Source organism: Pristiophorus japonicus, chromosome 13 (assembly GCF_044704955.1).
Source record: "Pristiophorus japonicus isolate sPriJap1 chromosome 13, sPriJap1.hap1, whole genome shotgun sequence".
Classification (NCBI taxonomy): Eukaryota; Metazoa; Chordata; class Chondrichthyes; family Pristiophoridae; genus Pristiophorus; species Pristiophorus japonicus.
In genome coordinates, this window is record NC_091989.1 from 134,181,718 (window position 1) to 134,325,896 (window position 144,179).

General features: G+C 44.5%; 1 long non-coding RNA gene across 1 annotated transcript; it reads right to left on the reverse strand.

The window, feature by feature from the left end:
• Positions 1-27,030: 27,030 nt before the first annotated feature.
• Positions 27,031-85,054, reverse strand: LOC139278292 (uncharacterized). Its single transcript, XR_011596237.1, has 3 exons — positions 84,965-85,054; positions 84,413-84,549; positions 27,031-27,355 (listed from the first exon to the last, which is right to left on the reverse strand). It is a non-coding gene; the product is annotated as an uncharacterized lncRNA (long non-coding RNA).
• Between the last annotated feature and the right edge of the window lie 59,125 nt (positions 85,055-144,179).

The window sequence follows — 144,179 nt, forward strand, 5'->3', positions numbered from 1 at the left end:
GCACCACCACTCATTCCTATGGCAACAGTCTCCATCCTCGAATTCTCTACCCTTCAAATAGCTTCTGGACTTCACTCGCCTGCTTTGGACAATGGTTCGTCGATGCTTTGTGCTGGCACCCATCCTGCTTACATCAGCTTTGTCCTTCTATAGGACCTCTGACTTTGACCCTGGTCTCCCAAACTATTGTCTCCAAACTATTCGCTGCTAGCAGGAAATATGTATCCCATTAATTATTACATATAAACAGGCCTATGTAACCTGATCTTTTCCCCTGTGCCCATTCATGTGTGCACTTTGGTTGTTTATCCGGACCTGAGCCACAATACTTTTCCACTTTTTCACCCTCTTTTCTTTTTCTCTTTATCCCTCCCCGACCATTCTCTCCTGTCATCATGCCTTCTATCATCTCTCCTCTCTTGGATACTCTGCCCTTCCAAATCTTTACCCCCATCCTTCATTACTCTTTGACCCTATTCTCCGTCTGTCATTCCAGGCTTGGCTCCCTCTTAGATAAGCCTACAGCTTCTCTCCGTGCCTTTCGAGGCACTCATGGCTGCATCCTTACGAGCACCAACCCCAATTGTACCATCCTACTCTCTCGCCGACCTTCCCATCCAACTGGGGACTTACCTTGCCAATCTCCTTCCCGTCCAACTCACCGCCACCGCCCCCCCCCTCCCCCCCCCCGCCCCCAGTGCTGAACCTGAGGAGGGTGGCAGTGGGTCAGCCATCACCGACCCTCTCCGCATCTCCCTCCAGAATGTCCGTTCACTTGTGAACAAGGCCCTTGCCATCCATGAGCTTATCGTGGATGATTGCATCGGCATCCTGGCCCTGACGGAAACTTGGTTGAGGGGTGATGACACCTTACCTTTAAATGAAGCCTCCCCGCCTGGCTATACGTTCTGCCAGCTGTCCCGCTCAGACCGCCGTGGTAGCGGTGTGGCATCTCATCACAAAATCACACCTTGGTCTGTCCCCTACTCCTCTGCCACTTTCTCCCCCTCTCACCTCCATTTAACATTCTCGTTCTCTACCGCCCACCCAAATACCATAAAATGTAGTGACCGAGATATCTTCACTGCTTTCTTTTCTCAGCCTCTGCACCGAACAGCTTCTCATCCTCGGTGATTTCAACCTCCATCTCAATTCATCATACTCTCTCTCCTGGGTTCACTAGCCACCTACCCTCCCTAATCTCTCCCTCCATGTAAACTCCCCAATCCATATTCATGGCCACCCCCTTGACCTTGCTATCGCTCGTGGCCTCGCTACTCGCATCGTGTCAATCGCAAATAAGGCCATCTCTGACCACTTCTTCTTATCGCTCTCCATCCACATCCCCCTCCCAACCTCCCCCCCCACACCGCCACCCCCCCGCCCCCGCCCAGCAATCCTATCTCCTTCTGTGTCCAACCCTGGAAAAAACTCTCTCTAAACTCACTTACAACTGCACTTATGAAATCCTAACTGCCTTTGGCCCTCCAACCACCATGATATTTCTGCAGCTACAAATCTATTCAATCACACCTTTGATGCCCTAGTCCCTATTAATACAATTGCTCTCTCTCACCCTGGCCGTTCCCCCTGGTACAGCCCTCATCTTTGCTCCCTTAGCTATGCCTGAGCCCAGAACCCACATCTTTCTCCAGTTTCTCTCCAATCTCCCCTCATGACTTCTCCGTGCTCATCTTGTTTATGACATCCTCTTCCTGCTCCCTTGACCCTATTCCTACTAAACAGCTGTCAACTGTGGCTCAGTGGGTAGCAAACTTACCTCTGAGTCAGAAGGTTGTGAGTTCAAGTCCCACTCCAGGAATTTGAGCAGATAAATCTAGGCTGACACTCTTGTGCAGTACTGACTGTTGGAGGTGCTGTCTTTCAGATGAGATGTTAAACTGAGGCCCTGTCTGCCCTCTCAGGTGGACGTTAAAGATCCCATGGCATTATTTCGAAGAAGAGCAGGGGAGTTATCCCTGGTGCCCTGGCCAATATTTATCCTTCAAAAAAACTTAACAAAAACAGATTATCTGGTCATTATCACATTGCTGTTTCTGAGAGTTTGCTGTGCCCAAGTTGGCTGCCGCATTTCCGACATCACAACAGTGACTACACTCAAAAAGTACTTCATTGGCTGCAAAGCACTTTGAGACATCTGATGGTCATGGAAGGCGCTGTATAAATACAAGTCTTTCTTTTTTTTAAGTCCAGGGATGCAGACTTGAACGGATATGTCGGAAAATTGGTTGAGCCATTCACTGCCAGATCTGGTTGGAGCACTTAAAGTATTATCAGGCCAAAGTTGCTCACTGTTCCAGAATCATTCTGGAAAGCAAATATAAACCCCAGCTTCTATTCTCCACTGTTAACCATCTTCTTAAGCCTCCCCCTCCGACTCCTCCACCCTCACCTCCGACAACGTGTGAGGAGCTCATGGACTACTTTGTCTCTGCCACTTCCCTTCCTTCCCCTAGCACACCGGGCCAAACTTCCTCAAAGGTTCCCCCCTGCCCTGGCCCTGAACTCACATCTTTCTGCAGTTTCTCTCCAATGTCCCCTGATGACCTCTCCAAGCTCATCTTGTCTATGAGACCCACATCCTGCTCCCCTGACTCTATTCCCACTAAACCTCCTTTTCTGGCTCCAATGTTAGCTGACATTGCTAACTGTTCTCTCTCCTCAGTTACTGCCTCCCTCTCCCTTAAATCTGCCATCATCACCCCTGGCCTCAAAAACCAACCCTTGATCCGTCCGTCCGAGCAAACCACCGCCCCATCTCCAACCTCCCTTTCCTCTCCAAAGTCCTTGAAAATGTTGTCGCCTCCCAAATCTGTGCCCACCTTTCCCGCAATTCCATGTTTGAATCCCTCCATTCAAGTTTCCGCCCCTCCCACAGTACCGAAACGGCTCTCATCAAAGTCGCAAATGATATCCTTTGTGACTGTGATGAAGGTAAACTATCCCTCTTCATCCTTTTTGACTTGTCTGCAGCCTTTGACACGGTTGACCACTCCATCCTTCTCCCACACCTCTCCTCCGGCACTCAGCTGGGTGGGACTGCACTCGCCTGGTTCCATTCTTATCTATCTAATCATAGCCAAAGAATCACCTGCAAAGGCTTCTCTTCCCACTCCTAAATCGTTACCTCTGGTGTCCCATTATCCTCGGCCCACTCCTATTTCTCATCTACTTGCTGCCCCTTGGTGATATAATCTGAAAACACAGCACAGTTTCCACAAGTACACTGATGACACCCAGCTCTACCTCACTACCACGTCTCTCGACCCCGCCACAGTCTCTAAATTGTCAGATTACTTGTCTGACATTGAGTTCTGGATGAGCAGAAACTTTCTTCAATTAAATATTGGGAAGACCAAAGCCCTTGTCTTCGGTTCCAGTCATAAACTTCGTTCCCTAGTCACTGACTTCATCCCTCTCCCTGTCTGAGGCTAAAGCACACTGTTCACAACCTTAGTGTCATATTTGACCCTGAAATAAGCTTCTGATCACATATCCGCAGCATAACTAATATCTCCTATTTCCACCTACGTAACATCGCCCATCTCCACCCTTGCCTCAGCTCATCCACTGCTGAAACTCTCATCCATGCCTTTGTTACCTCTAGACTTGACTATTCCAATGCACTCCTGACCGGCCTTCCACAATCCACACTTTGTAAACTTGAGATCATCCTTGGCTGCCCGTGTTCTAACTCGGACCAAGTCCCTTTCACCCATCACCCCTGTGCTCGCTGACGTATATTGGCTCCCAGTTAAGCAACGTCTCTATTTCAAAATTCTCATTCAATGTTTTCAAATCCCTCCATGGCCTCGCCCCTCCCTATCCTTGTAATTTATTTCATAGAAACATAGAAACGTAGAAAATAGGTGCAGGAGTAGGCCATTCAGCCCTTGGAGCCTGCACTGCCATTCCATGAGTTCATGGCTGAACATGCAACTTCAGTACCCCATTCCTGCTTATTCGCCATACCCCTTGGTCCCCCTAGTAGTAAGGACTACATCTAACTCCTTTTTGAATATATTTAGTGAATTGGCCTCAACAACTTTCTGTGGTAGAGAATTCCACAGGTTCACCACGCTCTGGGTGAAGAAGTTTCTCCTCATCTCGGTCCTAAATGGCTTATCCCTTATCCTTAGACTGTGACCCCTGGTTCTGGACTTCCCCAACATTGGGAACATTCTTCCTGCATCTAACCTGTCTAAACCCGTCAGAATTTTAAACGTTTCTATGAGATCCCCTCTCATTCTTCTGAACTCCAGTGAATACAAGCCCAGTTGATCCAGTCTTTCTTGATATGTCAGTCCTGCCATCCCGGGAATCAGTCTGGTGAACCTTCGCTGCACTCCCTCAATAGCAAGAATGTCCTTCCTCAAGTTAGGAGACCAAAACTGTACACAATACTCCAGGTGTGGCCTCACCAAGGCCATATACAACTGTAGTAACACCTCCCGGCCCCTGTACTCAAATCCCCTCGCTATGAAGGCCAACATGCCATTTGCTTTCTTAACCGCCTGCTGTACCTGCATGCCAACCTTCAATGACTGATGTACCATGACACCCAGGTCTCATTGCACCTCCCCTTTACCTAATCTGTCACCATTCAGATAATAGTCTATCTCTCTGTTTTTACCACCAAAGTGGATATCCTCACATTTATCCACATTATACTTCATCTGCCATGCATTTGCCCACTCACCTAACCTATCCAAGTCACTCTGCAGCCCCATAGCATCCTCCTCGCAGCTCACACTGCCACCCAACTTAGTGTCATCCGCAAATTTGGAGATACTACATTTAATCCCCTTGTCCAAATCATTAATGTACAATGTAAACAGCTGGGGCCCCAGCACAGAACCTTGCGGTACCCCACTAGTCACTGCCTGCCATTCTGAAAAGTCCCCATTTACTCCTACTCTTTGCTTCCTGTCTGACAACCAGTTCTCAATCCACGTCAGCACACTACCTCCAATCCCATGTGCTTTAACTTTGCACATTAACTTCCTGTGTGGGACCTTGTCGAAAGCCTTCTGAAAGTCCAAATGCACCACATCAACTGGTTCCCCCTTGTCCACTCTACTGGAAACATCCTCAAAAAATTCCAGAAGATTTGTCAAGCATGATTTCCCTTTCACAAATCCATGCTGACTTGGACCTATCATGTCACCTCTTTCCAAATGCGCTGCTATGACATCCTTAATAATTGATTCCATCATTTTACCCACTACCGATGTCAGGCTGACCGGTCTATAATTCCCTGTTTTCTCTCTCCCTTCTTTTTTCAAAAGTGGGGTTACATTGGCTACCCTCCACTCCATAGGAACTGATCCAGAGTCTATGGAATGTTGGAAAATGACTGTCAATGCATCCGCTATTTCCAAGGCCACCTCCTTAAGTACTCTAGGATGCAGTCCATCAGACCCTGGGGATTTATCGGCCTTCAATCCCATCAATTTCCCCAATACAATTTCCCGACTAATAAGGATTTCCGTCAGTTCCTCCTTCTTACTAGACCCTCTGACCCCTTTTATATCCGGAAGGTTATTTATGTTCTCCTTATTGAATACCGAACCAAAGTACTTGTTCAATTGGTCTGCCATTTCTTTGTTCCCAGTTATGACTTCCCCTGATTCTGACTGCAGGGGACCTACGTTTGTTTTGACTAACCTTTTTCTCTTTACATATATATGGAAGCTTTTGCAGTCCGTCTTAATGTTCCCTGCAAGCTTCCTCTCATACTCTATTTTCCCTGCCCTAATCAAACCCTTTGTCCTCCTCTGCTGAGTTCTAAATTTCTCCCAGTCCCCGGGTTCGCTGCTATTTCTGGCTAATTTGTATGCCACCTCCTTCGCTTTAATACTATCCCTGATTTCCCTTGATAGCCACGTTTGAGCCACCTTCCCTTTTTTATTTTTACGCCAGACAGGAATGTACAATTGTTGTAGTTCATCCATGCGGTCTCTAAATGTCTGCCATTGCCCATCCACAGTCAACCCCTTAAGTATCATTCGCCAATCTATCCTAGCCAATTCACGCCTCATACCTCCAAAGTTACCCTTCTTTAAGTTCTGGACCATGGTCTCTGAATTAACTGTTTCATTCTCCATCCTAATGTAGAATTCCACCATATTATGGTCACTCTTCCCCAAGGGGCCTCGCACAACGAGATTGCTAATTAATCCTCTCTCATTACACAACACCCAGTCTAAGATAGCCTCCCCCCTAGTTGGTTCCTCGACATATTGGTCTAGAAAACCATCCCTTACGCATTCCAGGAAATCCTCCTCCACCGTATTGCTTCCAGTTTGGTTAGCCCAATCTATAGGCATATTAAAGTCACCCATGATAACTGCTGCACCTTTATTGCATACACCCCTAATTTCCTGTTTGATGCCCTCCCCAACATCACTACTACTGTTTGGAGGTATGCACACAACTCCCACTAGTGTTTTCTGCCCCTTGGTATTCCGTAGCTCCACCCAGACTGATTCCACATCATCCAAGCTAATGTCTTTCCTTACAATTGCATTAATTTCCTCTTTAACCAGCAACGCCACCTCACCTCCTTTTCCTTTCTGTCTATCCTTCCTAAATGTTGAATACCCTTGGATGTTGAGTTCCCAGCATTGGTCAGCCTGGAGCCATGTCTCCGTGATGCCAACCACATCGTATCCATTAACTGCTATCTACACAGTTAATTCGTCCACCTTATTCTGAATACTCCTCGCATTGAGGTACAGAGTCTTCAGGCTTGCCTTTTTAATGCACGTAGACCCTTTAGAATTTTGCTGCAAAGTGGCCCTTTTTGTTTTTTGCCTTGGGTTTCTCTGCCCTCCACTTTTACTCATCTCCTTTCTGTCTTTTGCTTCTGACTCCATTTTGTTTCCCTCTGTCTCCCTGCATTGGTTCCCATCCCCCTGCCATATTAGTTTAACTCCTCCCCAACAGCACTAGCAAACACTCCTCCTAGGACATTGGTTCTGGTTCTGCCTAGGTGAAGACCGTCCGGTTTGCACTGGTCCCACCTCCCCCAGAACCGGTTCCAATGCCCCAGGAATTTGAATCCCTCCCTGCTGCACCACTGCTCAAGCCACGTATTCATCTGAGCTATCCTGCGATTCCTACTCTGACTAGCACGTGGCACTGGTAGCAATCCCGAGATTACTACTTTTGAGGTCCTACTTTTTAATTTAGCTCCTAGCTCCTTAAATTTGTCTCGTAGGACCTCATCCCATTTTTTACCTATATCGTTCATACCAATGTGCACCACAACAACTGACTGTTCACCCAGTCCTGCAGAATGTCCTGCACCCGTTCTGAGACATCCTTCACCCTTGCACCAGAGAGGCAACATACCATCCTGGAGTCTCGGTTGCGGCCACAGAAACGCCTATCTATTCCCCTTACAATTGAATCCCCTATCACTATCGCTCTCCCACTCTTTTTCCTGCCCTCCTGTGCAGCAGAGCCAGCCATGGTGCCATGAACTTGGCTGCTGCTGCCCTCCCCTGATGAGTCATCCCCCTCAACAGTACTCAAAGTGGTTTATCTGTTTTGCAGGGGGATCCCTGCATTACCTTTCTGCGCTGCTCTTCCTGTTGGTCTTCCATTCCCTATCTGGCTGTGGACCCTTTACCTGCGGTAAGACCAACTCACTAAATGAGCTATTCACGTCATTCTCAGCATCATGGATACTCCAGAGTGAATCCACCTTCGGCTCCAATTCTGCAATGCGATCTGTCAGGAGCTGCAGGCGGATGCACTTCCCACACACGTAGTCGTCAGGGACACCAGAGGCATCCCTGATTTCCCATATCGTACAGGAGGAGCATAACACGTGTCTGAGCTCTCCTGCCATGACTTAACCGTTAGATTAACTTAAATTGGCAACAACAGTGCTACAAGTTACTCACTGATATAGAAGAGAAAAAAGAAAATCTACTTACCAATCAGCAGCATATCACTTACCCCCTTGGCTGTGACATCACCTTTCTATTTCTTTCTACTTCTTTTCTGCCTTCTCCCTGTAGCTGCACAAGCACGCCTCAGTCCCACAACCGCTCGAGATATCTGCGCTCCTCTAATTCTGCCCTCTTGAACATCCCTGATTATAATCGCTCAACTATTGGGGTCCGAGCCTTCTGTTACCTAGGCCCTAAGCTCTGGAATTCCCAGCCTAAACCTTTCCATCTCTCTCCCTCTCTCTTCCTTTAAGACGCTCCTTAAAAATTACCTGTTTGACCAAGCTTTTGTCACTCGCCCTAATTTCTCTTTATGTGACTCAGTGTCAAATTTTTGTCTTATAATACTCCGGGGAAGTGCCTCGGGATGTTTTACTGTGTTAAAGGCGCTATATAAATACAAGCTGTTGTTGTTGTAGATGAAAATGGCTGCTGCATTCACATTCAGGTTCCTGGTGTGGTGAGAAGGTTGTAGTTGGATTCTATATCGAAAAAACAGTCCTCTGCAGGAAGACTAACCAAGGGGACGGTCCAGGATCTGGCCCATCTGAAGGTGAAACATCTCGTACCTGTTCGCATTTACAAATCAGCCCAAGAGGCGGCTGCTTACAATTGTTTCAAAAAAGAAGCAAAGCTAAATAAAACAAAACTATAAATCAGGGTGGTAAATATCACAGTAGTTCTGTTAACATCCGCAAAGAGAAAAAAAAACAGATGAACATTTTACGTGCAGCCTCTTCATCAGAGTTCCAGTGGTTAAAGGTGGCCTGGCCTGAAAGCCATCTCTTTTTATATTGATATGGAATAGTAACCACGAGTTAACAACAAGATTTTTCTTTTAAAATCACTCTATTTCTAATATATCCTTACTATACAGTATAAATGCACACGAGGCCCATACTTGAGGGAAGGTCACTCTGTGACCAGTTACCTTTATTACCAAGACCTCCAGTGATGAAGGTGAGTGTAGCTTCCCCTTTTATACTGGAAAGTCCAGGTTAGGAGTGTCTCCCACAAGTTCACCCCCTTGTGGTCAATGTTCTCACAGTGTACAACTTAGGTCAGCTTATACATGGGTTACAATGATAATTGAATGCATGACATCACCTCCCCCCCAAAGTCTTATTGGGCTCACAGGTTAAGTCTCTCTGGTGGTTTACGCTTCCTTGTAGAGCACCTGAGTTGGGGCTCCGGTTGTTGGGTGCTGGCCTGAGTGTCTGCTGTTTGTGGTGCCTCAGGCCTGTCCAGACTGCCCACAGTGACTGAGCCCCCCTCCACTTGGTTCCGGTGTTCGGTCACCTGTGGTGGAGTAAACTCTATTTCGTGTTCTTCCTCTGCTTCTTCTATGGGGTTGCTGAACCTCCTTTTAGTTTGATCCACGTGTTTGCAGCAGATTTGTCCATTGGTAAGTTTAACTACCAAAATCCTATTCCCCTCTTTGGCAATCAGAGTGCCTGCAAGCCATTTGGGCCCTGCAGCGTAATTAAGGACAAAAACAGGGTCATTTACATCAATACATCGCGCCCTTGCATTCCTGTCATGGTAGTCACATTGTGACTGACGCCTGCTCTCAACAATTTCTTTCATAGTAGGGTGTATAAGGGATAACCTGGTTTTGAGCGTCCTTTTCATTAGCAGCTCTGCGGGTGGGACCCCTGTGAGCGAGTGTGGTCGGGATCTATTGGCCAACAGGAGGCGTGATAAGCGGCTTTGTAGGGAACCCCCTTGGATTCTGAGCATCCACTGTTTGATTATCTGCACTGCTCATTCCGCCTGGCCGTTTGAGGCCGGCTTGAACGGTGCCGTTCTGACATGGTTGATTCCATTGCCTGCCATGAAGTCCTGGAATTCAGTGCTTGTGAAGCACGGGCCAATGTCGCTGACCAAGACATACGGTAGACCATGGGCGGCGAACACTGCCTGTAGACTTTCTACCGTGGCAGAGGATGTGCTTGAATTTAAAATGGCACACTCAATCCATTTGGAGTAGGCATCCACTACAACCAAAAACATGTTTCCCATGAAAGGACTTGCATAGTCCACATGAATGCGTGACCATGACTTGGCGGGCCAGGACCAGGGGCTAAGGGGGACTTCCCTGGGTGCGTTGCCCAGCTGGGCACACGTGTTGCACCTGCGAACACAAAATCCCAGGTCTGCATCTATCCCTGGCCACCAAACGTGTGACCTGGCAATTGCCTTCATCATGACAATGCTCAGGTGCTCATTGTGAATTTCTCTGATAAACATCTCTCTGCCCATCTGGGGCATGACTACTCGGTTTCCCCACAGTAGGCAATCGGCCTGAATCGAGAGTTCATCCTTGCGCCTATGAAACGGTTTAAATTCCTCAGGGCATGCCCCGTACGTGGCTGCCCAGTCCCCATTCAGGACACATTTCTTAACTAAAGACAGTAGCGGGTCTTTATTTGTCCAGACTTTAATCTGACGGGCTGTCACAGGTGAGCATTTGCTTTCGAAAGCTTCAACAGCCATGACCATCTCAGCATCATGCTCAGTTGCCCCCTCAGTGGTGGCTAGTGGGAGCCTGCTGAGTGCATCGGCGCAGTTTTCAGTACCCGGTCTGTGCCGAATTGTGTCGTCATAGGAGGCTAATGTAAGTGCTCCCACCTCTGTATACGGGCCGATGCATTTGCATTTATGGCCTTGTTGTCGGCCAAAAGGGATGTTAGGGGTTTGTGATCTGTCTCCAGCTCAAATTTCCTGCCAAGCAGCTACTGGTGCATTTTTTTTACTGCAGATACACATGCAAGCGCTTCCTTTCCTACCATCCCGTAGCCCCTTTCTGCCTGGGACAGACTTCTGGAGGCATAAGCTACCGGCTGTAACTGATCATTGGCATTTACATGCTGCAACACACCCGACCCCATAGGACGACGCATCGCACGTTAAAACAAGTTTCTTACACGGGTCATATAACGTTAATAGTTTGTTGGAGCATAAAAAATTGCTTGCTCTATCAAAAGCCCTTTCCTGGCTGTCTCCCTCGACCCAATCGCGACCTTTGCGTAGGAGCACATGTAGTGGCTCTAACAGCGTGCTCAATTTGGAAAGAAAGTTAGCAAAATAGTTCAGGAGCCCCAGGAACGAACGCAGCTCCGTCGTGTTATGGGGTCTGGGTGCTCTCTGGATCGCTTCCGTTTTGGACGCAGTGGGTCTGATCCCGTCTGCTGCTACCCTCCCCTCCAGGAATTCTATCTGTGGAGCTAAGAAGATGCAATTTGCCTTTTTCAGTCGCAGCCCTACCCGGTCCAGTCTGCGTAGCACCTGAAAACCCCAGCGTGCCCGATGCCGTCAATAAAAAAATCTCGCAGCATCTCCGCTCTGCATGCATCTGTGAACTTACATAGGCCCGGCAGTCGCCGGAAATCTGCCACAAAGTCAGGAACGCTTTGCCCTTCTTGCCGCCGGTGCGTGTAAAACTGGTGTCTCGCCATGTGCATGCTGCTCGCTGGTTTAAGGTGTTCCCCGATCAACTTATTGAGCTCTTCGAACGTCTTGTACGCCGGCTTCTCTGGCACTAGGAGGTCCTTCATCAGGGAGTACGTTCTGGATCCACAAACCGTCAGGAGGTGAGCCCTGCGTTTGTTGGCCGAATCCTGTGCCAACCATTCCTTAGTGACAAAACTTTGCTGTAGTCTCTCAATAAAGTCATCCAAATCATCACCAACACAGTACCTCTCATCTGTGCTGCTAGTGGCCATGCTCGCGTGGTTTAAATCCCAGTTTCTTGTCGCCAATAATATGTCCTTACTACACAGTATAAATGCACACGAGGCCCATACTTGAGAGAAGGTCACTCTGTGACCAGTTACCTTTATTACCAAGACCTCAAGTGATGAAGGTGGGTGGAGCTTCCCCTTTTATACCTGAAAGTCCAGGTTAGGAGTGTCTCCCACAAGTTCACCCGCTTGTGGTCAATGTTCTCAAGGTGTACAACTTAGGTCAGCTTATACATGGTTACAATGATAGTTGAATACATGACAATTTCATTCTCAGTTGTTCCTCTGTTTCTTTCTCAATCCTTCAATCTCAGTGGTACCGCCATTCGCCAAGGTCACAGATGCCGCATTGATCTCACACTTGCAGCAACTTGTAAAGCAAAACATATTCAAGCTGAAGGGTGAGGGGAAACTGTCTAACAGGGCATGTTCCAGCAAAATCTGGGCCAGCAAATCTTTCAAAATCTGAAAAAAGCCAGGTTAATGCTTCCATACCCTTCATCAATCTATTTTAGATTTCCCTTTAATTTGTAATTTTTTTCTTTGAATTTGAAGTTTTTTTAATAGCTTGCTTTGTGAAATGGGTGTGCTGTCTTCACAATAATCTTTGAACATCACATCAAAGTCTAATCCTAGAAAAGACATTATTGCTCTTCTGTCCATCACTATAAAGTTGGCATATCAATGTGTGTCAATGTCCTATGACTGGTTACTTAATAAGTGAGGCACTCATCACTATCCTGCAGTACAGTGTCATCCACCAGTATTATGAGGTGTGCAATATATTGCATTTTACATGAAAGGTATCATCGGGAGTATAACTAGGCATGGATTTCAAATAAATAGAATACGTTTAATAGGCGTTAAAACAAGAAAATAAGCTCCGAAATAATTCAGTTACATGTTGATAGGTGAGGTCAATTCTTAAATGATTTATTGTCATCAGAACATCGAGATGAGACTTTCATTATAATCCCACCCACACATCATTATAATCCCACCCACATATCGATGCTATTTTTAAACAGAAAGAAAAGATGACGTGTTGGTATTTTGGGGCAGCACAGTTCTTTTCCCCAGTTTGGATGCTCCATCACTCAGAACTGCTCAAGACCTACTCTGAAATGTCCAATCATGCCTTACAATGAATTGCTAGTTTCAAAAATATATACAAAATTAATTTTTAGTTTATACTCTACTCCTGCTCACAGAATTTGTGCATCTTTTAGTTTTTGTGCATCCCACCAGAAAAGAAATTAAGAAACTAGCATCTGGGTAGACTTGGAAAGTATGCGAACTGAGTTGTGTGTCTTGTCAGCCTATTTCTCTATAACTTTCATAATCCTGCCACGTGAAAAAGGGGTGACGGCGTAAAGAAAATAAGACTTTGCTTGAACCTAAAGACTCAAAAGATGAAAGGAATGAACACTTAGCTAGATGCAATTATTGGTTGACTCATCCTCTGCACAGACCCTGAAATGGCTGCCAATGCAGGGATAATGCTGGGGGTGATTGTCATAGGCTTGGACTCAATTACCATCAGTCTACTCTCAATCATCAATGCTATCAAGCAGCACTTACTCACCAATAACCTGCTCACCGATGTTCAGTTTGGGTTCCCCAGTGATTCATCACTGACTGGCTCAGCCCCGTGTCGATTTCCATGAAGACTGGAACGCCATTTATCTCGACTTCCATCCTCAACGGGAAACACTCGGTGGTGCAGGTAAACATGCTATATACCTCATCGTGCGGCTGGGCTGCCTCTCTGTCTAACGATTCGTAATCCACATTGGATTCATGGCCATCTGCAGACTCCTCATTGACACAGTGAGTCTTATTTCCCTTACACATTTGCTGGAGGTGGCCCTTTGTGTCACAGGCTTTGCAAACATAGTCTTTAAAACGGCACTGGTGTGCTCTGTGATTCCCACTCTGAGTTAAGGGACTCGGGGGCCTGTTCCCTCTCCCCTGAGACGGTGCACTCTCTACAGTCCAGTTCCTGAATGGCGCAACTTGGTGTACAGTACCTGCCGGGTTTGAGTCCTGAGGATGAGTCATTTGCCTAGAACCATTGGTCGAGGTCATGAATGCCTGGCTCACAGAGATGGCCTTCTGCAGTGTGACTGTGGTAAGTGCCGACAGTAACTTGTGAAGAAGGCCCTCATGGCCAAAGCCAATGACAAAAATGTCCCACAGTGCTTCGTTGAGGTGGGTGCTGAATTCGCACGCTGCCGCCAGCCTCCTGAGGTCTGTGGTATACTTTGCGATTTCCTGGCCTTCGGGCCGTCGATCGGTGTAGAACCAGTGTCTGACTGTGAGGATGTTCTCCTTGGGCTTGAGTTGCTCCTGGATCAGGTTTATGAGCTCCTTGTACGACTTGGTCGTTGTCTTCGCTGGTGCCATCAAATCCCTGATGAGGCCATAGACGTTGGGCCCACAACTGGTCAGTAGGATAGCGCGGCGTTTATCAGCCAGCAGGGCCGGGTCATCTCCTGCCAGGTTGTTTGCTATAAAAAAGTGTTCTAGCCTTTCCACAAAGGTGTCCCGATCATCACCAACGGCGTACCAAGGGTAGCCATTTTTGCATGAAAGTTTGTATTCTCGTCGCCAGTTGTTATGTTCTTAGATGCTCTAACAATGACTCCACGAGGCAGTGTGTTGTACTTGAACTGTAGTGACCTTAGTCCTTTATTAGTTAACTCCAGAGTGAGGATCACACCTGGTGGCCTGCCTTTTATACTGGGCCAGGCACACCTGTACAGGTAGCCCACGAATCTCCCACTGCTGTGCCCTCTGGTGGCACACCTTGATATGGTACCAACAGTGGCCATACATGACACATATAGCATACATAGCTAAGAAAAATAGAAACATTAACTGTAGCGCAGTATATTAGGTAACGAATGCAACAGGCTAATCACTTGTCATTATCATCATCATAGGCAGTCCCTCGGAATCGAGGAAGACTTGCTTCCACTTTTAAAATGAATCCTTAGGTGGCTGAACAGTCCAATATGAGAACCACAGTCTCTGTGGGGCAGATAGTCGTTGAGGGAAGGGGTGGGTGGGACTGGTTTGCCACACACTCTTTTCGCTGCCTGCGCTTGATTTCTGCATGCTCTTGGCGATGAGACGCGAGGTGCTCAGCGCCCTCCCACACTTCCTCCACTTAGGGCGATCTTTGGCCAGGAACTCCCAGGTGTCAGTGGGGATGTTGCACTTTATCAGGGAGGCTTTAAGGGTGTCCTTGTAACGTTTCCTCTGCCCACCTTTGACTCGTTTGCCGTGAAGGAGTTCCGAGTAGAGCGCTTGTTTTGGGAGTCTCGTGTCTGGCATGCGAACAATGTGGCCTGCCCAGCAAAGCTGATCAAGTGTGGTCAGTGCTTCAATGCTGGGGATGTTGGCCTGATCGAGGATACGAATGGTGTATCTTTCCTCCCAGAGGATTTGTAAGATCTTGTGGAGACATCGTTGGTGGTATTTCTCCAGTGACTTGAGGTGTCTACTGTACATGCGGTGTCCACTTCTGCCCCAAACCGCCGACTTCCGCTGCGGTGTGGGTCCTGTGGCCATGATAACATCATTAAAGTGCGCACCGCTGCCGCGTGGCCACGCCACCTATTTTCAGTATAAAGACCCAGCTTCTTTTGTGACAGTGTCCCTGCCAGCTTTTTGGGTTGGTGCATTTTGCCGGGCTGCGCGAGATGGCCAGAGGAGGAGAACGGACGTTTGGTGCGATCGGGTACTTTGTGCACAAACTTTATCGGATATTTCTGTGGGTATTTGGAAAACCTGCAGCGGGCTTTTGAGAACTTTTTGAGAGTTTACAACACCTTTTCATTCTCATTGAATAATTGTGGCCTGTGGGCCTCATTTTCTGTTACACACAGGCCTGCTTGTGAGGGTCGAGCCAGCAGACAGAATGGGCTCAGTGTTGGCAGGGCACATTGCGAGAAGCAGGGTGGCACGCAGGAGAAGGTGGCACTCTCAGCAACGTGTACAGAGGCAGCGGGCAAGGGAGGCAGCAGCCATGGCTAAAGGGCCTGCAGAAGGGCCTATAGAGGGTGGCCAGGAGGGAGATGGCGTGAGGAGGAGGGTCAGGTACGCTGACCCCCCGCACCATATACTGGGCCAGGAGCCTTGCCAGCAGCAGCCTGCAGAGGCTCCCAATCATTACCAGGAACAGGGAGAAGGTGATCAGCCAGGTGCCATCAAAGGGGCCCAGCACAGACCTGGGGGAAGGAGGCCCTACCGTCAAAGTGTTTACCGACGTCAGTTTTCCTTCCTGGAGCTCAGCGATGAGCAATGTTTGCGAAGGCTGCAATTTAGAAAGGACATAGTGAGGGAGCTGTGCAATGTCCTGTGGCCAGATCTGCAGCCTCAGACAAGGCTGAGGACAGCTCTCATCGGTGAGACCAAGGTCATCATAGCTCTCATCTTTTGCACGATGGGCTCGTTCCAGTCTGCCACTGCAGACATAGCCAACATTTCCTAATTCTCCGCCTATCACTCCATCCGGCAAGTGAGCGATGCTCTGTATAAGAGAAGAGTCGATTATATCTCCTTCCTGATGACCAGGGAGAAGCAGATGGAACGGCAGGCTGGATTTGTCCGGATGTCAGGGTTCCCCAGGGAGCAGGGTGCCATTGACTGCACACATGTTGGCCTTAGGGCACCACAACACCATCCCGAGCTCTTCATGAACAGAAAGGGATTCCACTCCCTGAATGTACAACTGGTGTGCGACCACCAGCGTAGGATCATGGCAGTTGATGCCAGGTACCCAGGCAGCAGCCATGATTCCTTCATCACGAGCCAGAGCAGTGTGCCCGCCATCTTCACCAGGCCAAGCCAGGATTGTGAATGGCTGCTTGGGGACAAGGAATATTCCCTGTCCACTTGGTTGCTGACTCCACTTCAGAACCCCAGGACTCTAGCCGAGCATTCTGGGACCAGGTGCATCATCGAGCACTGCATTGGGATCCTCAGAGGTTCCGTTGCCTGGACCGCTCTGGTGGTACTTTGCAGTACTCTCCTGAACGGGTCTCCATATTCATGGTGGTCTGCTGCATGCTGCACAACCTGGCTCTCATGAGGGGCCAGCCACTGGAGGTTGAGCCAGCAGTACGACCTGAGGAGGAGGAGGCACAGGAGGAGACGTAGGAGGCGCAGGAGGAGGAGGAGGAAGCGCAGGAGGAGGAGGTGCAGGAGGAGGAGAAGGAGGAGGGGGAGGATCAGGGTCCCCATTGCCACCCATCCAGGAGACGTCGTCACCATCCCAACCCTGCAAGGGAGGTGCAGAGACGTCTGATTGCTGCTCGATTCATATAACCTCATCCCCACATGACCCTTCAGCTTCTAGTTTCCATGACCATCCCAATGTGTGCTTTTGTACATAATTGCCCATTCTCCGATGAGACACCTGCCCAGATATAGTTGCAAAAAATAAAGATGTATCATGTAATCCAAATCAGTGCAAAAGAGTAACAGAACAAAAAACAGTCCAAAAAACTTACATAGCAACATCATTTCTCATCCTTGTGCATTTCCTTATAAGCCCTCTTACGCGTGCCTAATCTACTAATGCGCCTAAGTGTTTCCCCTGTGGCTGCCTCATGGGTCTGGGGAGGCTGCTGTGTTTCCTGTGTGGAAACTGCAGATGTCCTTCTAGGACGCCCTTGACCAGCTTTGGGCCTGCAAGGCCCAGCTGCAGACTGGTCAAAACCCTCCTGGGAGGGTTCAGTCTGGCTTGGCTCAGGCGAGGCTATGTGTGGAGGCACTGGCGGATTGACAGGCCTGGGGCCAGGAATGCTGCGATCCTGAGGGAGCGCATCATCCGTATCCTAGTCCGAGGAGCCTGAGTCACATTACCACCACCACCAATCTGAGGGAGGTCAGATCGGTGCTGTGGCGCGACACTGGAAGGTCCCCCGTGGCCCGTGGTGGACCCAGCCACGAAGGCAACACTGAGGTGTCAGGTGGCATTGAGCTAAGACTGCATGAGAGCAGACAGAGTCTCAAAGCTAGCAGAAAAGGCAGCAGTTTGACGCTCCGTGGCCTGGTGCCCAGAGTGCATAAGAACATTCTGCGATTCCAAGGCTGCGACCATCCTCTCCAATCCATCACTGATGCGCTCGTTCCCGCACGCCAGTGCTGAAATGGCAGCTGCCACATCACCTACAGGTTGCGGCATCACAGCTAGATCCACACAGACAATCTGGCAGTCAACCATCGCCTGCACACTGGCAATGATGGGCTCCATGGAGTGCGCAGAGCTGTCTACTATGCAGGAGGAGGACTCCTCCACGCTCCTCACTACTTTCAACAGCCTCTCTGGCACCCTTGCCAGTGCCCCCAACATCTGGTAATGCCTGGCTTCCACTCTTCTCTCATAAACCGCTGCATTGATAGGCTCGACTGAGTCCTCCTCAGCAGAACCCCGGTGCGGACTTGACCCCAGTGAGATCGCACCTGAGATTGTCTAGCTCCGTCACCATGCTGCTGCCCCTGTGAACAGTGAAGTCCCTGGTACTATTTGAACTGATTACCACTGTCATTCTGAGGGACTGCCTATGATATGATGACTATCTGAACTAGATCGGACCGCGCACTCCCAGTATCTGAGCTAGTGGGTAGAAGTAGTGACGCGTTGTTGCCAGCAGTATCCTCCTCTTCCTCTTCACTGAGCACCCCAAAAGATGGAGTATGCTCCAGGGTGTCAGCAATGCTGGAGCCCTCAATGCCCTCTATGCTGTCAATAGGTATTTCGGAACTGCTCCCCTGAAGGCTGTCATCGAGGCCTGGCACTGGGCTGACAGGCGGTGCCTCTCTCTGTCCTCGGCTGACACTCAGTCCCGAGGTTGTCTGAAGGCCTGAAGCCGGTCTCACAGATGCTGCCTCTCTCTGTCCTGTGCTGCCACTCGGCCACTCATGCACAAGCATTAATGGGAGAAGGGCTGCAGTGAGGGGGAGGTAGGGAATTGACGCATTCAGGCTGCAACTCGCACACTTTTGGAAAGAAAGGCACAGTAGGTGCTGGTGCAATCACGGAGAGATAGCATTAAAGGAGGACCTCACTTACACATGCTGCCCACATCGGCATCGCCAGTACTGGAAGTCACAGGGGGCGATCTGATCTGTAAGCATAAATGGGAGAAGGGGGAAGTAGGGGATTGACGCATGGAGGCTGCAACGAGGAGACTTTCAGATGGAAAGGCACAGTAGGCGCTGGAGCATTCAGAGAGAGATAGCATTAAAGGAGGCCCCTCACTTACCCGCATCGGCATCGTCAGCACCAGTGGCCACAGGGAAGGCAGCTTGTCTCCCGACGAGCGCCTCCATCCTCTCCTCCAAGGGTGTGAGGATTTGGATATCGGCCTCGCCACCACCAGTCCCCCTTTGCTCCATTCTATTATGAGCAAGTTTGGCCTGCAAAACAAAGAATGGTTGGTGAATGCCACTGTGATGATGCATCAGAAATGGGTGCACACGTGTGTGTCCCTGACATGCAGCTGTAACTGTGTGATGAGAGGTGGCCTCCATTGCACAAACCCACACATATATACTACAGTGAAGGTGGGAAATCAGAGAAGGATGAAGGAGAGGCTCGCAGACGAAAGGTAAGCAGTTGGTGGAACAGGTACTCACTTTCATCAGACGGATAATGTTGTTCAGCCATTTTCTGCACTGCATGGCGGACCCAGAGACCTCCACAGCAATCTCCCTGAATGCATTTGTAAAGACCTCGTGAGTGGGTCTCCCCACGTCTTGGTAAAGGACTCGCCTCCTTCCCTCCATATCCTGTTTCAGGGTGTCCAACTCGGCATCGGAAAATCTACTTGCCCTTCTTGGTCCAACAGTACCAGCCATGCTTCAACACAACTCCTTCCCTGCTCAGGGCCGAGCTGCAAACACTGGCCTGTAAGAAGGTCAGGGGGTAGCTGGCTCGTTAGCTGCACATGACCAGATGGCTGAATTTCCCACTACAATCAACCCACCCACACGGCTACAAACTCCTGATTCCCGCCAGTCATTACCGTTGGAAGCCATTTAAAAAAAAAGATGGCTGAAAATCGATCGACTGGCCACCGCAAAACTAGCAGCGGTAATCGCGTAAAAAAGATGGTAGGTGCTCCAGGATTGTGATGCCCTGAATTTCAGCACCCAAAAGTGCACACCAGTTGAGATAACACTCAAGAGATACAATAAGCCTTGCTCCCACCCACCCATTTTCTGGTGACACCTTTTATGATTTAATAATAGGACTATAGGGGGCCAAAATTGCCCCTTTCGCTAAGACCGCCATTTTAGATATTGCCCTCCTTCAGTTTTGGACTGGTGTAGGGGACTGCTCTGCCCGTTTTCCGGCCGACTCTTTGCTGACCGGCGGCGACCCCTCCCTGAAATTGCCCCGCAGGAAATTGCCTCTTTCAAAAATTGCCTCACGGGAGCGGTGCCGCCACTGGTCGATACCCCCGACAGCTTTTGCTGCCTGTACTCTTTCTGTGGCTGGCACTGGCGCCCTTAAAGGGGAGGGCTCACTGCCAGCGATGCCGGCCCGACAATTATGCCCCTGAGTTTGGCCGGGCTGCCAACAGGCAGCCTGGCATCCCCTCTTGGGTGCCTGGCTGCTGGCCCAGCCTAAACCCTCCCTGGTGGCCCAGTGTTTGTCACTAAAGTGGCTGCAGTGTTCGCAGCGGCCCTCTCCTTAATTGAAGGGGAGGGACGTTATGACGCGCCAGCGCGATGACGCGTCAGCGCGGTGCTGATGTCTTGGAGCGCCGGTCACTCTGACCCGCCCCACTTCCATCCCGCTAGTGGCGCCTAATCCGATCCGACCGCACTTCACCCCCCCCCACCCCCGATGATGAGGCCACTGCTCTGGAGAGAAACACAAAGTGCTGAATTTCTCTGGATCGTCCGCCCCATGCATTGGGGCAGACGGGACACTTCAGGAGCGGTAGACGCGACTCATTTCAAGCAGTAGACAATTTCGGCCCCTAGATGTTTTGGGGGGTTGTTATCTGAGAATTTTCACTGAATATGTCTATTTTGCACTCCTTGGCCGTTGTCTTCCAGCCCTGCGAGTATGGGTTTAGAGGCGGATCCGTTGTCAAAATGGCATGATTGACAGCGGATGGAGGTACTCTCACCCGGCTCGTGTGAATTTCCAAAGTGCCGGCTCTGCCTGTGGATTGCAGACACGGCACTAAGCGACGTGTCAGGCAATTTTGCTAGTTAACAAGCAACTTAACGCTATTTAAACAGCATTTTACCAGGTCCGAATGATTTTTCCAAGTTTTTTTATGAGGTTCACATCCTTCGGGTATCACGTCAGGTAAGTGTGTCGGATTCTCAACAACTCTGGATTGGTTTGACGAATTGACAGCTGCAGAAGTTATATAAAAACTACCATTTCACAGCTGTTTATTTTCCAATCAAAGAAGCTGCAATCTTCAGGATTTGGAATACACTTTTCAGCTTTATGGAGGTTTGAAGTGTTTGCGGTGAACTCTATATCCAGTGTAACCTCCTTGGAGCAAGCTATCTCATCATTGACAGATCGCTTCTGTCATCTCAAGTTCAGCTGCCATCAATTCCATCAGCATCGGTACCCTTGAAAAAATCTTACCTTGTTCCTCAGAATCCCCAACACTGACATCACTAAACACACTAGCATCACCAACAACATCAACCTTCTCTGCAATCACCCGATGCTGCACAGGACTTTACATCAGCATTGGCGATAACACCCAAGTGCCTCCCCTTGTGTGATGTTAGTTGGTATGATTGGGCAAGAATGAGGGTGCGTGTAAGGGGTGGCTCGTGAGATGGGGATTTGATAATGTAGATAGAGAGAGAGGGATGGGTGGAGGTGCAAGGTAAGTTGGTGTGAGTAAGGATGTGCAGGAGTAGGATAGGGAAGGCAGAGTGATGGGGATGTGATGGGTGGCACAGCAGGATGAGGTTGAGTGTGGCTTTGCAATAACATATCGTGATCTACTGAGATCATTGAAAGGTTTGCACCATTGCAGCCAGGTCCTTCTGTACAATCTCCTGTACAATGTGCAAACAAGTTGCATTGATCTCCTGGAGAGGTCTCTTCTGTTTATTGGAAGGGAAGCATCTGGAGGGAGTCATGGGAGAGCCTGGGTTAGCCGTGCACGTTTGTACAGTGCATGTCAGTGTTTGCAGCAGCTCAATGCTGTAGAACACTGACTGCACAACTGTCAAAATGTATGTGGGAATGGTCCCTTTAAGGAAACCAGCTGATGGCACGTCATCAGATGATGTCATCAAACCCGCTGCCTTTTAATTGTCTGGAAACCTCGCAAGTCGGGCTTAACAAGCCCCATCAAGGTAAATCATGTCGGAGGCCTCGATTAACACACTCGCCCCGGACCCGCCGATGTTGATAAAATCCCGCCTCTTGTCTGCATTAGTATATTTCTGGACTACCAAAGAACAGAAAAAAAACTCAGCGAGCTTATCCAATAAATAATTGACCCATTCAGAGCGTGATCGGCACCCCATCCTCCACATCGTTTAATATTCACTCCCTCCACCATCGGTGTGCACTGCAGCATCTCATCAAGGCTTTTTGACAGCACCTACCAAACCCGCGACCTCTACCACCTAGAAGGACAAGGGCAGCAGGCGCATGGGAACACCATCACCTGCGAGTTCCCCTCCAAGTCACACATCATTCAGACTTGGAAATATATCGCAGTTCCTTCATCGTCGTTGTGTCAAGATCCTGGAACTTCCTTCCTAACAGTAGTGTGGGAGTACTTTCCCACACGGACTGCAACGGTTCAAGAAGGCGGCTCACCACCACCTACTCAAGGGTAATTAGGGATGAGCAATAAATTCTGGTCTTGCCAGTGATACCCACATCCCATGAATGAATAAAACAAAGGATGCTTCCAGGGCCAATCCTCAGTCTGTACTGGTTTGGGTGACTTCGGTTGGGATGACAGTTATAAATAGCCTCAAAACCTTTTGGTTAAGAAGACATTAAGCCAGGCTTCCCATTCTTACTGCGATCTAGCAACTAGTCCTTTGAAGTGCACAATGTAAATACAGTATCAAGCTCAGCTGTGATGCCCCTGTGGTCGAATAACCTATCAAGACTCACCGTCAAGCCTTAACAAATGAATAATGTTCACTTGGGCAAGGTACTCATGGAACAGAACCCCAGGAAAGAGTCAATGCTTTCAGGGAAGGGGAGAAAATTGGTGGGGAAAAAATAGGAATATAGAATACTCTTGCCTAGTTCCCATTCACAAATTAAATGGTGAGGACAGGGAAGCATATATGAGGACACATGCCTGAGATCTACTGTACAAAGTTTGGATCCATATGCAAGTCAGAGTATTCCAATTGCAAATATTTTTATTTAAAAATACGAGAGAATTAAGTAACTTTTTAATCTGAATAATAGCTGAAAACTGATCAGATTTATGGCCTAAGATTGCAGGTGATGTGCGGTGAGTTTTTGGAGCAGTTGCCTCTTCCAGCCTGAAACAAAAATTTCACGCAGCCTCTTTAAAGTCATCCTGTTAACTGAAATGTCCAGACAGTACTATTCAATCTAGAACTAATTATTGTGTAAAAATTATACCCCTCGCCCCCGCCACCTTCAGAGAGACATCGTTGTCAAAAATAAATATTTCTATAATGAGGCAAAGATGTTGTGCGGTATTGCTAGTTATCCTTTCCTGTTCTCTGATCTGAATGTCATACATGTCAAAACTGGAAGCTTAAACAAGTAAAAAAAACACTGCTTACCATTACTCTGTCATCACTACAAGGGCAAACACATCTCTTCCCTGCCCTATCTACAACTACAAGTAAAATACAGGTCAACAAACAAACTTTATTAAGTCCAAAAGAAATGGTCTACACATTTTGCCCTCCCACCTTGAGGGAGATCCCTTAATAGGCTATCTTTTGTCGACATAAACAGGGTTTAAGTGTCCCTTCAGCCTGTGACCTGCGTGTCCTTCAAGAATTATTTTTCTCTATGCTACAGACTAGATCTTGGAGGCCACGGGAGCACTTCTCCTAAATTGGAGAATTATGAGTGCCTGCGTGAGATGCAAAGAGCCAGATTCAGAATTTTCTGTGCCTGAGTCAAAGAGGCCCCTTCAGCAATGGGCAGCATGCCCTATACGTTAACCCTGTGCTAGATGCCTCCTGGGACCATTTGCCAGGCCTCAACAATCACGCACTCTCTTAATTATATGCCTCTCTGCACTAACCAGATGTTCCTGAAGAGCTGTGTGTTCTATAAATGAATCTGTAAGAAAACAACAGCTGAGGAAAAGGAAAGAAAATGAAAGCAGTAATTAAATGTACAGCACTTGATAATCCAGCCTGCTGGAGGTGCAGCTGCAATTTAAACATAACTTTCCCCCCCAAAACACATCATAATAAACGGAAAACTAATGGCTTGAATCAAAAAAATCTACTTGCTGCTACCTGTACCCAATATTTTTCTGTGTTCTAGATCCTAGAGCATCATAGGCCTTCTGTGATGCTGTGCATTCACCTGGTAGTAGTTAGGGAACGAATTACAATTTGATTCACCACCCAGCAATTAAAAGGATGATGATCACTATGTTGATGTCAAAGGAATAAAAACCATGCGGAGTCTATCATGAGCGGGTGATTTACCAGATTACTGCTCATGCGGTGAGGATGAATAATTTACTCTACTGTCTCTTGTAAGTGTTTGTTTGTCAAGTAAGAAAGCAAGATTTGCATTTATGTAGCATCTTTCATGACCACCACATGTCCTAAAGCGCTTTATAACCAATGAAGTACTTTTTGAAATGTAGTCACTGTTGTAATGTAGGAAACGTGGCAGCCAATTTGCGCACAGCAAGCTCCCACAAACAGCAATGTGATAATGACCAGATAATCTGTTTTTGTTATGTCGATTGAGAGATAAATATTGGTTAGGACAACGGGGATAAATCCCCTGCTCTTCTTTGAAATAGTGCCGTAGGATCTTTTACGTCCACCTGAGAGAGCAGATGGGACCTCATCGTCTCATCCAAAAGACGGCATCTCTGAAAGTGCAGCACTCCCTCAGTACTACACTGGAGTGTCAGACCTAGATTTTTGTGCTTAAGTCCCTGGAATGGGTCTTGAACTCACAACCTTCTGACTCAGAGGCGAAAGTGCTACCCACTGAGCACCTACCTTGGCGGGTCCATGGCGGGCGACGCCGGTGGCAGGCCCGGCCTCGCTGTTGCTGCAGACCACTGTCCAAAATGATTTTCTGCTGAGTGGGTTTGTTAAGCCCGCCCAGTGCGTTTTCTGGCCAATTGAAGGAAGCGGACCTGATGACGTCATGGGATGACATACCAACACCCGATTTCCTTAAAGGGACTGTGCGCAAATTTATTTAGACAGTTGGACTGTCAGTGTTCAACAGCATTGAGGTGCTGCAAACAAAGATAAACATGGCACAGAGATGCACAGCTGCACCCAGGCTCTCCCATGATCATTCCTTATGCTTATGGGGGGGAGACACAGTATCCAGGGATGTTCTCTTCCCTTCCAATGGGTGGAAGGAACCTCCCAGGGAGACCAATGCACTCTGGTTGCACATTGCACAGCAGGACACAAGCAGGGATGTTGTCAGAAGGGCCAGGCTGCAGTGGTGCAAATCTTTCAATGATCTCAGTAGATCACAAAATGTTATTGCAAAGCCACATTCAACCTCATCCTGCTGTACCACTCATCACATCCCCCATCACTCTGCCTTCCCTACCCTACTTCGGCACATCCTTACTCACACTAATTTACCTTGCACCTCCACCCATCTTTTTCTCTCTATCTACATCATCACATCCCCATCTCACTAGCCACCCCTCACACTCACCCTCATCCTAGTCCAATCATACCAACTAACCTCACACAAGGGTAGGCATTTAGATGTTTTATGTAATGTTCATGAAATGTTTCTGTTAATGTGAAACCTTTATTTTCAGCACTTTGCGTACTTGGACAGATCTGCGTGCACCTATGGAAGTGACTTAGTGAGTAGCAGTGAATGCTGAGACATAACAGTAACCCCCTCAATGGTGATGAGTGTGAAAGTAATGGCTTGGGCATTGTAGGGATGATTTATGGTTTAGGTGTGGGGTGGTGCCAACCTGGAACATCATGTGGCAGCCATGGTGTACAACATCAAATGAAGTAAATTTGGTCATGGTGAGACTATCCCTGGTATCATGGGCAGCAATGTGGTCAGGTGCTGATACCCTCTGTCCTGTGCAGCATCAGTTGATTGCGGAGAAGGTTGGTGTTATTGTTGGTGCTGCTGGTGTGCCTAGTGCTGCTGGTGTTGGGGCTGATCATGGTGGGATTCTGAGGACCAAGGTGAGATAGTTCAAGGGCACCGATACTGATATAATAGACTGCAGGTGAACTTGAGATGACAGAAGCGATCTGTCAATGATGAGGGAAGTTGCTCCAATGAGGTGACACTGGATAGAGAGTTCACTCCAAACACTTGCAACCTGCATAAAGCTCAACCTGTCATCCAAATGCCGAAAGCAACAACTTCTGAGCTTGGAAAGTGAACAGCTCTGAGATGGGAGTTTTTATAGCACATTCGCAGCTTTCAAGTAATGAGATGATTCAATGGTCATACAGTTCCTGACCTGCTTACCTGACGTGATCCCCAAGCAGCGTGTACCCTGTGGACGACCTCGTAAAATGGTAAGGTGAGCTCAAAATACTTCTGAATGGACTGTTAACAAGGTCATAATGACTTGAATTGCCTCCCCCCGCAGCTGCGTGTCAGGTCTGTTCAGCGCTGAGAGATCCGACATCTGGGAAAGGCACGTGGCAGTGGGTGGACAACAGGGTCCTGATCCGCTGTCAGAAAAAACATTTTCTCACACGACCAGCCACCGATTGCACCTGCTGACCCCCCGAAAAATCCCCCCCATTCTGTTATCTCAAGTTCACCAGCCATCTATTACATCAGTGTCGGTGCCCTTGAAACTCAGATTGTACCTGACTTGAAACATAGGGCTCATTAAGGGATGTTAATCGGGGTCCAATAACATACACAGGTCCTCAATGCATTTTTTAAACACCAATGGGAAGAGTTGGTGCCACGTACACCCTGTCCCATGGTGCTAGTTGTAGAGTGACTTGACAAGTTTTATATGGTCAGCATCCATTATCAATGTGGACATAGAAATTTATAATGGAAAAAGTTTACAGGAAGTGCACACAGATGTAAGTTTTTAATACATTATAGATAGATATGCCACAGAATCTCACATTTAGGGCTCACCCGATGGCACAGACATTAGTACATCCCCACACTGTATCCCATCAATTTAATCCTGCGTAACAGGGGTAGCATCCATCTTTCTTTTTAACTCCGATATCAATAGAATCATAGTCTTTGACTTGGCTCAATAATCGGCTGGATTTTGCCCTCGGGGCGATCGAACGGCACTAGCCATTCATTATACTTGCACTTGCCCACAGATTTTCTATGGGCTTTTGCACTGGAACTGTAATTTTCGGGATTCTGGACGACCCTGCCACCAATCAGTCCGGGGTCCAGATTCTGGAACATTTTAGATGCTGTACCTGTATTAAGAGAGAGAGATAAACGAGACAGAATGAAAAAGTAAAAGGAAACTTTTTTTTTAATCTCCAACAATAATTAAAAGGTGAAGGATTGAGACTCCACACTTGTAAAAGTTAATTTTCAGTACCAGAGAGGTTGTTTGGCAGTAATTAAGACTTACAATACCGTTAAACATAAGAAGAAGGATCAGGAGTAGGCCATTCGGCCCCTCGAGTCTGCTCCGTCATTCAATAAGATCATGGCTGATCGTCTACCTCAACTCCACTTTCCTCACTGTCCCCATATCCCTTGATTCCCTTAATATCCACAAATCTATCGATCTCTGTCTTGAATATACTCAATGACTGAGCCACCACAGCCTTCTAGGGTAAATAATTCCAAAAGTTCACCACCCTCTGAGTGAAGAAGCCTCTCCTCATCTCAGTCCTAAATGACCTTTTTTTCGAAGACTGTGACCCCTGGTTCTAGACTCCCCAGCCAGGGGAAACATCCTCCCTGCATCTATCTTGTCAAGCCCTATAAGAATTTTGTATGTTTCAATGAGATCACCTCTCATTCTTTTAAACTCTAGAGAATATGGACCCAATTTTGGCCATGACTTGCATCAATTTTTTTGGAGTAAGTTGTTTTTTCTGGCGTAAGGTAAAAAATGCCATTTTCCCCCCAAAATTTGTTCCAGAGTAAGTCAGTTAGGTACGATATTTTTTAGTTGTTTTTTTTTCAAAAGGGGGCGTTCCCAGACACTGAGGCCACTTTTGGCCATTTATGCCACTTTGGCCAGCTAAAACTTACTCCAAATCGACTTAGGTCAGCGTATGTGGCCAGCTCTGAAAAACCTTGCGGGCAGTTAAGAAATCGGTTAGTACATTTAAAGCACCAAGACTTGCAAACACTAAAAAAAGCACCAAAATAAGCATTCAATAACAAATAAAAAATACAAGGAAGCTGAGGACCTGCACCAAGACTTACAAAGCACCAAACAAACCACAAAAAGTAATAAGCAATCAATCAATAACAAATAAAAAATAGAAGTCCTACCTTAATGCCAGAATCAAGTTTTTTTTTAAAGCTCCCCGCCCCCCATCCAAACACTCTTTCTCCCCCACTCCCCCCCAACACTCTCCTCCTCCCCCCCCCCCCACAATCAAAACTCTCAAGCACAACAATCAATAAATAAAAAATAAAACTGAAGTCCTAACCCGACCCGTGAACTCAGCGGGCCGGCTGGCCGGTGCGGGAGGCCACTCGGCTGAGGATAGGGTGCGGCGAGATCGGGGTGTCCCTTCAGCCGGTGATAGGGACTGCGAGCATCGGGTCCTGCTCACAACCCGCAGGACACACTGGGAGGGCAGGAGCATGCTGGCCTGTTGCTGGGACTTCGGGGACTCAGAAGAGCGGCCAGGATGGGGCGACTTTTTTCCGGCGCCATTTCCAACGCGCAAAGTTGGCGCACTTAAGGTAAGTGGACCGAAAAAAGGGGTTGGCCAAAATTGAGCCATATAGACCTAGTCTACTCAATCTCTCCTCATAGGACAATCACCCCAGCCCAGGAATCAGTCTGGTGAACCTTTGTTGCGCTCCCTTCCTTAGGTAAGGAGACCAAAATTGTACACAATACTCCAGGTGCGGTCTCACCAGGGACCTATATCATTGCAGTAAGATGTCTTTACTCTTATACTCAAATTCTCTTGTAATAAAGGCCAACATACCATCTGCTTTCTTAATTGCTTACTGTACCTGCATGTTAACTTTGTGATTCAAGTACAAGGACACCCAGGTCCCTCTGAACACCAACATTTCCCAATCTCTCACCATTTAACTGTACTTACTCTGGAATGGACAAGCCCTAACCTTTTCTGGTGAGTTTAGTGGGTATATATTACATAAGCACAGCAACTTCATGCCGTTGCATGTGTTTTAATGCAGAGTTTCTCGGTGCGATATCGGAATACTGAAGCTTCTGGAAGAGCACGTCAATTCGGACAGCAACTTCCTGATTTTCGCATTTTACTGCGTATCTGCAGTCGCCGGATGTTGCTGCCCGAATTGCACCTTAATAACCATAAGCGTTGTTAGCTGTTCTACAGCAAAATTCAGCCCAATGTGTTTTAGCATTTAGCATACCCATCGTTGACCTATCATCTTAACATCATTTGAATTGCAAGGGATGAAGCTTGTTAATGAACAGAAAAAGCATATAATATACATACTGTACACATATACGCACCTTATATTTCTTCAGCCATAATCATTTGGTTCAGCTCAGATTGGATCCTTACATTTCTGAAAATGTTCTCATAAATTCTCCTTAGGCAAAAGAATATTACTGAAGCTGATAGTGGTCAGGATAGAGGTTTATGCTGATAAGGTTTTCGCTTCTTTAGTGATTGGTTAAAACTCACAAAAATAAATGTGATGAAATGGAAGGTCTATCATCATCATCTTAGGCAGTCCCTCGAATCAAGGATGACTTGCGTCCTCGTCAGAAAGTTCACAGGTGTTTCAATGAAGGACCTAAAATTCCAGGTCCGAACTAAATCTTGAAGGGTGGAAAATGCTGTGCTTGGATTTTTTTTAACGTGTGGTGACCGTTGCACACTAGCCACCACACGGGTTTGACAGAGCTAGGTCTTGGTCCAATAGCAAGGATTACTCAAGACGACTGGAGACCAGCTGTTCTGCATGGACCTAGTGTGCACACATATCGCAGTGTGGGCTGGCCCGTGCTGCCCCTGGGCCCTCGCCTCTTCTGGGCTCCGAACTCACGCCTCTCCTGGGCCCCGATCATGTCCCTCTACAATCTCGCACCGCTCCTTCGCCCCGACCTCGCCGCTCCTGATGTACCTGCCCACGCTCCAATCACCGACCTGGACCTTGATGACATCCCTTTTCACTGCCGTTGCTCTCCTGCTCCAGCACGTGCTGCTCCCTGGAGTGGTATGCCGCCACACTGCTCCTTCCGCTCCCCGTCCTGCTCCGATGGAGGTCTATAAGTGCAGATTGGTGACATGAGTCACAGTCAAATGCTTTTCGATATTAAGTTAAATGTGTAAGTAATAATTAAATGATGATTAGTATGTTCTTAAGAGTATCAACATATCCATATAGAACCGTTTCATAACAGCTGGATGGCTTTATTGCATAGTTACTCAGTTATGCAAAAGAATGGTTTGAATTTTTACCACCAGTGCAGATGTAGAGACAAAATCTGATCCTGTCATAGCCAGCAATCTAGAAAACTTAAAAAAGGAAACAATTACATCTTGAATTTGGGTGAAATTATAAACTATGAGCACAGACTTATCCACAGATATCTGATTATTTCAGTAATTGTTGATGTAATAGACTGGTGGTGCCTGTGCCAGCATATGTTGGAGATGTGAGACAAACAAGATGAGGTTCTATAACCATGAGGGATGAAAGATCTTCTTGGAACTAGTTGATGTTTCACACACTCTGTTTGCTCCTGACCAGTGGGATAATGTTATTTGAATACTTCCAAATGATTAGAAAAAACCATGGCTGGAGTTATGCCACACTAAGTAAAAAATCTCCAATTTGGACCAACCTAAGAGCTGCTTCCAGTTGATACAGCTCCTGAACTTATATAATATTACATTTGGAATGGATAGCAACTAATGGCAACTCTGCTGTCTATTTACAGAAAATTTCCACAGGAGTGTCACATCCCATGAACACCAAGTGGGAATCAACGTGCAGAGTGGCCAGCTTGTTTCCTGTCATCATGGGATGGTGAAGATACTGCCACATGACCGCGATTAAAAAATGGAATTCCAAACAACATATTTGTTTCTCCAGCTTTAAACCATTTCCACTAAAAATGATTATAAACAATATTATTTTATTGCAAACGGTTTTAACCACTATTTATCCTTTTTTATTTCTCTGTGCTCATCATGGAACCTCTGCTAGTTAACCACACAGCAATTGAAATCGATTTAGGACATTTTATATATTAAATATAATTATTTTTGATGTCACAATAATTCTTTGGAAATTGCAGGAGTTTCCTCACAAAACAGTTTAATTGCCCTGAATGTGTCACTGTTTCCATATCTTTCAAACTCAAAATATTCTGGTTAGATGTCTGTCAGTGGAAACTGTTATATATGCAGACTACAGATATACTCTCTGTGTAGTCACTGTATAGTTGCATAAGATGGAGACTTATTACCTGATGTACTATCAATAAGGCTTACACTGTGTATATACTATGCTGGCACCACTAGAGGGTGCAACTGGTGGAGACCGGGGTTTCCTGCTCCTGTGGCAGAGGCTGTTCATCAGAGGGCACTGCAGTGGGAGGCCTGAGGGTCACCTGCATAGGTGTGCAGGGCCCAGCATAAAAGGCTGCTTACCATGCTTGTGCCTCACTATGGAGTTACGAATAAAAGACCAAGGTCACTACAGTTTGAATACAACACATTGCCTCGTGGAGTCATTCATAAGTGCATTACAGACATAATAGGAACTAATTAGTTCAACCAAATGTTTGGACAGTAGCCAGGAAGGCCCAAAGCTGGTGGCTATTGCCCCTGCTGCAAGCCTCTCAGGATAATGTTATGCTCTGGATAATGGCCTGAACCTATAAAATGAGTGGTTCAGGTCATGTCAGGTGGAGCGCACTTCAGGTATGATCTACCAGATTTGCTCTCAGGTTTGTTTGGGGGTGTGGGGGTAGGGGGTTGGGTGGGGGGGGGGGGGCGGGGGGATGGTAGAGGAAAGAAAATCAGCTCTTGTGTCTCTCCCAGTTTCACTGTTGAGACCAAGCCATTGGGAACAAGAGAGTTGTCAGTGACCACACTGAACGGATTTTGCAATGCCAGCTGTACTAAAAAGATACCAGAATATCAGATTGATGGTGTTTGTTATTGGGACAAATGTTGGCCAGCACACTACGAAAACTCTTCTGCTCTTCTTCAAAAAATATATGGGATCTTTTACATCCACCTGAAAGGACAGACCGGGCCTCAGTTTAATGTCTCAACTGAAAGATGGCACCGATAATGCAGCATTCCCTTCATATTGCACTGAAGTGTCTGCCTAGATTATGTGCTCAAAGTCGGTGGAGTAGGGTTTAAACTCACGACATTCTGACTTAAAGGCGAGAGTGCTAAAACTGAGGCAAGTCTGGCATATTTTCGGAGAAATATTAGGAAGAAAATTGCGGTCGGTGGCTTCCTTCGTACGAACACATCTGACCCGAAAAAAATCTACGAATCTACCTGTTGGTCCCGGACAAATGTAGGACTCCTACATCTGAGGCCTCCATTCACTGCGCAGCCTATGGGGATCTGTCTTCCTCGTACGGACGTCTATGTTGCAATTACGTGGGCCTAGGCCACCAATCACTATGCAGTATTCTCATTGATAATAATGGGAACTCTGTTTGGATGAGTTCCCATTACTATCAATGAGAATATCCCCCAAAACAAGAAACACAGCAAAATAAATTTTAAAAGCACCTCACATATTTAAAATTAATTGAAATTAAATGTAATTAAATGTTTTAGAGAAAAAAAAAATTTTGAAATTTTTTTATTGTGTTTTAATAGGGTTAAAAATAAACTTACCTTAATGAACAAGGTTTTCATCATAAAAATGATTGATTACATTTAATTTTTCTATGTTTTAAAAGTGTTACGCTGGTAAAAGTAAGCTATGCGCCTGCTTTTACCAGGCGTAAAAGTTTGAAGGACATGCGCTGGGCAAGAGTTGGGCAAAGAGCCCAATCTCTCCCGCGCGGATGTCCTTCTCCCGATGATGCGTAGAAGAAATGTTGACAGATCGGAAAAGCCGGTTCTCGGCGCATGTGCATTAAGCCCCGAGAACCGGCTTTTGCGAAGCCTCGCTGGGTGCGCGCGCACATCTTATGGACCCGGTGAGGTCGCAATTTTCGGCCCATTATGTTTGCAGGGGTCAAGGCCCTTTCTTCCAAGAGCACTTGACCTCAGCAGTACAGGAAATAGCTGCAATAGTCTCCTATATTGTTAACTGAGACTGACTCCTCATCAACTTACACACAATCGGCTTGGTCAGCTTTTCCCTCAGAGAGAGACACACAAACACATTCCTACATTTATTACTTTTGAGGTGTGCAGCGCTTGAATGCATCTACCTTAATATTATGTCAGAGTAAGTTGTTCCACTTCTAAAAGCAGGACCTAAATGGTCTGGATTTATTTCCGATGGCTATAAATGCTCTGATTTCTTTCTTTGCTAGGTTCCTGTTCTGCTTGACAAACCAATGTATGTATGAGACAAATGAACAGATGCTGTCCAGCACACGTAATGGCTCAGGGCACAGGTGAGTAAAGCATAAATCATAGAAAGATCAAGAAACAGGTCTGAAGTACATTTGATCTCTCTATATAAACAAAATATATGTAAACTGTTCTATTCTATTGGATTTGTGAAGATATCTATTTTGAGCTCTGCCATACCCCAATATATTTGAATGAATATGTTTGACATAATGCTCTCTTAAGGCAGGAGAACAATCTACCAGTGCATTCATCGAATTCATAGAATCACAAATGAGGCCCGTTTAATATTTAGCCAACCAAAGGATGAACTTCCTTGAAATAATATTTCCTGCTGCACTCCCCTGAAGTCAGTGACTCACGATAGGTACAGTTCCATATGCAGCAGCCCTCTGATTGTTTATTCAATTAGTCACTCTTCATGTATGAGTCAAAGCAATGAGTACGGGCAGGCAATGGACCATTGGCAGTATCACTGTCCTCATCTAAAGTCCTCCTGCTCACTTCTCAGCAGGATCAGAAACTCTAAATCAAAAACTTGAAGTTAACCAAATGCTCTTCCCTGTAAAATATTAGCTGTACACAGTTTGTAAGCTAAATAATAATATTCACATTCTACTGAACAACATTTGCTCTTGCCTAATAAGCACATGAGGTTTTGCTGGAAAATAGGAATACCGCCGAAAAACGAGACGGAAAAGCTGATCAAAATCCAGCTCTCTATCTTTAAATGTACTGTTATCCCTAAAAAAAAGGCACGGCTGGGATGATAGGCAGGAGATCTGCTCCCAGACTTTTCCCAATTCCATTTTGTAACTAATCACAAATCCTTGAACAGTGCCAGGCTGGTGTGAATTCGCACCAATTTCCTTTCTCTCCATGTTGACATCATATCGAAATGTCTCATAGCACTTTACACCATGAATTGCCTTTGGAGTGCTGTGATTGTTCTGTAGGCAAATTTGACATGCAGGTTGGGTTGTAACCTATCAAATTTCAGCCGAGGCAGTCAGTTTTGTTATGTTGAATGAGAGGAAATATATAATAGATTCGACAAGGTCATTTCCCCCCCACCCCGATTCTGTGAAATGACATCTGTAGCCTTGGCACCATGTAACATTACATCACCATCATGAAGGTAATAACATTTCTTCCAATCTTGCATCATTCCAAGATGCAGCTTGTGATTGGTAACTACAAGATTGACATTTGAAAGCATTCCCAAATTCTGTGTCATAAACAGCAGCCTCTTTGAAGTATGCCATTAAAAGAAGAGGGTGTGGCCAAAGGTTGCACCAAACTCCAGTTCTGGATCTAACAAAAAGGTCACAAATAAAGCTCTTTGGCAAATGGGGAATAAAAGGGTAAAGAAAATAACAAAATGTGGGCAAGTTATTATATTCTAAATGTTAAAGGGCCATATTTGCTGAATGGAAGATGCCTATGTGAAAATTTAGAAGTATGACATACGTTTGTGAGGCACCCACAGCTTTAAATGTTCACACAATTGTCTGCTTTAACAAGTGGCAAAGATAAATTAGATGAACAAATTGCTGCTTGTTAGCTGCCTTTTTCACAATGTCAGACCTCAGCTCTGAAACAGTAAGCAGTCTGAAGTTTGGCTTTAAAATGGCTTAAGGGCCTACAGAAGGGAAAATTTAATCGAACTTCTTAAGCAACAGACAGACAGGCTACTTCAACAAAGGCAATACTAGAAATGTGAGGCATTGTACCCATAAGGGAGCAGGGTGACATTTCAAAATGTGAATGCAACCATTACAGTGACATTTAACAAATCAAGAACTTCTAACTTTTCCCTAACCCAAACCTACCTTCAGGCTATTTCAGACAACAGACGCTTTATCCTCCAACAAACATCAAAACATTGATGAAAAGCCAAGAAAGATCAGGCAGATTGCCATAGTGTTAGAAGTGAAAAATGTAAATATAAAATATATAAAACCCATTTCCATCAAGTACTGTGCAGTGGGTTGAAGTGGAAAAGAACATATGAAATATTCAATCGCAGGTCACAAGTGAAAAAAAGCACTCAATTATATTAGCCTTTCTTATTAGGGATCTGACGCCAGAAAAACATATTTATGTCGCAAATGAATAAAATATTAACCAAACTGCAGGAATGGGCAGCTTACAAATTTGCGATTTGTGGGAATATCATTTTTTTAGCAGCCTTGGAAAACTAACAGAAATTCAAAATGCACCTGCAATAATGATCCTTTCTCAATTCGCAAGCACTTTACCAGAAGTTGTTGAAAGGGTCAGTAAACCAGTTGTGGAGTGCTTAATTGTTGGAGAGAATGCCGACATAGCCAAAGCTGATTTACCGACCAGACAGTGCTCAGTGCTGATAAGCACAGTACTCAAGTGAAGTGAGCAAGTTTTTGGTAGAGGAAAGGCAGTCCCTTAGCATGCGACAACAATATGTAACACACAGTGTCTGTGACTGGAAGATTGTGCAGGAGATCCAAAAAAAGGTGTACAATGTACAGTCGAGCACAAAGGTAAGCCAAGAATATTGCTGTAAAGTAGCAGCACAGAAAACCCATGAACATTAAAAACGGTAGCATGAAGAAAATTCTGCACTGAAAATGGTTAATAAGCATGCAGCAAGTAAGGTAGAAGTGAAGATAGCAGAGCTATGCCAGTTACATTATATATGCTGGGTAAGTACAGCTACATAGGAATAAATCATCCATGGATGTCCCCGCAGATTTTAACTGGGTGCGGGATTCGGCCTGGTTGGAGTGGGGTGAAGGCGGGGGTGCGGGGTGAGACGAGCGTCAAACTTCAGACCTCAGCTAAATCAGCTACCACTTCCCTTGGAGCGCTAAACCAAGCAGGAAGGGTGGTAGTGGTGAAGCGCTGCACAATGTCCCATGCTGCACTACCGGGAGCGGAGACTCCTTCCCTCCCTTAAAGGGAATGGCTATTGCTGCAGGCTCTGCGTTAAATTTACTTCAATGGCCGCCGAGGGTAGCCGCGGTCCATGGCAATCAGCCCCAAGCACTCTAACAGAGTGCAAGGCTGTTCAATCGCAGCTAAAGAAAAGGAACAAAAAATACTCAGAGTGTTGTTACCTTAGCAGTGATCCCTTTAACTACCACTCCCCAAGCAGCTGGCCTATCTTACATTACCTCCTGCAGCTGCTGACGTTGACGCCCGAGAATGCTGCAGGGGGTGGAACCGAAGTTTGGATCCTGGGCACTACCAGAGTGCTGAGCAGCTTGGGTGCAGGAGATCATGGCGTTAGGGATTACCACCGCCGCAGGTCTCCACAGCAAGTTCGTGGGCATCGGTACTCCACTGTGCCCGGTCATCGAACCGGTCGCCTCCCCGAGGAAACATAGAAACATAGAAAATAGGTGCAGGAGTAGGCCATTCGGCCCTTCGAGCCTGCACCGCCATTCAATGAGTTCATGGCTGAACATGTAACTTCAGTACCCCATTCCTGCTTTCTCGCCATACCCCTTGATCCCCCTAGTAGTAAGGACAACATCTAACTCCTTCTTGAATATATTTAGTGAATTGGCCTCAACAACTTTCTGTGATAGAGAATTCCACAGGTTCACCACTCTCTGGTGAAGAAGTTCCTCCTCATCTCGGTCCTAAATGGCTTACCCCTTATCCTTAGGCTGTGACCCCTGGTTCTGGACTTCCCCAACATTGGGAACATTCTTCCTGCATCTAACCTGTCTAAACCCGTCAGAATTTTAAACGTTTCATAGAAACATAAACATAGAAAATAGGTGCAGGAGCAGGCCATTCAGCCCTTCTAGCCTGCACCGCCATTCAATGAGTTCATGGCTGAACATGAAACTTCAGTACCCACTTCCTGCTTTCACGCCATACCCCTTGATCCCCCGAGTAGTAAGGACTTCATCTAACTCCGTTTTGAATATATTTAGTGAATTGGCCTCAACTACTTTCTGTGGTAGAGAATTCCACAGGTTCACCACTCTCTGGGTGAAGAAGTTTCTCCTTATCTCGGTCCTAAATGGCTTACCCCTTATCCTTAGACTGTGACCCCTGGTTCTGGACTTCCTCAACATTGGGAACATTCTTCCTGCATCCAACCTGTCCAAACCCGTCAGAATTTTAAACGTTTCTATGAGGTCCCCTCTCACTCTTCTGAACTCCAGTGAATACAAGCCCAGTTGATCCAGTCTTTCTTGATATGTCAGTCCCGCCATCCCGGGAATCAGTCTGGTGAACCTTCGCTGCACTCCCTCAATAGCAAGAATGTCCTTCCTCAAGTTAGGAGACCAAAACTGTACACAATACTCCAGGTGTGGCCTCACCAAGGCCCTGTACAACTGTAGCAACACCTCCCTGCCCCTGTACTCAAATCCCCTCGCTATGAAGGCCAACATGCCATTTGCTTTCTTAACCGCCTGCTGTACCTGCATGCCAACCTTCAATGACTGATGTACCATGACACCCAGGTCTCGTTGCACCTTCCCTTTTCCTAATCTGTCACCATTCAGATAATAGTCTGTCTCTCTGTTTTTACCACCAAAGTGGATAACCTCACATTTATCCACATTATACTTCATCTGCCACGCATTTGCCCACTCACCTAACCTATCCAAGTCACTCTGTAGCCTCATAGTATCCTCCTCGCAGCTCACACTGCCACCCAACTTAGTGTCATCCGCAAATTTGGAGATACTACATTTAATCCCCTCGTCTAAATCATTAATGTACAATGTAAACAGCTGGGGCCCCAGCACAGAACCCTGCGGTACCCCACTAGTCACTGCCTGCCATTCCGAAAAGTACCCATTTACTCCTACTCTTTGCTTCCTGTCTGACAACCAGTTCTCAATCCACGTCAGCACACTACCCCCAATCCCATGTGCTTTAACTTTGCACATTAATCTCCTGTGTGGGACCTTGTCGAAAGCCTTCTGAAAGTCCAAATATACCACATCAACTGGTACTCCTTTGTCCACTTTATTGGAAACATCCTCAAAAAATTCCAGAAGATTTGTCAAGCATGATCTCCCTTTCACAAATCCATGCTGACTTGGACCTATCATGTCACCATTTTCCAAATGCGCTGCTATGACATCCTTAATAATTGATTCCATCATTTTACCCACTACTGAGGTCAGGCTGACCGGTCTATAATTCCCTGCTTTCTCTCTCCCTCCTTTTTTAAAAAGTGGGGTTACATTGGCTACCCTCCACTGATCCAGAGTCAATGGAATGTTGGAAAATGACTGTCAATGCATCCGCTATTTCCAAGGCCACCTCCTTAAGTACTCTGGGATGCAGTCCATCAGGCCCTGGGGATTTATCGGCCTTCAATCCCATCAATTTCCCCAACACAATTTCCCGACTAATAAAGATTTCCCTCAGTTCCTCCTCCTTAATAGACCCTCTGACCACTTTTATATCCGGAAGGTTGTTTGTGTCCTCCTTAGTGAATACTGAACCAAAGTACTTGTTCAATTGGTCTGCCATTTCTTTGTTCCCCGTTATGACTTCCCCTGATTCTGACTGCAGGGGACCTACGTTTGTCTTTACTAACCTTTTTCTCTTTACATACCTATAGAAACTTTTGCAATCTGCCTTAATGTTCCCTGCAAGCTTCTTCTCGTACTCCATTTTCCCTGCCCTAATCAAACCCTTTGTACTCCTCTGCTGAGTTCTAAATTTCTCCCAGTCCCCAGGTTCGCTGCTATTTCTGGCCAATTTGTATGCCATTTCCTTGGCTTTAATACTATCGCTGATTTCCCTAGATAGCCACGGTTGAGCCACCTTCCCTTTTTTATTTTTACGCCAGACAGGAATGTACAATTGTTGTAATTCATCCATGCGGTCTCTAAATGTCTGCCATTGCCCATCCACAGTCAACCCCTTAAGTATCATTAGCCAATCTATCTTAGCCAATTCATGCCTCATACCTTCAAAGTTACCCTTCTTTAAGTTCTGGACCATGGTCTCTGAATTAACTGTTTCATTCTCCATCCTAATGCAGAATTCCACCATATTATGGTCACTCTTCCCCAAGGGGCTTCGCACAATGAGATTGCTAATTAATCCTCTCTCATTACACAACACCCAGTCTAAGATGGCCTCCCCCCTAGTTGGTTCCTCGACATATTGGTCTAGAAAACCATCCCTTATGCATTCCAGGAAATCCTCCTCCACCGTTTCTATGAGATCCCCTCGCATTCGTCTGAACTCCAGTGAATACAAGCCCAGTTGATCCAGTCTTTCTTGATATGTCAGTCCCGCCATCCCGGGAATCAGTCTGGTGAACCTTCGCTGCACTCCCTCAATAGCAAGAACGTCCTTCTTCAAGTTAGGAGACCATAACTGTACACAATACTCCAGGTGTGGCCTCCCCAAGGCCCTGTACAACTGTAGTAACACCTCCCTGCCCCAGTACTCAAATCCCCTCGCTATGAAGGCCAACATGCCATTTGCTTTCTTAACCACCTGCTGTACCTACATGCCAACCTTCAATGACTGATGTACCCGACACCCAGGTCTCGTTGCACCTCCCCTTTTCCTAATCTGTCACCATTCAGATAATATTCTGTCTCTCTGTTTTTACCACCAAAGTGGATAACCTCACATTTATCCACATTATACTGTGAGGAGCTAACGGGAGACACAAAAGAGGCCAGTTTCTAGCCCTTGGGGCCGAAATTGCCCACCACCTGAAACAAGGCGCACCTACCAATGCATAGGGCGGCCAAGCCGTTGAAATTCAGCAGTTCGGGGCTTTTTTATTGAACGAGGCTGAAGTGGCCTCATAATGGGGGTAGAAGTGGGGGCAGGGCAGAGTAGCCATCACTAGCGGGGCGGGGCAGAGTGACCAATGCTGCAAGGCATCAGCGCCGCGCTGATGACATCATTGTGCTGGTGCATCACAGCGTCCCTTCCCTTCAGTTAAAGGGGAGGGCAGCTGCGAACTTTGCAGCCACTTTAGTGGCAAAGACAAGAGGGGGTGCCAGGCTGCCTGTTGGCAGCCCGACCGAACCTGCGGCCATAATTGTCGGCCCAACCTGGCAGTCGGCCAACAAAAAAAAATAACATGGTGGTCATGGCAGTGCACCCTTCCCTTTAAGGGTGGCCGCGCCACCAAGCCACAGCAAAACCTGTCAGTGGCACCAACCAGCGGCGGGGCCACTCCCGCGGGGCAATGCCGGGAAAGGAGCCATTTCAGGGAGGGGTCCTCACCAGTCGGTAAGGGGTCGGCTCGTGCACGCCGTGGCAGGAAACCAAGCGGAGCGGTCCTGGACACCGCTCCAAAACTGAGAAAGGGCAATTTTCAGATTGGCAGCCCTTCCGCAGAGACACAGCTGCCATTCTGTGCTGACCTATGGCCACTGCTTTCAGGCGGACAGAGGCCTTATAGAAAGGGGCAATTTCAGCCCCCTTGAGTTTATACCATTTTTATTAATTCATTTTCAAACTTTTTTTATTAGTGGTATGTGGCAATATCAGTAAAAACATTATGGACCAAGTGCTATTTTACCCTTTGATGTTAATATGTGGAGAAATTCAGAGCAAATGTTGAACAGGGTGAGACCATTCGCAATCTTGTTTGTAAATAACATTGAGAGCAAAGTTTCCTATGTAACTCTCTTTACCATAAAATCACTTTTGGCGCTTCTTCATAGCATCCAATCTCTTTTCAAAACAGCTGTGGCTACAGTGGCTACAGAAGGAAGTCCAGAAAAGTAGGAGCTGAAAATAGAGTCACTGACACACTTCAAGGGTATGTTAATATTTTTTTCCTTCCGGCTTGTGGCCAACACCATTACCCCACCCATCTCTAAAGATCTAATTAATGCCATCAGAGTGTCTGAAAGACAACAGTGTTGGTGGATCAAAGCAGAGCTAGATTGCCACCTGATCAGCATATTGCGTCGTCAGGCATCTATCTGCTCAGTTCTGTTTTGCAAGAATGAGTGGCACTATGAATCTGGTCCAGATCGGAAAGAATTGGTCCTTCAGCTCTAATTCAATCCAAGCTGATACAGTCATTAAGCAGACTCATACCGTTGTTCTACTAGACATTTGATAGTGGTACTAGGCCAACATTTAGCACATGTGGGTGGCAAAAGGATAGGATAATATATCCTATGTAGTCAGTTATTGGTACAATCTCTACCTTGAAGCAATGATCTTACTTTGTTTTCACTTCAATTGGTGGCAGTAGAAGTATCCCTGATGTGTAGCCACTTTTTAAATCCATGGCCTAGAAATTAGATTTGTTGGGCTAACTGGTCCACTATGACATGCAGTGTGCGCGTGCACAGTCCCCACATGGAGAGCAGTGCATGCTAAATTGGCTAGGGCGTCCCAGGGCGTGATCCTGCAACTAGAATTAGACCCATTTCCTTTGCAAATCCAGTGTCTAACGTCGGTATCAGGCCCCTTTCCCAAATTCAATTATAACTAAATTGTGGTCAGTTTTCTCCAACCTTAAGCAGCCAAACCAGCCGTCCTTAAAGGGACCAATGGAGGCTGCCACAAAATCGTACGTTCGAACGTGGAGTCACAGGGAGCAGAAGTGCTCCTCCTGGCTCCACATTGGAACTGCTGGCCACCGTTCATCCCCTCCCCTAGGTGCTGCCTCCTAGGCCGCGACTGGAGTCCCCACCTGACATCAAAAGGACCAATTTTGCATAGTCGTTTTGCACATCAGTTTTGGTGTGGCTGTCGTTGCAGCCACTGGGTTTATGCCTGAATTGAAACTTTAAAAAAAAACCTCTGGGACTGCCCATTCAATTTCAATTACCTGAAAAGAAGCAATTATCTCAATTGGTAAATAGTTCTTAGTGTATGTCTGTGAGTAAGCCAGGACAATCAATTTTGGGGATATTTGCACATGAGTGGACACTTCCAATGGTTACCGGTGAATAAAACAAATTTCTTCTCTCAGATGAGCCCAAATATAGTGTCCCCACCCCTAACTGAGAGCAGTTAATTCAGCATAATACACGAATAAGTGCTAAAATCATCTGAAGTTTTTGAGAAACGATTTGCCAGTCACTACAGGGAAGTCTATGCTCGTGCCTATTACAATATCTACAAATAATTGTTAGATTGAAATAATCATTTTAGATTGTAATTGTTTCTTTCATAAACTGCACTGATGGTCTAAAAAAAAAGGCTGATAACAAATTTGAAGTTAATTGACTTGTTTGACTTATTAAAATATTGATATCTAACCTGTGGAATAAAAAAAAGATACTCTTTCTTTAAAAAGTGAATACTTCTAACACTGTGCAATTTTTCTTGTATTATCTGAGCAAGCATTTTGCTGTTTTCAGCACATTTTCTCTAACATGAGATATTAATACTTAAAATCAATTACTAATACAAATTCGACAAGAAAATGCCTGTGTTGCAGTTCCCACACCTTTAAAATCCTGCAAGCCAGCTGGAAGAATACAAGATAACAAGAAAACGTGGCTCAGCCCAGAAAGTATTCTCTTTTGTTGAAGCCCATGTACAGCCCCAGCTCAGGCAGCTTCAATCTCCCTCCTACCGTAACAGTGAACCTATATTCCTATACGATCATAAATCTCCTGAATGTATTATCAAAGCCAGCATTCACTGTGCCAGCTGGCAGCCTATTCTGGAGTTCCATTTTGATATGCTTTCTCAGCTTTTAATCACAGCACTAGTTCTGGTTCAACACAAATAACTTCTCCGCATCTATCCTTTTGATTCCTTCAGAACCATAGAAGGAAGCAATTTGGCCCACTGTGTCTGTGCTGGCTCTTCGCTAGAACAAACCCAAACGAATCCCGCTGCCGCGTGTTCTCTCCCCATAGCTCTGTGTCTTCTTCTGCTTCAAATGTTTATTCACTTTTCATGCTCCAATAACCCTTCACTGTGGTACTTGAAGAAGTTTCATGCAAAGTGCATTTTGCAGACTACCTCTTAATTTTTAAAGAAGTTTATCCTTTTTACAAAGAAACTTGCATTGTTCGAACACTCTCAGATCACTCATATTGACAAAACAAAAAAAATGGCATAAATTATTCGTCCACTCCTGTAGTAAAGATTGAAAATAATGCCCATAATGCATTTTTATCATCATTTACAATAGAAATTTCTCGGGGAAATTACAGGGAAAAGTTCTTCTGCCTATATTTTCAAACCTGTTGAAATGTATATAGAAAATGTTCCTCTTTAATTGGATGTCATTCAATTCCCGAGAGCCACATTTATATTTATATATTTATTTACATTTATATTCCTGCAACAAATGTAAGAACATAAGAACTAGGAACTAGGCCATCGGACCCCTCGAGCCTGCTCCGCCATTGAATAAGATCTTGGCTGATCTTCGACCTCAACTCCACACTTTCCTGCCCGATTTCCATATCCTTGATTCCCATAGAGTCCAAAAATCTATCTATCTCAGCCTTGAATATACTCAACGAGTCGGAGTCCACAGCCCTTTGGGGTAGGGAATTCAAAAGATTCACAATCCTCTGAGTGAAGAAATTCCTCTCCACGTCAGTCTTAAAAGGCCGACCCCTTATCCTGAGACTGTGCCCCCTACTTCTAGACTCTCCAGCCAGGGAAACAACCTCTCAGCATTTACCCTGTCAATCCCCCTCAGAATCTTGTATGTTTCAATGTGATCACATCTTATTCTACTGAACTCCAGAGAGTATAGGCCCAATCTACTCAATCTCTCCATTCAACTCATTTTTAAGTCAGCCTTAGCTGGTAGTACTCATGCCTCTGAGTCAGAAGATTGTGGGTTAAGCCCCAATTCAGAGACTTGAACATTTGATCTAGACTGTCACTCAGTTCAGTATTGAGGCAGTGCTGCACTGTCGGAGCTTTTGCCTATTGGATGAGACATTAAACCGAGGCCCTGTCTGCCCTCTCAGATGGACGTAAAAGATCCCACAGCACTATTCGAAGAAGAGCAGGAGAGTTTTCTCATTGTCTTGGCCAACATTTATCCTTCAACCAAACCAACACCAAAAACAGATGATCTGCTCATTAATCTTCTCATTGCTATTTGCCTCAGCTCATCTGCTGCTGAAGCCCTCATCCATGCCTTTGTTTCTTCTAGACTTGACTACTCCAACACACTCCTAGCTGACCTCCCACATTCTACCCAAAATAAACTAGAGGTGATCCAAAATTCGGCAATCCGTGTCCTAACTTGCACCAAGTCCCGCTCACCCATCACCCCTGTGCTTGCTGACCTACATTGGCTACATTAAGAAACGCCTCAATTTCAAAATTCTCATCCTTATTTTCAAATCCCTCCATGGCCTCACCCCTCCCTATCCCTGTAATCTCCTCCAGCCCCACAACTCCCCGAGATGTCTGTGTTCCTCTAATTTTGCACTCTTGAGCATTCCAGATTATAATCGCTCAACCATTGGTGGCTGTACCTTTTGTTGCCTAAGCCCCAAGCTCTGGAACTCCATGCCTAAACCTCTCCATCTCTCTACCTCTCTTTCTTCCTTCAAGACGCTCCTTAAAACTTACCTCCACCTGCACTAATTTATAATTATGCGGCTCGGTGTCAAATGTTTTTATCTCATAATATTCCTGTGAAGTGCCTTGGGATGTTTCACTACGTTAAAGGCGCTATATAAATACAAGTTGTTGTGTTTGCTAGTGCTGTTGTGGAGGAATTAAACTAATATGGCAGTGGGATGGGAACCTATGCAGGGGGACAGAAGGAATTAGAATGGGGGCAGAAGCAAAAGATAGAAAGAAGAAAAGTAAAAGTGGAGGGCAGAGAAACCTAAGGCAAAAAGCAAAAAGGGCCACATTACAGCAAAATTCTAAAGGGGCAAAGTGTGTTAGAAAGACAAGCCTGAAGGCTCTGTGCCTCAATGCGAGGACTTTTCCGAATAAGGTGGACGAATTAATTGTGCAGATAGTTAACGGGTATGATGTAATTGGCATCACGGAGACGTGGCTCCAGGGTGACCAAGGCTGGGAACTCAACATCCAGGGGTATTCAACATTTAGGAAGGGTAGATCGAAAGGAAAAGGAGGCAGGGTGGCATTGCTGGTTAAAGAGGAAATTAATGCAATAGTAAGAAAGGACATTAGCTTGGATGATGTGGAATCAGTATGGGTGGAACTACTGAATACCAAAGGGCAGAAAACACTAGTGGGAGTTGTGTACAGACCACCAAACAGTAGTAGTAAGGTTGGGGACAGCATCAAACAAGAAATTAGGGATGCATGCAATAAAGGTACAGCAGTTATCATGGGTGACTTCAATCTACATATTGATTGGGCAAACCAAACTGGTAGCAATGCGATGGAGGAGGATTTCCTGGAGTGTATTAGGGATGGTTTTCGAGACCAATATGTCGAGGAACCAACTAGGGTGCTGGCCATCCTAGACTGGATGATGTGTAATGAGAAAGGACTAATGAGCAAACTTGTTGTGCGAGGCCCCTTGGGGAAGAGTGACCATAATATGGTAGAATTCTTTATTAAGATGGAGAGTGACACAGTTAATTCAGAAACTAGGGTCCTGAACTTAAGGAAAGTAACATCGATGGTTTGAGACGTGAATTGGCTAGGATAGACTGGCAAATGATACTTAAAGGGTTGACGGTGGATAAGCAATGGCAAACATTTAAAGATCACATGGATGAACTTCAACAAATGTACATCCCTGTCTGGAGTAAAAATAAAACGGGGAAGGTGGCTCAACCGTGGCTAACAAGGGAAATTAAGGATAGTGTTAAATCCAAGGAAGAGGCATATAAATTGGCCAGAAAAAGCAGCAAACCTGAGGACTGGGATAAATTTAGAATTCAGCAAAGGAGGACAAAGGGTTTAATTGAGAGGGGGAAAATAGAGTGCGAGAAGAAGCTTGCCGGGAACATAAAAACTGACTGCAAAAGCTTCTATAGATATGTGAAGAGAAAAAGATTAGTGAAGACAAAAGTAGGTCCCTTGCAGTCGGATTCAGGTGAATTTATAATGGGGAACAAAGAAATGGCAGACCAATTGAACAAATACTTTGGTTCTGTCTACACGAAGGAAGACACAAATAACCTTCCGGAAGTACTAGGGGACCAAGGGTCTAGTGAAAAGGAGGAACTGAAGGATATCCTTATTAGGCGGGAAATTGTGTTAGGGAAATTAATGGGATTGAAGGCCAATAAATCACCGGGGCCTGATAGTCTGCATCCCAGAGTACTTAAGGAAGTGGCCCTAGAAATAGTGGATGTATTGGTGATCATTTTCCAACAGTCTATCAACTCTGGATCAGTTCCTATGGACTTGAGGGTAGCTAATGTAACAGCACTTTTTAAAAAGGGAGGGAGATAGAAAGCGGGTAATTATAGACCGGTTAGCCTGACATCAGTAGTGGGGAAAATGTTGGAATCAATTATTAAAGATGAAATAGCAGCGCATTTGGAAAGCAGTGACAGGATCAGTCCAAGTCAGCATGGATTTATGAAGGGGAAATCATGCTTGACAAATCTTCTGGAATTTTTTGAGGATGTAACTAGTAGAATGGACAAGGGAGAACCAGTGGATGTGGTGTATTTGGACTTTCAAAAGGCTTTTGACAAGGTCCCACACAAGAGATTGGTGTGCAAAATCAAAACACGTGGTATTGGGGGTAATATACTGACGTGGATAGAGAACTGGTTGGCAGACAGGAAGCAGAGAGTCGGGATAAACGGGTCCTTTTCAGAATGGCAGGCAGTGACTAGTGGGGTACCGCAGGGCTCAGTGCTGGGACCCCAGCTCTTTACAATATACATCAATGATTTAGATGAAGGAATTGAGTGTAATATCTCCAAGTTTGCAGATGACACTAAACTGAGTGGTGGTGTGAGCTGTGACGGGGACGCTAAGAGGCTGCAGGGTGACTTGGACAGGTTAGGTGAGTGGGCAAATGCATGGCAGATGCAGTATAATGTGGATAAATGTGAGGTTATCCACTTTGGGGGCAAAATGGTAAAGACAGAATATTATCTGAATGGCAGCAGATTAGGAAAAGGGAAGGTGCAACGAGACCTGGGTGTCATGGTTCATCATCATTGAAAGTTGGCATACAGGTACAGCAGGCGGTGAAGAAGGCAAATGGTATGTTGGCCTTCATCGCTAGGGGATTTGAGTATAGGAGCATGGAGGTCTTACTACAGTTGTACAGGGCCTTGGTGAGGCCTCACCTGGAATATTGTGTTGAGTTTTGGTCTCCTAATCTGAAGATTAGGGGGCAGACAAAAGGCAGGTAACTATAGGCCGGTTAGTTTAACATCTGTAGTGGGGAAAATGCTTGAAGCTATCATTAAGGAAGAAATAGCAGGACATCTAGATAGGAATAGTGCAATCAAGCAGACGCAACATGGATTCATGAAGGGGAAATCATGTTTAACTAATTTACTGGAATTCTTTGAGGATATAACGAGCATGGTGGATAGAGGTGTACCGATAGATGTGGTGTATTTAGATTTCCAAAAGGCATTCGATAAGGTGCCACACAAAAGGTTACTGCAGAAGATAAAGGTACGCAGAGTCAGAGGAAATGTATTAGCATGGATAGAGAATTGGCTGGCTAACAGGAAGCAGAGAGTCAGGATAAATGGGTCCTTTTCGGGTTGGAAATCGGTGGTTAGTGGTGTGCCACAGGGATCGGTGCTGGGACCACAACTGTTTACAATATACATAGATGACCTGGAAGAGGGGACAGAGTGTAGTGTAACAAAATTTGCAGATGACACAAAGATTAGTGAGAAAGCGGGTTGTGTAGAGGACACAGAGAGGCTGCAAAGAGATTTAGTTAGGTTAAGCGAATGGGCTAAGGTTTGGCAGATGGAATATAATGTCGGAAAATGTGAGGTCATCCACCTTGGAAAAAAAAACATTAAAAGGAAATATTATTTGAATGGGGAGAAATTACAACGTGCTGTGGTGCAGAGGGACCTGGGGGTCCTTGTGCATGAATCCCAAAAAGTTAGTTTGCAGGTGCAGCAGGTAATCAGGAAGGCGAATGGAATGTTGGCCTTCATTGCGAGAGGGGTGGAGTACAAAAGCAGGGAGGTCCTGCTGCAACTGTACAGGGTATTGGTGAGGCTGCACCTGGAGTACTGCGTGCAGTTTTGGTCACCTTACTTAAGGAAAGATATACTAGCCTTGGAGGGGGTACAGAGACGATTCACTCGGCTGATTCCGGAGATGAGGGGGTTACCTTATGATGATAGATTGAGTAGACTGGGTCTTTACTCGTTGGAGTTCAGAAGGATGAGGGGTGATCTTTTAGAAACATTTAAAATAATGAAAGGGATAGACAAGATAGAGGCAGAGAGGTTGTTTCCACTGGTCAGGGAGACGAGAACTAGGGGGCACAGCCTCAAAATACGGGGGAAGCCAATTTAAAACCGAGTTGAGAAGGAATTTCTTCTCCCAGAGGGTTGTGAATCTGTGGAATTCTCTGCTCAAGGAAGCAGTTGAGGCTAGCTCATTGAATGTATTCAAATCACAGATAGATAGATTTTTAACCAATAAGGGAATTAAGGGTTGTGGGGAGCGGGCGGGTAAGTGGAGCTGAGTCCACGGCCAGATCAGCCATGATCTTTTTGAATGGCAGAGCAGGCTCAAGGGGCTAGATGGCCTACTCCTGTTTCTAATTCTTATGTATTTATGTTCTTATGTTCACCAAGGCCCTGTACAACTGCAGTAAGACCTCCATGCTCCTATATTTGCTATTGAGGGAGTGCAGCGAAGGTTCACCAGACTGATTCCAGGGATGGCTGGACTGACATATGAGGAGAGACTGGATCAACTGGACCTTTATACATTGGAGTTTAGAAGGGTGAGAGGGGATCCCATAGAGACATATAAGATTCTGACAGGACGGGACAGGTTAGATGCGGGTAGAATGTTCCCGATGTTGGGGAAGTCCAGAACCAGGGGATACAGTCTTAGGATAAGGGGTAGGCCATTTAGGACTGAGTTGAGGAGAAACTTCTTCACTCAGAGAGTTGTTAACCTGTGGAATTCCCTGCCGCAGAGAGTTGTTGATGCCAGTTCATTGGATATATTCAAGAGGGAGTTAGATATGGCCCTTACGGCTAAGGGGATTAAGGGGTATGGAGAGAAAGCAGGAAAGGGGTACTGAGGGAATGATCAGCCATGATCTTATTCAATAGTGGTGCAGGCTCGAAGGGCCAAATGGCCTACTCCTGCACCTATTTTCTATGTTTCTATGTTTCTGTTACAACAGTGTTCAAAGGTTCTTCATTGACTGTAAAGTGCTGTGGGACGTCTCAAGGACATTAAAGGCACTATGTAAATGTAATTTCTTTCTTTCAGGAATAAAATTTTTAACCTAGTGCATATATGTACATATATTATTTTCTCTTCAGTGAATAAAATTACAGAAAATTCACATTTAAGTAGTTCTATCAGCTTTACTGAAAATGTTCTGATATACAAAACTTTGACGTCGGCATCCAGAGTTCATAGCTTTTACTCAGAATACACAGTAAGTACCAGCAATGTTTAGATGAACAATTTCTCCAGAAAATCAGCTGCATATTTTGCAAAAATTTGAATCTACATCTCTTGCATAGTGAACTTTGATGTGAATACAACATACAATCAAGCTTGTTTAACTGAACAAATATGAGCTCAGAACTTCAAAGGCAAACATTGTCAGTAATTAGATTTTATCACTAAAGTCCTGGCATTGCATTCATTTCTTAAACACAAAGCTTCATTATCAGAAACCACTTCCTGCTGTTGGCTGAAGTCTTCGTTGCACCTGCCCTGATTGGCTCTGCTGTTTTGTCATAGTTCCAATTTTCCACAGGTAAACTATTATTTTATCCCAATCCTTCATTTGAATTTAAGCACATACCGCTGCAAGGCAGCCATGATAGTTAATTGAAGTCTCTAATTATTCAGCAAATGACCTACTAGATCCCTCTTCAATACTTCAGACAGGTTCATATATCTGCCTGGCATCAGGAACTGTACATACCATAAGCTTTAGGCATAATGTGCTGTCTGTCAGTCTCACTTTGAGGGGGGCGGGGGAAGGATTTTAACCTAAAAAAACAGGTGGGTTTGGAGAGTGGGGGTAGTTAAATTGTTAAAATTCTGAATCCCGACCTGAACTCGCCTCCAACCCGCCCACTTCATGCTTTAACGGATGTGGGACGGGTTGGGCAGCCAACCCATTGCCAGGAGGCGGGGTGTCAATTTAAATATTACAATGAGGCTGGAGGCCTCTTTCTTAACCTCCATTTTGTTTTAAACTGTAGCTGGTCGGGTTTTACACGCCTCATAAAACCCAGCAGTTACAGCAAGGCAGGGACTGCTGCATCCAAGAGATAAGTGCCTTTATACCTACCTCTTGGATCCAGGGTCCCTGCCTAGCGACCCCCTCCCTCCCCCCGCCAAATCAGGGACACCTTCACGAGGTCTCCGATCGCCTTCCCGGATGCCACCCCCACCCTCCACAATGATCCTGAGGCCAGCCACAATCCTCCGGTGGCCGGTCCTGATCTTCTCTTCCCTCACACCCCTGTGATCATCTGGAGGCTGGCCACAATCCTCTGGTGGCCAGCCCCGATCTTCGTTCCCCCCCACCGATCCTCCGGAGGCCCAGATCTTCCTTCTCCTCTCTCTCCACCCCCCCTCCCCCAACCTGTCTTCCCCTTGAAATTTCAGCCCTAAATCTCATATGTACACAAAGCAAAACATGTACAATGGGAAAGATTGCTCAAATATCCTTTTGCTTCTCAATCACAATCAGCTCTGAATGAAAATTTGCATAGTCGTTCCATATAAAAATAAGCAAAAACACACACATCCATAGTAACTTTCTGAGTTTGTTTTTATTCTTCAGGTTCTTTGCAACATTTTACATTGTCCAGCTAAGAGGGAAAGTGGCCTATCCCCTCAGTGTCTCATTTTCTTTAGCTAGCTCTAAGAAGGCATGCAAAGGTGCTACAGATAGACTTGCCCCCAATTTTCCCCTCCTTTTTTGAGTAAAGGTCTCGCATCTGTCATTCATCTCCAATTAAAACTTAGCAATAATAAAGAACTTAACATGTGGAAAGTTGAACACCAAGCATATCTTCGTTGATCCTGCATCCTCAGCATATTAAAATGATGATTCATGACACCATCTCTTGCTCTTCCCAGCACCTCAACTCTATAGAATTTAATAGCTCCCACAGTCATCCTTCCTCCTAAAATCTTTAGGCTTTCAAAACCCAAATTCAGCGTCACCTAATTAATACTTCTTGACTTGCCTCATCTTCTCTTTTATTCTTGTTAATTTTGATGCTGCCCTGCACAATGGAGCTTGGCCACAATTAATAAGAAAAAAAGAATTTGCATTTATTTGGCATCATAATCTCAGATGTCCCAAAACATTTCATAGCCAATGATTTACCATAGAATCCTAGATGTTTACAGCACGGAAAGAGACCATTCTAGGGCAATCCAAAACTTATCCCACTGCTCTGCTAGCACCCTTGTATCTTCCTCTGCTTCAATTATTTATCCAATTTCCCTTTAAAAGATGCCTTGATTGGTGCCTCAAATACTTACTCTCGCAAAGCATTTCATGCATCATCAACTCTCTGTGTAAAGATATTTCTCCTAATCTCTCTCCTTAACTTGATGGCCTCTTGATACAGATTCCTGAACTAGAGGAAATAGTCTTTCCTTATTCACGCTAACAATGGCTCATCCAAAACTGCACGTGGTATTGTAGCGGTGACTAACCAACAATTTGTGCAAAGTTATCTTTACTTTTGTATTCAATGCCCCTATTTATAAAATCTAAGGCCTAGAAATTGGCCTCCTTAGCGCCTCCCGTTATCACCCCTAGGGGTCGCTATGCACTTTACGACCAGGCGCGGCGTGAAGATCGACTCTCGCTATATTCGGCAAGAGATTTGCGGCAGTGGTATGGCATCATGCCCTGATCTACTTTGCTCGGAGATTGTGACGTCATCGCCGTGCGCATCGCCTACGGTAGTGGCCTGCACCCAAACTTCGATTCCGTCCCCTGCAACATCGCCGGGCGAAAACACCGGCAGCTGCCGGAGGTGTTTATCAGGAGGCTGGGCACTTTAGGGGCGATGCTTAAAGGCGAGGTGGACAAGGTTAGTAAAAAAAAAATCTGAAATTCTCTCTCTGAATTTTTTCCAGTGCTTTTCCCCTGCGATTGATTAGCCCGACACTCTGCTGCAGGGCATCGGGCTGATCGGGCCGGATCACAGCTGCCGTCGGGGACCAGGTAAGGTCTTCTTTTGCAGCACCTGCAGCAATGGCCCTTCCCTTGAAGGGAGGGAAGGAGCCTCCAAAGCGGCAGCACTGCACAGCCCATTGTGTAATGCTGGACAAGTACGGCCCCCGCTGCTGCCTCTTGTGCTCCAAGAAGGAAGTGGAGTGCTTGTTCAGCGCTCCACTTCCTCCCTGGAGCACAAACGCCAATTTTTTTAAGTTAAAAAGCATTAGTGCTTGGCACAAATTTTTTTCAACTTTTAAAAATCAGCACTCCTGAATTTCTCCCCCCAAGTTTTTGTGAGACACTTTATCAAATACCTTCAGAAAATTGAAATACATTACATCTAATGTGTTTATATATCTGAATTTGTTACTTCTTTAAATAATACTTTTAAATTAATCAAACACAATTTGTTTTTAATATGCTGACTGTCCTTGATTAACCTATGCATTTTTAAATGCTCACTAATGTTATATTGAGAATGGATTCCAAGGGGTAGATCTTGACTTTGTGCCATAGTGTAAAGCGGGCGATAGGGAGTAGGCAGCCCTCCTGATATCTCTCCTGATTTTTATTTCCATTGGCTTCAAAATGAGGCACGAGCAGCAATTGGGCTCATGCATCACGTCAACATCATTGGGAACGCCTCACCGTCGCCATGTGCAACTTGTGTCCGTTTTCAATGCAAGTTGAATTTTTTCCCATTCATGTGCTTGTTTCACCTGTAATTCTTAGCAGCCTTGAAAAAGGTAATCTATAGAATCTACCCTGGGGTGGTCTGGCTCACGATGAAAAGACACAAAGTAAAGAAAATCTACAAAAAGCTGCTTATGAAAATGAACATTATATGAATTAAATAGGGTATTTCCCACTGATCCTATATGAGATGTAGCAGCTAAAGATAGTTTATGAGCTGATTAGAATCAAGCCCCCAGTTCATAAATGTCCAAGGGGCGAAAAAAGTCACTGTAAAATTTTCTTGTAAAAACTGAACCAGATGTCCACTTCATTAAATATTATGTTGTTAACAGTCTTTACAGCAGCTATTATCATTTAATGATACTTTTCCATCACCTGTATTTACAGTGAAGCCTTTATTGACCCTTTGGGACTAAAACAAACTGGCTGGCTAACACAGGTGGCTTTTAGATCCAACTGACAAATATTGAAAATGATATAATGCACCCTTAACAGAACTCAATGAGGTTGTAACAGCAAACATGTCTGTGTCTAATGCAGCTGCTCGTTTCAAATGTGGATCTGATTTGACTTCCTTATATTGGTAACCTGCCATTTCTACCAGTGACTGGATTAGTGGGCCACTAGGTGCCTTTTCTAGGTTCAGCTCCTATTAAATTAAATTAAAAACCTGTTGGGTCCGAGCAAAACTGTTTGCCTAGGATGGGTGTTTATTTAATGAAAGGAATTGTAACGTATCAGGATTTTGTTATTCATGTTTCCACGGATAGGACTTAGGGGGGAAAAGGATATGTTGAACATTCTTTGTTATAGTCCCCCTTCTAGATCTCTTCTTCCATTACATTGATAACTGTGTGGATGTTGCTTCTTACAACATCCCTCCCCCTGGCAACTGTCTGAGACTGAACCAGACTGTTTGCAACCTTGGTGACATATTTGACCCCGAGATGAGCTTCAGACCACGTATCTGTGCCATCACTAAGACTGCCTAATTCCACCTTTGTAACATCGCCCGACTCTGCTCCTGCCTCAGCTCATCTGCTGTTACATCTAGGTTATTCCAACACACTCCTGGTCAGACTTCCGTCTTCCACCCTCCATAAGCTTAAGCTCATCCAAAACTCTGCTGCCCGTATCCTAACTCGCACCAAGTCCCGTTCACCCATCACCGGTGCTCACTGACCTAAATTGGCTCCCAGTTGAGCAACGCCGTGATTTTAAAATTATCCCTCTATGGCCTCGCCCCTCCCTATCTCTGTAATCTCCTCCAGCGCTACAACCCTCTGAGATATCTGCGTTCCTCCAAATCTGGCCTCTTGCACATCCCAGATTTTAATCTCTCTATCATTGGTGGCTGTGTCTTCAGCTGCCGTGGACCTAAGCTCTGGAATTTCCTCCCTGGCTAATATTTATCCCACAGGCAACATCAGTAAGACAGATTATCTGGTCATTATCACATTGCTGTTAGCGAGAGCTTGCTGTGCACAAATTGGCTGCCACGTTTCCTACATTAAGACAGTGACTACACTTCAAAAGTACTTCATTGGCTGTAAAATGCTTTTGCGACATCCTGAGGTCGTGAAAAGTGCTATATAAATGTAAGTTTTTCTTTCTTTCCTTCTTTCTTTCTTTCAACCTTTCAACCTTTTCGCTTCTCTACCTCTCTTTCTTCCTTTAAGATACTCCTTTAAACCTACCTCTTTGACCAAGCTTTTGGTCATCTGCTGTAATATCACCTTATGTGGTGTGGTGTCAAATTTTGTTTGATAATGCTCCTGTGAAGCGCCTTGGGATGTTTTGCTATGTTAAAGGTGCTATATAAATACAAGTTGTTGTTGCTCTTGTTCTGAATTTAAAGATTATATTAACTATACTCACAATTCCCACCCATCCCTCACCTTCGCATAGTCTATCTCTGACTCCTCCTTTCACTTTCAGAACTTCTTTATCTCCACCAATGCACTTTGCACTGACATATATTTCAAATCCACCAACTCCCATAACTATTGGGAGTATCTTCTTCCCATTCCCTTCCTGTAAAAACTCCATCCAGTTAACCTACTTTCCCCATCTCTGTTAATCTACTTTGATGATTCTACTTTCCATACCAGAAATTTCTGAAATGTCCTCCACTTTCCTCAGCCAAGGATTCCTCTTTGCTATGGTTAACAGGGCCCTTGACTGGGTCTGTCACATTTCCCGTTCTTCTGTCTCATCTAGGGCTCAAAATTGGCCAGGAGTTGCTCCATTTTTTTTGGAGCAATTGATTTTTCTGGTGTATCTTAAAATTCCCCATTTTGCACATGCAATTTGCACCAGTGTAAGTGAGTTAGTTATGATTTTTTTAGTTTAGATTAGTTTTTCTCAAAAGGGGGCATTACCAGCCACCTACACCAATTTTGGCCATTTAGGCCACTTTGGCCAGCTAATAGTTACTCCAAATCTTCTTCGGCCAGCGTATGTGGCCACTTGTTGCCACTTTGAAAACTCTTGCGGAGAGTTAAGAAATCAGCGCAGGTAGGTACATCGGAGGCCAGCAGAACTTAATGACTTGACTGAAGAATATGAATAGGATCAAACAGCTATACAGGACATCATATGACAAACTTCGCAAAGTTAATTTACTATACAACAGAGTCATTCATGGAAGCTTAAACTACAAAAATAAAAGAAGTAAAAGATAGTTGAATTAAATTGCCCTAATCTCACAACTAATTTAAACAACTATTTGTTTGCAATGATTATACTGGGCCAAAATTGAGCCCATATTATCTAAATAAAGTCTATTTCAATAAATAAGATATTCTCTCAGTGTTCCTCCATCACTTATGCTCTTCTGTCACAATAGCAGCAGGTGAATAGGCTTGACAAATGGTCACCACAAGAGACAAAACATATTTACATAATTTTTACAAAATATCCAAATAAAAAATAGAAGTAAGTCCTACCCTACCTTCACCTTCACCTGGGAAGGCAGCAGGCTGGCCTATGCGGTAGGCCACTCGGCCTGGGATAGGGGCGGGACGCACCAGCACCCAGTATGATGATCATGATGATGATCGGATCCCACGCTGCAGCACGCACACTGAGAGGCTGGGGGCGAGGAGCTCCTGGGGGAGTTCCAGGATTTTGACCCAGTGATAATGAAGGAACAGAGGTGATGGTGTTCTAGGTGGTGGAGATAACAGGTATGGGAGGGTCTGTAGAAGAAGCCTTGGCAAGTTGCTGCAGATCACAAGTGGGTACTGTTATTACACTTCTGGGTTACACTATCATATCATTAGATACTGGGTAGTATGATTACACCTGTAAATGCAAGGCACTCAGACTGCTTACGGGAATGATCAGCATTGCTGTACCTAAGACAATATCTAAGGCAAGAAAATAAACTTATAACAATTGGGGAGCAGTAAGATTTGAGTATTATAGATTTTAATGCAACAGAATGGAGCAATTTCAATTCGCAATGAGTGTTCTTATTGTAAATACTCCTTAGTCCAAACCTCTCATTTATTTCATCTACGGGGATTCCTTCCTCCCTTCCCCTACCCCATGCTGAAAGTTTAACTCGCACAGGAGTATGATTTTACAGGAATTGGGTGAACTCCAGTGGCTCACCCAAGTGGTCACTTTTCTAAAACAGTGCGTGCCATAGGGCTATTCGACTGTTGGGTCATCACACCAAGGCTGATCTTGTCTTTAGTCAACATCTACACACACTCACATTCTAACAGATAGTGACCAGGACCAGAAACCCTGGATAGTATTGCCTTTCCCAAACCTGGGATACTGATTCCAATTGTTGCATCCTTACTGCTTCCCACTTGAGATCAGTTACTTTGACACAAACCAGGGATTAAACCTGGCAACTTCCCAGTCTGAATGGCCCAATACCACAACATACAGTGCACATTACCACCAAGCCATTGAGGAAATCATTGTTCTTGCCCTGTTTATGTCCCTCTGCATTGCTTCACCAACAAACCAAGCATGTAATCCTCTCCCAATGTATCTACCAATGGTGCTGTTTAGGCGAATATCTGATAGACCACAAAACTGGTGCAGACAGGCTTGTTCTCTCGTATTTGAGACAATCGTTTGTTTCCACTTGGCACCTTCTCGTGACAGAAAGGGTCAAAATTTACCACATGGCGAATGGAAGGCAGGTATTCACCATCAGCTTCTCTGCCACTTCATTGCACCTTCTTATCAGCTGTTTGTGATTGGTTTTGAGAAATTTATAATTGAAGACTACTGAAATTAATAACTGTCAAATAAATAAACTTCAAATTTAAAGGGCAGGTGCAGTTATAAAGTAAGACATTAAAATAATATATCAAATTATGGGAACTGCACCTTTGAAAAAATAACTCATTTATAATCTTACCTAGATATTATATAAGGTTTAATATTAAACTATCAATCCCTTTTCCAAAATCAATTGAATTTTTTAATATATCCAGAATCAGCCAATTTATGATGTTTGTCTAAAGCTGATTTATAAGGAGGAAAATTAATTTTAAAATAAATTTCTACTTTGACAAATAAAAATAATCAAGATTTCATACTCCACAGTTCAGCGAAGGACTCAGAAAGAGTAATTCCGCGGCTGTAAGACCACCCAAAAATGTATGCTATTTTATATTAGTGAAGACATGCCAGGCTCATTTGCCTAATTTCCATGACAATGCATGGTGCTGTCACACATAAAAACATTACCATTAGTAGTTTTCTTTATCTGTTCTGTCAACATACTCCATGAGCCAGGCAGTTTCTGGGTGTGGTTAAATAAATTCTGCACAATATGATTTCTTACCCCTAGACCAAACACAGCTTTAGTAAACAATTATTAGTGTAATGCCTTTTTAGACATAACTTGAAGTAAAATTTATGGGTGAAATTTAAACCACAAAAATGGGTGGGTTGGGGTCAGGTGAAATGTTAAAGTTTTAAAAATCTAAGCCCGACCCCAACCCACCCAGTTCCGGGTTTAACGGACGCGGGACGTGGGGCGAGCAGCCAACTCGCTCCCAGAAGATGGGTTGACAATTTATATATTTTAATGAGGCTGGCAGTCTTTGATTACACTGCTAACCTGGCTGGCTGGGTTTCCCAGGAAACCCGGAAGCTGAAAGGAGGTGAGGACAGCTTTGGGGACAAGGCAAGAGCCTTTACAGCACTGATTGTGGGTCAGGTGGAGCAGGTGTGCATCCTCCCGGCCCTCCAAACACGTCCCATCAGATCCCCCCTCCCCATACAAAGACCTCCGGGGTCGGGGATTGGAGTACCCCTTCCGCCCCCCCACACACACACCATTCTTCCAGTATCAGCTGCAGGCTCCCTATCTGTGTCTGCGGCCTGCTCCGGAGTCCTGCCTGCCACCTGGGAGCCAAGCCTGCCAGGCGGGACCTTGTCAAGGAGAAAGGTCGCACCCCTCCCCTTCCCACGGCACCTTCACGTGCAAGCGCAGCAGATGCAACACCTGCCCTTTTACCTCCTCCCTTCCCACTGTCCAGGGCCCCAAAAACTCCTTCCAGGTGAAACAGCAATTTACTTGTACTTCTTTCAATTTAGTATGCTGCATTCGCTGCTCATGATGTGTTTTCCTCTACACTGGGGAGACCAAACGCAGATTGGGTGAACGCTTTGCAGAACACCTTCATTTTGTCCGCCAATGTGACCCCAAGCTTCCGGTCGCCTATCACTTTGATTCTCCGCTCTACTCCCACTCTGACTGCTCCATCCACGGCCTCCTACACTGTGCCAATGAAACTCAACGCAAGCTCGAGGAACAGCACTTCATGTTTCGTTTAGACACTTTACAGCCTTCTGGACTCAACATCGAGTTCAACAATTTCAGGCCAGAACCTCTGCCCATATATTTTTTTCCTTTCCTCCTTTTTTTAACAAAACCCCTACCCCCATTTTTTTCCCCTTTCCCATGGCAACTGGTGATGATTCCACCTTTCACACCCTATCTAGACACATCTTTTGTTTCTTAACTTGTGTCATTACTGTTTTATATGTGGACTTGTATTTACTCTGTACAGCCACCACAGGGCTCATCCCCTGGAGTCCCAAGGGATACCATAATCTTTTGGGAGCACAGGTATTTAAGGAGGCTTCACACAGGTTGGAGAGACACTCTGGAGATCTGCAATAAAAGACTAAGGTCACACTTTACTTTGAGCCCACAGTGTTCAGTCTGACTCTTTCTCCATATACAACAACTGGTGACGAGATACAGATAGTGAACCCAAAGATGCAGAGAACAGTGGGTATCCTGGAGAAATTTTCAGAGGGAGATGATTGGGAAACTTTTGTGGAGCGACTCAACCAATACTTCTTGGCCAATGAGTTAGATGGGGAAGAGAGCGCTGCCAATCGAAGGGCAATCCTTCTCACCGTCTGTGGGGCACCAACGTTTGGCCTCATGAAGAATCTGCTCACTCCAGCAAAACCCACAGAGAAATCGTACGATGATTTGTGCACACTGGTCCGAGAGTATTTGAACCCGAAGGAAAGCGTTCTGATGTCGAGGTACCAGTTCTGCACCAACAAAAGGTTTGAAGGTCAGGAAGTGGCGAGTTATGTCGCCAAGCTAAGAAGCCTTGCTAGACATTGCGAATTTGAAGGTCATTTGGAGCACATGCTCAGAGACTTTTTTGTACTTGGCATTGGCCAGAAAACCCATACTTCGCAAACTTTTGACTGTAGAGACCCCAACCTTGATTAAGGCCACAGCGATAGCCCAGGCGGTCATTGCCACCAGTGACAATACGAAGCAAATCTCTCAGCACACAAATGCTGCTACAAGTACTGTGAATAAAGTGATGTTGTTTTCGAATCGTAGCATACAGGGCAGGCCGCACATACCTGCAGCTGCATGTCTGCAGATGACTCAGAGCCCACCATCAAGGGTGATGAATGCAAGGCCATTAACACCTTGTTGGCGCTGCGGGGTGATCACCATTTCCATTCATGCCGATTCAAAGAGTACGTTTGCAAGGGCTGTGGAACAATGGGACACCTCCAACGAGTGTGCAGGCGAGCTGCAAAGCCTGTTAAACCTGCAAACCACCATGTTGCAGAGAAGGACAGATCCACGGAGGATCACGATGAACTAGAGTCTCGGATTGAGGAGGCAGAGGTACATGAGATGCACACATTCACCACAAATTGGCCCCCGATAATGCTGAATGTTGAACTAAATGGACTTCCGGTGTCAATGGAGCTGCACGGGCTCAAGCCAGTCCATCATGGGCAAAAAGACTTTCGAAAGATTGTGGTGCAACAAGGCCTCAAGGGCAGTCTTAACTCCAGTTCGCACGAAACTATGAACTTACACAAAAGAACTAATTCCTGTAATTGGCAGTGCTACCGTAAAGGTCTCCTACGATGGAGCAGTGCACAAGATACCACTCTGGGTGGTACCGGGCGATTGTCCCACGTTTCTCGGCAGGAGCTGGCTGGGAAAGATACGCTGGAACTGGGACGACATCCGAGAGCTATCGTGTGCCCAGGTCTTAAACTTCGTGTTCGAACCAGGCATCGAGAAATTCCAAGGAGCAAAAGTGTAGATCCACCTAATTCCGGGGGCGCGACCCATCCATCACAAGGCAAGAGCAGTACCGTACATGATGAGAGAAAGGGCAGCGATCGAGCTAGACTGGCTGCAAAAAGAGGGCATCATTTCATTGATCGAGTTCAGCGAGTGGGCCAGTCCTATTGTCCCAGTCCTCAAAGGAGACGGCACCATCAGAATCTGTGGCGATTACAAAGTAACTATCAATCGTTTCTCCCTGCAGGACCAATACCCACTACCAAAGGCCGACGACCTCTTTGCAACGCTGGCGGGAGGAAAGATGTTCACGGAGTTAGATCTGACTTCAGCCTACATGACGCAGGAACTGGAGGAATCATCGAAGGCCCTCACCTGCATCAATACGCACAAAGGTCTTTTTGTTTATAACAGATGCCCGTTTGGGATCTGATCAGCGGCGGCGATATTCCAGAGAAACATGGAAAGTTTACTGAAGTCAGTCCTGCACACCATGGTCTTCCAGGACGACATCTTGATCACGGGTGGGAACACAGTCGAGCACCTGCAGAATCTGGAGGAGGTTCTTAATCGACTCAACCGCGTGGGCTCAGGTTAAAACGCTCGAAGTGCGTTTTCCTGGTGCCTGAAGTGGAGTTCTTGGGAAGGAGGATTGCGGCGGATGGCATCAGGCCCACCAACATGAAGACGGAGGGATTGGAGAACGCACCGAGGCCACAGAACGTGACGGAGCTGCGGTCGTTTCTGGGACTCTTGTACTACTTTGGTAACTTCTTACCGGGTCTCAACACACTGCTAGAACCACTACATGTCTTACTACGAAAAGGGGGCAAATGGGTTTGGGGCAAAAGCCAAGAAAATGCCTTTGTAAAAGCGAGAAAATTGTTATGCTCAAACAAATTGCTTGTGTTGTATGATCCATGTAAGTGATTGGTACTAGCATGTGATGCGTCGTCATATGGTGGCGGGTGTGTATTGCAACAAGCCAATGATTTCGGGAAACTGCAACCGGTTGCTTATGCATCCAGGAGTCTGTCTAAGGCTGAGAGAGCCTACAACATGATTGAAAAAGAAGCGTTAGCGTGTGTCTATGGGGTAAAGAAAATGCATCAATACCTGTTTGGGCTAAAATTCAAATTGGAAACTGACCATAAGCCACTTATATCCCTGTTTTCCGAGAGTGAAGGGATAAAAACCAACGCATCGGCCCGCATCTAGAGATGGGCGCTCACGTTGTCCGCATAGAACTACACCATCCGCCATAGGCCAGGCAAGGAAAACTGCGCCGATGCTCTCAGTAGGCTGCTATTGCCCACCATGGGGGTGGAAATGGCACAGCCCGCAGATCTAGCCATGGTTATGGAAGCACTTGAGAGTGAGCAATCAGCCGTCACTGCCCGGCAGATCAAATCCTGTACAAGCCTGGACCCCTTATTATCTCTAGTCAAAAGCTGTGTGCTTCACGGGAACTGGTCCAGTGTCCCAGTGGAAATGCAGAAAGAGATAAAGCCGTTCCAGCAGCGCAAAGATGAAATGTCTATACAGGCAGACTGCCTTCCATGGGGCAATCGAGTAGTGGTCCCCAAGAAGGGCAGAGACATCTTCATCAATGACCTCCACAGTACCCACCCAGGAATCATAATGATGAAAGCGATAGCCAGATCCCACGTGTGATGGCCCGGTATCGATGCGGACTTAGAGTCCTTCGTTCACAGATGTAATACATGCTCGCAGTTAAGCAATGTACCCAGGGAGGCGCCTCTAAGTTTATGGTCTTTGCTCTCCAAACCGTGATCTAGGTACACGTCGATTATGCAGGCCCGTTCTTGGGTAAAATGTTCCTTGTGGTTGTAGACGCGTACTCCAAGTGGATTGAATGTGAGATAATGTCGGCTAGCATGTCCACAGCCATTACTGAAAGCCTGCGGGTCATGTTTGCCACTCACGGCTTACCCGATGTCCTGGTGAGCAACAACGGGCCATGTTTTACCAGTGCTGAGTTCAAAGAATTCATGACCAGTAATGGGATCAAACATGTCACATCTGCCCCATTTAAACCAGCGTCTAATGGTCAGGCAGAGAGAGTAGTGCAAACCATCAAGCAAGGCTTGAAGAGGGTAACTGAAGGCTCACTGCAGACTCACCTATCCCGAGTCCTGCTCAGCTACCGCACAAGACCCCACTCACTCACTGGGATCCCACCTGCTGAACTGCTGATGAAAAGAGCACTTAAGACAAGGCTCTCGTTAGTTCACCCTGATCTACATGAACAGGTAGAGAGCAGGCAAAGTGCATAACATGATAGCGCAAATGTGTCACGCGAGATTGAAATCAATGATCCTGTATTTGTATTAAATTATGGACAAGGTCCCAAGTGGCTTCCTGGCACTATCGTGGCCAAAGAGTGGAACAGGGTGTTTCGGGTCAAACTTTCAAATGGACTCATTCACCGGAAACACTTGGACCAAATCAAACTCAGATTCACGGACTATCTTGAGCAACCCACCTTGGACCCTATCTTTTTTGATCCCCCAACATACACACCAGTGGCAACCGGCACCACGGTTGACCACAAAGCAGAAGCCATCATCCACAGCAGCCCTGTAGGGCCCAACATACCAGGCAGCCTAGCAAGGCCAGCTGCACAGCAGCCCAGCGAGGACCTAACAAATGATTCAACAACACCAGCTTTCACACTGAAACGATCAACCAGGGCAAGAAGGGCCCCAGATCGACTCACATTGTAAATAGTTACATTTGTGACTTTGGGGGGGGGGGGCGAGTGTTGTTATATATATGGACTTGTATTTACTCTGTACAGCCACTAGAGGGCTCATCCCCTGGAGTCTCAAGGGATCCCATAATCCCTTGGGAGCACAGGTATTTAAGGAGGCTTCACAGGTTGGAGAGGCACTCTGGAGACCTGCAATAAAAGACTACGGTCACACTTTACTTTGAGCTCACAGTGTTCAGTCTGACTCTTTCTCCATACACAACAATTACCAACTCATTTTTGCCCATCATCCCTTTTGTCTCTTAAATCTCTTCTGCCTTCCACCCTATCACAGAACTTCCTTTTTGTTCTTTCCTCCCCTCCCCCTTTCACTGCCCCTGCATTTCCTTAAGAATCTGTTACATCTCGAACTTTTCCAGTTCTGACGAAGGGTCACAGACCTGAAACGTTAACTCTGTTTCTCTCTCCACAGACGCTGCCTGACCCGCTGAGATTTCCAGCATTTTCTGTTTTTGTTTCAGATTCCAGCATCCGCAATATTTTGCTTTTGTAGAAAAGTTGCACATTGACTCCACAGCACGCGAGGAAACCCGGTTTCCCCACAGAAACTCCCCAACCTCCCTCCCCCCCACTCCCCACCCCACGCCTCGCAACCCACCTTAGAATCTAATCCTAAGAGGAATATGTGCAATGTATTGAGTTCATATTTCTACTTGTTTAGTTGCATACGAAGAGTTAGAATTATGCCAAGTTTATGTTATGTCAAATGTTATGTTATGTTCGTGTTTATGAAAATAATAGAAGTCGCTGACATAAAATATATGTATTTTGAAAGCTGGTCATTCCAAGGTAGTTCTGCCCATTAATAGTTAGATTTTTGTCAACAACCTTAAGAAGAAATTGAGTCTCTAACACAATGCATTACAAAGTGGTAGGGCAAAGATTTCCTTTCTAATTTCTAATCTTAACAGTATCACTCATTACCAGTGACAATCATTATTTTAGTTTAAAAATGTGGCCTGTTTTAACCAATAATCCTTAAAAATCCAGACAATTCAATGTTTAAATGTGTTTGTAAATTATCATCATCATCATCATAGGCAGTCCATCAGAATTGAGGAAGACTTGCTTCCACTCCTGAAGTGAGTTCTTTGGTGGCTGAACAGTCCAATACTAGAGCCACAGACTCTGTCATATGTTGAGGGACGGGGTGGGTGAGACTGGTTTGCCGCACGCTCTTTCCGTTGCTTGCACTTGATTTCTGCATGTTCTCGGCATTGAGACTCGAGGTGCTCAGCCCCTTCTCGGATGCACTTTCTCCACTTAGGGCGGTCTTTGGCCAGGGACTCCCAGGTGTCAGTGGGGATGTCGCACTTAATCAGGGAGGCTTTGAGGGTGTCCTTGTAGCGTTTCCGCTGCCCACCTTTGGCTCGTTTGCCATGAAGGAGCTCTGAGCAGAGCACTTGCTTTAGGAGTCTCGTGTCTGGCATGCGGACTATGTGGCCTGCCCAGCGGAACTGATCGAGTGTGGTCAATGCTTCAATGCTTGGAATGTTAGCCTGAATGAGGACACTGATGTTGGTGCGCCTTCCTCCCAGGGGATTTTTAGGATCTTGCAGAGACATCATTGGTGATATTTCTCCAGCAACTTAAGGTGTCTACTGTACATGGTCCATGTCTCTGAGCCATACAGGAGGGCAGGTATTACTACAGCCCTGTAGACCATGAGCTTGGTGGCAGTTTACTGAATTGTAACTGAATGTTACTCTTAGAAATACTGACAGTGCTGGCCATCATGCAGAGGTACTGGACAAAGACCAGGTGCTATCCCTACAGGAAGGGGAGAGGCTGAGTGTTTGATCCAGGATGCTCGGTGATACTCAGCAGACATGTCAGTGATATAAAAGTTCTTCAAGAAAAAACAAGTTTAGAATTGGGGAACGGAGATTCCTCAGTTCCTTTGTTCCAAAGGAAATGAGGTAATCTGGAGTGGATAGACAAACAGAAATGTCAGCAATAGATATTTCACCATTGTCAGAAAGCCTCTTATGTGTCAGTTATATAATGCAGGAAATGAATGAATGTAGACATTTGTAACTTTTATTTTGACTATTGCTGCATTCAGAATACTCTGAGAGGCAAACTTAATCAACAACAATAATTTATATTACTTACTATCTTTGATATAGCCAATGAAATTCACAGAGGCATAAGGAGGGGAAACAGACACAAAGCCAAAGGAAATATTATATGGGATGAAGGTGAGTTTTAAGGAGTTTGTTAAAGGAAGAGATAGATGTGAAGAGGTACAGGGATATAGGGATGAAATTCCAAAGTGTGGGGACTAAGCATCTGATGGCACAGCTGTTAATGTTGGAGAGTAGAAAGGGGGAGATGCACAAAAGGCCTAAGTCAGAGGAACAGAGTTCAGGAAGGGGGGGTTACAGAGATAGAAAAATGGATTCAAACACAAGGATGAGAATTTAAAATTGAAGGCACTGGGGGATGCGGAGCCAATGTAGGTCAGCAAGGACAGGGGTAATGGGTGGGCAAGACATGGTCTGGGACAGGAGAAGGGGAGCAGAATTTTAGATGAGCTGAAATTTATGGAGGATAGAAGGCTGGCCAGAAAAGAATTCAAATAATGAAATCTGGAGGTGACAAAGGCATGAATGAAGGGTTTCAGCAGCAGATAGGCTGAGTAAGGGTGGAGGTGGGCAATGAACAGAGGTGGAAGTAGTCAGTTTTTGTGATGGAAAGGTTATAGAGTTGGAAGCTCAGTGCAGGGTCAAATAGGAAGCTGAGGTTACAAAGACAATACTTATATTTTTTTGTTCTTCCAATACAAGTGAAAAAGAATATATGCCTTCAGCTTAACTTACAAAGTTGTGTATCTACTTGTTTTCACATGTCAGTACCGTTCTTGAGTTGTCACATTTTAGGTGCTGTTTTTAAAGTTCTTAATCAGCTTTTATTAGCTTTCTAGTTAACATGCATGCAGGTAAGTTCTAGTGTGGAACCCACAAACCCCTGACCCGGAATTGACGATGCTACCAACGGATCCAAGCTGGCACACATCTGATACAATTACAGAAGCAATGGAAACAGCCGGGGTATTTTGTTGTCAGTGGGTTGTTTCAGGCCTTACTGAAAAGGATACGTTTGCAGAGTTGAGTTGTGCATTGGAATGGTTCCAAAACTATTTATCCATCTGACATAAAGGGAATCTGTCCATTACATCTTATTTCTCAATGTAAAATGAGCTATAATGAATTCAACTTTTTAACAAGCCAGATCTATAAAGACTGCAACTGGATACATACAAGTAAGATCTATAAAGACTTTAACTTGATACATCTGACAAGTCAGATCTCTACAGATGCATACTTCAAACTCTATTTTAATTGCATTCTACAGACAGTAATTGTAAAGGCAGAAATGCCAGATCATACTTAGAGCAAGTTCAGTAATGCAGAAGAAAACAACATAAAATGTTTTCATTAATATCATACCAATAATTAACATACTAAAGGAATTTATCAATCCATTTGGGCCTGTTTGTGCTTTCTGTAAAACAGAGTAGATTTACTGAACCTTAGTAAGATGAGATGTTATAAGCTATTGCCTGTAGCTAATAACAGATTTTGTAGATAAATTCAGTGACTGCTTCAAAAGAAGCATTAATACACAAGACACATTCAGGAAATTAAAGACAATTCATCCATGTAGACATGAAGGCTCCAAGTTTTACTACAAAATACTGATAAGATACTGTGTTATCTGTGCATTTCTTTACATTTAGCTAAGAAGAGGTTAGTTATAGCTACAGAACCATTATCACATCTGTATTAACTTATTGTTGTCAGCCACTAGGAAAGTCATCGCTATAATCCTCCTCAACCGTCTTCTCCCTGTGGCTGAGGAGCTCCTCCCAGAGTCGCAATGCCGATTCCGTCCACTATGGGGTACAACGGACATGATCTTCACGGCGCGACAACTACAAGAGAAATTCAGGGAACAGCACCAACCTTTGTACATGGTCTTCTTTGACCTCACAAAGGCCTTTGACACTGTTAACCGTGAGGGACTATGGAGCTTCCTCCTCCATTTAGGCTGCCCCCGTCATCCTCCGCCTGCTCCACAACGACAGCTGTGATCCTGACCAACGGACCCACCACAGACCCAATCCACATCCGGACCGGGGTCAAGCAGGGCTGTGTCATCGCGCCAACCCTCTTCTTGATCTTCCTCGCTGTAATGCTCCATCTCATGCTCAACAAGCTCCCCACTGGAGTGGACCTAAACTATAGAACCAGTGGGAACCTTCGTCGCCTCCAAGATCGTCCCATCCATTATCGTCGAACTACAGTACGCGGACAACGCTTGCGTCTGCGCACATTCAGCGGCTGAACTCCAAGTCATCGTCAATATCTTCACTGAGGCATTGGAAAGCATGGGCCTTACACTAAACATCTGTAAGACAAAGGTCCTCCACCAACCTGACCCCGCCTCACAGCACTGCCCCCCAGTCATCAAAATCCATGGCGCGGCCTTGGACAACGTGGATCACTTTTCATACCTCGGGAGCCTATTATCAACAAGGGAAGACATCGACGACGAGGTTCAACACTGCCTTCAGTGCGCCAGCGCAGCCTTCAGCCGCCTGAGGAAGAGAGTGTTCGAAGATCAACCCTCAAATCTGACACCAAGCTAATGGTCTACAGGGCTTATGGCTCAGAGATGTGGACCATATACAGTAGACACCTCAAATCAGTGGAGAAATACCACCAACGATGTCTCCGCATGATCCTGCAAATCCCCTAGGAGGCCAGACGCATCAACGTTAGCATCCTTGATCAGACCAACATCCCCAGCATCAAAGCACTGAGCACACTCAACCAGCTCTGTTGGGTGGGCCACATTGTTTGCATGCCTGACACAAGACTCACAAAGCAAGTGCTCTACTCAGAACTCCTACATGGCAAGTGAGCCCCAGGTGGGCAGAGGAAATTTTTCAAGGACACCCTCAAAGCCTCCTTGATAAAATGCAACATCCCTACTGACACCTGGGAGTCCCTGGCCAAAGTGGAGGAAGAGCATCCTGGAGGGCGCTGAGCATCTTGCGTCTCGTCACCAAGAGCATGCAGAAAGCAAGCGCAGGCAGTAGAAGGAGCGTGAGGCAAACCAGTCTTCCCTCCCACCCTTTCCTTCAAGTACTGTCTGTCCCACCTGTGACAGAGATTGTAATTTCCGTATTGGACTGTTCAGTCACCTAAGAACTCATTTTTAGAGTGGAAGCAAGTCTTCCTCGATTTCGAAGGACTACCTATGATGATGATGATGATGATGAACTTATGACATCCTTTGTAATTAATCTTTTATCAGAAGAGTATAAACCAAAGCCTTTTATAAATGTGTGTGACAGGCTAGAGTGGTGCTCCAGTGCTGAGTAGGATAGAGTTTGGACCCCCATGATTGCCAACACAGCAATTTCTAATCCTTACCTGCCCATCAGAAAAAGGTGCTTAAAGGAAGATGGACAGGTCCATCAGCATCTAAAAGAGAATGAGAGTGTAAATGTTTGGGTCTGACCCATGTCACTTCATCTGTTAGTAGGGTGTCTGCATAACCTTTCCCCTGGCAATGGCATGTTCTGATGGGGTCAAATGATAGGTGAACAAAAATTAAATACATAGAATTAGAATTGGGGTAAAAACCCTCTAAGAAAAAAATATTTTGATGCTTGAGCTCCACAAGCATTTATCAGGTGGAAGTTAGGAAGGAGGCACTGCATCACATGGAGGGAGAGAACAATGTGAAGGCACGTCCTTCTGGTCATCTTAGGTCTACAGGTATTCCCAACATCTGCTGACAGAATACCATTGGCAGAGATCTGGAAGCAGCCACCCTCATAATCAGGATATGATGTGTAGTGGGGATGAGGTGGGGAGAATTTCAACAGTGAGAAAGGAATAAAATGAAAAAGGCTTATTTGAATGTTTTTTGTTACAAAACAATTACAAAACAATGGGTTATTTGTGCACTGAGTATTCTTTAGTAATCTTTTAACATTCAGCTAAGTAGTGTTTTTGTTGAAAGCAATAAATTCTTGTAATAAATTCTTGTTTTATAGATTTTCTTTTCCAGACAAGTAAAGGTTCACTGAAAATGTCAGTTTACTGTATAAAATCATATTCCATGACAGTAACAGTTACAATAAACCTTCATACTGTATTAGCTGTCTAGTTAGAATATCCTGCTGTGTGATGGAGGTTGCTATCAGTAAAAGCCACTGCACTCAGGTGTAGAGTTTACAGAGTATGATGTTCTCTTTAACTAGGTCAGGATCTTTTAAAGTTAAACATGATTTTTCCTTAACAGGAAAATTCCATGATGGGTGAAATCCAATAAAACCTGAAATTTGTTGGTTGGAAAATAGTCTGACAGCCATGAAAAAATAGAAGACTTTTGTTCAAATTTTGTAACATGCATTACAAGATTTCACCATGGCAACATTGTCTGTAAACCCAAAACATGACCAGAAGTCTTTGGCTGAAAGCATCCTTCCATCCCATCCAACAATATGGAAACAAGAAGTCAGGGAATGGAAGTTTAATTTTTTTTATATACTAAACACATGTAGAGTCAATGTTGATCTTCACTGGCAGAATGGATTGCCCGCTCATTATAAAACTCGCCCGAGTTTAATTTCCATTGAAATCAACAGAATGAAAATCGGGTGAGTTCTATAATGGGCAACAATCCGCTCTGCCAGTTCACCACCTAAACAGTAACGGTAAAAGTGACCCGCAAGGTCCCTCCACAATTAATTGGAAAGCATTAACTTGTAACCAATCCCGGGCTCAATTTGTTCAGTCCCATAAATTTTTTTCTGTGGTGCTCAGTAGAGGAGGTGCAAGAGATAATTCACCCTCCAAGTTCCTGACCCCTCTGAGGCAGATTACTTGATATTTTACTCAACACCTGCAGTTGGTATAGACTGAGAGCAGGAACTTGCTATGTGGGCAACCTCAAGTGTGAAGCAGAGTACAACCTCACATGGTGCAGTATGACAGTAGGCTCAGGAATCACATTGTGGGAACCATGGGAGAGAAACAGCTTTAAAACATTTATATGTCAAATCCAGACAGGAATTTTTTTTAAAAAACAAGGTATATTACAATTAGGAACACAACTGTCACAGTCCATTAGTTACAATGATTTTCACCAGTCATCGTCATCAAAATAATGGGGCTGAACTCGCGGCCCTTACGGGTGTGTACGAGGTGCACACAAGCCTGTAGGGGCCATGCAGGTTCCGGATTTAGGCATGCACAGCGCATGCACTGAAACCCTGGAACTTGCAATCTGTCAAGAATCCTCTTGACAGATTTTACGAATCTGAAGTAAATGGGCATTCGTTGACAGAGAGTTGGGCTATTTGCCCAATGTCTGCCCAGCAAATGCCCGTAAAATTCTTAAGCCTGATAAAATAAGGCATGCCTGCTTTTATCAGCATGACTTTTAAAGGACAGAAAAATTTAAAAAATCAATAATTTAAACATTTAAAAACCTGTGAAATAAGGTAAGTTTATTTTTAAACCTTTTAAAATAAGCAAATTTATTTTTCAAAAAATAAAATTTTTGTTTTAAATAATTAATTAAATTCCATTTTTCCTAATTTGAAATATCTGATTTAAAATATATATATATTTTAAGTGTTCATCTATTTTTGAGATATTCCCATTCATACTTATGGTGATTCCATATATACGGAACTCGCCACAATTATGAATGGGAATACCCCTACTTTGCCAGCCGGTCGGGATCCCGCTTTGAATCCACCACCACGTGCCTTTCCCAAATGTTAGATATGTCAGCGCAGAGCAGACCAGACATGCAGTGGTGGGTTCTCAGCGGGGAACCCAATTCAGGTAATTAGTGGCTTGTTTAGAGCCAGTTAAGAATGATTCACAGCTTACCTTTTGCTTTTGACAGCTCGTCCATGGTTTCCACACTGGTCATGAACCACATCTGTCAAGCTGAGGCAAAAGTTCAGTGGTCATTGAATCAGCTGTTGAGTTGACAGCTTCAAATGTACAGTAAAAGCTCTCACCTTACAGAAATATCTTCCTGCAGCCACAAACTCTTCCTCACTGCATTTTCCCATGCTGCAGATCTTTACACAAGTCTCCATCCAGTCTGAACTCATTACCTCTCACACTCACTGTCATCTCTATTTCACCTGCCATCTATTCCATCAGCATGGGCGCCCTTTATACTCTCTCACCTTGGTCCTCAGAATCCCATCACGATCAACCCCAACACCAGCATCACCAGGCACACCAAAACTACACCACAAACCTTCTTCACAATCTCACCTGATGCTGTACAGGGCAGAGGGCATCAACACCTGACCACATTGCTGCCCAGGAGGCCAGGAATGGCCTCACCATGTTCAGATTCACTTGACTCTGTTCACCCTGGCTGCCACATGATGCATCAGGTTGGCACCACCCCACACCAACACCAGAAAGCATCCCTAGAATGCCCAAGCCATTACTTTCACGCTCATCACCAGTGCGGAGGCACCGTTATGGCTCAGCATTCACTGCAACTCACTCAGCTACGTTCAAAGATTCACACAAATCTGTCCAAGAATGCAAAGTGTTGAAAATAAAGATTTCAATGTTTGACACTGGATTAACAGAAACTTTACATGAACATTGCATAAAAACGCAAAGTGCCTACCCTTGTGTATTGTTCGTTGGTATGATTGGACTAGGACGAGGGTGAGTGTGAGGGGTGGCTCGTGAAGTGGGATGTGATAATGTAGATAGAGAGAGAGGGATGGGTGGAGGTGCAAGGTAAGTTGGTGTGAGTAAGGATGTGCAGGAGTAGGGTAGGGAAGGCACAGTGATGGGGATGTGATGAGAGATACAGCAGGATGAGGTTCAGTGTGGCTTTGTACTAACATTTCCTGATCTACTGAGATCATTGAAAGGTTTGCGGCATTGCACCCAGTTCCTCCTGACGACGTCCCTGCTTGTGCCTTCCTCTGCAATGTGTAACCAGGCTGTGTTGACCTCCTGGGGAGGTCACTTCCGCCCGCGGGAAGAGGACCTCCCTATATGCTGTGACTCCCTCCATAAGCATATGGATGGTGTTATGTGAGAGCCTGGGTGCAGCCCTGCACCTTTGTGCAGTGCTTGTCAGTGTTTGCAGCACCTCAATGCTATAGAACACTGACAGCACAACTGTCAAAATGAAATGATGTCACCAGTCCCACTTCCTCTAATTGGCTGGAAAATGCGCTGGGCGGGCTTAACAAACTTAATCAAGGGAAATTCATTTCGAAGACCGGGATGGAGACCACAGCGCGGTTGGGACTCGCCCCCGACGTCACCCATCATGGATCCACCAAGGTCAGCAAAATCACGGCCATAGATTCTGGCCTAGAAATTGAACGCTCATGAGGCGCGAGACTTTGCACCAGACATAGAAGTCTTGCCTCTCGCAATAAATTGGGGTTACCGCCCCGCTAATTCAAGCGCTCCACTTCCTATCTGAGGCGGGATTGGGGCACACAGCTCAGCAGCGCTACGCACTGGGCCGCGTAGCACTGCCGTGTATGAGAGACTCTTCCCTGAATTAAAGGGAAGGGCCCAAGTTGCATACTCTGCATATTGGGAACCCACCTACCTGTTCCACTGGGGAGTGGGGGTGCCGCACGAGTGCTGGGCTGAGCAAGCGTGGCACGGACTCCGCATCCAAAGCGACAAAGGTGCGGCAAAGAAAACCAGATATTTATTTCAGGAGCAGCCGGCCACCTCCCCTTTAACGTGTGCGCTGGCAGCGGCCGGCCGGTACGCGTCCCCGAAAGCTGTCGCTGTCATTACCCAGTGCAGCTTCAGGGGCCAATACCCAATTAATGGTCCGAGGTGCTAAGAGGGCAATGCGTACGGCAATGACGTCACGATCTCCGGGTGCAGGAGATCGGGGTGCAATGCTGTTGCGCTGCCGCTAAACTCCCGCCGGATTTATGGGAGTCATTAGTGGCGCCACGCCCGGTAGCAAAGTCGTTTGCACCCATTAGCCCGGAGGAACTAATGACCCCAATTTCTCCCCCTCTGTTTTCACCTCATTTTCTTGAAGGAAGCATGCAGTTAGATACTTTCACCCAGCAAGGAGGTTGAGACAGTCTGGGCTACAATTTTTTGTAGATTACTGTTGAAAACACTAGCAGGAGTAAGTGGAATACAAAAATGATGAGAAATACAAGGTCAGTTATTGCTTCCTTCACCACCCCTCCCCACCGCCCTCACCCTGCCACCCTCCCTCCCCCTGCCCCCTCACCACCACCCTCCCTCCCTTCCCCTGCCTACCCTACCCCTTGCCAACCCCCGGAATGATAGGCCTCACTCTCATAAGATGCTCATCTAGTAGCCTGATTCAGAATTGATATATCTCAGAGCAGAGTCGCAGATGAACCTGGGTGACAGGCAGATGTGGGCTTTCAAATTCATAACCTTCTAGTTGAGAGTCCAATGCTCAAATGCTTGAACTGCTTGGTTGTCCCCTAAAACAAACAGATACATTAAATAATGCTGCACTTTCTTGACGTAATACTGCCTTTTCAAGAAGGTTTAAAGGAATCTGCCATCAAAAAATGCCTCTTGTGTAAGTAGCTTTGACAAAGGCTGTCTAGACTAGAAAGGAAGAATAATATTCCATTGTGCAGATAGAATTTTTATATTGCTTTGATATTCTGATCTGCTGCCTGGCCTACTGTTTGTAACTTGGCATGTCACAGTTATATTTATTGTAGCATCTAACACCACCCAGCTGTTCAAAGGATTCAAGATATAATAATTATATAGAGTATAACATACCAAGCATTTTTTCTTGACTGAAGTCTTCTTGAATAAATATTCCTGAATGTTTAATGCCGTTATTTATTTTCTCTTTTAAACAAGACTTTGTGAGACACATTTCGTGAGAGCCCTTGAAATAAAGATACAAAGCCCCAAATCCGTTGGTTCTGGGCTATGGTTCCATTATGTGCAGCACACGACTGCTTAGGGACTGTTATTTCAGAATATTTTGTATTTCCTATTATTATGAGCATTCTGCCATTTTATCCAGCTTGGCAGCACACATTTGTTTTCCTACATGAAGTCTATGAAGTAGAAAACCTCATCCCTTGGAGAACTGAGATAATGTTTCTGCTCCAACATAAATCATAACACGATTAGATATTTCTGAAGTTTATTACTCAAAGAATATTGACTATGACAACATTTTTCTGTGGTTGTGTGCATGTCGATTGCATCACGTTCCTGACCCAGCTTCCATTAACCAGCAATGGGAATATGAGATGAAAAGAAAAATGTATCTTGATTTTTCCACATTCATTTTTCAATTAATCAACACAATAATTGTCTTAAATGGTGTTTACTGATCAGTGGGTGGCACAGTTGCCTCTGAGTCAGAATGTTGTGGGTTCAAGTCCCATTCCAGGAACTTGAGCACATAACTCTAGACTGACACTCCATTGCAGTGCTGAGGGAGTGCTGCACTGTCGGAGGTGCCAACTTTCAGATGATGTCCTCTCAGGTGGACGTAAAAGATCCCATGGCACTATTTCAAAGAAGAGCAGGGGAGTTATCCCTGATGTCCTGGCCAACATTTATCCCTCAATCAACATAACAAAAAACATTTATCTGGTCACTATCACATTGCTGTTTGTGGGAGTTTGCTGTGTGCACCTTGGCTGCCGCATTTCCCACATTACAACAGTGACTACACTCCAAAAGTACTTCATTGGCTGTAAAGCGCTTTGAGACGTCTAGTGGTCATGAAAGGTGCTATATAAATGCAAGTCTTGCTTTAAAATTAAATAATAATAACAACTGAAACCGAATAAACCATTTATAAAACCATTAAAAGAATAGAAAAAATATACTAATCTTGATTGATTCACAGAAGGAACTTTTAAAATTGAGAAACCTAGGTGAAGGGCCAAGACCCAAAGTGCAGGATGGAGAGTTAAATCGGGAAATAGTGATTAGTCACAATAAGCCTAGATTTTAAAATCATGATTGATCGGAGGAAGGGAAGCTGAGAAAGGTAAGGAGTTCCACACCTTTGACATCGAATGAGTTGCAGTGGGAGATAGTGCAATGAATCTCAGTTTCAAAGCCTCATGAGAATCTGTCAGATGGAAAAAAAAGTTAGCAAAACAGAGTCAAAGTGATTGATCCATTGCAGCTTAAATAATCTTACCTTTATAAGCACCTCATGCACCATCAGCTGCACATCAAACAGGGAGTTGGGTGCTGGGCTCCTCCATCACTTTCCTGCACGTTGAGTACCCTTTCCCTTCATTGTTTCCTGCCCTTTCTAAGTTACCTCATTATTCAGCCTTGGCAAAGGCTGCTAACGGCTTGAGATGCCTTCTGAGCCTTTCTAAAGACTTTCAGAAATGTCCCTCTTTTACAGCATGCCTCGATAATTGTACCCATCCTTTTAATTCCACTTGCATGTAATTTTCCACTCACACCACTAGTGTGCTCCCTGCATATGTCCAAAACTTTTAACTTGGAGCTATGAACAATCGCAATATTTGGAAAATGGATGAAAGTAGCACACTTCCTTTGGTGTCAGTGTAAAATCTGTTTCTGACCATTCAAGAATAAACACTATCCATAACGGAGAATCTAGGGGCTAGACTTTCCACTTCACATCGCCCATCTAAGGCCCATCTACGGCCCAAAACGGACCTCTATCGCCCATTTTGAGCAAAAAGTGGAAACTAGGCCCAAAATATCACCGGAAAAATAGGCCCCTAAGTTTCCACTTTGATCGCTGAGATGATTGCCCAAATGATCGTCCACACAAGGCCCATCCCAAGTTTCAGCACTTAGCATGCACTTCGCTGGGCCGATGCAAGGCCCAAAAGAGTGCTCAAAAATAGTTGCTTTTTCAGGGCCTTAGAGAGGGAAATGGGCACTACGGAAGCCATTTTTAGCCTCTGAGGAAGGGTGGAGAATTGTCCTGAGTTGTTTAGAGAGTAAAATTGATGCAAATTGTACTCAGAAATTTGGGACAGGGAATATAAATAGGTATTATCACCTTATTTATGCATATATTGGAATTATTTATTAAATAGCTTTTACATAGTGAAGTTATTTAATGATATTCCGTGGGGAAACAGAATAAACAAACAAATCTGCATGAAGAACTGTACGTTGTAAAACTTATGTAAGTAAAAGAGAAGGTTCAAAAGTTGTAGAAATTTTTTTTTTATTAACAAACAAAGAACTAATGAACAACACCCTCCCTCCAACCCCCCACCCCCCGCACCAACCCACCCTCCGCACCAACCCACCCTTTCCTCAAAATCCCCTAAACGTTACAAGAAGAAGAAATGAACATTTTACAGAACAAGTGGCCATTTAAGTAATGATAACAAGTGACCATTTCAGTCACGCTAACAAGTGACCATTTCAGTCATGACAACAAGTGATCATTTCAGTGATGATAACAAGTGACCATTTCAGTCATAACAACAAGTGACCATTTCAGTGATGACAACGAGTGATCATTTCAGTGATGACAACAAGTGACCATTTCAGTCATGCCAACAAGTGACCATTTCAGTCACGCTAACAAGTGATCATTTCAGTCATGACAACAAGTGATCATTTCAGAAAGAATGGAAAGGCAACAGTTAAGTAATGATAACAAGTGAGCAAGAACTTTATGCTGGGTTGCGTAAAATTTAGTTATGTTTAAATGTAACCCAATAACATTGCAGATTCTAGTTACTATTTAGATCATTAAATAATACATAAATATAAATTTCAACTACTCTCGCAGCTGCCAGTAGGCTGTTCCACCGTTTGCGGCACTGGTCCGGTGTGTGCATTTCATTGGAGGCCGATGTGACTATGTCGGCTATTTCGGACCAATTCCTTCGACATGCACGGGGTGGAGGTTTCCCCTGCCCACCCCGTGTCAGATCCTCCCACCTGGAGCTGACAGCATTTACGAGGGCCTCATTTGCCTCTTCGCTGAAGGGTTTGGCCCTTCTCTTTCCTGCACCTCCCTCCATTCTTTACATTTATCTGTAATTTGGATAACCTGACCTGCTTCCTTTCTCCTCTCTCTCTCTCTCTCTCTCCCAGACCCACCCAGAGCTTCTGAGCATGTGTGAAGACCCTTGACCTCTCAAAACGCAGGAAGAAGCATCAACCGGAAAAAAAAAATCAACCTGCACATGCGCAGTAATGCGTTGCTAGGGAAGCTTTTTTTTTCATTCACTTCCATTTTCTTTGGCCGATCAGGAGATCGCCGAGAAATTACATCGCCCATTTGACATCGCTGGGCGAAGGCCGAGTGGAAAATCGCAAAAAAAAAATGGGCCTTGAGCCGGCGATCAGCACAGGCGATAGGTCCCGCATCGCTGGAACAAGGCCCATGTTTTTCGGCCTTAGCCTGAAAGTGGAAAGTCTAGCCCCAGGTTATTCTGTTACACAAGTTTCTCTTTTGCTTGGGAATAAATGTCAACAGGGTGAGGGTGGGAACCTGCCAGTAGCAGATGAGCCACCCATTATACATCCTGCCCAATCTTCATTTTCATATAATTTTGCTATACGATACCGAAGCTATCTCCCTTTAATGCCCTTATAACACGCATAATATTGTTATATCCCAAATAAAAATATTTGCCAGTGAAATACCTCAGATCCAGTCAGCTGAAAGTATTCTAGCCCTGATCCAGTATAAAAGGCAGACATTTCTAGTCGATTTATCGCTAATGGAAAACAGCCACTGTCATAGCCAGGGTTGAATATTAGAGGTGAGGGGTTGGATCTTCTGGAATTTTCCTTAATTATGCTTGTGGATTAGCAAATATTTCTCAAAACTTTCACTCTAGGGAGTAAATAGGTAAACTCCATGACAGAGTGGATTACGATCTACAGCAGGATCGGGTTGATGGGCCAAAAGGTATTTTTTCTTCCCATGCTCTCTTATATTCTTACAAAATAATTCAACTAGACATGTAAACATTGCACACCAGCTTCCCGCAGTGAGATTTTACAGTTGTTAATCAATGTAAACAGTTTGCAGTAGCAGTGCATGTAAACACTTTGATGTGTTATACATGTCACGCGCACAGTTCAAATATTGAATAATGTAGCAATTGGTAGGCCCTGCATCAGTCAGTCTAAATTAATGGCAATCTATAATAAGCCCTGATGAACAATCTTGGTGTACATTCAATTTTTCTTGTGTGCATTTAAATAAAGAGAAACATATTTTCTTCGTTTAGAAATAAAGATTAAAATTTACTCTCCTCTAGTCACATTCATCAGTGATGGATTCGAAATCTCGCTCAGCCAGTAAGTGCAAACCTGACCTGATGATCAGGTCACATTTCTAATGATCCACTTGATTGTCATTTCTCGTGAGCAGGTCTTGAATAAAGTTGTGCAGTAAAGAACTCAAAATGCTCAAGCAGGAAAAAAACACATATTCAGCAGGTACTCATTTTTGAGGAAAAGTGTCATTAGCCACTTTTGAGCGGCTGCCCACGGTCCCTTTAAGGGTGGCTGGTCAGGCTATTCAACCCCTGGTACAACTAGGCAGAGTATGGCACTATGCAATTCTGCAATCGGGATTCCACATTACAAGAACAGATGAGTGCCGTTCTTCTGATTGTGCTGAAGGCAAAATGTCGCCTACTATGAATGAAAGGTGAAGGCCCAGTTCAGGCATGCACAGTGATCATATTACATTGTGTTACTATTAAAGTGCCAAACTGAATGCAAGTCAATACCTTTAAACAGTATATTGTGGAAGATGATTTATTTGCCCATCTAGATGACCTACTCTGTGTGCTTGCCTTGCAAATGTTAGCCACATATATGCTTCACTATGTAAAGGGTGGATGCTCGGTCTGCAAAGAAAATACCATCTAGTATACTTCGGCTGCATTGGACGGGTTGGGTCTCACTGGGAGTATCATGGCTGGCAGTGGAGGCCATGTGTGAAAGTAGGGATAGTTCAGAGACGACAATGGGATCATCACTAGCAATTTACAAAAGCACCATTAGTTGGTCCTAATGGTGCTCTACTCAGACCTGGACAGCTTGACCCCTCTTGAAAGTCTAATGGCAGGTAAGATTAGAAAGAACATTTCCCACTTCAAATTGATTCTCCGGCCAGGAAAGCATAAACTGTTTCTATCCAACTTATTTCAACGAGCACATTCTACGCATAAACAAGCATTAATATCTACTTCCATTATTTACATCTCAACACTTTGCACAGGAGGAAATACATACAGGCAAGATTAACACATTACATTGCAAAGCTAAGAAAAATATCAGCATTCCTCACCAGTTTACTCACTTTTTTTCTGTAATGTTTTAATCTATGAGGAAAATAAACACATTGAATTGTCAAAATTGGAACTGATTTCAACTTGCTCTTCAATTAGCGAACTGTGCGGAATCCAGGAGTGTGGGTAGTTTAAAATGAGCAAGTTACTCACCAACAATTTCCGATATTAACCTTTTGCAGGAGTTTGAGGCACCCACAGACCGAAGCTGGCGGGATCGTCATAAATTCATGCAAATCAGGCTATTATGTCAATAGGATCCCACTGCAGTTTAAACCAGGACCTGAGCAGGGGAACTGCCTTTGACTTTCCCACTAGGCAGAAGCAAATCTGCAGCTGATCTGAAGGAATCTTCAGGTAGTCTAAAATGTTGCGGCCTCCCCGGTCCCATTAAGCTGTGGCTTAATGGGTAGCACACTTACCTTTGAGTCAGTAGGTTGTGGGTTCAGGTCCCACTTTGGGGACTTGAGCACAAAATTCTAGACTGGCACTCTAGTGCAGTACTGAGAGAGCGCTGCACTACCTGAGGTGCCGTCTCTCGGATGAGACGTTAAACCAAGGCCCTGTCTGCTCTCTTAGGTGGACGTAAAAGATCCCATGGCATTATTTCGAAGTAGAGCAGGGGAGTTATCGCTGGTGTCCTGGCCAATATTTTTCCCTCAATCAACATAACAAAAACAGATTATCTGGACATTATCACATTGCTGCTTGTGGAAGTTGCTGTGCGCAAATTGGCTGCTGTGTTTCCTACATTTCAACAGTGACTACACTCCAAAAAGAGTAAAGCACTTTGAGACGTCTTGTGGTTGAGAAGGGCGTTATATAAATCCAAGTCTTTCTTTCTTTCTTATAAATTATATGTTGGAACAACTAGGTGAAAGTGCTACGTCAATTTATCTTAACTGTTCTTATTTCACTAGCAAGACTCACAAATGAGGAAACATTGCAACTTTTGGATTTTGCTGCTCGCTTTCAGAGCCTCTTAGCCTTTTCTAGTTGGAGAGGCGGGCCTGGGCCAAGAGCCACTCCCTGACCTCACTCCATGGATTAATCATCAAGAAGCACAATACCACAGGGCAAGGTGGGCAGATAGGCTTATAACTAGAGTGAACACCTTTGACGGATGGCAGAATGGTAAACCAAATGAAATTCTCTACATAATCAGGCAACTAACTTTGAATGTCAGTTATCCCAGAGTGAGAAGCTGAGTGTACACTGTGATCACATAACCTACTACCCTGCTGCATTGTCTGGCTATTATTTAAAATCCAACTCATGCAAATCAACAAACACAAATACTATGTGTCCTTTTCAAAAGTTATCTTCACATCATTCTGGTGCAAAAGTTACTATCAAAGTGGGAGTATGATAACATCAGCAGCGCACCAAACGAAACATTAAATCTGAATAAATACGGGGGAGAAATGCTACATTTACCTCAACTAACAATTACCATTGGTCTCCAAAATACTAATTTGCCAGTAAAACAGCGTTTGTTAACAGTGAAAGTCAATTGGCTTCTAAATGCCTTACAAATACTCAGAGGAAACCCAAGTGAAAGAAAATCCTTTACACACCTTCTGTTCAAAAGGTTGTCTAAATATTTGTCTGCAGTTTGGCGCCATATTATTGTCTGTTCGTCGTGACATCGGATACTTTTTAGTTACAGTGTAACATGTGAGAATTACTATTAATCCTAAAAGCTATTGTTTTAAGTTCAGTAACAATATACCTTTTAAAAATAAAAAAGCATATAGGGAGGTCAAGGAACATGTGAACTTTTGATTGTTTATAAGTGACAGAAAACAGGAGAAACCTTCTGTGTAATAAAATCAAATTACATTCAAACATGTAAGAATAATTTACAGATTTAGTAAAAGCCCATCTAAATTACAATTCAAATGTCGCAGATTTATATGTAATTTATCAACGTAATTCAGGGTCACTCACTTCGAAAAATATAAATAAATGTACAAAGGAACATTATTTCACACATTCTAACATATTTCAAATACTGTGCTGTAAAGAGTGAGCTCCTGTAGGAAAGTGAGACCCTTTTCAGAGCCATAGATTAACTACTTTATATTTTGTAATGGAGGCAGTGGTCAGTACTAATCCCGATATAACTGCTGGTCTCTATTGATGACTGTATAAATGTCTCACAAGAAAACTTGCTATTAATAACATAAGACATTCTCTTATTTTCCCCAGGCACAAATTCCCAGTTTGTTTTTCGTTCCTGAAACCAGCTAAAATAAGCTGTAGTGTGTCTACAATAGTGGGGATTAAAAAGCAACCAGTCCTGTAAAAAAAAACTATTTCTTATTGATGAATAGTGGTTATAAAAAAGAGTGATTGTTTCAAAGTAGCTCACATTGTGATTTTTTTTGTGCTTTTTTTCTTTTTCTCCTCCTTTTACAGTTTTCAGCACACCAGTATTGAAGCCCGGGGAGCAGTGTGGAGGTCCCAACCTGCGGGAGACCATCAGCGGCAGGTCAGGGCCATAAAAGGTGCGGCAGCCTGGGAGCAATGTGGAGACCACTACAAGATACAGAGCGAGCTGGTGCAGGAGGACGACAGCAGTGAAGAGTGACGTCATCAAGGTCCAGGTCGGTGATTGGAGAATGGGCAGATACAGCAGGAGCAGCAAGAGACTATAGAGGGATGTGATCGGGGCCCAGGAGAAGCGTGAGTACGGGGCCAGGGGCCCAGGGGCAGCACGGGCCAGCCCACACTGCAGAGCAGGTCTCCAGTCATCTTGGATAACCCTTACCACTGGACCAAGACCTAGCTCTGTCAAGCCCACATGTTGGCTGGTTTGCAACGGCCACCACACATTAAAAAATCCACGCACAGGCATCTTCCACCCTTCAGGATGTAGTTCAGGACCTGGAATATTAGGTGCTTCATTGAAACACCTGTGAACTCATCCTTTTTTGGCGTGGAAGCAAGTCATCCTCGTTTCGAGGGACTGCCTATGATGATATCATACTGAGGAGGTAGACAAATGAACTAAACCTGGGCCCGTGACCACTATCATTCTTGAGCCTGCTACTGGGAAGTAACCAAGGGTAGCTTGGAACAAAATCCCACCCTCACTGTATGGAGTTCCTTGGCCTCTGCCCTGAGCTTACTGTCAGTGGCATGTCCAAAACTGGAAATCCACTGTGTAGAGCATCACAGATACAAAACCTGGTCCCAACACTGCTGCCAGCACCATTGTGCATTTTGATATCATGTGTAAATTAAACATGCTGCTATATAAGCATTAAAATATTTTTACAAGTGTGATGGGATAGATAAAAGTATAATATAATGTATTAAACACTTTTTGTAGCTCTTGTGACAACTTGATGGGTAAATGTGGTGTGTAAGTACTAAGCCACAGAAGAAAAATTACAAAAGTACAAATTACAAGTAGGTAATAACTTTAAAGAATTGTTTTACCAGAGAGGCCTTTGCTTACTAATTTCTGTCAACACATAAAAGGTTAGTGCAGCAACACATGCCCCTTTCTTATGATTTGTTTCTCCGATTCAGATGTGTTTCATAACTTCTAAAATCAGCTAAAGCGAGTGAGATCTTTTGATTAAGACTGGCTTGAGGTCTATTCACAGGAAAACTTGTTCCCTGCACAGTGGGAAGATAAGGATCTTCCGCCACATTGTGAACAAAAGAATTTATAGCGCAAGAAAAACCTGTAATGGGGACTGAGGCAAAGTCCCTCCCACCAGACTAGGGAGGGGAAAAGCTTGATCTTTATTGGGGGATTGTTGGGAGGGGAAGTGAGAGGAAGTTTTCTGTTGTGAATGTAAACATGCAGTACAGAAAGAGGAGAGGATACAAAACAGCAAAGACATCTGGAGTACAAATTTTTCTTATATCCTGAGGAAAACTAATCTTATGGAAATGGGATCCTCATTAAAATCAGGATTCAAATAACGCATGAAATATCATTTGAAAGGAATATCAAGAATTTCCTGGGGAAATTATCTCTAACTCTCCATCTACAAAAGACACATAAAAGGATTACACAACTTTAAATAGTTATGGTGGCCCACAGTTATGTATAATGTTACATATTAAAATATGTAGAATTTAATGCCACTTACCAAATATTCCACTTCAAGTACAATCCATCTTAGATTTAATGTTTTTTAATCAAAGATCAAACTCTAGATCCATGGTTTTGTTGACAGATGTTGCTGACTATCGCCCTGTACTTCTGGCTCCTAACTATGATTGGTAGCTAAAATCATTAGAATAAATTGATCCCCATTAATAATTTGGTAAATACCAGTAAAAACTGACTTTAAAACCATCCGTCAAAAATTAAATTTTAAAAATGCATATTTTATGTGGCATATGTTTCACATTTAATTCAAAGGGTGCACGTTGTGATGGTAACAATTATGTTGTGAGGCGGCAGAATGAAAGTTAAAAGACCATCTTCACCATCATGAACTAAGTTCAGAGCAAAAAAGATATTTATAAAGCCAAGCTGTTTGTACTTCACAGAGGAAGTGGTACTGCCTCTAGAGCATAGTGTTTCTGGACCTTCCTGGTTTTAAGTAGGCAAGGTCATGTCAGTTACAACCTTAAGGTCACTGCAGTAAACATCAGCCCATCAAGATAAGAGTAGATCAGCAGATGATATTAATTACCTGCCCTTTCAAGTCATCTCTGCTTCACATCTGGTTTTCTCCCTGTAATGTTCAGCCGAGCCAATAAAAGCAGACAGAGACACTGCTCCACTAGCCTGAGACAGAAGAGATTTTTTTTAAAGTCACACATGACTGATTTTCAGAACTCTTCCTCGAGCTTTGACTTTGATATTCTCTTGTACCGTAAACATTTTCCTTTCATTAGGAAGGTCCCTGAAACATTACACAAAAGTGTGTAATTAAAAATCCTAGCATGGTCCTGATAGAGAATTATGGCAGCGTAGATAATCAGGCAAATTCACTTCACTCTTTGTGCTTCACATTTTATGCTCTTATCATTGATATTGCACTTTTTTGATTTAAAAATAAAACCATTCGGTTCCTCTAAAACCTTAGTTTATGTTTCAAGATATAAGTTAAGGTTGCATGTTTTTCAGCACAGAGCTGTCCATCCATTCATTGCTGTTCAAGACATGTACTCTGTTATCTAATGGCATTCAGATACATCATTGGCATTCTTTGTTCTTTTCAATGAATTTCATAAACAAAGCTCCTAGGCCACTGAGTGCTCTAAACCAACAACACATTACATTCTGCTGAGAAACCAGAGCTACGACAGTACCTATTTATCGTACTTCTACTTTCCCACAGAAAGGTCCCTGAGTTGTTCTTTCTATCAAGTGCAACTTATCTTTGAAACAGGCTGCCTGCAGATATGACAACAAAAGCAAGTAAGTTTCAAAATAAGTAAGTTTCATACTCTGTATTCAAACCCATATGGATGAAATTATTCTGTTTGCAATCATGTTACCACCATTTAGTACTTATAATGTACCTAATCACTGTACCTGGTCATTTAATCCTAAAATTCCTCCATAGTTACGTATTTTGTAGATAAACCTAATCTTTGCATAATTACTGTAAACTTGCATTTTCTGTAGTTAGGAAGCAGAATACTAATGCATTGCCACATAATGACCAAAATGGCCCTATTTTATGGGGCAAATCAGACTAAAATAAACTAACATGCAATTATGTGTATCTTTTGATGCTCCAAACATTTGAACTATAAAGGTTATTTGAATTAAGGTACAAATTTCCGTTTGGTTAAAGAAATCATTAGTCTTAAATGTAGCATATATATTCTGTTACATTTCTATGATTTGTAAAATCATTAGGATTTCTTACCATTTACTATAATAAAATCATAGAGGAGTTTGAGCAATTGTAAACAACTCGGACTAAACTAGGTAAAATGACAGGAATTATCACTGTGCTTCACAAGGGACACCCATTTTCAGTTGAACATATCTTGGCAGGTGAACATGACCAGGGCATTCTGGTTTCTGTCCGTTTAACCGATAAACCTATGACTTTATTAAATGTTTACATCCTCAGTACTGCCTTTTTACCACATTTATCTCAGAGTTTTTTCTTATCCTAGACCTCTGAATGTACCTTACTGCAACTGAAGTGAGATTTCAATTGTACTTTCAATTCTTATTGAATAAGCTTGCACTGCTTCTCACATGGATTAAGCCCCAGGTATGGGGCTTAATGTTGGTAGGTCTGTGGTGAAATGTTTATTCTAATGTGCTCAAATTCTACTTGAGGAATCATTGTTTTCCCCTGAGCTACTTAACTCTCTGGTTAAGGCTAGTAAGATTGACTTAATAGAGCTCTAAAATCATGCTCCAGTGATTATAAAACTGGCAGGCCCAGGAGTTGACAAGCTTGGCAGACATTAAGTGTAAATGAATGAATTGAAAACAGAGTTTAGGTGTTGTGGGATGCTTCTCAGACTGGTAGAAGATGCGAAGCGGTGTTCCACACGGATCTGTGTTCGGCTCACTGCTGTTCACATACATAAATGATTTGGACTCAGAAATTGAAGATATGGTGTGGAAATTTGCAGATAATACCAAATTGGAGGAGGGGGGTGTATAGCTAATAATATGAAGCACTGCACTAAAATACAGAAAGACATAAACGGGAAGGCAGAATGGGCATATAAATGACAAATTAAATTGAATAGAATGCAGTGCGAGGTGGTTCAGTTGGGTAGGAAGAATAAAGAGGTTACTTATTTCTTGGAAGGTAAGAAACTAAATGGGGTAAAGGAGCAAAGAGATCTGGGAATACAGATACATAAATTGTTGAAAATAACAACACAAGTTGAAAAAGCTATAAAGAGTACAAGCAAAGTACTGGAGTTTATTTCTAGAGGAATAGAACACAAAAGCAGGAATGTAATGTTAAATTTATATAGAACCTTGGGTTAAACCATACTTGGAGTACTGTGTGCAGTCTTGGTCTCCATCCTACAAAAAGAATATTGAAGCAGTGGAGAAAGTACAGAAAAGATTTACAACGATGTTACCAGAATTGAAAGGATGCCACTACCGGGAAAGATTGAGTAGATAGGGGTTGGGGATTGTGCCTGGCTGACAATGACAACATTGCCATTTTCAGCCAGACATAAGAGGAGCCTCTTATATGTGTCACTGATGGCTTAACCTGGGGCTGACAGTAAAGGCTGAAGAGTATCATTTGGGAATGGCAGAGGTGATGTACTTAGGTCACCGTGTGGGTGGGAAGAGAGAGAGATCCAACCAGGTGAAGGTTAACTATGACCAAGAAACAGTTTTAGTTACTTGATGAGCTATTACACTGCTTCATCCCCCAATTTATATTGCTGCCCTTCTAACACACATCATTTGGAAGGGAGAGCCCAATTAGGTGATTCGGTCTATAGGAGCAGAGGACTATTTTGGGGTGCTGAAAGAGGCCCATTGCACAGGTTCTGTGCTTGCCTGTGCTGACTACTCCCAAGCTTTCACAGTCCAGGCCGACACGTAAGGTCTGTATTGAGCTGGGTAAACAACTTCAGAGAAGAGCTCCCAGTCATCTACCCAAGTCTTAAACTATTGCTTCAATCGATGGTTTGCTCTGCTGTAGAAAAGGAATGTTTACGGGTTGTCTGTGCAGTGCATTAACGATGTCTGTATTTGTATGTAACTGCCATTACGGTATATTCCAACCTCTGTCCCTGGTGTGGTTTTAAAACACAAAGATATTGCACTGGAGCATTAGCTGCAAATGTATGGCATTGTGAATGGGGTAAGTGGAGCACTGTGTACGAGTGCTTTTTCACTGAACATAGTCGGAAATGCAGTTGACACCTTGGGGCCGAAGTTGCCCACCGCCCGAAATGAGGCGCACCTACTGGTTTCGATGTGTTCTGGTCACCTCATGCATTGGAGCAGCCTATCCGTCGAAATTCAGCACTTCAGGAAATTTTTTGGATCGGGGCGGAAGTGGCCTCATCATGGGGATGGAACTGGGGGCGGGGCGGAGTAGCTGAGGCTGTCAGTCATCAGTGCCGCGCTGATGACGTCATCGTGCTGGTGCTTCACAACGTCTCTCCCCTTCAGTTAAAGGGGAGGGCCACTTTAGTGGCAAACACTGGACCACCAGGGAGGGTTTCGGCCGGGCCAAGAGGGAATGCCAAGCTGCCTGTTAGCGGCCCGGCTGAACCCATGGCCATAATTGTCAGACCAACCTGACAGTCGGCAGACAAAAAAAATAACATTGCAGCCGCGGCAGTGAGCCCTCCCGCCATCGTGGGGCAATACTGGAAAAGGGGCCATTTCCCGAGAGGCAATTTCGCGAGGGGGTCCCCGCCAGTCGGTAAGTGGTCGTCGCATGCATTCTGCAGCGGGAAAACGGGCAGAGCAATCCCAGACACCGCTCCAAAACCGAGGAGGCACAATTTCCAAAATGACGGCCCCTCCGCGAAGACTCGGCGGCCATTCCACTCCATCCCATAGCCGCAGCTTTCAGGCGGCCAGAGGCTTTATCGGAAGGGACAATTTCGGCCCTCTTATGTTCAGTCACCTGGAAATATATTGCATCATACAGGTAGAGATTTTGAGACATGGCACCCGTAGTGTATTTGCATTTGATTTAGGAATCAGGTGTAGAATAATGCATCCAAAAATATAAACTGGAACTATAATAAAAGGGTGTGACAGAAATTTAGTGAAGCTCATTAAACTTCCAATTAAATAGTAATTTTAATGTTAAAAAAAAAACTGTGTCCCAAAGTGATTCACAAAATAAGCATGTGGAAATCTGTTGCCAAGCCAGGAAAGGAGAGATTAAGATAGGTGACCAAATGTTTGGTGGAAGAGATTGATTTTAATGAGGGGTTTAAAATTCATAGGAGAAAGCTGGATAGATGTGTAATGACTCAAGAGTCTTGTTACTGCAAAAGGTCTCAGGTGTAAACCTGATCCAACTTTATTCACGCCCAAAGTACCCCGTGACATGGTACCCCGCGCTTATATACCAGTGACCGCGCACACACGCGTACAGCCCGATGACCTTCGACAGTGGCGCCCCCTGGTGCCTGGTGACCCCAAGCATCAATACATAACAATATCCTCTTTCAAGATCTTAATATCAGTCTCTTTACAAATTAAGATGGTCTGGGACTTTCCACTCACGAGTTGATTGACTCAGTTCAACTTCAGTTCTAGGCGAGCATTCTGAGTCAGTTGTGACTGAAGGCTGAACGACTGATCTGATGGGAGTGGTAATGACTACATCAGAGACTGAAGGCCCAAGTTCAGTAATGACAGCAAAGTTCTCTGATAAATGGACATTGGTTGGTTGGTCACTGACTGCACCTTCCTCAAACGGTTCCAGCCCATCCGGTGTGCCGCAGTTTTAGTTGATCAACATGTTTTCTGCATGTTTGCCCATTGTTGAGCACGACAATAAACACTCTGTTACCCTCCTTGGCTGTAATAGTACCGGCGATCCACTTTGGACCTTGGCCATAGTTCAGTACATAAACTGGATTGTTGACAGAGATGTCACGTGACACAGCAGCACGATCATGATACCATTGCTGACTTTGACATCTGTTTTCAACACCATCATTCAGATCAGGATGAACAAGAGAAAGCTTGGTCTTGAGATTTCTCGTCATCGGTAATTCAGCGGGGGAAACCTCAGTAAGTGTATGAGGTCTTGTCCTGTTACTGAGCAATATACATGACAAACGAGTCTGCAGTGAACCCTGAGTTACATGTTTCATACTCTGCTTGATCGTTTGAACAGCACGCTCTGCTTGACCATTAGAAGCAGGCTTGAATGGAACTGACCTCACGTAATACCATTGAGTTTCATGAACTCCTGAAACTCAAGACTTGTGAAGCAAGATCCGTTGTCGCTCACAACAATGTCAGGCAAACCATGAGTAGCAAACATGACACGAAGGTTCTCAATAGTAGCTGTAGATGTACTGGATGACATAATAATACACTCTATCCACTTTGAATATGCATCCACCACAACAAAAAACATCTTTCCCATGAAAGGGCCCGCAAAATCGATGTGGATCCTCAACCATGGTTTAGATGGCCACGACCAAAGACTCAGCGGAGATTCCGCTGGTACTTTACTGAGCAATATGCAAGTATTGCACTGATGCACACATAATTCCAGATCAGAGTCAATTCCAGACCACCATACATGAGACCTAGCAATGGCTTTCATCATGACAATACCCCACAGTAAACAATCTGACTGAATGGACAGCTCATCTTTGCGACGGTTGTAAAGTTTGGTCTCATCACACATCTCCATAGGTATTGCAGACCAATCACCACTGAGGACACAACGTTTCACAACCGATAAAATAGGGTCATGGCTGGTCCAGATCCTAACTTGTTGAGCGATGACAGGAGTTCTTTCTCTCTCAAAAGCATCCATCATTAACAGTTGATCTGCAGGTTGAGGCATCTCCATATCAGGTGTGGGCAAAGGCAGACGACTCAGTGCATCAGCACAATTCTCAGTGCCCATTCTATGATGAATAACATAATCATAGGTAGACAATGTCAATGCCCACTTCTGGATACGGGACAATGTATTGGTATTAATACCTTTGTTTTCCGAAAACAATGAAATGAGTGGCTTGTGATCCGTTTCGAGCTCAAAACGAAGACCAAACAGGTACTGATGCATCTTTTTGACCCCATACACACAGGCCAAAGCTTCTTTTTCTACCATGCTGTAAGCTCTTTCCGCCTTTGACAAACTTCTCGAAGCACACACAACAGGCTGTAGCTTACCCGACTCATTTGCTTGTTGGAGTACAGAGCCAACTCCATATGATGAAGTATCATAGGCCAATACAAGACGCTTACACAGACCATAATGAACAAGCAACTTGTTTGAACAGAGCAGATTCTTAGCTTTCTCAAAGGCTCTATCTTGAGACACAACCCAGGCCCAGTTGTCACCTTTTCTGAGTAGCATGTGCAGTGGCTCTAATAAAGTGCTCAATCTGGGTAAGAAATTACCGAAGTAGTTGAGTAGCCCAAGGCAGGTCCGTTACATTCTGAGGCCTGGGTGCATTTTTGATGGCCTTGGTTTTCGAATCAGTAGGCCTGATGCCATCAGCAGCAATCTTCCTCCCCAGGAATTCAACTTCAGGTCCCATGAATACACACTTCAAACGTTTCAGCCTGAGTTCCACTTTGTCCAGACGATGTAGGACTTCTTCAAGATTGTTCAGATATTCAGCAGTGTCGCAACCTGTGACCAGAATGTCATCTTGAAACACGACAGTTCTAGGAACGGACTTCAGTAGACTCTCCATATTCCTCTGAAATATGGCTGCAGCCGAATGAATTCCAAAAGGACACCTGTTGTAGACAAACAGTCCTTTATGGGTGTTGATGCAGGTGAGTTTCTTCAAAGTGCCGACAAGCTCCTGTGTCATATAGGCCGACGTCAGATCTAGTTTAGTGAACGACTTTCCACCAGCTAGCCTGGCGAACAGGTCATCAGCCTTCAGTAACGGATACTGATCCTGTTTCGAAAATCGGTTAATCGTAACCTTGTAGTCTCCATAAATCCTGACAGTGCCATCACTCTTCAATACAGGAACAATGGGACTGGCCCTCTTGTTAAACTTGACCGGTGATATGATCCCTTCACATTGGAGTCTGTCAAGCTTAATTTCAACCTTCTCCCTCATTATGTAAGGAACAAACTAAGCTTTGTGATAGACAGGCTTTGCATCAGAATCCAGGTGAATCTGCACCATGGCTCCAGTAAAATTACCAATGCCTGGTTCAAACAAAGAAGGAAACTTCTTCAACACTTGAGCACATGAAGTGTCATCCACCGAGGATGATGCTTTGACATAATTCCAGTTCCACTTGATTTTCTCGAGCCAATTCCCGCCGAACAGCATTGGACCATTACCTGGGATGATCCATAATGGTAGATCATGAACCACACCATCATATGACACCGTGACTATTGCATTGCCAATCACCGGTATGAGTTCCTTAGTGTAAGTACGCAACTTGGCATTGACTGGACTCAGCTTAGGCTTCACAACCTCAGTGTCCCACAGCTTGTCGAATGTCCTTTGACTCATTATCGACTGTCCTTTGACTCATTATCGACTGACTCGAACCCGTGTCCAGCTCCATTGATACAGGCATGTCATTCAGCTTCACATCAACGATTATTGTCTGGCTCTTTCCCAGGAACAAATACAGACCATACACTTCCTCCCCGGGTTGTGTATCTGGGCCAGCACTGGACTGGTCATCATCAACAATGTGATGAGCGGCAGCACGATTGATCAGTTGTGGGCACATTCTCTGAAAATGCCCCACTTTTGAACAGCCATCACAGGCGTATTGTTTAAACCGACACTGATGAGGCCGAAGATTGCCCCCACAACAGCAACAGGGTGAAATCAGATTTGTACTAGTTGGCAGACTCTGAGCAGCTAAAGGTTTCACATAAGCAGTCGAGTAGGTCCTGCCATAAGCAGCTCTGCCAGAAGACGACACAATCTTGTTTACAATACCTGCCGTGGAGCTCCAACTTTTCGATGATATCTGCCTCAAATTATCATCAGTCGTCATGCATGCCTGGGCAGTCGCGATGGTCTTTCTCAAATTTAGCTTCTCTTCAGCCAATAATTTTCGAAGAATCACATTATGGTTGATGCCTATCACGAAGAAATATTGCAACATGTCTTCCAACTCGTTCTCGAATTTACACGGCTCAGCAAGACGTCGTAGGTCAGCGACGAATCCCGACATATCCTGGCCCTCAGCACGAACATGCGTATAGAAGCGATAGCGTGAGATGATGATCCCCTCTTTTGGCTTAAGATGGTCACGCACCAAAGCACACAAATCCTCGTACTCTTTGTCCGTTGGACGTAAAGGCGAGAGAAGGTTCTTCATAAGGCCGTAAATTTTCGGACCACAAACAGTGAGGATAACCGCCCTGCACCTAACTGCATCAGCCTCTCCCTCCATTTTGTTGGCAACAAAATACTGATCCAGGCGGTCGTTAAAATCCGCCCAATTCTTGCCCTCCACAAATCTTTCCAGAATTGCAATAGTGCCCATTGTACATGCGAAGGTTCCTCGTCGCCAAATGTAATGACTCAAGAGTCTTGTTACTGTAAACGGCCTCGGGTGTAAACCTGATCCAACTTTATTCACACCCAAAGTACCCCGTGACATGGTACCCCGCGCTTAAATACCAGTAACCGCACATGCACGCGTACAGCCCGATGACTTCCGACAGTGGTATCCCTGGTGTCTGGTGACTCCAAGCATCAATACATAACAAGATGGAAAGGTTTAGACAGGGAATTTCAGAAGGTAGGAACCAAATGGCTAAAAGCCAATCGTGAGACAAAGGGAAGAGGAGAAAGCACAAAAGTCAGAGTCAAAGGAATGTCATAAGGACATAACATAAGAACATAAGAACATAAGAACATAAGAACATAAGAATTAGGAACAGGAGTAGGCCATCTAGCCCCTCGAGCCTGCTCCGCCATTCGACAAGGTCATGGCTGAATTGGCCATGGACTCAGCTCCAATTACCCGCCCGCTCCCCATAACCCTTAATTCCCTTATTGGTTAAAAATCTATCCATCTGTGATTTGAATACATTCAATGAGCTAGCCTCAACTGCTTCCCTGGGCAGAGAATTCCACAGATTCACAACCCTCTGGGAGAAGAAATTCCTTCTCAACTCGGTTTTAAATTGGCTCCCCCGTATTTTGAGGCTGTGCCCCCTAGTTCTAGTCTCCTCGACCAGTGGAAACAACCTGTCTGCCTCTATCTTGTCTATCCCTTTCATTATTTTAAATGTTTCTATAAGATCACCCCTCATCCTTCTGAACTCCAACGAGTAAAGACCCAGTCTACTCAACCTATCATCATAAGGTAACCCCCTCATCTCCGGAATCAGCCAAGTGAATCGTCTCTGTACCCCCTCCAAACCTAGTATATCCTTCCTTAAGTGAGGTGACCAAAACTGCACGCATTACTCCAGGTGCGGCCTCACCAATACCCTGTACAGTTGCAGCAGGACCTCCCTGCTTTTATACTCCATCCCTCTCGCAATGAAGGCCAACATTCCATTCGCCTTCCTGATTACCTGCTGCACCTGCAAACTAACTTTTTGGGATTCATTAGACTCTAAAAGAGTTTCATGCACAAGGATCCCCTTGTCTGCTTGACTGCACCGCAGCATGTTGTAATTTCTCCCCATTCAAATAATATTTCCTTTTACTGTTTTTTTTTCCAAGGTGGATGACCTCACATTTTCCGACATTGTATTCCATCTGCCAAACCTTAGCCCATTCGCTTAATCTATCTAAATCTCTTTGCAGCCTCTCTGTGTCCTCTACACAACCCGCTTTCCAACTAATCTATGTGTCATCTGCAAATTTTGTTACACTACACTCCGTCCCCTCTTCCAGGTCATCTATGTATATTGTAAACAGTTGTGGTCCCAGCACCGATCCCTGTGGCACACCACTAACCACCGATTTCCAACCCGAAAAGGATCCATTTATCCCAACTCTCTGCTTTCTGTTAGCCAGCCAATTCTCTATCCATGCTAATACATTTCCTTTGACTCCGCGTACCTTTATCTTCTGCAGTAACCTTTTGTGTGGCACCTTATCAAATACCTTTTGAAAATCTAAATACACCACATCCATCGGTACACCTCTATCCACCATGCTCATTTTATCCTCAAAGAATTCCAGTAAATTAGTTAAACATGATTTCCCCTTCATGAATCCATGCTGCGTCTGCTTGATTGCACTATTCCTATCTAGATGTCCTGCTATTTCTTCCTTAATGATAGCTTCAAGCATTTTCCCCACTACAGATGTTAAACTAACCGGCCTATAGTTACCTGCCTTTTGTCTGCCCCCTTTTTTAAACAGAGGTGTTACATTAGCTGCTTTCCAATCCGCTGGTACCTCCCCAGAGTCCAGAGAATTTTGGTAAATTATAATGAATGCATCTGCTATAACTTCCGCCATCTCTTTTAATACCCTGGGATGCATTTCATCAGGACCAGGGGACTTGTCTATCTTGAGTCCCATTAGCCTGTCCAGCACTACCCCCCTAATGATAGTGATTGTCTCAAGGTCCTCCCTTCCCACATTCCCATGACCAGCAATTTTTGGCATGGTTTTTGTGTCTTCCACTGTGAAGACCGAAGCAAAATAATTGTTTAAGATCTCAGCCATTTCCACATTTCCCATTATTAAATCCCCCTTCTCATCTTCTAAGGGACCAACATTTACTTGAGTCACTCTCTTCCGTTTTATATATTGGTAAAAGCTTTTACTATCTGTTTTTATGTTTTGCGCAATTTTACTTTCATAATCTATCTTTCCTTTTTTATCACTTTCTTAGTCATTCTCTGCTGTCGTTTAAAATTTTCCCAATCTTCTAGTTTCCCACTAACCTTGGCCACCTTATACGCATTGGTTTTTAATTTAATACTCTCCTTTATTTCCTTGGTTATCCACGGCTGGTTATCCCTTCTCTTACCGCCCTACTTTTTCACTGGAATATATTTTTGTTGAGCACGATGAAAGAGCTCCTTAAAAGTCCTCCACTGTTCCTCAATTGTGCCACCATTTAGTCTGTGTCCCCAGTCTACTTTAGCCAACTCTGCCCTCATCCCACTGTAGTCCCCTTTGTTCAAGCATAGTACGCTCGTTTGAGACACTGCTTCCTCACCCTCAATCTGTATTACAAATTCAACCATACTGTGATCACTCATTCTGAGAGGATCTTTTACTAGGGGATCGTTTATTATTCCTGTCTCATTACAGAGGACCAGATCTAAGATAGCTTGCTCCCTTGTAGGTTCTGTAACATACTGTTCTAAGAAACAATCCCGTATGCATTCTATGAATTCCTCCTCAAGGCTACCCTGTGCGATTTGATTTGACCAATCGATATGTAGGTTAAAATCCCCCATGATTACTACCGTTCTTTTTTCACATGCCTCCATTATTCCCTTGATTATTGCCCACCCCACCGTGAAGTTATTATTTGGGGGCCTATAAACTACGCCCACCAGTGACTTTTTCACCTTACTATCTCTAATCTCCACCCACAATGATTCAACATTTTGTTCATTAGAGCCAATATCGTCTCTCACAACTGCCCTGATATCATCCTTTATTAACAGAGCTACCCTACCTCCTTTCCCTTCTTGTCTATATTTACAAATTGTCAGATACCACTGTATGTTTAATTCCCAGTCTTGGCCACCCTGCAACCACGTTTCTGTAATGGCCACCAAATCATACCCATTTGTAATGATTTGTGCCGTCAACTCATTTACTTTATTTCGAATGCTGCGTGCATTTAGGTAGAGTGTTTTAATACTAGCTTTTAAACCATGATTTTTAGTTTTGACCCCTCTTGCAGCCACTTTATATTCATACATATTGTCCCTTCCTATCTCCTTCTGGTTTACACATACCCCAGTGCTACTCTGCTCAGTTGCCTCCTGCCTTTTGCATTCTTTCTTGGGGTCCTGTTCATCTGAGCTCTCACCCACTCTAACTAGCTCAGAGCCCTCTCCTGGGTTCAGAATACTCTTCGCATTAAGGCACTGAGCTTTCAGGCTTGCCTTTTTATTACACTTTGATCCTTTAGAATTTTGCTGTACAGTAGACCTTTTTGTTTTTTGCCTTGGGTTTCTCTGCCCTCCACTTTTACTCATCTCCTTTCTGTCTTTTGCTTCTGTCTCCATTTTGTTTCCCTCTGTCTCCCTGCATTGGTTCCCATCCCCCTGCCTTATTAGTTTAACTCCTCCCCAACAGCACCAGCAAACACTCCCCCTAGGACATTGGTTCTGGTCCTGCCCAGGTGCAGACTGTCCGGTTTGTACTGGTCCCACCTCCCCCAGAACCGGTTCCAATGCCCCAGGAATTTGAATCCCTCCCTGCTGCACCACTGCTCAAGCCATATATTCATCTGAGCTATCCTGCGATTCCTACTCTGACTAGCACTTGGCACTGGTAGCAATCCAGAGATTACTACTTTTGAGGTCCTATGTTTTAACTTAGCTCCTAGCTCCTTAAATTCGACTCGTAGGACCTCATCCCTTTTTTTAACCTATATCGTTGGTACCAATGTGCACCATGACAACTGGCTGTTCACCCTCCCTTTTCAGAATGCCCTGCACACGCTCCGAGACATCCTTGACCCTTGCACCAGGGAGGCAACATACCATCCTGGAGTCTAGGTTGCAGCCGCAGAAAAGCCTATCTGTTCCCCTTACAATTGAATCCCCGAACACTATCACTCTCTCACTCTTTTTCCTGCCCTCCTGTACAGCAGAGCCAGCCACAATGCCATGAACTTGGCTGCTGCTGCCCTCCCCTGATGAGTCATCCCCCTCAACAGTACTGTTTTGCAGAGGGATGACCGCAGGAGACCCCTGCACTACCTTCCTTGCACTGCTCTTCCTGCTAGCCTTCCATTCCCTATCTGGCTGTGGACCCTTTACCTGCGGTAAGACCAACTCGCTACACGTGCTACTCACGTCATTCTCAGCATCGTGGATGCTCCAGAGTGAATCCACCCTCAGCTCCAATTCCGCAATGCGGACAGTCAGGAGCTGGAGGCGGGTACACTTCCCGCACACGTAGTCGTCAGGGGCACCGGAAGTGTCCCTGAGTTCCCACATGGTACAGGGGAGCAGCTTTAAGACTGGAGGACAGTATAAAAACATAAGAACATAAGAAATAGGAGCAGAAGTGGGCCATTTGGCCCCTCAAGCCTGCTCCAGCATTTAATAAGATTATGGCTGATCTGATCATGGCTCAGCTCCACTTCCCTGCCCGCTCCCCATAATCCTTTACTCCCTTAATCTGTCTATCTCCGCCTTAAATATATTCAATGACCCAGCCTCCACAGCTCTCAGGGAGAGAGAATTCCATAGATTTACAACCCTCTGAGAGAAGAAATTCCTCCTCATCTCAGTTTTAAATGGGCGGTCCCTTATTCTGAGACTATGTCCACTATTTTTAGTTCCCCTATAAGTAGAAATATCCTCTCTGCATCCACCTTGTTGCGACCCCTCATTATCTTATATGTTTCAATAAGATCACCTCTCATTCTTCTGAACTCCAATGTGTATAGGCCCAACCTACTCAACCTATCTTCATAAGTCAACCCCCTCATCTCCGGTATCAACCTTTTGAACCTTCTCTGAACAGCCTCCAATGCAAGTATATCCTTCCTTAAATACGGAGACCAAAACTGTACGCAGTACTCCAGATGTGGCCTCACAAATACCCTGTACAGTTGTAGCAGGACTTCTCTGCTTTTATACTCTATCTCCCTTGCAATAAAGGCCAACATTCCATTTGCCTTCCTGATTACTTGCTGTACCAGCATACTCACTTTTTGTGTTTCATGTACAAGGACCCCCAGGTCCCTCTGTACTGCAGAACTTTGCAATTTTTCTCCATTTAAATTACAATTTGCTTTTCTATTTTTTCTGCCAAAGTGGATAACCTCATATTTTCCCACTTTATACTCCATCTGCCAAATTTTTGCCCATTCACATAGTCTGTCTATATCGCTTTGCAGATTTTTTGTGTCCACCTCACAATTTGCTTTCCCACACATCTTTGTATCATCAGCAAACTTGGCTACATTACACTTGGTCCCTCATCCAAGTCATTAATATAGATTGTAAATAGTTGAGGCCCCAGCATCGATCCCTGCAACACTCCACTAGTTACTGTTTGCCAACTGGAAAATGACCCATTTATCCCGACTCTCTGTTTTCTGTTAGTTAGCCAATCCTCTATCCATGTTACTATATTACCCCCAATCCCATGAATTTTTTGATCTTATGCAGTAACCTTTTATGTGGCACCTGATTGAACGCCTCTGGAAATCCAAATACCCCACATCCACTGGTTCCCCCCCCGCCCTTATACCACCATGCTCAAAGAACTCCAGCAAATTTGTCAAACATGATTTCCCTTTCATAAAACCATGCTGACTCTGCTTGATTGAATTATGCTTTTCCAAATCTCCCACTACTGCTTCCTTAATAATGGACTGCAACATTTTCCCAACGACAGATGTTAGGCTAACTGGTCTATAGTTTCCTGTTTTTTGTCTACCTCCTTTTTTAAATAGGGGTGTTACATTTGTGGTTTTCCAATCTGCTGGGATCGATGCTGGGGCTGGGAGTGCCCCTGAATCCAGGGAATTTTGGTAGATTACAACCAATGCATCCACTATCTCTGCAGCCACTTCTTTTAAGACCCTAGGATGTAAGCCATCAGGTCCCGTGGACTTGTTCGCTTTTAGTCCCATTATTTTACCGAGTACTTTTTCTTTAGTGATAATGATTGTATTAATTTCCTCCCTCCCTATAGCCCCTTGATTATCCACTATTGGGATGTTTTTAGTATCTTCTACCGTGAAGACCAATACAAAATATTTGTTCAACTTCTCTGCCAATTCCTTGTTTTTCATGATTAATCTCAGACTCGTCTCATCCTCTAGGGAACCAACATTTACTTTTTTCCACTCTTTTCCTTTTTATGTACCTGTAGAAACTCTTACTATCTGTTTTTATATTCGTGCTAGTTTACTTGCATAATCTATCGTCCCTCTCTTTATCATTTTTTTTGTCGTTTTTTGCTGGCTTTTAAAAGTTTCCCAATCCTCTGGCCTCTCACTAGTCTTGGCCACTTTGTATGCCCTTGTTTTTCAATTTGATACCATCCCTTATTTCCTTATAGGCCAAGACCATGGGAAGTTTAAAAACATTGCAATCAATAAGATACAAATCCAGCAGGTTCTACAAGAGGCAGTCAATCTACTCCTCCAGATTAGCGGATATGTAGTGAAGATGAAAATGATCCCAGAGAATTTTAAAATGATCCCAGAGACATCAGGAGCCAATGTGAGTCAGTAAGGACAGGAATGATGAGCAAACGGGATTTAGTGTGGGATACGATACACATAGCCATTTTTTGGACTAGAAACAAGCTATATTTTTAAATAAACATTTTATTGGTAAAAATATATTTATGGGAAGTCTTAAGTTATACTGCACTACATATGATCATAGTTTATCCTGTACCATGTCCTCTGGAGTGAAATTGGGCTCTTTGAATATCAGTGTACCATGAAATTCATTTGTCAGTGATGTTAATAGAGATGGTAAATCGTTTAAAATAAATGGGTGAATGTCTCTATTAAAATAGCAGGCAAAGGGTTTTCATATAAATGCATTCAGTGTGCATATACAAATATTCAAAGTACTGAATTTCAAGCATTAATTTCTATAAAATTATCCATGGCACCAAACTAGAGCTAACATGATGGGTTAGAGAATTAAAGAATATCATCTCTCTTGCTCTTGTTTTTAGGGAATCCTGGAGCAAGGCGGGAGATCTCATTCCAATGGGCAGACCTCAATGCAGGAAACTGAAGTTATAATCAGGAGAGACTGTGCTCATTTTTATAATCTCTCCAATAAAGACTGCAAAGAAACTAATGGTGTTCCAAACTTTTGAGAAAGTTGGTAAGCATAATCCTCAGAGACATGATCTTGTAGTAGAAAAAATATTCTAGAGTTGTGTGAATTAAATGTAACACTTAACCGTGGCAATACTGCTCAGGACTGGCAGATTCCTCTTAGGATTGCAAGCTTTTCATTTAACTGGACACCATCTTCAAATATATGCGGCTCAATTTTTCCCAGTGATCTGCACCGTTTTTTTGCCGTGCGCTGCTTTTCTTGGCCTAAATTAAAATATCCAAGCTTCCCCAAAGATTGTGCACCAGCGTAACTCAGTTAGTTACCATTTTTTTAAGTTCGTTTTTTTTTTGCGTCTGCAACATACATTTTTCCTAGGATGGCCTATGTGATCACTCCAAAAAACCTTCTGGGCACTGAAGAAAAATCAGCGCACATTAAAAAAATCGGCGCAGAAAAACGGCATTGTTTTTAGGCGAAGTTTTGGAGGGAGTCAAGAACACATTAAATATGCATCATCAAGCTTAATTTTTTCAAACTTAAAATGCAGAAAATGGAAATTTAATGTAATTCTTTAATTTTGGAATTTTTTCAAAGCGCCATACCACCACCGAAGGTCTCCAAACTGGGCTCGAGGGTCAGAGCGTCGGCCGGCAGAATCGCTCCCTCGCCCGGACACAGGGGCTTGGGGCTCGGCTTCTAAAGAAGCCCGGGGGGTTGAGGGTTGGAAGCCGAACTGAAGGGATGAGGACCATTATATTATGCAGCATCATCAAAAGAAGCCCGGGGGGGTGGTGGGGGGCTGGGGGGTGGGGGAGGAGGGTGTGTGGAAGCTGAACTGAAGAGATGAAAACCCTTACATTATGTAGCAGCATCAAATAAAGCCCGGGGGAGGAGGGCGGGTGTTTGCCAAGCCTCTGTGTCCGGGCAAGGGAGCGATTCTGCCAGCTGACCCGCAAGCCTAGTGAGGAGACGTTCGGCCAGTGGTGGGGTGACACTTTGAAAAAAATCTAAAACTAAAGAATTGCATGAGACTTCGTTGCCCCAAATGTCCTTATTTGAAGGCCAGCTTCCCGTTCTAAGCAAGCCTATTGCGCATGCATAGGCCTGGGTGTGGTCCACACTAGGGCGTCAACCTTGGGGAGCCTGACATCAGTAGTAGGGAAAATGTTGGAATCAATTATTAAAGATGAAATAGCAGCACATTTGGAAAGCAGTGACAGGATCGGTCCAAGTCAGCATGGATTTATGAAAGGGAAATCCTGCTTGACAAATCTTCTCGAATTTTTTGAGGATGTAATTGGTAGAGTGGACAAGGGAGAACCGGTGGATGTGGTGTATTTGGACTTCCAAAAGGCTTTTGACAAAGTCCCACACAAGAGATTGGTGTGCAAAATTAAAGCACATGGTATTGGGGTAATGTACTGATGTGGATAGAGAACTGGTTGGCAGACAGGAAGCAGAGAGTCGGGATAAAGGGGTCCTTTTCAGAATGGCAGGCAGTGACTAGTGGGGTGCCGCAGGGCTCAGTGCTGGAACCCAGCTATTTACAATATACATTAATGATATGGATGAGGGAATTGAGTGTAATATCTCCAAGTTTGCAGATGACACTAAGCTGGGTGGCGGTGTGAGCTATGAGGAGGACGCTAAAAGGCTACAGGGTGATTTGGACAGGTTAGGTGAGTGGGCAAACGAGTGCCAGATGCAGTATAATATGGATAAATGTGAGGTAATCCACTTTGTTGGCAAAAACACGAAGGCAGAATATTATCTGAATGGTGGCAGATTAGGAAAAGGGGAGATGCAACGAGACCTAGGTGTCATAGTACATCAGTCATTGAAAGTTGGCATGCAGGTACAGCAGGCGGTGAAGAAGGCAAATGGTATGTTGGCCTTCATAGCTAAGGGATTTGAGTATAGGAGCAGGGAAGTCTTACTGCAGTTGTACAGGGCCTTAGTGAGGCCTCATCTGGAATATTGTGTTCAGTTTTGGTCTCCTAATCTGAGGAAGGACGTTCTTGCTATTGAGGGAGTGCAGCGAAGGTTCACCAGACTGATTCCCGGGATGACAGGACTGACATATGAGGAGAGACTGGATCAACTGGGCCTATATTCACTGGAGTTTAGGAGGATGAGAGGGGATCTCATAGAAACATATAAAATTCTGACGGGACTGGACAGGTTAGATGCAGGAAGTATGTTCCCGATGTTGGGGAAGTCCAGAACCAGGGGACATAGTCTTAGGATAAGGGGTAAGCCATTTAGGACTGAGATGAGGAGAAACTTCTTCACTCAGAGAATTATTAACCTGTGGAATTCCCTACCGCAGAGAGTTGTTGATGCCAGTTCATTGGATATTTTCGAAAGGGAGTTAGATATGGCCCTTATGGCTAAAGGGATCAAGGGGTATGAAGAGAAAGCAGGAAAGGGGTACTGAGGTGAATGATCAGCCATGATCTTATTGAATGGTGGTGCAGGCTCGAACGGCCGAATGGCCTACTCCTGCACCTATTTTCTATGTTTCTATGTTTCTATGAGAGACAACAACGAAGCTTGTTCTGCTGTTTTGAGCTTCTTGTAAAGGTACAATTTAATTATGGGGGCAATACTGACAATGCCATACCTCATGCAAGCCTTCTGCATAATGGTGCTGCGGAGGAGACGATTGATTCAACGTCATCGCATGAGGAACCTCAGAGCATGTAGGATGATGGGCAGGAGGCCTTACCAAGGTTGGGTTTATCGAGACAGGTATTCATACCTGCATCTAAGTAATGCAGACTGTGTCAGAATGTAGTATTTCCACAAAGAAGTTATAACCGAGATCTGTGAGTTAGTAAAAGCAGATCTGTAAACTAGAAGCGTCAGGAGGACTGCTTTGTCAGTTGAAGTGAAGGTTACAGCTGCACTTTCATTCTATACATTTGGATCATTCCATGCCACAACTGGGGATGTGTGCGCCATTTCTCAACATGCAAGACATATCTGCGTTCGGCAAGTGACTGCTGCACTATATGCCCGGAGGAATAACTTCATAAAGTTCCCCATGACCACCCAGACAATGCGTGACAGGGCTGCGGGCTTCTCAAGGATTGCTGGCTTCCCAAAGGTACAGGGCTGCATTGAATGTACCCACATCGTCTTGCGAGCACCTTGGAGGATTCCGAGATGTACAGGAACAGAAAAAGCTTCCACTCGATTAATGTGCAGCTCGTGAGTGACGACATGCATCGCATCATGTCAGTCGATGCAAGATATTCTGGGAGCACCCATGGTGCTTTCATCCTACGCGAGAGCATTATATCTGCCATGTTTTAGCAGCAGTCAGAAGGGCAGAGCTGGCTGTTGGGAGACAAAGGGTACGGCCTCGCCACCTGGCTCATGATGCCCCGACGCGTGACCCGGACAGAAGCTGACCGGGAATACAACGTCTTGCACAATGCGACGTGCAGCATAATAGAGAGGAGCATTGGCATCTTGAAACAGCGTTCCCGAAGCCTGGACCATTATTTGCAATACTCCCCTGAGATTGTCGGTCAGTTCACTGTTGTGTGCTGCATGCTGCATAACTTAGCCATCATGAGGCAACAGCAGCTGGTAGTAGAAGACCCACCTGAGGTGAGAGTGGCTGATGATGAGGAGGAAGATGCAGATGACGACGAGGAGGAGGAAGATGAGGAAGCCATGCAACTGCGGAGGAGGGCGGGCCGTTGTGCCCCTTTAACGATTGCTCGAGCCTTGCGCCAGCAGCTTATCCGTGAACACTTTGCTGCCTGAAGGCTCAGCGGTAATTATTCCAAATGGACCATGTTTACTGTTTGGAGCTCTTCCGTAATGTTGTGTTGTGTTAATGGAACAAATAATGGAAATGATTCTTCTTTACTTCAAAAAGTTGTGTTAATAATGGAACAAATAATGGAAATGATTCAGTTATAATTTTAAAGATATTTTATTTAAAGTTTAACAAAAACTTGTTTGTATGTAACTTAACTTTAATAAAAATATTCTTGTATCAAACATTAAAGTTTTCCGTTAAGATCACTTACAAACTCAAAGATCACTTCCAAACTTTTATACTTGTAAATTTACATAACTTACAAAAAACTTTTAATTTGAGAACAGTTATAACAGTAACAATAATAATAACAACAATAACAACAACAACAGCAGCAGCAGCAGCAGCAAAGAAAGGCTGCACCCATCTCTCCTCCACCTTATTCTAAGACCGCCCGCTGCGCTTGGTCTTGTTGACTCCACCCCTGCCCGCAGGCGGTGGCGCAGCTTTTCTCGGGTCGGTACCAAACTTATTCTTTCGAACATCTCGGGTAATGCACACTTCTTGATTGGGGGGATGGGGGGGCAGGCGGTAATGTGGAAGGCGCAGCTTAGGCCTCTTCAGAGGCTGGTCTGGGGATTGGAGTGGGAGTGGCAGTTGATTCTGTCAATGACCGCGGAGCCTGAGGTGTTCCCTTATTGCAGCAGCTAATTCCGACATTTCCTCCCTCATGTTCACCAGCAGTGTGTCAACTACCTGCAACATTCCCTCCCTCATGTTCACTGACAGCGCATCAGCTACCTGCGACATTCCCTCCCTCATGTGCACCGACATTGTATCAGCTGCCTGAGACATTCCCTCCCTCATGTTCCCGGACAGTGTTCCCATTTCTCGTGAGAGTGTTATTACTTCTCCCGACAGTCCCATACCTCATTACCCACCCCACTGATGGTCCCCAGGAGTGATCGCGGAAGGTGAATGCTCTCCGCACTCATTGCCATCATCTGAACCACATCTGTTAGATCCTGCTCTTCAGGAGAGCACTGTCGAGCTCTCCGTCCCCTCCTCACCCTGGGTGTGGCTCGCTGCATCTCACTGGGACCTGCGGCCTCAGAGGGTGGGGCCCTGGGTGTGCACCCAGTTGCACCCCACTGGAATCCCCAGCCTCGGACTGTGAGAAACTATGTAATGTCCCACCAACACTCATACTGCTCAGGAAAGGGCCTGGCACCTCAATGGGCAGCAGCTGCACCTCCTCCAGAGTGAGTACAACAATGTGGGCTTCATCCATCACCTTCCCCTTTCCCCCATGCTCTTGGTCTGGAAGGTGGGATTGGAAGATGTTCTCCTCTTCAGGATCATCCGTGTCTGAATCTTCTTCTGCATCAGCTTCAGCCTCATCAGGGTCGGCCTCAAGTTCTGCAAAATATAACAGAATAGACAAATGGTTAGCAGCAGAGGAGGGGGCAGGGTGACATGAGTAGGCTCACACAGCACAGGCAGCAGGTTCATTTGAAGGACCACGATGAATAATAGATAGCACATTGTATCAACCGAAGCATAGCTGACAGAGACATCCCCATGAACTGAAGCATGGTTAGTCCGTGCAGTACTTAACATTTAGGAAAGCCAGACTGTGGGATTTGCAGGATTTACCCTCTCCTTCGAGTGTGGGCCCAGCTTGTGCAGTGGTGGTTGCTTTTCTCCAGGCAGGACCCATCAAAGCAATGGTATCAGTGGGTGCAGATTTGCCGGGCCTCCTTCTGTTCGAGTTCTTTCCCTTTTGTTGTGTGTCACCTTCCTCTGCAAAGATGAAAATATAACTTTTTACAGAGGGTGTCTTTCTGCTGGGTGGGACATATACAGATGGTCACATTTACAATTACAATTCCATTGAATAAATAAAAATATTACTTACACTAACTACTTGACCAAAGTCCTGCCACTTCTTTTTGCACTGGCCTCCAGACCTCGGGGTGGTCACCATTGCACAGTAATCTTCTGCAAGTTGGTTCCAGCGTTTGTTAATTTCTTTTGGTGAAACTTTTATGTGACCTCTGCTGGTGTTCAGCTCATGCCATCTGGCCTTAATTACAGTAACTAGTGCCTCCACTTCATCCTGTACGAAATTCTTGGTCCTTGAGCCGCGTTGCATCTTGTATTGCAGCTCCGATTTTTCCAATGAGAATTAAAGTTCTCACACACAACTGGCTCTTTAAAAATGGCAGAATGCAGACCGGGCCCGAGCTGTACTGGGCAATCACATCAAAAACGTCCTTTTTTTCCCCCGCACTTGCACAGAAGGGGGGTCATCGTTTTTTCGGCGCAGACATGAGGCTCCATCCCCCGAAGCTAAAGGACAGGCTGCGCGCCGCCAATTTCAAAAAATAGAACGGGGAAACTTGCTAGTTTTTTTTTTGGAGTAGTCGGGGCCAAAAAAAACAGGCGTAACTCTTTCAGTATGCCAAAAAACATCATTGGGGAAAATTGAGCTCATAGTGTTGCTGTTATATGAGCTGGTACATTACCTCTGACCCAAATTGATAAAGATGTCTTTTCCACTGCAAGGGCATAAACTGACAAAATTGCATGAGACATCAGCTGTGCTTGAATACTTGCTAGATGTGTTACAATGTAGCAATCAACAGGTGTCAGGGGGTCTAAGGGATTTAAGAGAGCACTGATTTTAACATGGGGTGTGAGGGCAGAATGTGGGGGTGGATGGGAGGGGGATTGGGAGAGTGACAAGCTCGCATGGCGAGAGGACCGGGCTATTTTGACCTCTGGGTCTCATCACCATATCCCAATCCAGACTCCCGGCCAAACCCAGCGAGAATGATGGACAAAAGAGTCAGCGGGCAGGAGCAGGATTTTGGGCATCAGGAGGCAGACACCGAGGACACAAGGAAACGGTCCCTGGCACTAAGATAAGTTGTCTTGGGGGGGGCATGGGGTGGGGGGATATGTACTGTCAGGGGAGGCACGTTTTCCTGTGAGTCCCGGAGAAGCACTCCTACTCCTCCTGATCTACAAGGAAACCAGTAAAACTGTGAAATATTGACCTTGCTGAGCTTCTTGTGGCCCTGGATCCAGCTGATGCCAGCTTCCACTGGTGCGGTTGACATTATGCACAACTCACTTGGCCCGGGGTTAAATTCGCATTGGGTCCAAATAACCTCATTCGGCCCCAACTTTTGAATATTGATATGAGGCCCTTTATCTCCCTGCACATCCCATTCTCGTCAAGCACAGGGGGTTAAAATCGGAGCTGAAATATTTTCTTCAACTCATTTGCAGCATTGCAAGGCAACAGAGAAAGCTTCAAAGGAAAGTAAACCGTGGAACTATTGATTTTACATTTAATACAGGAAGCTTGAGTTATTGGAAAGGTCTCTTCAATTTCACAAATTGGTGACTCAAACACATACACTACTTTCTGCTGGTTTTCAAGATTGGATATTTCCATGGATGCTAGCAACTGAAGAAGACTATTTCGGTCGAAGTTTTTGATGAGGAAAGTTAACGCATCCCTTAATGTTTTTTTTTCCAGACTTCTGCCTCTTTTCTCCTTAAAGCACTGGTGTTGGGTATTGTTTTATACAAACATGTTCTCCTTACCCATGTGTGCACTTAGACATTGAGGGTAGATTTTCAATTTGCCACCCAGGCGTAAAACTGGCACTACGGATTGGCCGGCTGTATTAAAAAACGCCTGCATCAATGTTACATCAATGGAAATAAAAATCGGGCGAATTCTACAACTGGCAACCTGTCTGCAACACCAGTTTTACACCCAGGTGGCAAGTTGAAAATCTATTCCCGAGTGTCAGTTGGCAATTCTACCATGGGATTACCTCACCGTTGAGTCGGATTCTGGTCTCATCATAATCTACACACATGCATGTTCCAACAAGAGTCACAGGAATGTGATTGAAAGAGGGTGGGGGTGGGGGGAGTTCTAGCTAATTGCTCCACTCCCTAACCCAAGGGCATAGAGGTTAACTGCAGCACCCCCACCTCTGTTGTGATTGAGATCAGCCATTCTGGTCTGTATGACTCATAATTGTCACACTGAATAGTCCATTTACCATCCGAGGCATTGGCAGTGTATCCCGCACCATTATTCTGTATAGATTTTTATTTTGGCCACATTATGAGCATATCTTTTGCACAGCAAGTGATAATGCAGCTATAAAATTTAAATAATGGAATTCTCTATAACAGTGATCTGTGGTGTGCTTTATTTGATGTATATTCTTTCCAAAAATTTGTACTCAGTCTTCGATTCTCTGATTGTTCTTTTATATCAGAAAATGTTTACCACTTTTACCCCTATATTATTTATTAATCTTTATCATTTGCTTGACAATTCTTTTCCGATAAGCCCTGTCATGACAAAGAAATTTAAGTAATCCAGAAAGCTAGATATCTTACTGAATTATCATTTTAGGAAACTAAAATACAGATGTTTTGTGTCACAGAAAATATCAACATAAAATTGCTGAGAGCTTGTCACAGAGACAACGTGCAAATTTGAAGCATTGCCAAAAAGCGGAGGAGAGGGAGCAGCTAGTCACATGATGAAATAGACAATGGGCTAGACTTTCCCTAAACCCCCTCACCACCCGATTGCCGCCCAGAAACACGCTAAGGGTCTGCAATTAACGCCGGCAAAAATTTCCATTGATAAGGTAAGAAATACCGCCTGGCGAGAAAATGGATCTTGCACCAAGATTCTCGGCGGTTTCTCGGTGGTTAAAGCTGCAACTAGGGAAAACAGGCGGTTCTTACCTGAATGGAAGGTAAGTATTTAAAATTTAGTCTGAGGCTGAGGTTGGGCCTAGGGAGGGGGGGGAACTCAAAAAATATTTTTTCACTTAAAAAAATATAAAAAGTTAAAAAAACATTCTCAAGAGATTTTTAAAGGTAATCGCCATTTTAGAATTTTAAAAATGATGATAAAAAACCTTCAACTTATCTCTCTTTGCAGGGTACTCACCTACCGCCCTGATTCAGGCTGCTTCTCGTGGGCGGTTTCCTCGGCGGTGTGTATGGGTCCCCGCTGAGGCCAAACTTCTATTCTGGCGCTTTTCTTGGCGGTGCAAGCAGGTGCATGGGGGCGGTTTGCTCCCCGGCGGTCTTTTCGAAATGTGGGTGGTTCTATTTAAAAAGTAAGGGGGAAACTTTTGCCGGGCGGTTTCTCTTCCAAAAACAACTGTACCGCCAAGAAAACCACCGAAAATGAAGGGGAAAGTCTCTCCAATTACCCTTTCAATGTTGATGAGACTCATGTTTAAATCTTACAGACATCCAGAACCATGCATTTAACTACAACACATTTAGCTCAATTATCGGATTCCTATGTGATTATAACAGGGACAATGGGAGAGAAGTATCAGAACAGGGAGACAACAGTTCTAAAAACATTGTCAAAGGCTCAAACTGCATCTCAATTGATCAGCAGCCACTCTCCTCTCAACCACCTTATGCAGCACCACCATCACTTCATCAGCCAGCAATGAGAGGGTTGAGTGTTGGGTAACTCCATCACTTGCCTACAGACTCATATTTGCTTATTGGGTTTCCCTTCTCTTCATTTTTGACTGTCATTTCTTAGATCTCCCTCCCTCCTGCCTTGGCAAAGGCTACTATCAATTTGCTGATTCCAAGCACAAGGCTACTTCTCTGCAACCAATTTGGCGTGCAAATCTGTGTCAAAACTGCGCCTGGGTTATGGGCAGCAGTTTATTGGTGATGGTGACTTTTCAGGTCTCCTAGCAGCTACGTTAAACAGGTGTTAGACTGCTTGAATAAGTTAATGATAGGCCTAATCCCTGTTTTAATAACTTTCCCTGAAATGTGTCCGTGCTGAGCAGAATAGGTGTTGGGCTTGCTCTGCCCAGTTTTTAATTCCTAATTCAGCCTAACCTTAATTAAAGGAACTGCTGGAGGCTACCACTGAAAAGGTTTATCATTTTTTTTAAACTAACTTTTATGTGAAACCAGGGGAGCAGAAGTGCTCCTCCCAGCTTCACAGCACTCCTGAAGGCCGCTGCCCCTTCTGTTCACCTTTTCTCTTCCTTCTCTAGGACCTACCTGCTGGCCACTGCCGGTGAGGCAGTCAGCTTAAATTTGTCTCCATCAAACCGCCAAACTCCCTCTGGATGCCCGATTAGCATCGGCAGCTCATCGACAATATGCCAGTGGTGCCCAATTTCTGGTGAGTCTTGGCCTCCAGCTTCTGGCACAAGTAGGAGCACACTACCTATTTCAAGCTCACAACAGGTCTACATGAATTTTTAGCCTATCATCTACATACACATGTTCCCCAGTGCCCACCCATGGATTCGTAATGTATCTTATTTCATTCAAACTAAGTTAATGGTTTTAACGTCAGATGAACAAAAGCAATAAGCATTGGCCACTGCCTTAATCAAAGGGGTTACAGAGGGAGCACACATCATTAGTCTCGGATCCATGTGAAGTATCCTAATCCATTCCATGAATGATTCTCCAGCTCCAGAATTCCTTAAAGTTTGGAACGCCTGTACACAACAAAATGATCAATTATCCCATAGAGCCTTTTTCCTTTATTAAGACAATCGGGTTAAGAATCCTTAGACACTTAGCCATTGTTCCAGACAGAATTTTATATTCAGTATTTAAATTTGAGCTATCCTTACCTGCTCTTGGCATCATCCATCCTGTGGTTAACTAGTACAATGACATTTAAACACAAGCTGAACTCATTTCTACATCGAAATTGCCTCAACTAATAGCTCACAGAGAATTTATTGTACATCAGAAGCATATGTTTTGTTTTGGACAGAATGTGGAAAAAAATCAGCCCCGGCATAAGAGGGAGGCCTTGTTGCATTGTGGGTTTGACAAGGAGATAATAAATAAAACTAGGAACGACCAATTAATTGCATTGAGATGGAGTAGAAAATCTTTGAAAAATCATTACAAAGTTTCCCTAGAATACTATTCCTAATTTTGAAACTGGTAGGATTGGATAAGGATCAGTTTATATCAGATAATATGAGCCAATTCTTTGACGTTGTCATGGCTTGCAGTAAATCAGAGCATTCAGTCGTGGCTTTTACCTTTGATGTGGAGAAGCATTTTTGATAAGGTGTACAAAGCCATTCCATATCTTGAAAAGTATGAGTTTGAGACTGATTCATGCAGAGAGCTGAAATCTTATATAATGAGTCTATTATTAATACACAACAAATAACAACAATGTATTTCTCCTTTAACTAAAAGTTGCAATAGGATTGCTCACTCTTCCTTTCACTGTTTGTATTGGCGTACAATCCACTGTTGTGGCAACACAAGCTCATTCAGGCATCAAGAGGGAAAGGGAAAGGTCAGTTTGATGTGGGGCTCCAGTCAGTCTCAGAATGTTTTGTTTCTTCTTTAGGACTCATCATCAGCCACACTATGCTTGCTCAATTTGATTGACACATATGGAAAAATGTTGGTTTTGAGATCAAATCACATGAAGTCCTTATCTCTTTGAACTGCTTTCCAGAATCTTACAGTTCATTACCACAATAAGGGCTTGAGAAAGAACTGAAATATCTGGGCTTAATAGTTTACTTAGACCCATCAGATATTTTCCAGCTGAATTATTCCTTGCTAATGAAAATCTGGATCTGCTATGAGGGTAGAAGTTGCCTGTTATTATGGGTGAAAGCTGACATACTTAAAATGTCAATCACCCCAGGTCTCAACTTCTTATTTGCTATGATCCTCCTTAGACTCCTGGAAAATGTCACTAAAGAGAATTATTAGTCTATGTTCTTTATGACTTCCTCGCTAATATTAATATGTCACCAGTAAAGATCATAATAATGAGTTATGGACCTCTATTTGCTGTATCACAGATCAAGTAGAGAAACATATAAGGGAATTAAAATAAACCCTTGAGTGGACAAATCAAATACATTCACTATAAAATATTAAATAAAACTATGCTCAGAATAAGTTTTAAAATATGTAATAAGAACTGAAGCTCTTGCTAGAGTTGCAATGTGAGATGAATATGCTATATATGGGAATCATCCTCTTCTCAATCAATCAATTTTTTTAAAGCTGTAAAATGCCAGAATGTCAAAGCAGGATCTGTCTGAAATGGAAGACCCGAGTGCCCAGAAACTACATAAAGAAACTGAAAGTAACAATACCAAAAATCCATTGTAATTACATTTTGTAATGTCAGTTTTAGAATGTTCATGGAAACATAAAAAGAAATTCACAGATTGTTAAAGAGACAACCTCTTACAACTCCGCACAGGATGAGTTCCTAATCTCACCTTGGTTAAAGAGAGGGAGAGGCAAGTTAGAGAGCAAGTTAATCCATGTCACACACAATTCCCCATTCATTCACGAGGGAATCCTTTTGATGACTGGGAGGGCACACTTTTGATGACATTTGCTATTAGCCCACTGATCATGTGTTAAAGAGCTCTTTTAACTCCCATAATACTTAGAGCTCTGACGGGAACTCACAGGTTTACTTATTTTAGCCTGTATTACAACTAATGTGCAACTGAGGAGTCCATCAGAAATACTAGCAATATTGGAACTGCCCATCAACCCCTCTAATAGGCATTTAGAAGTTATAAATGTACATCCCTCCAGCTGTGGAATTTGCAAATTGGGAGTGTTGATGGAGGAAATAAGATGTAGATAGACTCATTTCACAGATAAGACCATGCGAATCTTAGTGGGTGGCATGAGGGAATGGGGAAGTGCCCTATATAGGTCAAAGGTGCAGATCACAACAAAACAGAGAATTGTCTGTTCCTACTCCTTCGAATAGGGTATCAATTAGGAATAATACAAGAGAAAGAATGCATCCTAGTACTACATCAAATACAAGGGAACAACCCAACAGTTCATCACATTAAATTATATTGGGGCCAAAAACCTATGGCCCTTTCAATGTAGTCCATTCCATAACTATGGCAGGAGAGCAGCAGAAGGGCCACGATTTAGGTCGATACCTTGACACGCTGGGTCCTGACTATTATCCTGGAGGTACTGATTGGCCTGTTGGGGGTAGGCCACTGCTCACCCTGTAGGCCATCGATGTAGAAGGGGACGGGGGTCTCTCAAAGCTAAGATTTCCCATAGCCCCAGCCACTTGGAGGCCTAGCGGAGCAACAGTGACCAATAGGCTGGTGACCAAACCACTGAATGGCAGTTGTGGCCATCATCTCAGGATCCAGCCTGAGAATATGACGCGGCACCTGCAAAGGTGAAGCAAATGTTTGGGCCACTTTTCAGCCCCTTAATAAAGGGGGACAAGAGAGCATGGCTTGTTTTTTTCCAGGGGGATTGGGATAACCCATAACTGGCACTTTTCTACTGTTATTTGCAGCCTCATGGGAAGGTGGGTATCTGAGATGTGCCCCTAGTGGCACAGGTTACTGCTGGGGCCATGCAAGTAACTTCCTGCTGACCCTGCATACTCCAGTCAGGTCAGTGCCAGAAGTCATTAACAGGGGTATCCTGGCACTTACACTGGTTTTTGACCCATTGTACACATGCACTCGCACCTGAAAGCATGCATTCAACTCTGTTAATTTACAGGCATTACTTTAGGTATAAGATTAAGTAACAACATTGGAGAAAAAAGATGCAGAATGCAACAAAAAAAATACAGATTTAGTTAAGTTGAATTTACAAAATGTTGCAGTCTATAAAGGGCTGTGTGCATACAAAGCCTTCAGGAAGAAAATGGTTGTTGAGTGCCCATTGTGTAGGTATGCTGCAGGGCGTTCCTAGGGCTGGCCTTTTTGCAGGTTTACCTTAGCCTTCTCATTTATTACATATTAATGGCTCATAGTTATGCAACAAAAACCTCAAAATATGTTTATTCTATTTTTAGAAAGTAAAAATAAACTGATATATCAACTGATAGATTTAGCACATAAACAGTCATTACAATTCAGGATTTCACCCCCAAATTTTAACAATCTGATCATTTGTGGTATAATTTAAGGGTATATTTAGGACAAGTAACATTTTTGGCAGCAAAATGGGTCTGAAGCCATTTACACTGGTTTTCCACCCAAAACAAACCCAATCGACCTCTCTGAATTCCCTTTTGCTTTTTGGCCAATCCTATGATCCGCTTGCCAAGTCCCTTTTAAAGAAGTTAAAATAAGGCCCTGTGGCACTGCAGCTTCGAGAGTCCTGCCTTTACACACAAAGCACTCAAGGTAAATTAGATTGAGAATGATAAGATTCAGCTGTTGCCAGGTTCAGCTGAGGCACATGGAAGTGAAAGTTCCTGAGGGTGGAGAATTTCATTAGCGATATCCGCTGCTTTTTGCATCAATTTTCTTTGACATTATGCTTATACAGATCTGGGCGTACTTTTCACTGCTTTTCACGGTGTGAGGCCACCTGGAGATTTTCATTCTGTACCCCCATTTCCCCCAGTGAGAACTCAGATGCAGGTATTGCATTTCCTATGGGCATAATCATGCAGAAGGAGGTCGAGGAACAGCACAGGGCAGAGCAAAGGACAGCCAGGCAGCATTTAAGGGTGTGGGATCCCACTAGATATTACAACCTCCCTAAAATATACAGGTCATATGAGGAGCTTACTGAAGAGATGTGAGCGCATGTCACCCAAGAGGCAAGAGGGGAGCTCTGTCACCTACTGCATGAGAACCAGCAGCCATGGTCATCTGCCCACCGCGCTCGCTCTATGGCGCAGGCTCATTTCAGGCAGCCACGGGCGATCTCTACAATATCAACCAGGGCGCAGTATGGGTATGTCAAGTGACTGGTGCACTTTATAGGGGACCGGGATAATTCATCACCTTTGGCATCACAGCAAAGTAGCAGAGATAGGGCCATCCAGTTTTATGGGGTTACTGGCTTCCCCAAAGTACAGGGTGAAAGAAATGGCACCCATGTTGCTTTGTGAGCTTCTACATAAATTCCCCTTAACTTTCTCAATAGGAAGGGCTTCCATTTCCTGAACATACAGATTGTGTCTGACAAATTGCAAAAGATCCTACACAAGTGGTCATGTTGCAATCATTCATCGAAATTCAGCCCTCCCTGACCTCTTCAGAGAAGAAAATCATATTAATAGATGGCTTGTGGGTGACAAAGCCGATCTCTTGCTCCCATGAATAATGACCTCCTCCCAGAGTGGCCTGAACAGCAGCACAGGAGTACTACAATGAGACACATGCACATTGTAGTACTCCATTGTGACAAGACAGATTATTGAGAAGACCTTAAAAGGGAAACTATCGTTTCTTGAACAATGAAGGAGGGGCTCTCCAGTATATTCCAGGTCATATGACATGCACATGGCTGACACAAAAATGGTTTGAACTTGGATATTGCTCGGGAGGCGGTTCTAGCTTCATTGGAGTCAGAAATACACGGAAGAGAGCATCACAATGATCTGCACAGAGGACAGGGGGCATCATAGCAAATCTCAAAGTCTTATATTCTGTTAAACATAGTCTACCTTTGTCACCTTGCCTACTTCTCCACCTTCAAATAAAGGAATATTCGCTCAATCTAGTACCCATCCTAAAACATGTCAATGCATCAGTCCTTTTGGCCCATACAACCATGCCAATAATCATCATCTGATTGTCAGCACAAAATAAATGTACCCTTTCTCATACAATTCAAACTTCCAATAACAAAGCATGCTTTCAATACACATTCTATTTTATTGCAACAAAGCGCGCAGTGATGTGCTGCAAGCATTCAAAGGGGAGCTGGACGTAGGCTGATATCACTGTGTAGGTGGAATGTTGGTTGATATGCGGGGTGCATCACTAGAGCTTGTTCCTAGGCAGCCTGTTGTTACCTCAGTACCAATGCCACCGAGATATGGAAAGTGGTCCATGTTGTCCAAGGCCGAGCCGTGGATTTTGATGCCCGGGGGGCAGTGCTGTGTGGTGGGGTCAGGTTGGTGGAGGACTTTGTCTTATGTATGTTTAGCATAAGGCCTTTCATATGCCTTGGTGAAGGTGTTGACGATGGCTTAGAGTTCAGCCTCTGAGTCTGTGCAGATGCAAGCGTCATTTGCATACTATAGTTCGATGACAGAGGATGGGACGAATCTCGATCTAACCTGGAGGTGACATAGGTTAAATCTTTTGGAGCCTACTATCAGCAAGGGCAGACATCGATGACGAGGTCCAACACCACCTCCAATGTGCCAGCTCAGCCTTCAATCGCCTGAGGAAGAGCGTGTTTGAAGACCAGGACCTCAAATCTGGCACCAAGCTTATGGTCTACCAGGCAGTAGTGATATCTGCCCTCCTATATGGTTCAGAGATGTGGACTATATACAGCAGACACCTCAAAGCGATGGAGAAGTACCACCAGTGCTGCCTCCGCAATATCCTGCAAATCCACTGGAAGGATAGACGCACCAATGTCAGTGTCCTCGCCCAGACCAACATCCCCAGCATCGAAGCGCTAACCACACTCGACCAGCTCCGTTGGGGAGGCCACATCGTCTGCATGCCCGACACAAGACTCCCTAAGCAAGCGCTCTACTCAGAACTCCTACACTGCAAGCAAGCCCCAGGTGGTCAAAGCCTCCTTGATAAGGTGCAACATCCCCACCAGCACCTGGGAATCCCTGGCCCAAGACCGCCCAAAGTGGAGGAAGAGCATCCGGGAGGGTGCTGAGCACCTCGAGTCTCATCACCGAGAGCATGCAGAAACCAAACGGAGACAACAGAAGGAGCGTGTGGCAAACCAGGCTCCCCACACATCCTTTCCTTCAACCACTGTCTGTCCCACCTGTGACAGAGACTGTAATTCCCACATTGGACTGTACAGCCACCTGAGAACTCACTTTTAAAGTGGAAGCAAGTCTTCCTCGATTTCGAGGGACTGCCTATGATGATGATGACCAATGCCACCTCCTACCACATTGCACAAATTGCCTTTTTGGCAGGTTTCTTGCCACGAGTATCCAGCTGTCTGTGTCTCTTAAGATCAATTTCATTCAAGTGGTTTTGTTGGTCCATTTCTGATAAATTGTGTCATCTTCTTCTCGGCCTCTGTGTCGTGCTCTGGTCCCTTGTCTGGCTGCCTGTGCAAGCTGCTCCTGTGTTGGACATTTTTGAAGTGATACAAAACCATTACTGGGAAGCTCCCCCATCTGCTGCTGCAAATTTTAGCTAGAAGTGGCTGTTAAAAGCTAAGTGCTAAGCTCCACCCAGCAAATTATTCCAACTCTACACAGGTTTTATGTTAATCACTACGCCAATGAATATGCAAATGAGCTTACCCAAAAAATTCTTGTGTAAATACATAATTCTTTTTCATTGGCATAAAACTCTCTGGAAATTTGGGGCCAAAGTTCAAAGATGCTTAATCGAAAGTGATATTCTGCAAATAATACATAAATTATTGGTTTTTAATACAAATTGCTCTTTTGAGCTAGTTTTTGGATTAATTATTAATAGGAGAAAATTCGAACAACAGTAATAGGTTTTTCATTGGAAAATTTTATGACAACAGTAGTGCAGTCTCTGAAAGGTATAATGCTCAATTGGAAGATATTGAGTTAATTAAAGCCTTGGAGAGCTTATTAAAGTGCAAGGTTTTAATTAACTCAAATGTCTCTGTTTTATTAGGACATGCTGAGGATTGGACTATAACCACCAGAAGTTGATTGCTCAGAATAGCATTTTCAAATTCAAATAGCATTTTTAGAATAATGTTCTTTCAATGTTAGTACCCACTGACTAGCCAATAAGGCTGCATAAAACACAAATAAAAACAAAAAACAATGCTTAGCATGTCTATCAGCATCTGAAAAAGATTAACGGTTCAAGTAGGTTCTGATGATTTTTCTTAACACAAAGCGTGAACTTGTCTTTTCTCTTTCAAATCCTATGCATGGTGAGTTGCACTGCTTTTACACTAATGCAAAATGTGTTGCGCCCACCAATGGTCTGGAGAGGTACTTACATGATAATTTGCTGCTTCGGCTCATTGGCATGTCCATTGGAATAGTTGCTGTAAAATCCCATGTAAAATGGATATAATCTGCTGGGTGGATGCAACTTAGAGTGCAGCTTTTAAAAAGCCACTTCTGGCTGAAGATCACAGCAGCAGGCAAGTCAGGAACAATATATGCCTCAAGTCAGTTGACTGTCGGCCAGCTTGACTGGATGTCCCATGAGTGTTTTTGTGCTGCTTTACAAGAATGTCTCACACAGGGCAGAGAAGATACTGCTACAATTTCATGGGCTCTGACCTGCAAGCTTTCTTTGATGAAATAGAACAGAGGAAAGACTGAGTGCTGGGTGTCTGTGACAGGAATTCTATCAAAAAGGTCATGCATGAAATGTTGGAGGAGCTGGCACTGGCACTAAGTGCCAACTTTCTCAACATCATGATTGCAGACCAGTGCCACAAAAAGTACAATAACATCGCCTGAGCATTCCTTGGATGCCCTGTGTGGCAGCCTAGCTGATATTACGCAGATTTCCTCATGGTTGCCTATAATGAACTGATATCATAAAATGTGAATACAGTCATAACCTTCGTAGCCACTGATTGGGCATTGTGGATAGATGACCATGACTGCAGGTCATTCTCCACAAACGGGTAAACCACAAACCATTAGTTATGATGTAACTATTGTTTTAATTTGAAGTTGGTATCCAGAAAACAATATAAAAAAAGAAGTGCATTTTAATGCTAATCAGGATGTTATTCCAAAGGTGGAAGAGTAAGATCCCATCCCATAATTTCTGTTCTTATAATGGCTGGTACGATGTGCATATACTATAGATTGGCATACAACAACAACAACTTGCAATTATATATTACAGAGCTAGGGAGGGGTGAGGCCATGGAAGGATTTGAAAACAAGGATGAGAATTTTTAAATCGAGGCATTGTCAGACCGGGAGCCAATGTTGGTCAGTGAGCACATGGGTGATGGGTGAATGGGATTTGGTGCGAGTTAGGATATGGACAGCCAAATTTTGGATGATCTCAAGTTTATGGAGGGTGGAAGATGGTTGCCAGCAGGAGACCATTGGAACAGTCAATTCTAGAGGTAACAAACAGATGGATGAGGGTTTCAGCAGCAGATGAGCTGAGGCAGGGTCAGAGTAGGGCGATGTTAAAGAGGTGGAAATAGGCAGTCTTGGTGATGGCGTGGATATGCTTGGTACGTGAACAGCAGTATGTTTTTCAAAACACTTATACATACGGGCATGGTGCCAACTGTTAAGTGCTACTAGGGTTTGTTTAGAAATTATGTTGACTGAAAGCAGATCGTACCTGGCAGCAGAACCGCAGAGGAAAACACTTGCACCAGTATTCAGTAAAGGATTACAATATGTCTGTCGACTACTTTATTGATGGGATAATCATTATTAAAATGTTTTATTTGACGACTTAACCATCACAGTGTCTGGTTTATGCTTGCAAATATCCTAGCGTGTTAAAATCCATCTTATCTTCAAACTAAATTCCATTTTTGATTGACTGACTGACTTCCAAATAAATTGAAAAGTACTTAACTTTTTAAAAAAGAGTTGTTCAGCTGATGAAGAAGAAAGTTATAGGTTCACAGAATTGAGCACTTTTAGGTAAGTTACAATTAATCAGATTCTTAATCCCCAGTATTTTTTTTCTCCTTGTTTCTCCTGAAGTTTTTAAATGTTCGTCACGGTAAAGTTTCACAGTCACTACAAGCTACGATAACTAAGCCCAATAAAGAGCAGAAATCCTGGCCAATACTTCCCTGATTAACTTAGGGCAATGAGCCCAATTGCAGTGCCTCCACCACAGTCGAGGCTAAACAAACTCTGAGAGACAGAATTACTAGTTAAAAAGAAAAAGACCGCAAATGCTGGAAATCTGAAATAAAAGCAGAAATTGCTGTACATAAACAGATGATCAGTATCATTTGCGAAGATGAGGAAGGCTTAACCTTTCAGCTGTAGACGCTTTGTCAGAATTATTGGTTGTTGGTTTACAACTAAAATAGTGACTTGGGACTTGGTGCCACAGTGGATTAGTTGGGTTTGCATCCATGGTGAGATTTTAAAGGGCTAGATATTGGTCTTTGAGTGAGAGCAGTATTTTTTCAGCATTTTTTTCCAAAGATACCATTAAAAATACTGTTATTTTTTAAAGGCCTAAAATTGGCAAAAAAAAAATGCACCCGACAATAAAAATCGGCGTTGCAGGAGGATTCGTGGTGGAAACCGTGGTCCTCGCCAAATTTAGTCTGAGGCTGATTACCGCTACAAAGACAGACCCTGGGAGGGGGGAAAACACAAAAAACAAATTGCAATAAACAAAAAATAAAAAATCACAAAACATTCACAAGACATTTATCCAGCGAATCGCTGGAAAAGAATTTAAAAATAAAACCTTTAACTTACCTTTTTTGCAGGTCTTCATACTTACCGCTGTTTCTGGGGCTGCAATACAGGCTTTTCTCAGGCATCAGAAAAAATCAAAGAGCAAGTTATTATTTAAATGGAGAAAGATTGCAAAGTGCCGCAGTACAGTGGGACCTGGGGGTACTTGTGCATGAAACGCAAAATGATAGTATGCAGGTACAGCAAGTGATCAGGAAGGCCAATGGTATCTTGTCTTTATTGCAAAGGGGATGGAGTATAAAAGCAGGGAAGTCTTGTTACAGCTATATAAGGTATTGATGAGGCCACACCTGGAATACTGTGTGCAGTTTTGGTTTCCATATTTACGAAAGGATATACTTGCTTTGGAGGCAGTTCAGAGACGGTTCACTTGGTTGATTCCAGCGATGAGAGGGTTAACTTATAAGGAAAGGTTGAGTAGGCTGGGCCTCTGCTCATTGGAATTCAGAAGAATGAGAGGTAATCTTATTGAAACATATAAGATTATGAGGGGGCTTGACAAGGTGGATACAGAGAGGATGTTTCCACTGATGGGGGAGACTAGAACTAGAGGGTATGATCTTAGAATAAGGGGCCGCCCATTTAAAACAGAGATGAGGAGAAATTTCTTCTCTCAGAGGGTTGTAAATCTGTGGAATTCGCTGCCTCAGAGAGCTGTGGAAGCTGGGACATTGAATAAATTTAAGGCAGAAATAGACAGTTTCTTAAAAGATAAGAGGATAGGGGGTTATGGGGAGCGGGCGGGGAAGTGGAACTGAGTCCATGATCAGATCAGCCATGATCTTATTGAATGGCTGAGGGGCCATATGGCCTACTCCTATTCCTATTTCTTATGTCTTATGTTCTTATTTTTTTTCACACAGAACACAGGTGCACCAAACGGCCAATTTAAAGTGATATCGCTTTTTATCGTCTTGCACGCCGGCGGTCCGCTTTTCAGTGGTATTTCAAAACCACTGGCGCAAAACTTGGGCCAATTTAGGTGGACATCTTTTTCTGTCAAAAAAGACAAAATATCGCCAACAAAACGTGCACCAGGCTGGCCAATTTCTAGCCCTCAGAGTGTAGTGTATTTAGATTATAACCATGATTGGTGTGAAACCGTTTTGCTCTACACAAACACCACGACTCATATGTTGCGGTAATAATAACGGTGATGTTGGGATAAATTGAACAGCAACTTCTAGCTTCCACACAGGCACAGTTAAATGCAGAAATCCAGAACTTGCTGTCAGAGATACCGATTCCTCCATAGGGTGCACTGTTGCAGTCCTCTTCAATAGACTTGGCATTGAAATGGTCACAACGGCGTTAACCTGCTATACTTGCCCACTAGTTCCGCACTATAAACAGCTGGAAAAGCGTGATTATTACAGCTGAAAACCTCTCTGGCCCTGAAAAATTAATTTTACAAGTGTAAAGTCGCATTCCCTCAGAAGAAAATTAGTGTTGGAGATTTAAAAAAAAAATAAAAGTTAAAATAATTTTTTAACTTTTACATCTGTCTCTTTTATCTCTCTCCCTTAATCCCATCTGTATTTCTCAAATAATATTTTGCTTTCTGTACATAATTTAAATCTAATTTATATTTCATATATATTCATTATTTATATTATATATTTATATTATATATAATTTATTATATCTCTCAGCTTATTCGCTGCTGGAGCACTCATTCATGCCTTTGTTACCTCTAGACTTGACTATTCCAACGCACTCCTGGCCGGCCTCCCACATTCTACCCTACATAAACTAGAGGTAATCCAAAACTCGGCTGTCCGTGTCCTAACTCGCACCAAGTCCCGCTCACCCATCACGCCTGTGCTCGCTGATCTATGTTTGCTTCCGGTTAGGCAACGCCTCTATTTCAAAATTCTCATCCTTATTTTCAAATCCCTCAATGGCCTCGTCCCTCCCTATCACTGTAATCTCCTCCAATCCCACAAGCCCCTAAGATGTCTGCGCTCTTCTAATTCTGCCCTCCTGATTATAATCGCTCAACCATTGGTGGCCATGCCTTCTGTTACCTAGGCCCCAAGCTCTGGAACTCCCTGCCTAAACCTCTCCACCTCTCCTACCTCTCTTTCCTCCTTTAAGATGCTCCTTAAAGCATACCTCTTTGACCAAGCTTTTGGTCACCTGCACTAATTTCTACTTATGCGGCCCGGTGTCAAATATTTATCGCATAATACTCCTGTGATGTGTCTTAGGACATTTCAATATGTTAAGGCGCTATGTAAATGCAAGTTGTTGTTGTTGTTGTTCCTGCTTTATGCTTCCTGCTTTGGACTCTGCATGTCACAGTGAGGATTCTTCAATCTGATTGGTTGAAAAGCTTTGGTGTTACTTAGCTTGATCACAGATGCCACAAATGCTCAGCAGAGGATGCCATGTTGGAGCAGATGGCAGATTAGAGGAAGTTTGTGCTCTAAAGCCAGTCAAAACTTTGTGGGCAGCTGTCAGCGAGGTGAACGGCGAGCACCGTTCCTTTGCCACTGACGGCAAAATCTGGGTCTACAGTTGTAGAGTAAATACAGCCTGAGTCAAATGTCAGGGCCTGACATTAGACTGGAGCAAAGCTGATTGAAGAACTGAAGCTTTGCTTCAGAATCAGGCCTTAATACACGATCTGTCTATGTTTAGTGTCAGTGCAAAGCCAAAATTGCTTTGCAACAATGCTAAACCTGTCGTGAAAATGTACCCGCAATATTCTTATTCTGCTGGTTTTACGTGTGCACATAAAATGAGTTTACACAGTTTCAGTGCCCTGTGAACATGGCCACAGGACAAAACTCAAAAGGATATCAGAGAGAAGCTGAAACATGAAGTGGTTGAGAGCGAGATGAGCGATAAGAATGATATCATGATGGATAAAAGATTTTTTTAGCTAAGCTAGTCATGCTAAAGAAAGTCTAGTGCCTGGTCCCAGCATGATATATTCTTGGGTGCTGAGGGTAGAAATTTTAGAGGCCCTAGAAATTATATTTCATATCTCCATTGAGTGTGGATGTGTGCCAGGAGATTGTAGAATGGCCAATGTATTACCCATTTTTAAAAAGGGCCACTGTTAATTCGGGTAATTACAGGCCAGTGATTTTCACATCTGTGCTAGGAGAAATGTTAGGGCTGGAAATTCGGTATCGCCCACTTTGAGGTGGTGATGCCACTGGGGCACTACCTTTAGCGTCGGGTGATATCTACTTCCTCAAAGTGGGTATTCAGTTGTATCACCCAAGAGGAGAATGGAGCGCTAAGCGAAGCGTTCCACTCTCTTCTTCGTGCACTAACGGAGCGATAGCGCAGGAGGCTTACTCAATGCCGGCATCCTAGCACCTAAAGATGAAAAAAAAATCCTCTTGAAAAATTCAAGAAACCTCAACCACACTTCCCCACTACTGCAACAAATAAATAAAAGTTGAAAAAGTGACATTTCGGCACTTAACTTGCACTCCAGACGATATCGCCCCGGGTTTGTCGTTGGACCGAGTGCTTTCCCCTGCCGGTCCCCTCAGTACCAGGTGCTACGGCAGGCAAAAGACTGAATTTTGCAAATGCGCCGCTACAGGAGCGTTCTACGCTCGGTGCCACTGTTAAACCTTGACTGAAGTTTGTGGCAGGCACTGACATTGTGGCACTCGAGCGGGAGGTGCTTAGCGTCGCTAATGGGTGGCACTAACCAACCGAATTTCTAGCCTGTTAGTGTCTAGTTAAGTATGAAATTATTACGTATCACAGATTTCAAAAGGAATTAACCCTTGAGGAGCTAGCAAATATGGTAGATGGGGAGCTGTGGTGGATGTAGTATATATGGACTTTAGGTAAGCATTTGGACAAGGTACCATATGGAAGGTTATTAGAGAAGATTAAACAGTATGGAATTAAAGGGAGAATTGAGAACTGGATTAAAATTGGTTAGACGGGAGAAAACAGAGAGAGGAAGGAGGGCAGTTAGAAATATTTACAATTGTGAAACAATGAGACAGGGTAGATAGCAGACTGTTTTCACGTTGATGGGCTAGAACAAGGCAACAGATACAAGATGAAATTTAAGAGATTCAGAACAGAGAGCAGGAGAAACTTCTATGGCAGGCTATGAGGCTGTGGAATTCACTGCCAGGATTAGTGGTTAAGGCAGAAATAATGTCAACATTCAAGATTAGATTGGATAAGTGGATGAAAGAAAAGGGAATAAAGCAATTGGGAATAGGACAGACAAATATGATTAGAACTATTTGCTCACATAGAGGTTAAATGCTGTCATGGATTGGTGGGGTCGAATGGCCTGTTCCATGTTATGACTTTAATTTATGTATTTCTATGCTCACAATTTGTTAATGAATTATCATGTTCAGTTTATGAGGCCAGAAGGATGGCTGGTGTGAAAATGGAAATAGAAGTCCCAGGTCCATGCTTTTGTCGCAGTGGGGGTTGTTCTTAGAACCATAAAATGATAGAATTTTGCAGCATAAGAACAAGCCCATTGTGCCTGTGCCAGCTCTCTGAATGAGCTATCCACCATAATCCCATTCACCTGCCCTTTCCCTATACCCGTTCATTTTTTTCTTTATAAATATTTATCCACTTTCCTTCTAAAAGCTTTTATGGATTCTGCTTCCACCACTGTTTCTGGTCGCGTATTTAATATCCTAGCAACCTTTTACATAATAGCAAAAATCTCCTAACTGCTCTTTTGGTCGTGATCTTAAATGAATGCCGTGTAGTTACGGACTCACCGACCAGTGGAAGCAGGTTTTTTTTCCAGTTTACCTTATTAAAACTCTTCATAATTTTGAACACCTGTGTCAGATTTCCTCCTAACCTTCCCTGCTCTAGTGAACAGTTTCTCTAGTCTCTCCCCTTAACTAAAATCGCTTATCCACCGTGTAATCTTACTAAATCTCTTCTGTAATCACGCCATGGTCTTGACATCCTTTCTAAAGTAGGGCACTCAAAACTGGAAACAAATTGCAGCCTAATCAATTATTTGTTTAGGTTTAACATTGCCTTTGTACTCTGTGTCCCTATATTTAAAATCTAGGATCCTATATTACTGTTTGTAGTTTTATCAACTGATCTCTCCACTTCAAAGATTTGTGTGTCTGAACCCTATGAGGGTGAAATTGGTCAATGCCAGTAGTGCAAAACTTGCTGAGAGTGAATTGGCAGCCCATTTTATAAAGCACCCGATTTTCATTTCCATTGAAGTCAATGACTTGTCAATGGTTAATGTTAACTATTTCCTATGGTGTGCTTAGGATCGGTTCGCCTATTTTCTGTGATACCAGCCAACTATGGCAATGTTCATCTTCAGTGCATCTATTTTTTTTTAAAGATAAACCTCGGCTTGCTGCACATTACAGTCATTGCCTTTTAGGTTGTGTTATGGTTGGTCACAAGGTCTCTCATTGCAATTCATTTGTAAGCACAAGTTAAAAATAATCAAAACCTTAACCCGCCCGAGTGCTACAATTATCTTTCAAGCAATAAAATCAACTCAGAACTGTAAAGAATATCATTAGGAACATCAGTTAGTGAGCAATGTTTCTCTGAAATAGGTTGGCAGTGCACCAAATTTTTTTTTTGATACTGTATGCAGAACAATGTTAAGTTACAAAGCTAATGATTTGTTCCATTTTAAAGAACGACTTTGTCGGCTTTTGTTTGCCTGATATATTTAAAGATCTTCATTATCAATGAAAATGTATTTAATATTATCAAAGGTGATTAAGTCTTCATTTGAATTCCAAATTGATGTAAAGCAGCTATTTGCTATTTGAACTGCTGCGTTGATTTTAATGCATGAGCTGCTCGACTATAACACTTGACTGCATTTCATTTGCACTGTCTTATCCTCACAGAAGCTGTGCAATGCTCGCAGCACAATCTGTACTGGTCTGGAGAATTATCAGGTTAGTACAGTACAATCATTTTAAGACCTAACATTGGCACTCCTCGCAGCAAGAGGGATTACTTTCTTGTTATGATCTTTGGACATCAGATCAGAAGCAAAGGGAGATTAAAACAAATATGAATTTAATTAAGAGACTCTGCTTGCCTGGTGTGGGAACAGGCCAAGCCTGGCTGTAATAGAAGGCCAAGCATCAGGGTGTCCGAACAAAATCAAAGGTGTCTTGCTTACCACTTACTGCTCAGATGATCCATATCATAACTACAGCAAAAGAGAAGAAAGAAATAATTCATTCCTTTTGATCTGCCTTTCCTTTAAGCAACTCTCTTTGTTGAATGGAAGAGGGCCAAAGTCAATTCAATGTTTTATTTCGCCAAACTTTGTGCAGGGCTAAAAGTTAGCAGGAAAACTGTGAACTAAGATTTCCTATGGTTCCACACTACTATGAAGAAAGCAGGTGAATTTTGAAATAGTCTACTGATTTCAGTTTTTGTATCACCTTGTTGGAGGTAGAGGCATATGATTTTGCAGGTCATAAGACTCTACTTCTGCGTCTCTTACTGTTTCCATCTATCTATTTTCAAAAAAGCCCAAAGGCGTAATTTCTTTTAGACTTTCTTTTGAAATATTACCAAAAGACTAACTACTGCTCTTTTCCTTCTGTTTTTTTTCCAGCAATCCCTTTATCTGGCTTTCATTATGGGTGTGCTCAGCCTCTTTTGTGGGGGAAAACTTCAGGGAGCCAGTCACTTTCTCAGCCCTGTGATGTTCCTCGAGATTAAAAAAGAGCTTTGAAGCCTCTACAGTTTTCTGTAAGCCCCTTGGTACAGAACCTCTGAAAGACCGAAGCCATCTGGCAACTTGACATAAAGAAGAAACAAACTGATTGAAACTGTTTCTTCAAAGCAACAATAGCTGGCTGGCAGATTTGTTGATTTGTGCTTTGTCTTTCATGTGTCGCACTCAGAAGTCACCAGAACACCTAAGCAATTGCATAGAAATGATTGGAAAAATCTGCACAGATTTCTATTATGTCTGAAGGTTCATAGCCACAATCAGTAACAGTAATTAATTTAACCTGCTGAAATTTGATCCTTAATTACAGATAATAAGCCTGATTTGGTATTCATAATAAGACCCACATGCTGCAGTACAGTTATCCTATTTCCTCGAAAGATGACTTCAACAATCTGACAATAAAAGTTAAAAAAAAATGAAAAGCTCATTTATATACTGTCTCCAACTGACTGCTAAAGCTTTTAAGATGACAGTGAAACATCAGGGTGTAACTCATACAGAGTGCTAGTTTTATTTGATCATGTGTTGTCAAGACACTTCCAATCTACTTGTATTTTCTCCAGCCTGGCTTTTTCCTCCATCAGCCTATGTGTGATTGATAGGACTCTTTCATGGTACTTTCTACCACACCATAAAATGCAAAACATATTCAACCTAATATGGAAACATTATAGAAATATTTGAACAAATTATATTTTTATGTACTAAAATGCAATAAAAAGACTGTAATCGCCACATTAAACTCCCTCAGTTCAAAATATAACTGCAGGTTGTCATTTCAACATCAATATAAGCAACTCAGATTTCAGGATAAACGGCTTGCTTCAAAGCAATTGCTCATCGCTTTAAAAAAAACCTCCCCATGAACCTACCATGTCTATCATTGAAGAGACAATTTTGAAACATCAAATCCACAAAAAAGTAAATACTATAAGTCTCTTTAAAAAAGAATGTGTTCATCTCCTCCCCATCCATCCCCCTGCCCCCCCCGCCCCCCCCACCCCACCCAAGTGTTCTCAGAAGGTGAAAATAATATGGATAGTACTGGGAAATGGAACACCTTTCCATTCTAATTCTGGAGCACACCCAGATCAAGTATAGCATGATTAGATGCAGAGCAAAGCTCTCTTTATTCTGTCCCAGCAGAAGGGTGTTCCCTACTGTACCCGGATTATATTTTCCATTCCCCACACCAGTTGGTGAACTCTCTGAATGAGACTGCCAAGTAGTGCTGAGTTAGAGTTTTGTACTATGGGACCATATTCACCAGGAACTGAATTGAGACTGCCTAAACTAATTTCAATTAGAACTCTTACAGTCAAGATATTTTTTGAACCCATTAATTTGAGTTGGATTCAAATCCAGCTCCCTGAGACGAAAGACATAAATGGGACAATATCTAGGGTGCCATTTGATAGTATCTGAATGGCTGCAGTTTCAGCACCAGTGTCAATGATGTGATAAGATGATCATCATTGCCATAATGATTTGTTGTGTAAATAGAAAGTTTTTTCTTAGCTGGTTGCAGTGCCTTTTTAAGCTTTATTTCTTGATTCATATTTCTCTTCTTTTTTCACGAATACTCTCCCTTTCCTAAAAACATTGAATCCTTGCTATAGTTATACCTGCTTCAGACACCCTTTGGCACATCATCCAAGTTGCCATTCTCCATATGTGATTCCTAAACAGTGAGTACAAAAGCAAAATACTGCGGATGCTGGAAATTTGAAATAAAACCAGAAAATCTTGGAAATGCTCAGCTGGTCAGGCAGCATCTGCGGGGAGAGAAATAAAGTTAACATTTCAGCTCGATGACCTTTCAGATGTAACAGGTTTTAAGCAAGTACAGAGGCACAGAAAGGGTTAGGGGAGGAAAGAACCAAAGGGGAGGTCTGTGATAGGGTGGAAGGCAGGAGAGATTAAATGACAAAAGGCTTGATGATGCAAGGCAAAAGGTCGATGGTAATGGGACAAGTAAAGGAACATAAAGAAAAAGATAAGAACATAAAAAATAGGAGCAGGATTTGGCCATCTGGCCCCTCGAGCCTCCTCCGCCATTTAATAAGATCATGGCTGATCTGATCATGGACTGAGCTCCACTTCCCTGCCTGCTCCCCATAACCCTTTATTCCTTTATCTCTCAAAAATCTGTCTATCTCCGCCTTAAATATATTCAGTGACCCAGCCTCCACAACTCTCTGGGGCAGAGAATTCCACAGATTTACAACCCTCTGAGAGAAGAAATTCCTCCTCATCTCACCTACCTCCAGAAAATTCCAGCCCTTGTTATACTTTTCCTGGGTTGCTGTGCCACCTAACAGGTTAAAATAATAATTTCTATTCTCTTTATCAAAAAATTTTCCCAAAGTGGGTGTGTTAGGCAGAATGTCCTTTACTGTTCAGTAGGCAAAGCTGTATATGTTCTGTTTTGATTAATGGACTGAGTTACTTGATCAAGCCAGAGCCCAAATGCCATTAGTAGCAAGGATGACCTGAGCTCTGAAGCTAATCTCTTCCCAGTTTTCAAGCTAATGTCTTGGGCAATTTAAAAACTTAAGCAATAGGAGCAAGAGTAGGCCATTCAGCCCTTCGAGCCTGCCCTCTCCTCTCTCACACTCCCTCTCTCTCCTGTCACTCACCCTCTCTCTTTCTCTCTCTCTCTCCCTCTCTAACACACCCTCCCTCTCTCTCTTCTCTCTCACACTCTTTCCTCTCTCATACTCACTTGCTCATGCTCACTGATCCAGATAAGACTGACGCACATTACCAGCCACATTCTGTTCCTGTCACCACTCTGACTTTCCATTTCCAGGGACAAACTATGTGCTCCCCCCGGCCTCCCGCACCCCCCCCGCCCACATGTGCCCCCTCCCAAACCCATACCTGCTCTCACCGAAATCCATGTGCGCCCCCACCTAAACCTGCACACGCTCCCGCCAACTCCCGGGGTATCGCTGGGAGTGAAGCCGGAGGCAAGACAGCTTCCAAAGATTGCTTGGGATTTTAACACCCTCTAATCACCATCATGAGTCCCCACCCCTCATGATTCTTTGAATGCTTTTGTTTATGTTTGAGTTGTCATGACAGTAATAGATTGGAAATTCGGTTGTATGTTGCCAATTGTCATTGGTGGCCTGAGTACCATGACCGCAATTTCTGTACTGACACTTTGGGCTGGATTTTAACTTTGTGATACAATGAGGGTCCGGTAGCACGCCTGTTAGTGACTTTCTAACCCAAACACTACATTACCATATAATTTCTAGGTTTCCTCACCAATTAGCATGAGCAGGCGTGATGACGACGCACATGAGGCGATTTCAACTCCAGTATTTAAAGGGACCCTCCAAACATGCAATTTGATGGAGTTTGGGATTGGGAGCACAACAGAAGGAATTGGCAGAACGGAGTCCAGACATTCAAAGGCTTTGCCTCATTTTAGTGACGCCTCCCTGGATGAGCTGCTAAGGGCTGTAATGGTCTGCAGGCAGATACTCTTCCCTCCTGACAGGAGCAAGAAGCCTGCAGGTGAAACAAAGAAAATGTGGCTGGAGTTTGCCCATGATGTCAGCAGCAGGTGTGTGGTGCCACACTTCTGGATTCAATGCCAGGGCTAGGGGCTGCGTGCTTCGGGCCCCTCCCACAGTTTTGCACGCCTGGAGTTACTGTACATGCGCGCCCACTGTAGCGCGCATGTGCAGAGGTCCCGGCACTGTTTTCAGCGCAGGGACCTGGCTCCGCCCCCAACAGCTCGTGCTGAGTGTAATATAACCAAGTTTGTTGATGTTACAAAGATGGGTGGGAAAGCGAATTGTGAGGACACAAAAAATCTGCAAAAGGATATAGACAGGCTAAGTGAGTGGACAAAAATGTTGCAGCTGGAGTATAATGTGGGAAAATGTGAGGTTATCCACTTTGGTAGGAAAAATAAAAAAGCTAATTCTTATTTAAATGGAGAAAAATTACAAAATGCTGCAGTACAGATGGGCCTGGGGGTTCTTGTGCATGAAACACAAAAAGTGAGTATGCAGGTGCAGCAAGTAATCAGGAAGGCAAATGGAATGTTGGCCTTTATTGCAAGGTGGATAGAGTATAAAAGCAGAGAAGTCCTGCTACAACTGTACAGGGTATTGGTGAGGTTACACCTGGAGTACTACATACAGTTTTGGTCTCCTTATTTAAGGAGGGATATACTTGCATTAGAGCCAGTTCAGAGAAGGTTTATTAGGTTGATTTCTGAGATGAAGGGTTGACTTATGAACAAAGGTTGAGTAGGTTGGAGTTCAGAGGAATGAGAGGCGATCTCATTGAAACAGAAGATAATGAGGGGGCTCGACAAGGTAGATGCAGAGAGGATGTTTCCACTCATGGGGGAATCTAGAACTTGGGGGCTTAGTTTCAGAATAAGGGGGCCGCCCATTTAAAACTGAGATGAGGAGGAATTTCTTCACTCAGAGAGTTGTAAATCTGTGGAATTCTCTGCCCCAGAGAGCTGTGGAGACTGGTCATTGAATATATTTAAGGCGGAGATAGACAGATTTTTGAGCGATAAGGGAGTAAAGGATTATGGGGAGCGGGCAGGGAAGTGGAGTTGAGCCCATGATCAGATCAGCCATGATCTTATTGAATGGTGGAGCAGGCTCGAGGAGCCAAGTGACCTATTCCTGCTCCTATTATGTTCTTATGTTCTTATGTTAATTTAAAACATTCTTACCTTGTCAGTTCTAATTCCTATCTTTAATGTCCCAAGGGGCTTCAAGCATCCCACAGGAGGTCGTCCAGAGGGACGACGACGACGACCCCTCAGAGGAGCTCACTCCCTCCGAGGGTGCACCATCATAGGACTCATGCAGGCCATGAGCCAGCTCAGATACTCGCACTTTGGTGGGACCAGTATGGCAGATACTTGGGTTTTCACCCGGTGACTGACACATCACAAGTGAGCAAGAGCAGATAGTGGAGACAGGGACAGCAGTGAAGAGCCTGGTTCGGAGGCTGCAGGTCGCTCCAAGCTCTGCTCAGCTGGACGCAGATGCTATACCTCGGGGGCCATCGACGAACATGATACTTCCGCAGCAGCAACAACGAATCTGCGCTACACTGGCGGCCATCAGCCGCACTGTGCATGTTTGCAGAGAGATCGGAGGAGTCTGTCTCATGCATGAGTGGCATGATGTCACAGACCTTTGAGAATATGTCTTCATCCATAGAAAGGTGGCCACCTGCATGGAGCAACAAATGCGGCAATCAAACGAGTGCATACAGGCCCTCACAAATGGCTTGCACACAATGAATGCCATCGTAAATAGGATGAAGGATACCCTAACCTTGGCCGTTCATCGCCGCACTGATCTGCAGCAAAGTGCTCTCCAGCTCATTGCTAGCAAGGAACTGTTGGAGGGCATGAGAGGGATGATGGTGAAAGGAGACATGGAAGTAGGCATTTGGCTCAAAGTGCTTGCAGTTCTCACCCATTGTCCACCTCAGCCAGTACCCCATATACTGCCTCGTGTCCCGATGAATGAGTCTGCCCCTGCACAGGTGCAGGTGGAGCAGTCTTTGGCGGGCCCCTCATGGGCTCTAAAACCCAGAGGACGTCAATCAAGAGCATCTCAGCAGTCAGAGCAGGGATCTGAGCAGCCTGCCTATACCTACAATCATAGAATCAGAGAATGGTTACAGCACGGAAGAAGGCCATTCGACCCGTCGAGCCCATGCTGACTCTCAGCTAGTCCCACTCCCCTGCCCTTTCCCCGTAGCCCTGCAATTTTTTTTCCTTCAGATTCTTATTCAACTCTCTTTTGAAAGATAAGATTGAATCTGCCTCCATCACCCTTTCAGGCAGTGCATTCCAGATCCTAACCACTCACTGCGTTAAAAAGTTTTTTCTTGCATCGCCTTTGGTTCTTTTGCCAATCACCTTAAATCTGTGTCCTCTGGTTCTCACCCCTTCTGTCATCCTACAATGCATCCCATCCGCTCCTGGTAATTTATCTACTTTAAGTACAGCCAGCCTTTCTCATACCTCCTCTTTATAAATTTTTATCCTATCAGGTATCTCCACTGCCTCCTCTTTCACTATGTCTATGGCAGCATCCTCTTTCTTGGTGAAGACAGATGCAAAGTACTCATTTAGTATCTCAGCCATACCCTCGGCCTCCAAGCATAGGTGTCCTCTTTGGTCCCGAATTGGCCCCACCCCTCCTCTTACTGCCCTTTTATGATTTATATGTCTAGAGATGCTGAAGTCACAAGGGTTGCACCATGTAGCAGTGCTAGGAAGAGGAAGAGTAAAGGTTTGTAGTTGCACAAGCGTATGTATATTGGTAAGTTACACAGTTAGTTTGGAAAGTTTCTGTTTTATTTTTATATTATTTCTTCCAACCACTTTCCCATTTTGCCCATTTTTGGTTTTTGCCTGGCAAGTAGCCTTTTCACTTGTGATGATAGGTCAGACAAGAATTGAAAGAGATGATTGGTTGTTTTGCAAGATTGCTTTGTGTTAGTGTCATGTGGTGGGAAATGGCTTTTGCATGCAGTTGTCAGATGGGTGGACTGGTGGAACTGAAGGGAACTCACAATAAATAGGGCAGCAATGCGTGATACTGCTGGTGCATTGGCCGTATCATGTCCCGCTTACTCCTCCTCCTCTTTGGAATCATCTGAAGAGGCTCTGTGCTCTGCACCTTGTTCCTCCTACAGGTCCAAACCTTGCTGCTGTGCAATATTGTGCAGAGCGCAGCACACCATGACCATTCTAGAGACCCTGGCTGATGCATATTGAAGGACACCTCCAGATCAGTCCAGGCACATGAAGCCCATCTTCAGCATGCTGATGGCTTGTTCAATGACACATCTGGTTGTCATATGGCTTTGATTGTATCGCTCCTAGTCCTCATTGGTTGGGTTCCTCACAGGTGTCATCAGCCACGTTTTAAGCAGGTGTCCCTTGTCTCCAAGCAGCCAGGTAGGGTGGACTAGCTCAGGACAATAGCTTCATGGCAGCTGCCCAGGAATCTTGCGCACACCTGCTTCAAGATCTGTTTGTGGTTGCACACCATCTGCACACTGATGGAATGGAAGCCCTTGCAGTTGATGAATACCCCTAGGCGATCTTTGTATATTAATTGTTAATCTTAATTGCTACCTGTGTGCAGTCGATGATGCCTTGCACCTGTGGAAAGCCAGCCAGAACCGCAAACCCGAACGCCCACTCATCCTGACTGGGGTCATCGCAAGAAAAGCTGACATATATGCCAGTCCTGGCAAACAAGTTGTGGAGTGGACATGCACTCCAAGGTCCCTTTTATGTATTTGTATGCCACTGACTGCGAAATCCTGCAAATGTCTCCGGCAGAGCCCTCGAAGGATCCAGTGGCAAAGAGGTTGAGGGCGGTGGTGACTTTGATAGCCACTGCTAAAGCGTGGCCACCAGGTCCACTTGGCAGCGGGTCTTGCTCCAGCAGGCTGCAAATGTTTTGCCACCACCTGACGCAAGACCCTGAGCTTCTTGAGACACTGGTGTTCCAACATGTGGAGGTGCCTGTAGACCCCGTGTGCCGATTATGGCCTCCTGCGACCTGCACCTCTCTGCTGATCCCCTCTCTCCTTTGGAGCTGCAGATCTATGAGCAGCAGGCGGATGCTGCTCCCGCTGATGCTGGTGCTGGTCATCCTAGTCCTCATTTGAGGTCCAAAGTAACACAGCATAAGTGGCACCCATGTTGATCTGATAGATCAGAGCTCCAAAGTGGACATTAAACCTCCAATGTGTAGATGACGCCTCCAAAGTTGTAAAAGTACAAGTGCTGTGAACAAAGCCTTTCACGCAAGAAAGTAGCTGTGAGGTGTCAGTACTTAGTGGCATATTTCCATGTCATGTCTTCAGCGCCCTCAATTACCGTTGTGTTCCCGCCTTACTTTCACTGGCAAGTTCCAGAAAGCCCGGGAAACCCGCAGACCCAGTTAAATTGAAAAAGCCATGTTAATGTTGCTGTAATTGAGCGATTAACATTTTGAAATTGACACCCCGCCTCTCCCGAGGGGGTTGCTCGCACGCAGCCTAATGCACTAGAGTTAAATGAAGAAGTCCGTAGGTTGGAGTCGGCTTCTACAACACGCTCACATTTTTCCTGGGCCTCATCATCATAGGCAGTCCCTCGAAATCGGCTCTAAAAGTGAGTTCTCAGGTGATTGAACAGTCCAATACGGGAACTACAGTCTCTGTCACAGGTGGGACAGACAGTCGTTGGAGGAGTCTGGTTTGCCGCACTCTCTTGCCGCTGCCTGCGCTTGTTTTCTGCATGCTCTCGGCGATGAGACTGGAGGTGCTCAGCGCCCTCCCGGATGCTCTTCCTCACTTAGGGCAGTCTTTGGCCAGGGACATCCAGGTGTCGGGGGGGGGATGTTGCACTTAATCAAGAAGGCTTTGAGGGTGTCCTTGAAACATTTCGGCAGCCCACCTGAGGCTCGCTTGCCGTGTAGGAGTTCCAAGTAGAGCACTTGCTGTGGGAGTCTTGTGTTGGGCATGTGAACAATGTGGCTCGCCCAATGGAGTTGGTCGAGTGTGGTCAGTGCTTCGATGCTGGGGATGTTGGCCTGATTGAGAACACTGTCGTTGGTGCGTCTGTCCTCCCAGGGGATGTGCAGGATCTTGCAGAGACATCGTTAGTGATATTTCTTCAGCAATTTGAGGTGTCTGCTGTATATGGTCCACGTCTCTGAGCCATATAGGAGGTCAAGTATCACTACAGCCCTGTAGACCATAAGCTTGGTGCCAGATTTGAGGGCCTGATCTTCAAACACTCTCTTCCTCAGGCGGCCGAAGGCTGCGCTGGTACACTGAAGGCGACGTTGAACCTCGTCGTTGATGTCCGCACTTGCTGATAATAGGCTCCCGAGGTATGGAAAGTGGTCCACATTGTCCAGGGTCGCACCGTGGATCTTGATGACTGGGAGACACTGCTGTGTGGCGGGGTCAGGTTGGTGTGGATTTTTGTCTTACAGTTGTGTGGTGTAAAGCCCACGCTTTCGTACGCCTCAGTGAAGATGTTGACCATGACTTGGAGTTCAGCCTCTGAATGCGCGCAGACGCTAGCGTCGTCCGCGTACTGTAGTTCAATGACAGAGGATGGGACGGTCTTGGATCTGGCCTGGAGGTGACGAAGGTTGAACAGGTTCCCACTGGTTCTATAGTTTATTCCACTCCAACGGGGAGCTTGTTGAGTGTGAGGTGAAGCATTGCAGCAAGGAAGATCGAGAAGAGGGTTGGCGTGATAGAAACATAGAAACATAGAAAATAGGTGCAGGAGCACGCCATTCAGCCCTTCTAGCCTGCACCGCCATTCAATGAGTTCATGGCTGAACATGAAACTTTAGTACCCCTTCCTGCTTTCTCGCCATACCCCTTGATCCCCCGAGTAGTAAGGACTTCATCTAACTCCGTTTTGAATATATTTAGTGAATTGGCCTCAACTACTTTCTGTGGTAGAGAATTCCACAGGTTCACCACTCTCTGGGTGAAGAAGTTTCTCCTTATCTCGGTCCTAAATGGCTTACCCCTTATCCTTAGACTGTGACCCCTGGTTCTGGACTTCCTCAACATTGGGAACATTCTTCCTGCATCTAACCTGTCCAAACCCGTCAGAATTTTAAACGTTTCTATGAGGTCCCCTCTCATTCTTCTGAACTCCAGTGAATACAAGCCCAGTTAATCCAGTCTTTCTTGATAGGTCAGTCCCACCATCCCGGGAATCAGTCTGGTGAATCTTCGCTGCACTCCCTCAATAGCAAGAATGTCCTTCCTCAAGTTAGGAGACCAAAACTGTACACAATACTCCAGGTGTGGCCTCACCAAGGCCCTGTACAACTGTAGCAACACCTCCCTGCCCCTGTACTCAAATCCCCTCGCTATGAAGGCCAACATGCCATTTGCTTTCTTAACCGCCTGCTGCACCTGCATGCCAACCTTCAATGACTGATGTACCATGACACCCAGGTCTCGTTGCACCTTCCCTTTTCCTAATCTGTCACCATTCAGATAATAGTCTGTCTCTCTGTTTTTACCACCAAAGTGGATAACCTCACATTTATCCACATTATACATCATCTGCCATGCACTTGCCCACTCACCTAACCTATCCAAGTCACTCTGCAGCCTCATAGCATCCTCCTCGTAGCTCACACTGCCACCCAACTTAGTGTCATCCGCAAATTTGGAGATACTACATTTAATCCCCTCGTCTAAATCATTAATGTACAATGTAAACAGCTGGGGCTCCAGCACAGAACCTTGCGGTACCCCACTAGTCACTGCCTGCCATTCTGAAAAGTATCCATTTACTCCTACTCTTTGCTTCCTGTCTGACAACCAGTTCTCAATCCACGTCAGCACACTACCCCCAATCCCATGTGCTTTAACTTTGCACATTAATCTCTTGTGTGGGACCTTGTCGAAAGCCTTCTGAAAGTCCAAATATACCACATCAACTGGTTCTCCTTTGTCCACTTTACTGGAAGCATCCTCAAAAAATTCCAGAAGATTTGTCAAGCATGATTTCCCCTTCACAAATCCATGCTGACTTGGACCTATCATGTCACCATTTTCCAAATGCGCTGCTATGACATCCTTAATAATTGATTCCATCATTTTACCCACTACTGAGGTCAGGCTGACCGGCCTATAATTCCCTGTTTTCTCTCTCCCTCCTTTTTTAAAAAGTGGGGTTACATTGGCTACCCTCCACTCGATAGGAACTGATCCAGAGTCAATGGAATGTTGGAAAATGACTGTCAATGCATCCGCTATTTCCAAGGCCACCTCCTTAAGTACTCTGGGATGCAGTCCATCAGGCGCTGGGGATTTATCGGCCTTCAATCCCATCAATTTCCCCAACACAATTTCCCGACTAATAAAGATTTCCCTCAGTTCCTCCTCCCTACTAGACCCTCTGACCCCTTTTATATCTGGAAGGTTGTTTGTGTCCTCCTTAGTGAATACTGAACCAAAGTACTTGTTCAATTGGTCTGCCATTTCTTTGTTCCCCGTTATGACTTCCCCTGATTCTGACTGCAGGGGACCTACGTTTGTCTTTACTAACCTTTTTCTCTTTACATACCTATAGAAACTTTTGCAATCCACCTTAATGTTCCCTGCAAGCTTCTTCTCGTACTCCATTTTCCCTGCCCTAATCAAACCCTTTGTCCTCCTCTGCTGAGTTCTAAATTTCTCCCAGTCCCCAGGTTCGCTGCTATTTCTGGCCAATTTGTATGCCACTTTCTTGGCTTTAATACTATCCCTGATTTCCCTAGATAGCCACGGTTGAGCCACCTTCCCTTTTTTATTCTTACGCCAGACAGGAATGTACAATTGTTGTAATTCATCTATGCGGTCTCTAAATGTCTGCCATTGCCCATCCACAGTCAACCCATTAAGTATCATTCGCCAATCTATCCTAGCCAATTCACGCCTCATACCTTTAAAGTTACCCTTCTTTAAGTTCTGGACCATGGTCTCTGAATTAACTGTATCATTCTCCATCCTAATGCAGAATTCCACCATATTATGGTCACTCTTCCCCAAGGGGCCTCGCACAATGAGATTGCTAATTAGTCCTCTCTCATTACACAACACCCAGTCCAAGATGGCCTCCCCCCTAGTCGGTTCCTCGACATATTGGTCCTGAAAACCATCCCTTATGCACTCCAGGAAATCCTCCTCCACCGTATTGCTTCCAGTTTGGCTAGCCCAATCTATGTGCATATTAAAGTCACCCATTATAACTGCTGCACCTTTATTGCATGCACCCCTAATTTCCTGATTGATGCCCTCCCCAACATCACTACTACTATTTGGAGGTCTGTACACAACTCCCACTAACGTTTTTTGCCCTTTGGTGTGCTGCAGCTCTACCCATATAGATTCCACATCATCCAAGCTAATGTCTTTCCTAACTATTGCATTAATCTCCTCTTTAACCAGCAATGCTACCCCACCTCCTTTTCCTTTTATTCTATCCTTCCTGAATGTTGAATACCCCTGGATGTTGAGTTCCCAGCCCTGATCATTCTGGAGGCACGTCTCCGTAATCCCAATCACATCATATTTGTTAACATCTATTTGCACAGTTAATTCATCCACCTTATTGCGGATATTCCTTGCATTAAGACACAAAGCCTTCAGGCTTGTTTTTTTAACACCCTTTGTCCTTTTAGAATTCTGCCGCACAGTGGCCCTTCCTGTTCCCCGCCCCGGGCCTCTCCACCCCCCATCCTCCCCCCCCCCCCAATCTCCCCTCCGTCTCCTGCCTCTGCCTCCCTTTTGTCTCCCTCTGTCTCCCTGCATTGGTTCCCATTCCCCTGCCATATTAGTTTAACTCCTCCCCAACAGCACTAGCAAACACTCCCCCTAGGACATTGGTTCCGGTCCTGCCCATAGTGATAGGGGATTCAATTGTGATGGGAATAGATAGGCGTTTCTGCGGCCGCAACCGAGACGCCAGAATGGTATGTTGCCTCCCTGGTGCAAGGGTCAAGGATGCCTCGGAGCGGGTGCAGGACATTCTGAAATGGGAGGGAGAACAGCCAGTTGTCGTGGTGCACATTGGTACCAACGACATAAGTAAAAAAAAGGGATGAGGTCCTACGAAATGAATGTAAGGAGCTAGGAGCTAAATTAAAAAGTAGGACCTCAAAAGTAGTAATCTCGGGATTGCTACCAGTGCCACGTGCTAGTCAGAGTAGGAATCGCAGGATAGTGCAGATGAATACGTGGCTTGAGCAGTGGTGCAGCAGGGAGGGATTCAAATTCCTGTGATGACACAGCCTTGCTTGACCCCGGTCTGGATGTTGATTGGGTCTGTGGTGGATCTGTTGGTCAGGATCACAGCTTGCATGTCATCGTGTAGCAGGCGGAGGATTTTTTTCCCTGGACCTAACCCCCTCACCCACACCCTAACCCACACACATACCCATGTTAAAATTCTCCCCTTTGAGTTTCCACTCGTGATATTCTTGGCTTTATTAAAGGTGCAGTTTTTTTCTTCTCATCCAAAGAGCATGTGCAATAGGAAGTAACCACTGGAGGACCGTAGAGAAGGTGTCCCAGTGTTCTTTTGTTTGTGTTGGCAAAATGAGTGACCCACCATCTGATTGTTTGCACTAGTCGGTAGGTTCCAAAAAAAGCCAGAATTGTTACCACTTGGCTCTTTACTTCCTACAGCCCAACAACTCAAAGCCAAGACTGAACACCTGTCCATGGTGTGATGGGAGTGGGGAAAATGAAACCCCTGACATAAACAGGGAGGGTAAAAAAATAAACACTGACAGACTTGCTGATTCCTTTTGCCAATTATTAATACATGCAATTGCAATAAAGTAGTACTGAGGCAACTAAACCATGCCAAAGATATATTGGTATGCAAATTACATATGTCTACAACAATTTCCCTGAACGTGATAAGCCTTAATGTAAATTGGGGGGAAAGTTGTGGTCAGAGGCTTCCTTCATGCGAACGCCTCCGACCCGGAAAAAATCTACGAAGGTACCTGGTGGTCCCGGAGGAACATCTGGTCGGAGGCCGAGATTCACTGTGCAGCGCACAGGGAGATGTCTTTCACTCACGAATGCACATCCATGCTGGAGTCATGTGGGCCTGGACCACCAATCACTATGCAGTATTCTCATTGATAAAAATGGGAGCTCTGTTTGTACGGGCACCCATTACTATCAATGAGGAAACCCCCAAACCAAGAAACACAACACAATAAATAAATAAAACACCTCACATATTTAAAATTAATTGAAATTAAATGTCATTAAATGTTTTAGAAAAAATCAATAATTTTTGTATTTTTTTGTATTTTAACAAGGTTAAAAATAAACTTACCTTAATGGATAGGGTTTTTAACATAAAAATGAGTGTTGAAATTTAATTTTTATGTTTTACAAGTGTTACGCTGCTACAATTGTATAAAAGCTCCACGTGGTTTCATTATGAAATGTAGACCAGCATCTCAAAAAAAGAAAATGTACTGAATATGTCACAGTTACACATTTTCTGACAGCCCAATGAGCTGTTTTAGATTTCAGTGCACTTTATTTCAACATCAGTACATTTATACCACTCTTGTCAGATTTGATAGATCCAATGGAATATGTGATTAGAGATTTACAGACCATATGAATAATATTAATACAAATATAGGGGAAGAAGTCCATAACAGAATGATCTTACCTGGACTCAGAATGGAGTGGGGTTGATGGGTCGAATGGCCTTTCATCACTCTTGATTCTCTTATGTTCTTACAAGAGATTCTTAAGGGTAATGCTACAGATGAAAGTGGAACTGTGCCTGTATCTATAAGCCCAGTTTGTCACATGCAGATATAGCATCTGTAGCAGCATCCATATATCCATAGAATCATAGAAATTTACAGCACAGAAAGACGCCATTCGGCCCATCATGTCTGTGCCGGCTAAAAAAAGAGCTATCCAGTCTATTCCCACTTTCCAGCTCTTAGACCCTGGTCCTGCAGGTTACAGCACTTCAAAGTGCATGTCCCAGTACTTTTTAAATGCGATGAGTGTTTCTGTCTCACCCACTCTTTGAGAAAGTGAGTTCCAAACCCCCACCACCCTATGGGTGAAAAGGTTCTCCTCAACACTCCTCTAATCTTTCTACCAATTATTTTAAATCAATGGATCCTGGTGATTGACTTCTCTGCTAAGGGGAATTGGTCCTTCTTATCAATTCGATCTAGGCCCTTATAATTTTATAAACCTCAATTAAGTCTCCCCTCAGCCTCCTCTACTTCAAAAAAAAGCCCAGCCTATCTATTCTTTCCCCATAGCTAAAATTCTCTAGTCCTGGCAACATCCTCATAAATCTCCTCTGCACCCTCTCTAGCACAATCATATCTTTCCTGTAATGTGGTGACAAAAACTGTATGCAGTACTCTAGCTATGACATAACTAGTGTTTTATACAGTTCAAGTACAACCTCCTTGCTCTTATGTTCTATGCCTTGGCTAATAAAGGAAAGTATCCCACATGCCCACCATGTTATTTACCTGTCCTGCTGTTATATATGTGGAATTGTATTTACTCTGTACAGCCACAGAGGGCTCATCCCCTGGAGTCCCAAGGGATCCCATAATTCCTTGTGAGCACAGGTATTTAAGGAGGCTTCACAGGTTGGAGAGGCACTCTGGAGACCTGCAATAAAAGACTAAGGTCACACTTTACTTTGAGCTCACAGTGTTCAGTCTGACTCTTTCTCCACACACAACAACTGGCGACGAGATACAGGTAGTGAACCCAAAGATGCAGAGAATAGTGGGCATCCTGGAGAAATTTTCGGAGGGGGATGATTGGGAAACTTTTGTGGAGTAACTCGACCAATACTTCGTGGCCAACAAGCTAGATGTGGAAGAGAGTGCTGCCAAACGAAGGGCGATCCTCCTCACCATCTGTGGGGCACCGACGTATGGCCTCACAAAGAATCTGCTCACTCCAGCGAAACCCACGGAGAAATCGTACGACGATTTGTGCACACTGGTCTGAGAGCATTTGAACCCGAAGGAAAGCATTCTGATGGCGAGGTACCGGTTCTACACCTACCAAAGGTCTGAAGGCCAGGAAGTGGTGAGTTATGGCACCGAGCTAAGACGCTTTGCTGGACATTGCGAATTTGAAGGACATTTGGAACATATGCTCAGAGACTTTTTTGTACTAGGCATTGGCCACGAAACCATACTTCGCAAACTTTTGACTGTAGAGACCTCAACCTTGATTAAGGCCATAGCGATAGCCCAGGCGTTCATTGCCAACAGTGACAATACAAAGCGAATCTCTCAGCATACAAGTGCTGCTACAAGTACTGTGAACAAAGTGATGTTGTTTTCGAGTCGTAACATACAAGGTAGGTCACACATACCTGCAGCTGCAAGTCCGCAGATGACTCAGAGTCCACCATCAAGGGTGATGTATGCAAGGCCATTAACACCTTGTTGGCGCAGCGGGGGCGATCATCGTTTCCATTCATGCCGATTGAAAGAATACGTTTGCAAGGGCTGTGGAACAATGGGACACCTCTAACGAGTGTGCAGGCGAGCTTCAAAGCCTGTTAAACCTGCAAACCACCATGTTGCAGAGGAGGGCAGATGCACGGAGGATTCCGACGAACCAGAGACTCGGATCAAGGAAACAGAGGTACATGGGGTGCACACATTCACCACGAATTGTCCCCCGATAATGCTGAATGTTAAACTAAATGGACTCCCAGTGTCAATGGAGCTGTACACGGGTGCGAGCCAGCCCATCATGGGCAAAAAGACTTTCAAAAGGTTGTGGTGCAACAAGGCCTCAAGGCCAGTCTTAACTCCAGTTCGCACGAAACTAAGAACTTACACAAAAG